Raw genomic sequence first — 143,603 nt, 5'->3', positions numbered from 1 at the left:
TGGCTTCCGTCACTCCAATTCTGTCAGATCAGTAAATTCACTAAAAGTAATTTTATGGACATACAACTTATGGGCTAAAATATAATGTAAACTAAGTATGTGCAATTACCTGTAGAAGAGAGTGGGGTGATTGAGCAGAGTGTAGGGGAAGGACTCCAGGGTATAGCCAGGCTAGCCCAGCCCCTCTGCCACCAGGTAATCCAGGTGAGAGCTAACAAACCCCTCCACACTTCTGTAGCCCAGAACTCTGGACTCACTGCCCAGGATCTACATGGGGTGAGGGACAAACCAGGTTAACATTCAGTCTGTCAATATCATAGCATACTGATAGTAGTCAGACAGCGATACTGTATGTAGTGACGGTGGAAAGGTCTGAGTTATCCACCTACACTATAAAGTGCTTTCAGTTTAAGAAACATTACAATACATAATTTCTGAGACTGTAAATACGTGTAGCCAAATGATTTGCCCGTAGCTCTTTGATGAGCGGCTCCTCTATGTTGTTCTCCTTGATGGACTGGAAGAGGGCGAAGAGGGACTGTTTCTCACAGACGGGGCTGCAGCACAGCACCACCGACACATTCTTCAGCAGCGTGGCCTTGCGGTTAAATGTCTCGTCATTCAGGTATTCAGGAGAGCTGCTCTTCTGTGACACACACCAGGGAGAGCAGAGGGATAGTGAGATGGACTGGCCATAAAAATGTCTGTCAGAGTAACATGTGAAAGACAGGTTTACCTGGAGCCTTATCCCTTCTTAGGCTTTCAGGTAGATGTTCTCAAAGGCTGTCTGCTGGCATTTCAGAGGAAGCATCTTTCTCTTCTCCAAGCTGTCCGGTGTCATCGCCAAGAACAGCCTATAGATGGAAGACAGCATGCATGGTAGACATGTTAAACATGTAAATATTAACTTATTAACTTCATAGACATTAGCCTCTGTGATGGCATTAAGGCTGGTGAGAGTGTTCCATTGGTGAAATGGCTGAAGACACCATCACTCCCTTCACTTTAATCTTGGAGTCAAAGGGCATCTCGTTGAAACTGAACTGCAGGTACATGCTCTCAATCTCATTCAGGACATATTTCGCTTTCACTTGAGTTTGGTCTTGAGTCACAGCACTTTAAGCAGAGGGAAACATTGGAGGCAGCATGAAATCTATGGAGTGGCGCAGTCGGCTAAGACACTGCAGTACCTGGTTCGAATCCTGGCTGCATCACATCCAGCCGTGATTGGGAGTCCCATAGGGCGGCGCAAAATTGGCCCTACGCCGTCCGGGTTTGGCCGGGGTAGGCCATCATTGTAAATAAGAATTTGTTCTTAACTGACTTGCCAAGTTAAATACTGACTTGCCAAATTTTTTTGGGACACTAACCAGGTTTTCATCAAAACTTTTTATGCGAGTAAAGTACATGACAGAAAGTGTAAAGACTGGCCTGATGGAAATAGCAAATTTGTCAGTAAAAACTTTCCAAATTTTGACAAAACTAAAAAATATTCTAAACAAGGTGGGATGTTTTTGTGTCAGTAAAATTAATTATGCGAGAAATGGCAGTGGAAACACCTTTATGCGTCAGTATTGATATAATAACCATCATATCGTAGTAAACTTGGAGTCATGTGAGTAAATGTTGTGTGGTCTTCCCACTACAACTCGGGAAAGCATGCATTATTAGGCCACAGACTAAATAAATGAATGGTCAAAGTACACTGATGAGTTTATTTCTCCTTTCCAATAAATATCAAGGGTCATATTCTGGTGACATGATGATCGACGCTTGGCTGCCGTTTGACAAATAAAAATAATCTTGCTCTTATCCATAATAATGTCATCATGTAAGTAGCCTAGCAACACTGTATCTGCGAGTAGTTCGCTGGGCACATTCGCTATATGGCACAACATTTGTTGTGCCAAAACCATCAGTAGAGTTGAAAATTGAACTTGTATTTTTTTTATTCAGTATGTGGGAATTTAACCGCAAAAGTTATTTTTATGTGCACTTCGTCATCACCCACAGCCTTTTATCCGCAACAAGTCAATTTGATGGAAACATCTCTGGTGGGAAAATGCAAATATTTTGTATTTATGCAGATTTGAGAATATTCACATTAAAATATGTCACCAAATTAATGGAAACCTAGCTACTGATAACAATATGGTTAAATTGATCTGTTTTAGGATCCCATTTCCCTCACCTCTCAAGTTCCTTTGCTCCGAAGAGAAACATAATGCCAGCTCGGGTGTCTTTGAGGGTCAAAGGCACAAGGATTCTGCGGATTAGGTTGTGAGGAAAATCCCTGGGCAAAGAGGAATAAGACACAAACTTGTATTAGGGATGTGTTAAAACAATTACAGACATAAAACATTGTATCAAGGCAAAATAATCCCAATTAGACAACACTAGCAGAGCGGTTAAGCGTGAATAAAAATGAGATATGAGCCCAGTGATAAACTGCCCACTGCAGATGATGGGGTGTGATCTTGATCTCTCCTCTGCCTCTTCACTCTGTTCGTTCATCAGCAGCCAGCTCATGATGTTCTCCTTGATGCTGGGGGGCCCGACCCCCTCCACGGCCCTGCATGGTCCCACCCAGTGCCCAAGCTTAGGAACAGGACACTTGAGAAGGGCCTGGGCCAAACACAGATCAGCAACACTGCACACAGACAGACGTTGAAATGGTCATTCAGAGTTAAAAGCACAATGCACTGTAGTTTGCAAAGAGTAAATTAGTCAATCAAATGTTGAGGAAGTGACTTTATATGACATGACAGCAGAGGAACCAGCTCCTGGCCAGGCACGATGGAGGGGTACTTAGAGGTCAACACTAATGTCATCTGTAGCTTATATAGGAGCATTGTATTGTTGAGTAGGGGAACACAGAGGATATGGAGATATGAAGAGTTTGACTGCACTAAATATAAGTATATTTGGCAAGTTAATGAGCACTGAACCTTGGTGTGATAGTCTTTTCTCACCATGGTATGATGGTGTGGCTGCAGGTGGTCTCGGAGAACCTCCCAGCCCAGCTCGATGTGTCTGCACTTGCTGGGCGTGCCCTGGGGACTTCCTCTCTGGGTGGCTCTGAGGTGGGCCTGAGTCACATCCAGAATCTGAAGGTTACAATCTTCGCTATAGAGCTAAGAAACAGTCAAACACCCAAAACATGAAGATGAGACCAACAATACCAAAACCATCTTAAAGACAGGTGAACTATGTCAGCACAGCTCAGGTTTTAGCCTGGAAATGGTAAATGAAGTCAAGATGTGAAAATTAAGGATCTTAGATTCATCATCTGATGTCTCCAGTTAGCTCAATAAGCTTCTCCTTCACAGCAATGTGGCGCAACCCTGTGGCATATTTCTCCCGGCTCCCAATCTGGCTGATCTCAGTCACCAGGGCATCATAGAGGTTATAGAGTAGACTCTGCCATTTGGCCCAGTCCTCAGCATAGGCTCCTGGAACAGTGAGGGGTGGCATGGGCAAAAAAATGTCAGATGGGCTGTATCAATCATGATCTAAAATGGCATACTACTTCATCAAGGGTTTCAGTGATGAAAACACTTCACACCTGTCTGTTGTTCTACACCGTTTTTATTGTTTAACATCTAAACAGATTCGTAAGACAATGGTGTTTTTTCAGTCTTCAGTCTATTCACAACATTCCAGCCATACCTGTGTCTTGTGTCTTTGACCCTTGAGATGATGTACACAGAGCTGCAGGTTGAATAACTCTACTATCTCCTCTTTGAGAGTGCTGCTGGGCCTCATCTGTCTCAATACATAGAACACAGAGGGCAGGAGCTCCTCACCCAGCCAACACACCCTCATACAGGGTTCATGGCAGCAGACCAAGTGCTCCACCACCGGCATGTGTCTCTCCTGCCTGGAGAGAGAACAGATCACACACAGTGTAATGGATTAAGTCTCTTGATGGTAGGTCTCACTGTTGACCAGAGGAGGCTGGTGGGAGGAGCTATAGGATGATGGGCTCATTGTAATGGCTGGAATGGAAGGCTATGAAACATATGGAAACCACATGTTTGACTCGGTTCCATATATTCCATTCCAGCCATTACAATGATCCCGTCCTCGAATAGCTCCTCCCACCAGCCTCGACTGCTGTCGACTCAATTGCTAAGAGTTCAGTTCAGTAGGTTTACACGTTAGACCACTTACACTTAGTCTCTGAGGCGCGTAACTACTGAAAAATGACTGTGGCAACTCCCTTGCATGATACAGGTCACGTTTTGCAGTAATGGAGTTGACTAGGGTGTGTGTTATTGTCATCATACCTTATCAGTGACCGCAACCATGTGATTGCCTTTCCCTTACTCAATAACATTCCAAGCCCCTGGCTCACACAACCTTAATTGACCCCACCATATACATTCCTCCTAGAGATAACCATTAACTTCTGGTGTAGCAAGTATTTCAAATTACAACCCAACACCTGAAAGCAGACTGTGGCCCTCCTCCTTTCCATAGGATACCTGATGTCTAACAATAACATGTTCTGCATTCCCCTCTCTCCCTCAGTACCATGAACAAGGATATTTCATAGTTCAAGTTCAGAATTAAGAACCCATCTGGGTAATAAACTGTGTAGGAAGACATACTACCTGAGGACTGCATCCCAGGTGAGCTGCTTGGAGCCTTTAGATGCTCTGGTTCCAGAATGTGATGCAGCTCCTCCACTGTGTCAGGAGACCGGAGGAGTTGTCTGAAGCTATAAGCCTCTTTCTGTATACAAGAACATAATGTTTTGTGCACAGATTCAAAAGCCACCACCAGTAATAACAATCATCAAAACAAACGTCAATGACAAAACGGATATCAGCTTCTATATGTAACGTCGTGGAAGAAAACTTGAAATGAGCTAAAAACTGAAAGTGGACATTCCCCATTGAAACACAATTTCCCATAATGCACATCTTCCAAATATGATGGAAATTCCGGGTTACGTGTACTCGAGTTCCCCGCCTTTTCACGAATCGTAGGATGTTGCACCCTGGATGTTTTGACCAAATGTAACGTTACTTGCTTTATTCGTGATTAATGTATTTTTACTTGATTTTACAGATAATGTAACTTGTAATTGTTGCAATAATTCGACATTGCAGCCATGTTGCTTCCGTCTGACATAGCGCGGCTCGTTTTAGGTAAGTCTGAACTGGGTCCTGTTTGTATTGCTTGCTAACCTAAAGCTACCTAGCTATGTGGAAGTGGCAGTAAGCTAGCTAACGTTAGAATACTATCTGCAATATCCTGCTGGTGATATTGCGTCCAGGGCTGCACTGTAGCAAGCCAACTCGCTGTCCTCTTACTGTGGAAAGCTAAGCCTTCAATTCTGCTACTCTTGTACACTGTTTTTTTTTTTTTACAGGATACATGCAACAAGAGGGACTGTGTTCTACGAGCCAGGCATTCATTCGTGAAAGCCCCAATTTGAAGGAGTACGCAGAACACAGCTCAGATGATGCAACTATTCCTGCTTGTGTGTTTGTAAGTTTCTTTCATACTGTATATAGCTGTGCTAAACTCTTCACTGTAATGACTATATAGTTAGTGAGTTCGTTAGTGGATTAACGTTACTCAGCTAGGTAGCTAATTCATGTGTACTCCCATTGCAGTCCCTCTTTGGGAAAAACCTGACAACTATTTTGAATGAGTATGTTGCTGTCAAAGCTAAAGGTAAGCATAACCTCTGACCACTACCACTTTCAGTAAATGAGTACAGGACTTTCACGTTTGTATTTTATTCTTGGTTGTCACACTTCCCTGCTATTTCTCCTTAGAGACGATTGAAGAGACTCAGATACCTGTCATGATGACATCATTGTGGAAAAAGCTTGATTTCACACTCAATCAAATCAAGTAAGGACCTATTTTTATCTATAAAATGGCAAAGAAAAACTTGCCAACATATTTCTGTTTGATGGTGTCACTTTCTGACATTTTCAATTCTACTTATTTCTTTCATTAGGTCTATGCAAAACTCCCCAGCTATTATCCAGAATCAAAGACGTAAGTGCTTTATTAAATATTCTTGCACATTAAATGGTTATGGTTTTAGTACTACCTCTGAACTTGGATTTCATTGCCTCTTTGTAATGTTGCCGCTTTGTAATGTTGTGGCTCAAGCTGTCAGGCAGAGTGTTGAACTCCATGGCAGTATGACAGGGGTCCCTAATTACATTCAGCCATGGGCAGTTTTTTTCCCCTTGGGCGAGGGGCCTACCTGGAATATAGTAATAAATCATTTAGAGTGGCTGTGGTTCTGAATTTTCTGCATTCAGACTTGCTGTTGCAAGAGACTTCTGTGCATGCAGGATCTACTAGCCTATCTCCTTTCAGTTGCTGCTCAGTCGCTTGTGACGCTGCCACTTGTTCACAAATCAGCAGTCAATAGTAATTTAATGTCATTTTTTCATCGTCATTGCAAACATTGTCTAAACAGTAGGCAGACAGCTGGCTATATGGCAGCATAACTATAAAGATTACATCACACAAAACGCAAATTGTTTTGAACACTGCAAATTGACTGCAAGAATCCCAAACAGAGTATTTGATAAGAACATAATCATTTTAAACCTTCATTACATTGGTATACGATCACATATTCCTCTCTGTTTATGCGTAGGAATACTAATTTCCAGGTGATTTTACAATATTTTATGTCAAAGCGATTTGACATAAAAATAAATTCACCCACGGGCTGTCTATTGGGAAAACCTGCTGTATGATGTGATTCATAAACCTATTTCCTCTGCAGTCCGCACACGTAATGGGATCGTGAACATGAGGGGGCGACAGAGAGCCTTGTCATCAACGCAGTCCCCCAGCTCTGGGTTTCTGTCATCGTCGGCCCAGGGCATCGCCACCCCAGTCTGCTACAGCTCCCAGCAGACCAGACCCTCCCCCATCTGCGGCACACAGCCCCAGATCCAAGATGGAGGACGTCTGCTCATTAATGTGAACCGTAAGTAAACTCATCCATGAGCAGCAGTGTTCTGGGGAAGGTTGTTACAGTGGGTGTCTATCACATCTCATTTTTACTGTCAATTGCTGTCATCATTATGAACGTTAATACCAACTTATAGGAAAGAATGTCAAAGCTTCATTGAATAATTGACACTTGCTTTTTATCACAGGGGAGTCACCTTTGCAAATAACGGTTCCAGACAACCGGTTAACCACAGGACCATTATCCCCAGGGCGTCGGAAATGGTAAGATAGTCATTCTCATCTACAATTTTTAAATGTTTAAAGATACACGTGCATCGGACGGTGAACCCCAAACTGACCCAAATGTAGCATGCATCGGTCAGAAAATCAATTCAATCGGCGCTTCACTAATATGTTTTGCTCATATTACGTTATTTTTTCTACCTCTCATCTTTGGTGATAACTGATGCGTCCTCTGCTTCAGTATCGAACTGCATGTGCCTTCAGAAAGTAAGTAGTCGTACCACTTGACTTATTCCACATTTTGTAGTTACAAATGGAATTCAAAATGGAAATTGATTTTTTTTCTCACCCATCTACACCATAATGACCAAGTGGAGAGAAAAAAATGGGATTTTTTTTTACATTTTGTGAAAATGAAATACAGAAATATATAATTTACCTAAGTATTCACACCCTTGAGTCTAACCCCATCTGGATTTGGGGATTTTCTCCCATTCTTCCTTGTAGATTTTCTCAAGCTCTGTTAAATTAGATGGGGAGCGGTGGTGAACAGCAATCTTCAAGTCTTTCCACAGGTTTTCAATGCAATTCATGTCTGGTCTTTGGCTGGGCCACTCAAGGACTTAAACATTCTTGTTCTGTAGCCATTCCAGTGATGCTTTGGCTGTATGCATGATGTCATTGTCCTGTTGGAATGTAAATCTTTGCCCCGTCTGTCGTTTGCACTTTGAAGCTGGTTCTCATCAAGGATTTTCATGTATTTGGCTCCATTCATTGTTCCCTCTATCCTTACCAGTCTCCCAGTCCCTGTTGCTGAAAAGCATCCCCATAGCATACGGGTAGAGATGGTGTTAGACGGGTGATGAGCTGTGCCTGGTTTTCTCCAGACATATCGCTTTGCGTTCAGGCCAAAGAGTTTAAGTTTTGTCTCATCAGACCACATAATCTTTTGCCTTATGCTCTGAGTCTTTCATGTGCCTTTTTGCAAACTCCGGGCGTGCTGTCATGTGCCTTTTTCTCAGGAGTGGCTTTGGTCTAGCCACTCCCATAAAGCACAGATTGGTGAAGTGCTGTAGAGAGTGTTTCTGGCAGGTTCTCCCTTCTCAGCCAAATAACCGTCCAGAGTTGGGTTCTTGTTCACCTCCCTGACCAAGGTCTTTCTTGCCCGCTTGCTTAATTGGTCGGACGGCCAGCTCTAAACATTCTGGGTAGTTCCATTTCCCAATGATGTGCTCTTGGAGACTTGCAACTCTCTAGAAATGGTTTCATACCCTTCCCATCAAAATAATATCTCAGATCTACAGACAGTTCCTTGGACTTCATAGTATAGTTGCTGCTCTGACATGCACTGTCAACTGTGGGACCTTATATATATATATACAGGTGTGTTTTTATAAATCATGTCCAAATAATTGAATTGGCCACAAGTTGACTTGGATGCACCTCTAAGCTCAATTTGGAGTGTCATAGCAAAGGGGTATGAATACCTATATTTCTGTATATCATTTTCAATAAATTTGCAAAGATTTCTAAAAACATGTTTTCACTTTGTCATTATGGGGTATTATGTGTAGATGGGTGAGAGAGACAATCTATTTAATCCATTCTGAATTCAGGTTGTAAAATGTGGAATAAGTCAAGGTTGTGAATACTTTCTGAAGGTACTGTAACTGTTGACAGTAAATGATCTACAATTAATTTTGCATGCCGAACAACACCAGGCAATATCAGTAGCCCAGTCGAACTGTGCGCCGACCAACGCAAGGTAGGCGGCCTGTTCTTGAACTTCCATATCTGTGTGGCACCTTCAGCATTAAAATACTACAATGGCTTGCGTGATATTAGGCTTTATTAGTTGTGGCAACCTATGTCATTTGCTAGGTTATTGTTATCTATGCGCTGTTGAAAATGCTGTTTTAGTAAGCTACTGGTACGCAACTCTTATCTGGCTGTATCTGCTGAATGGGGCTTACGATAGATTTTATTTTGAGATGGGAGTGAAATCTAAAGTTGTGCTATATAGTCGTTGGCTGTGTCATAGCTAATTTTGATATGTTCAAACCGAATCGCACCGACTCGTTTCAAACTAAAACGTATCGTTCTTGTAACATATTGGAGCCCATGTATCTAGATGCGTATCGAATTGTCTTGAAATGGAAAGATGCATATCCCTAGTAGATTGAGTTATGATAAAAGAGTAATCTTCCCAGTGACTCCCCCAGGAGGAGAGGTGGGGGTTCCAGTGGATCCGGTGGGACTGGAAGAGCCAACATGGCGGCCAGTAGCCTGACAGCAGAGCCCCAGAGTGAAGAGGCAGTCACAGAGAATTTCCCTGTGAGTACAAAACAAAGTTAATACTCTGCATTTGAAACACTGCTAAACCCAGTTGACTGATGTGAATTTATCATTAAATTGTGTTTTTGCAGCGAATGTTGATACAAAATGCAAGAGAGAGGATTCTAAATGACAAGTCCTTACAAGAGAAGCTTGCTGAAAACATCAACAAAATTCTAGCAAGGTAATAAAAGTAGATATTCTTGAGTAACATTTGAACAGTACCGACTTCATTACGTATTACATTTGGCTGTTGGGTAGAGTAGATATTATTTCTTACCTGTGCACGTGTTTCTTACTCTCTACTTGTAGTGATGTCAGTCCTCAGGCTTTAAAGGCATCATGCAGCACCATGGAGCCTGACCAGTCAATAGATGAAATTCTGGGCCTGCAGGTAATGTCATGTTCTGACAGACTTGCTATAACCCCATTTCTCCATTCGAACTCGCAGAACATTGTCCGTCTTTAGTGCATAGAGTGTGGATTTGTGCTTTCTACTGACGTTTTACTCGGTGCAGGGGGAGATTCATATGTCTAATGATGTTATACAAGACATCTTGGAGCAGACAGAGTCCGACCCAGCCTTCCAGGCTCTCTTTGACCTCTTTGATTACGGTAAACATTTTACTCTTTGCTGATGATTTAATCTAGATCATGTGCAGGATTTTGTTGCTCCTGACAATGCATGAAGTGGGTCTGGTGATTGTTTGACTAAGCTTTTATAAAATGTAATTATTCCACTAAATCTCTTGATTCTTTGCATTAAGGCAAAAGCAAAACCAGTGAGGATACTGAACAAGGAGCTGGGAACGTGAGCAATACCATCACAGAGAATGGTGAGACTGAGACTAGATGTATTGACGGCTCTCCTGAGACTGGAGACCCAGGTATGGACAAAATCCTCATGACCTTTTAAATAATGCCTGTTGAAACATCAATATTGTTTAGTATATGATTCCATCAGCAATCTCTTTCTGACAATGGGATTTCTCTTTAATTTCTTAGGCACTGGGCCTGAAAACTCGACATGTGAACAAGAAAATAGAGTAACAAAGTCCAGTCAAGAGCCCAAGAGTAAGAAAACAAGGAAATCTGCACCTCCTGTTTCAAGCACTTCAAAGGCAACTCCTGGACCCAGTAGCAGAGGGTTGAGAAGGGGAGCTATCTCAACAACTCCTGGACCCAGTAGCAGAGGGTTGAGAAGGGGAACTAGCTCAACAAATCCTGGACTCAGTAGCAGAGGGTTGAGAAGGGGAGCTAGCTCAACAACTCCTGAACCCAGTAGCAAAGGGGTGAGAAGGGGAGATATTGCAACTCGACCCTCAGCACGTATTGATCAACTTACCGCCGCTGTTTCTTCTGCCGCAAAGGACTCTGATAGAGTTGACTCAGGCTCCATCTTTTATCCGGATGTATCAGGCGTGGATATAGACAAATCTCTCAATACCCCCCTTGACAGTATAGCTCCGCCAGATGTCTTTGAGCCAGTCAGACAGGAGAGTGGAACAATTCGTCCGGCGTCAGCATGCAACACACCTTCATCTGAAACCAGGACGGTCTCTGCTGTGAAAAACATATTAGGCAATGAGAACACAGTGGGGGCTGATGGCAGACAAGTGATGGATAACCAAGCTTCACTTCTTAACTCTTCACCTTCCCTGTTCAATTCCATGCCAATGCTGGATCAGTCAAACAAGGCTCCCATACAGGCCTCTAACCTGCCTCATAGGAATATTAACCCTCCCAGCAGTGTAGGAATTTCACAACCTCTACCACAGACCATACACTCTATGGCTGTCCCCTCAACAGTTACAACAACTCCTGCTGCCCCAACCTTCATCCCAAACCCCAACCCTACAGGCAAGGAAGTAGACCCCAGTAAGATTGTGGCCCTGAAGATCATAATCAGCGATGAGCAGGAGGAGCCCTCCAGTGACTCTGCCCTGAACCAGGCTGTGTCCAGCATCACTGGGGACAGGATCCCCACCATCTTCCTCTCCTCTCCCACCAAGTCACCTGCTAAGGCCCCGGCCCTCAGTGGAGCCCCAATGGCTCAGGAGGAGACTGTGCAGGCGGTGAGCAGCTTACAGAGGACAGAAGTCCTCCTACCAGCAGAGACCAATCCTCTTAGTGAGAAAGCAGGGGATGTGACAGCATTGGCAGGGACGTCATCTTCGTTGACACAGCCTGGCTACTACATTCAGCTGCCCTTTGATTCAGCCACATCCACCAACAGCTACATCTTAGTGACAGACACAACAGCTACAGACCCCCAGTCCAACAAGGTGATATTACCCAGTGGCGCCCCTCAGGTACAGACTGTACCCCCTACCTCATATACTCTGGCTACTCCACCCTGCTATTCTCCTGGTAAGACTGCATATAAATACTTAAAGATGCACTATTCAAAAATCACTCACCATTTCCTGGTTGCTAAAATTCTAATAGTTCACCTAATTTTAGTTTGTGAAATATATTTTCCTTAACCAAAAATATTGTGTATTCAGCTTTTTGAAGCTGGTGTACAAAACCGAAAATAAAAGATGCTAAAATGAAACTTTGTCTCTTTTGAACGTCAGCCATTTGACCTTCGGTTGATCCGCATGGCAGAGTGGACTCTTTTTCCGGCTTACAGACTGGTCGTCAGTTGCCGAGTCATCTAAGAACGGGAAGCATAGAAATAGTGCACTTAAAACAGATATACTGCTTGTTAGACTTGCTTTCAATAAGTGACAGATATATAACACACGTTTTTATGTGAATTTGGTTGGGTTGCCTAAAAAGTTACACATTGTATGTCAAATTGGGTGACGAATGCGAAGAGTCACATTTTGTTTTACGACGCATACCTTTTCTGGACATTTACCATTCTAAAAATTAGGAATAAGCTAAGGCTTTGATTTCTGGTCAAACAGATAGAAAAGGAGTCTTAGAAAACAAACTAGAATAGGTATTATAAGGTATTAGAAATACATCAAAACAAGACTTATATCAACACTTTTGTATGTCGTTTTGGAGAAATTGTTCTGCCTTCTGTAAGTTTAAGAAACATTGCCATGTGCCTTGAAGTTCCGTTACCAAAAACTAGCATCTTTAATATATTTTCTCATTTCTCTAATGAATGTTCAGAAGTAACAGGAAAAGGCAGACCTATGAATTAGTTATGGTGCTTTTACTGTTAACACTAAGTGATTAAAATGTGAATTTCTGAAAAATCGTCAATGGAATTTCTGTTATTCAATTGGCTACAATGGGAAATCATAGTAGTCGCAAACCACACTTTGGTTCACAAGATTGAACAGCACAGTTCAGTAGAGAATAGTATATAGTTCAGTACAATTAGGAAAAGTAGAATACAGTACATAGTAAGGCACACTAGAGTTGAGTACACTAATATACTGTGCTGAGCAGTACTTTGATGTCCAAACTTGTGAAACATAGACGTTTATGATTGGTCCAAATTTGGTCCGGTCCTGACCAACCAAATTTGGTCTTGTTTGGGGGCAGAGCTCATTAAAATTATATCCAGTTTGTAGAATAATACCCAAGTATGCAATGTGTACCTATTTAGGATACACCACCAGGAATAGAATGATATTCATATCCATAATTATTGTGTAGTACAGATCAGGAATCCATTATGAAATTCCGTTACCTCAATTCCGTTACCGTGTGTAAATCCACTTCACTTACTGCAGTTCAATAACCAAAAGAGAGTCAATAACTGACACCTCATTCTTTCTGCAGACATCATTGAATTCTTCATTCAGAGAATATATTTAAACATTTTGGGGAAAAGTAGATTTAAAAAAACAAAGGGGTGTTTTACCGAAATTCTGTTACCAAACTTTGCATCTGCACAGTTCTTGCAGTACACTTAATTTATTAACATTTTCTGTGTAAATTGTTAAAAGTAGACTTTGTGCATGAAGTTGTATGGTTTGTTAAACTTTGAAATCAATGTTTTTTTTTGTTTGGCATACATTTACAGTTGAATGACCCCAATAGTCATCACTCACTTAATTTGCCATGCTGTTTTGCTGGTGGGAAATGTCTAACCAGTTATATCCTCATCATATCTTCATCAGTTCAGCCCATGCTGCAAAGCATGGTGGTTCCTGTATCTGTTGTTGGGCAGAACAATGCAACACAGTTCTCAGTAGTTCCTAATCAGGTAAGCATTCCTTCTCTTTTTTTTAATCTTTTTTTTATTACTGTTTTACATATTTGCATTTAATCCTTTTCTTGAACCAATAGGCTAATTTAGCTACAACATGTGCATCTAGTGATCATTTGTTTGTTTCAGTTGATAGCCATGCCTAGCCCTGCTTCAGCAAAGCAGCCAGCAGCAGTGAATACCGACCCTAAACTGGCTCCCAAGGACACCACAGTCTCAGGTAAGGAATGGTGTTCAGTCCTCCATGTCATTGTCTGTTTACTGTTATCCTGTAATTTATTCACAAATGTTGTTGCTTGCTTGTGCATTTCAGGAAAAACGGGAGCTTCTGGATCGAATATAGCTACAAAGCAGGTCCACCCGCAATCCTCTGAAAGCACAGGGCAGCAGAAGGTAGCAGTTGGCTTGAGCCCCAGCCATAGGAGGATGCTTTGCTTTGATGGGTCTGCTGGTGAAACTTCCACCTCCAAAGCTACAGTTACTGCTGTATCGCCTGTCCAACAGGTGGAGAAAGAGATACCTAAATCTGCCTCTGCTATCTTGGGGAGCAGCAGGCCAAAAAGGAGAATAGAGACTGTAAGATGTACAGACAGCACTCAGACATCATGGACCGGAACAGAGACAGAGAAATCCTCCACTGTCCAAAAGCAGAAAGAAGCTGTGAAAAAGACCCCTTCAAAGAGGGACGCAGATCAGAATGCTAGAGGTCAAAGTGCAAGTACCAGTAGATCTCAGAGTGCTGGTAGCAGTAGGACTGATGCCTCACAGTCAGAGTCCAGGAAGAGATCTCAATCAGCAGACAAGAAGGATGATGGTGGAGCAGGACCTAAGGATGCCCAGAGCCCAAGGTCCTCTTCCTCTGATCACAGACTGAGATCAGGGAGCAGGAAAGAGAAAGACGCATATAGACAAGAGCCTACTGAGAAATCTCCTGCCAAGGAGCCGGAGGGACAGACAGAGAAAAAGACATCTTCTCAGGATCCCCCTCATGTCACTGCCAATAAGGAGAATGAGCTGGAGGGGGGAAGGCGAGAGCAGCAGCCCACACCAGCACCAAGAGCATTCAGCCCGGCCCCACAAACCCCTGTCCCCCAGGCTTGCTCCAGCAAATTCCCCTCCAAGACCAGCCCACTGACCAAGCAGGCAGCTGAAATGCTCCACAACATCCAGGGTCTAAACCCTCCCTCCTCCCCTCCTAAGAAGCCTGGCATGGGCTGTCTGGAGCTGCCTCTTCCTCGGACCCCTGGCCGTCTCCAGGAGTCTCTATACTGCCCCAGGACCCCTGCACGTCAGAAGCTAGACAGAAATGGAGAGGGCACCCCCAGGCACCTGGTCCCTCCCACCACCCCGGACCTTCCCTCCTGCAGCCCAGCCAGCGAAGCAGGGAGTGAAAACAGCATCAACATGGCGGCTCACACACTGATGATCCTATCCCGAGCCGCCATTGCCAGGACAGGCACCCCACTGAAAGACAGTTTGCGCCAGGAGGGGGCTGGATTAGTGACCCCTGTAGCCTTCAAGAGCAAGAAGCGCAAGCAGCCTGAGCCCCTGGCCAGCCCGCCAGCAAAGAATGATATCTCAGGTTCATCTAGCAGTAAGAAGAAAGCAAAGGTGAATTTTCTATTAAATCTGTGTATCTTAATCTCTTCTGAGGTTCATAATTGAATGTGATTGCATCAACCCAGTCGTAATATTTGGCATAATCTCCTGCATTAAATGTGAACTCAGTTTCCTTCTTTGCTTGTATAATGAGAAAGCACATTAAAACCACTGTATCTCTTTATGATGTGTACCCCTCAGAAACAGCAGAAACTAATGGATTCCTTCCCCGATGACTTGGATGTGGATAAGTTCCTGTCTTCACTGCATTATGATGAGTGATGGGTTGAGTTATAGCAGTTGGACAATGAGATGAGAATCTCCCAAACACTACCTACCTACTCTCCAGGAATTGAACAAGCCATAATTTACTGTCACAGTGCCTATGGTTAAATCATAGGTGTTAGGCACCTGTGGTCTAGTGGAGCATGTCCTCAGCTATTATTTTTTTCTTCTATGGTATGCCTGCTTGTAGGGTTTGTCCTACATCCTTTGGCGTAACAACTAATTATACATGTGATGTATATACTGTATAGACATTATTGCAGAAATGCTAGATTGAGAGCACTTTGGTTCCATTCAAGGACTGTAATGTTAAGAATGGTTTCCCAATCTTGTATTAATCATTTCAAGAATTCAACCCTTTTTTCAATATTTCACTGTGTCTAGACTTTAAATGATCCACCCAACACACTATGGCTGTGGTTCGACAGGCAGCACAATTCTGATCTTTATTTCACTAATTGGTATTTTGACCAGATCAGCTGTGAAAAAGATTGGTCAAAAAGACCAATTAGTGGGAAAAAATATCAGAATTGGGCTGCGTGGTGTGTGTGTGTAAAATACATTTGTGCAGATGTTTTCTTTACTAGTGATTTTAAATTAAATCTTGTTTTAGAAAAATCTAGTTTCATTTAATATTGTTTCTGTGCAGGTAAAAACTGACCGGTTTTCAGTCCAAAGCAAAATATCACTATCAGAACACAGTCTGATAACCTAATCTGTGAAATTCACTATAACCAAGTTAATATTGCGCCATTTATTCACTTGAGTTAATTACTACTATATAATAGGCCTATATCATCACTGTGATAGACCGCTGTGCCAGTAGAGATTATTCTAAGGTACTGCATCTCAGTGCTAGTGGCATCACTACAGACCCTGGTTTGATTCCAGGCTGTATCACAACCGTCCCTGATTGGGGACAATCGAGCATGGTAAAGGACAACTCCACCAAAACAATATTTTGGCATTTGTTTCATTAGTTCATTGTTGATTTCGTCCCAAAATGTTTTGCATGTCAGCAATCAAGTTTAAGACGTATAACTTTCAAAATACAGAAGTCTTGCCCGTATGATGCATTTTGCATCATATGATGCTGTGTCTTGGTAAGCAATTTTGGCCTTGTGTTTTAGGTTATTGTCCTACTGAAAGGTGTGTCTGTCTGTTGGAAAGATTTTCCTCTAGGATTCTGCCTGTGCTTAGCTATGTTCCGTTTCTTTTTATCGTAAAAACTTGAGTCCTTACAGATAAGCATACCAATAACATGCTTGAAATTTGAAGTGGTACTCAGTGATGTTGGATTTGCCCCAAATACCGCTTTGTGTTAAGTTATTTGCCACATTTCTTTGCAGTTATACTGTGTAGTGCCTTATTGAAAACAGGATGCATGTTTTGGAATATTTTAATTCTGTACAGGCTTCCTTTTCACTCTGTCATTTAGGTTAGCATTGTGGAGTAACTAAAATGTTGATCCATCCTCAGTTTTCTCCTATCACAGCCATTCAACTCTGTAACTGTTTCAAAGTCACCATTGGCCTCATGGTGAAATCCCTGAGCGGTTTCCTTCCTCTCCGGCATCTGAGTTAGGAAGGACGCCTGTATCTTTGTAGTGACTTGGTGTATTGATACACCATCCAACGTGTAATTAATAACTTTACCATGCTAAAAGGTATATTCAATGTCTGCTTTTTTTTTTTACACATCTACCAATATGTGCCCTCTTTGGAAAACACATCTGGTCTTTGTGGTTGACTCTGTTTTTGAAATTCACTGCTTGACTGAGGGACCTTGCAGATAATTGTATGTGTGGGGTACAAAAATCATTTTAAACACTATTGCACACTGAGTCCATGCAACTTATGTGACTTGTTAGTTAAGCACATTTTTACTCCTGGACTTATTTAGGCTTGCCATAACGAAGGGGTTGAATGCTTATTGACTTAAGTCATTTCATTTTTAATTAATTTGAAACATTTTCTAAAAATGTAATTCCACTGACATTATGGTATTGTGTGTAGGCCAGTGACAAAATCTCAATTATAAATTCAGGTTGTAACACAGCAAAAATTTGAAAAAAGTCTAGAGGTGTGAATAATTTCTGAAGGCACTATGTATGGATAAAGTGACTAGACAACAGGCTAGATGATTAAACAGTAGCAGCAATGTATGCGAAGAGTCAAGAGTTAGTGCAAAAAGGGTCAATACAGATAGTTATCCAAATACAGTGGGGCAAAAAGTATTTAGTCAGCCACCAATTGTGCAAGTTCTCCCACTTAAAAATATGAGGCCTGTAATTTTCATCATAGGTACACTTCAACTATAACAGACAAAATGAGAGAATTTCCAGAAATTTGCAAATTATGGTGGAGAATAAGTATTTGGTCACCTACAAACAAGCAAGATTTCTGGCTCTCACAGACGTGTAACTTCTTTAAGAGGCTCCTCTGTCCTCCACTCATTACCTGTATTAATGGCACCTGTTTGAATTTGTTATCAGTATAACAAAGACACCCTCAAACAGTCACACTCCAAACTCCACTATGGTCAAGACCAAAGAGCTGTCAAAGGACACCAGAAACAAAATTGTAGACCTGCACCAGGCTGGGAAGACAATCTGCAATAGGGAAGCAGCTTGGTTTGAAGAAATCAACTGTGGGAGCAATTATTAGGAAATGGAAGACACAAGACCACTGATAATCTCCCTCGATCTGGGGCTCCACGCAAGATCTCACCCCGTGGGGTCAAAATGATCACAAGAACGGTGAGCAAATATCCCAGAACCACACGGGGGGACCTAGTGAATGACCTGCAGAGAGCTGGGACCAAAGTAACAAAGCCTACCATCAGTAACACACTACGCCGCCAGGGACTCAAATCCTGCAGTGCCAGACGTGTCCCCCTGCTTAAGCCAGTACATGTCTAGGCCCGTCTGAAGTTTGCTAGAGAGCATTTGGATGATCCAGAAGAAGATTGGGAGAATGTCATGTGGTCAGATGAAACCAAAATATAAAGGGACCAGGACGACTGTTCCGTGTAAAGGAAACAATGAATGGGGCCATGTATCGTGAGATTTTGAGTGAAAACCTCCTTCCATCAGCAAAGGCATTGAAAATGAAACGTGGCTGTGTCTTTCAGCATGACAATGATCCCAAACACACCACCGGGCGACGAAGGAGTGGCTTCGTAACAAGCATTTCAAGGTCCTGGAGTGGCCTAGCCAGTCTCCAGATCTCAACCCCATAGAAAATCTTTGGAGGGAGTTGAAAGTCCGTGTTGCCCAGCAACAGCCCCAAAACATCACTGTCTAGAGGAGGTCTGCATGGAGGAATGGGCCAAAATACCAGCAACAGTGTGTGTGAACCTTGTGAAGACTTACAGAAAACGTTTGACCTCTGTCATTGCCAACAAAGGGTATATAACAAAGTATTGAGAAAAACTTTTGTTATTGACCAAATACTTATTTTCCACCATAATTTGCAAATACATTTATTAAAAATCCTACAATGTGATTTTGTCTGTCATAGTTGAAGTGTACCTATGATGAAAATTACAGGCCTCTCTCATCTTTTTAAGTGGGAGAACTTGCACAATTGGTGGCTGACTAAATACTATTTTGCCCCACTGTACATACACACGAACAGTAGGTATCCTACGCACATATTTTATCACTACCCAGCCGACAAAGATTAGGAAGACCGTGGGAAGCACTCCCTGTCCTCCCTCAAATCTCTGAGCCCCTAGCAAGTTCGGCACTAAATTTGGCTCAGACAAAATTTGTGTTTAAGATACTATAAAGACATTTTGTACAGAGATATAATTTTACTGACTAAACCTACAGACCTCATTACTAGTAACTTTATGATTCTAATCAATTTCATACAATTATATGGTTTCAGGGTGGAATATTCTAATCATTACTTTAAACATAAGTTCCATTATCAAGAGCGAAAACAACAATGAAAGCAAGTCACTGAGCGAAACACCCATTGCAAAAAAAGTTTGATGCCCCACCCCCAATTAATTACAAAAACAACATGGTTTATCACTACCAAATTTGAATTGCAGAATGGCACCCGTGTTCCCCTGCTTTCTATATAGTCCACTAGGTTTGAGCAGGGCCCATAGAGAGAAATAAATTACCTTAATTTTTATTATTTTATTTAACCAGGTAGGCTAGTTGAGAACAAGTTCTCATTTACAACTGCGACCTGGCCAAGATAAAGCAAAGCAGTGCAATACAAACAACACAGAGTTACACATGGAATAAACAAACACAGTCAATAATACAATAAAAAAAAGTCTAAATACAGTGTGTGCAAATGAGGTAGGATAAGGGATGTAAGGCAATAAATTGGCCATGGTGGCAAAGTAATTACAATATAGCAATTAAACACTGGAGTGATAGATGTGCAGAAGATGAGTGTACAAGTAGAGACACTAGGGTGCAAAGGAGCCAAATAGATAACAGTATGGGGATGAGGTTGTTGGATGGGCTAATTACAGGTGGGCTATGTACAGGTGCAGTGATCTATGAGTTGCTCTGACAGATGGTGCTTAAAGCTAGTGAGGGAGATATGAGTCTCCAGCTTCAGTGATTTTTGCAGTTCGTTCCAGTCATTGGCAGCATAGAACTGGAAGGAAAGGTGGCCGAAGGAGGAATTGGCTTTGGGGGTGACTGGTGAAATATACCTGCTGGAGCGCGTGCTATGGGTGGGTGCTGCTATGGTGACCAGTGAGCTGAGATAAAACGGGGCTTTACCTAGCAAAGACTTATAGATCACCTGGAGCCAGTGGGTTTGGCGACGAATATGAAGCAAGGGCCAGCCAACGAGAGCATACAGGTTGCAGTGGTGGGTAGTATATGGGGCTTTGGTGTCAAAACAGATGGCACTGTGATAGACTGCATCCAATTTGCTCAGTAGAGTGTTGGAAGCTATTTTGTAAATGACATTGCCGAAGTCGAGGATCGGTAGGATAGTCAGTTTTACAAGGGTATGTTTGGCAGCATGAGTAAAGAATGCTTTGTTGTGAAATAGGAAGCTGATTCTAGATTGAATTTTGGATTGGAGATGCTTAATGTGAGTCTGGAAGGAGAGTTTACAGTCTAACCAGACACCTAGGTATTTGTAGTTGTCCACATATTCTAAGTCAGAACCCGTCCAGAGTAGTGATGCTGGGCGGGCGGGCAGGTGTGGGCAGCAATCAGTTGAAGAGCATGCATTTAGTTTTACATGCATTTAAGAGCAGTTGGAGGCCACGGAAAGAGAGTAGTATGGCATTGAAGCTCGTCTGGAGGTTAGTTAACACAGTGTCCAAAGAAGGGCCAGAAGTATACAGAATGGTGTCGTCTGCGTAGAGGTGGATCCAGAGTCATCTGCAGCAAGAGCGATGTCATTGATGTATACAGAGAAAAGAGTCGGCCCGAGAATTGAACCCTGTGGCACCCCCATAGAGACTGCCAGAGGTCCGGACAACAGGCCCTCCGATTTGACACACTGAACTCTGTCTGAGAAGTAGTTGGTGAACCAGGCGAGGCAGTCATTTGAAAAACCAAGGATGTTGAGTCTGCAGATAAGAATGTGGTGATTGACAGAATCGAAAGCCTTGGCCAGGTCAATGAATACAGCTGCACAGTGTTGTCTCTTATCGATGGCGGTTATATCATCGTTTAGGACCTTGAGCGTGGCTGAGGTGCACCCATGACCAGCTCGGAAACCAGATTGCATAGCAGAGAAGGTACGGTGGGATTCGAAATGGTCGGTGATCTGCTTGTTAACTTTGCTTTCGAAGACCTTAGAAAGGCAGGGTAGGATAGATATAGGTCTGTAGCAGTTTGGATCTAGAGTGTCTACCCCTTTGAAGAGAGGGATGACCGCGGCAGCTTTCCAATCTTTGGGAATCTCAGACAATACGAAAGAGAGGTTGAACAGGCTAGTAAAAGGGGTTGCATCAATTTCGGTGGTTAATTTTAGAAAGAGGGTCCAGATTGTTTAGCCCGCCTGATTTGTAGGGGTCCAGATTTTGCAGCTCTTTCAGAACATCAGCTATCTGGATTTGGGTGAAGAAGAAATGGGGGAGGCTTGGACAAGTTGCTGTGGGGGATGCAGGGCTGTTGACCGGAGTAGGGGTAGCCAGGTGGAAAGCATGGCCAGCCATAGAAAAATGCTTATTCTCAATTATCGCGTATTTATCAGTGGTGACAGTGTTTCCTAGCCTCAGTGCAGTGGGCAGCTGGGAGGATGTGCTCTTATTTTCCGTAGAAAAGAACTTTTTGGAGTTTGTGCTACAGGATGCAAATTTCTGTTTGAAAAAGCTAGCCTTTGCTTTCCTAACTGCCTGTGTATATTGGTTCCTAACTTCCCTGAAAAGTTGCATATCGCGGGGGCTATTCGATGCTAATGCAGTACGCCACAGGATGTTTCTGTGCTGGTCAAGGGCAGTCATTTTTGAATGGGTCATTTTTTGAATGGGTCATGCTTATTTAAGATAGCATCCTCTACTGACGGAATGAGGTCAATGTCCTTGCAGGATACCCGGGCCAGGTCGATTAGAAAGGCCTGCTCGCTGAAGTGTTTTAGGGAGCGTTTTTGACCACAGACCCGTTACGGATGATGATGTTAAATTATGTTATTGTCTGACCAACTGCTTTTTGCTGGTGTCCCTTTCACATTAGTGCTACCAATATGGAAAAATCATATTGATATTTGAACAACAACAATTTTCTGCATTCTGAATCTGAGACCCTCAATCTCCCCACCTTCCTCCTGGGAAGTCGTCTTGTCCATGGACTAAAGTCAGTCTGTTAACGCAATGCAGACGGCGTCTATCGCCTGTTCTAAAAAGGAGAAACCCAAGAAAAGCAAATCATTGTCATAAATAATACCCATTGCGTAACAGGTTTAACCCCCCCAATTAATTACAAAAACAACACCCATGGTTAGCTAACACATGTTCCCCTGCTTTGCACTGATGTGAGAGAAAGGGATGTCTGCAAAAAAGCAGTTTACCCAAGGACTGAGGATGGTCGGACAATTACATTTTTATTTATCTAGGCAAGTCAGTTAAGAACAAATTCTTACTTACAATGACAGGCTACCCCAACCAAACCCTAACCTGGACAGCGCTGGGAAAATTGCACGCCGCTCTTTGGGACTCCCAATCACGGCCGGTTGTGATACAGCCTGGAATCGAACCAGGCTCTGTAGTGATGCATTGCCTTAAACCGCTGCACCACTCGGGAGCCCAATTTACTCCATGGGTCCTGTTCAAAAGTAGTGCATCCAATCTGCCAGTCATTGGCCTAGGTAATATGTAGACTCGTACCGCAATTGAGAATCGATTCACGTGTGGATGAAGTATTTGCTGTTTTTGCTTCTAGAGACAATTCCCCCATTAAAAACAGATTTTGTAAGGTCCTTGAACTAAGGAGTAACGTTAATTTAGTACAATATTGGGCGGCTAGGGAATATGGTGTGAGGCACAGTCAAGTTGTATAGACGTTGGCCAAACATTAACGGATGGTCTACGACTTTTACCAACTCATTGTTGAATGAGACCTCGACAGAGGATGCCATTTATTTACATTAAACTCATCTCGGGCATTTGGACCAGGCTGGGTTTTCCAAACAGGACTCGTCGCCATTATTTCCCAGTCCATGGCAGCGTCACATATGTCCAGTTCTTGAGTTGTGAACAGTTTGTCTATTCCCGTCCTTTCTTTTCTCATACCAAATATTCAACCATTTCAGTTCGCTGACGATCTGTTTTTGAGTCCACTTCATGTCCCTGCTCTGGAATGTGAATTTCCATGTCTGACCAATGTGTCATTATGAAAATTAAGTTGAATAAAAAAAACCTGCATTAAAATTACCTCAACTGTAGGCTCTCCGATGAATCAACTGAAAATAAACACCTTTGTTTTTTGAGGCATGAAATGGGCGTGTCCTTCTAGTCCTCTGTCAAAATGTTTTGTTGGATGTGTTAATTTGCTAATGCTGCGTTCATAACCAAGTGGGACAGTGGTAATTACCAGTTGTGAAGTGGTAAATACTCGTTTGATATGTTCAAGTGCGTTAAACTCATTGAGAAACGCAGATAGGTTTTTGGCGATTAGCCTATGTCAACCATAAACTAATAGTACCGCTATCATGCGGGACTTTTAATAAACATTTTTATTTTTTTTAATGCTGTTTTGTTGTTGCACTTAACTGACGATAATCTCTCGTGGACAGATGAATCTGATAATCTGTCAAGAAGATGTCGAGGCTCATTTAGAATTATGCAATTTCGAGCAGCAGTAGTTCCTGGTTTGGGGTTTTTGCCATTTATTATTTGGACAAATCAGGATTGGGTAAAGGTGGTGCTGTGATTTTCAAATCTGTGTGCGGATGATAAACGGTTTCCACTAGATTACAGTCAAAATTGTCTATATAGTAAAAATGTATGAAAACAAAAGTTCACTTTTTGGCCATGATATTGGTGAAATTAGCGGAAGGGAGGGGTTTGGCCAAGAGTTTTGGTTTGCACAAAGGTAATCAAAATTGTTAATGGCATTCCCCATAAAACAGGAAATTACAAACTTGGTGGTCATTTTACTTTTGGATAACCAAGATTAAATTGCAGACAATTCTGTTATCGAGGTAATTTCCTTAGTAGGTGACGTCAGAGGTCATCATGTGGGAGCTCAGGATGATAGACAATGGAGTACAGCCAATTATATGTTTTCCTCTACTACATTGCTGACGCATGCCAAATCTTACTTAAAATACCTATCCAGGCGTTGTATCAGCTAACCACATCGTATAGTAATCTGTCAGTCAAAGACACAGTTGATGACATGGAACACAACCATTGGTTGAGGCAAAGTCTGAGCAGGGGAACATGACCATCATCTTCAACCTAAACAAGTCCTGCAGTAATTGGCTACCATCAGCAAGCAACTTCCGTTCCCTGCTGCATGAAAGGCTCCAAAATTGGGATGAAACACTTACGCCGCATTCAAAACAACTGGAAACTCTGAAATCTCTGACTTCAGTGCGTTCAAGACAACTAGAAACTCAGAAGAATATGAGCACTGACTGGAAAAATCATTTAATGGTCATTCAATTCGGAATTCCAAGTCGGAAACTTTCTAGAACTCCGACTTTCTGACCTAAAAATCCCTGAAGCTGTGATTTGACCTCATATTTTTTCCAGTGTTCCCAGTTGTCTTGAAAGCGCCAATACAGTCGTGGCCAAAAGTTTTGAGAATGACACAAATATTAATTTTCACAAAGTCTGCTGCCTCAGTTTGTATGATGGCAATTTGCATATACTTCAGAATGTTATGAAGAGTGATCAGATGAATTGCAATTAATTGCAAAGACCCTCTTTGCCATGCAAATGAACTGAGTTCCACAAAAAAAAATTTCCACTGCATTTCAGCCCTGCCACAAAAGGACCAGCTGACATCATGTCATTGATTCTCTCGTTAACACAGGTGTGAGTGCTGACGAGGACAAGGCTGGAGATCACTCTGTCATGCTGATTGAGTTCGAATAACAGACTGGAAGCTTCAAAAGGAGGGTGGTGCTTGGAATCATTGTTCCTCCTCTGTCAACCATGGTTACCTGCAAGGAAACACGTGCCGTCATCATTGCTTTGCACAAAAAGGGCTTCACAGGCAAGGATATTGCTGCCAGTGAGATTGCACCTAAATAAACCATTTATTGGATCATCAAGAACTTCAAGGAGAGCGGATCAATTGTTGTGAAGAAGGCTTCAGGATGCCAAAGAAAGTCCAGCAAGCGCCAGGACCGTCTCCTAAAGTTGATTCAGCTGCGGGATCGGGGCACCACCAGTACAGCGCTTGCTCAGGAATGGCAGCAGGCAGGTGTGAGTGCATCTGCACGCACAGTGAGGTGAAGACTTTTGGAGGATGGCCTGGTGTCAAGAAGGGCAGCAAAGAAGCCACTTCTCTCCAGGAAAAACATCAGGGACAGACTGATATTCTGCAAAAGGTACAGGGATTGGACTGCTGAGGACTGGGGTAAAGTCATTTTTTTTTAATGAAAGCCCCTTTCCGATTGTTTGGGCATCCGGAAAAAAGCTAGTCCGGAGAAGACAAGGTGAGCGCTACCATCAGTCCTGTGTCATGCCAACAGTAAAGCATCCTGAGACCATTCATGTGTGGAGTCGCTTCTCAGCCAAGGGAGTGGGCTCACTCACAATTTTGCCTAAGAACACAGGCATGAATAAAGAATGGTACCAACACATCCTCCGAGAGCATCTTCCCCCAACCATCCAGGAACAGTTTGGTGATGAACAATGCCTTTTCCAGCAGGATGGAGCACCTTGCCATAAGGCAAAAGTGATAACTAAGTGGCCCGGGGAACAAAACATTGATATTTTGGGTCCATGGCCAGGAAACTCCCCAGACCTTAATCTCATTGAGAACTTGTGGTCCATCCTCAAGAGGCGGGTGGACAAACAAAACCCCACAAATTCTGACAAACTCCAAACATTGATTATGTAAGAATGGGCTGACATCAGTCAGGATGTGGCTCAGAAGTTAATTGACAGCATGCCAGGGCGGATTGCAGAGGTCTTGAAAAAGAAGGGTAAACACAGTAAATATTGACTCTTTGCATCAACTTCTTGTAATTGTCAATAAAAGCCTTTGACACTTGTAAATGCTTGTAATTATACTTCAGTATTCCATAGTAACATCTGACAAAAATATCTAAAGACACTGAAGCAGCAAACTTTGTGGAAATTAATATTTGTGTCATTCTCAAAACTTTTGGCCACGACTGTAGGTCTCGTCCCCCTGCTCAGACGTTGAATGCATCAACCAATGGTTGCGTGCCACGTCATCGACTGTCATTGACTGACACATTGCTACTACATATGAGGTTAGCTGATACTTAAAATACCTATCCAGTAAGATCTGGCATGCTACGAGGTTTGGATGAATATAAAATGTTAATATCTTCGGCTCTGAGTGATGAAAAAAAAATTACTGCCTCAGCGACAATGATTTGAAAATGCAATGGATGTTTTGTGCACAAAGATGATGAATAAAGTGTCTTATTTTGAATTTTCTAATCTGACTTCTTTATGTATGGAAATCGTAAGTTAAACTGCAGTACCGAAGCAAAACTGTAGGAGCAGTAGAAACCATGCTTCTAGACCGGAACCCTGGCCCCTTGGTTGCCATTGAGGCCACCTCCATTTTGAAGTAGTAAACTCAGCAAAAAAATTAACGTCCTCTCACTGTCAACTGCATTTATTTTCAGCAAACTTAACATTATGTGAATATTTGTATGAACATAAGATTCAACAACTAGACATAAACTGAACAAGTTCCACAGACATGTGACTAACAGAAATGGAATAATGTGTCCCTGAACAAAGGGGGTGTCAAAATCCAAATGTAACAGTCAGTATCTGGTGTGGCCACCAGCTGCATTAAGTACTGCAGTACATCTCCTCATGGACTGCACCAGATTTGCCAGTACCTGCTGTAAGATGTTACCCCACTCTTCCACCAAGGCAACTAGCCCTCACCATCCGATCCAAAAGGTCCCAGACATGCTCAATGGGATTGAGATCCGGGCTCTTCACTGGTCATGGCAGAACACTGACATTCCTGTCTTGCAGGAAATAAGTCCGATGATGCTGTGACACACCGCCCCAGACCATGACGGATGTTCCACCTCCAAATTGATCCCGCTCCAGAGTACAGGCCTCGGTGTAACGCTCATTCATTTGACGATAAACGCGAATCTGACCAAAACCCCTGGTGAGACAAAACCGCGACTCGTCAGTGAAGAGCACTTTTTTCCAGTCCTGTCTGGTTCAGCGACAGTGGGTTTGTGCCCATAGGCAACGTTGTTGCCGGTTGTGTCTGGTGTGGACCTGCCTTACAACAGGCCAACAAGCCCTCAGTCCAGCCTCTCTCATACTATTGTGGACAGCCTGAGCACTGATGGAGGAATTGTGCGTTCCTGGTGTAACTCAGGCAGTTGTTGCCATCCTGTACCTGTCCCACAGGTGTGATGTTTGGATGTACCAATCCTGTGCAGGTCTTGTTACACGTGGTCTGCCACTGAGAGGACAATCAGCTGTCCGTCCTGTCTCCCTGTAGCGCAGTCTTAGGCGTCTCACAGTACAGACATTGCAATTTATTGTCCTGGCCACATCTGCAGTCCTCATGCCTCCTTGCAGCATGCCTAAGGCACATTCACGCAGATGAGGGACCCTGGGCATCTTTCTTTTGGTGTTTTTCAGAGTCAGTAGAAAGCCCTCTTTAGTGTCCTAAGTTTTTATAACGGTGACCTTAATTGCCTACCGTCTGTAAGCTGTTAGTGTCTTAACAACCGTTTCACAGGTGCATGTTCATTAATTGTTTATGGTTCATTTAACAAGCATGGGAAACATTGTTTTAACCCTTTACAATGAAGATCTGTGAAGTTATTTGGATTTTTACAAATTATCTTTGAAAGACATTTCTTTTTTTTGCTGATTTTACATTTTCTAATACTACAATTTCTATGAGTTGGCAAACAAGCTGAAAGGGTGCATACTGCCACCTAGAGTGTGTACTATGACTGAGATGTGGTTGAATGCAATAACTAAGTCCCAGAGCGTCTGCTAAATTAATCAAAAATGTCACATGAACTATAAAATTACATTCTGAGAACCCCTCCCATATTTTTCCCAGGTTTTATGGCACTTACAACAAAACGTACAGGGAATTGTTAATCACAATGCTTTTATTAATACTTTCAATAGGTCTAAAATAAAGAGGTGAAACAGGGCCAGCACAAGAACAAGTCGGTTGGTTGGGCCTTGGATTCCTTAGGCGGGCAAGTTTTTAAACAGGACCAATGTGTGCACTCGCTGGCGCATTAACAATTTTTTAAATGGGTGTTTTTTGGGGAACAGTTTCAATTCAATAATAACGTTTTGGTTTCTCAAAAACGTGGTGAATAATAAAAATCTTAAGTAAAAGGATACAAATCTAAAAGTTAGTTGAATTCTAAGGCAAGAGCACCAGCCTCTGCCATATGAACACATTGATAGACTGCAATCCATTGGCGGCTAAATAAATGAGCACATAGAACTCAAAAATAGCCTATAGGCCAATGCAGCAGTAAGCTAATAACTTCATCATCAACTAAGTAAAACACATAGGCCCAAAGTCGACCAATAAAAACAGGAGAAAATATCCTGATGAAAATTAATCTCTCAACTTCCTCGCAGTTCTCCTGAGCTAAGGAATGCCTTACCACAGATGCTACATAAATAGTTTTTCTCCCCTGCATGCATCGTCATGTGTCTTGCTAGATGTTGGACAGATGTTTTCCCACAAATAGTGCAAGAGTAGGGACGCTCCCCAGTGTGTGTGCGTACATGCATTTTGAGTGAATATGCACACATTAATCTCCGGTCACAGTGAGAGCATTTGAATGGTATTTCCCCTGTGTGAGCTCGCTGATGTCTTTTCAGACCTAATCTGGTAGAAAATCTTCTCTCACACTGGTTACAACAGAATGGAAATGTGTGAATTCTTCTGTGTTTTTTCAGAGAGTTGAGGTTTTGGTAAACATTCCCACAATGAGGGCAGCTTAGAGTCATGTTATTGGGTCTATAGGGGATAATTGTTGTGCTTGAGGGAAGGTTTTCAGTCCCAGATCCTTCAGAGTGTTGACACTTCTGTACATCTCCTTGGTGCCTAGTCCTGATGTGATGGTGAAGTAGTTTTGTTCTGCTTGAGGGAAGGTGCTTTTCAGTCCCAGATTCTTTAGGGCGTCTAAGCTTTCGGTCCTCTCCTCGATGCCTAATCCTGATGTGCTGGTGGAGTTTTGCCATATCACTGTGAGAGAATGAGCAGAGGGAGCAGGCGACGACCTGGGATTCCATGTCACTATTCAATCCTGCAATGACAAAATCAGGGGGACAGATTGCTTAAGAAGTGATATTCTGCCTAGATGAATTAATTACCATTTGAAAAAGCAATTTTGAGTAACACTACATTGAACAGCTTGCTGACTACCAGGTATTTACTTACAAAGTACATAAAATAAGGTAAGAATTGTGTTAGTCATTTCGCAAAGAACACAAGGATGTACCAATTGTTATCAAGAATTTACAGATTCTGTTAATCATTTCCAAGTTGCTAATTACCATGAAGTACCAATTGTTAAAGTCATTTCATTTTAAATACCAGATAAATGACAGTGACAATAGGACTGTAAAATAAAGTCAAATATTTTATTAATAACTTGAATTCTTGAATGTCCATACCGTTGCTGGGTACTGGGATACACGGACCAGAATTCTCTGCTGGTAAAACATTAATCTGCTCTTGTTGCTCTAAATAAAAATGATCTTCTTCCTCCTCTCTGCCCCAATTAAATTGTCCTTCTCCATCTCTCTCTATCCCATTCTTTAAGCATTCATCTCCATCGGAGCATGACCTTGTTTTGTCTGAGCTGGCCTGCTCAGAGCTCATGACAACTCTTATTGTTGGAGGGAGGGAAAGTGTGGACAAGATGGTATCTGAGGTGTAGTAAGAGAAATAACCTAGGAAAGACAACATAATTGATCCCATAAATTACACTCTTGCCATACATCGTCTTCCACTACTTACCAGACAAAGAATTTAACACACACAATAACAAATATATAATTCTGGTTGGACACTTACCTCTTTTCAGGTTTCCATGATGCTGATGGTGCTGCAGAAGAGTATTCAGCTCTTCAGTGTCAAATATGGTGCTTCCACATTCCTCCACAACAGAGGGGGCATCACCAAGCCATGCTGCTGTCTGAGGAGCAGGGGAAATAGCACATTTTCTATTTCATTCTGGGGGAGGGTTATGTAATTTGTAATTGATTATATTTCAATATTTTTCAGCGCTTTAGAATACATTGAATTCAACGCTGTGTATCATTGGTATGCACCCTTTGACCCTTCTCTGCATGCCAGATCCTGGAGCATTGGGTAGGTGTTTTCCTTTAGCTCACCATTCCATAGTTCTCAACCCCATTTTTTTATTTTAAACAGTGACCAGCAGTCAATACTTAAACAGGCAGAACTGCAAATTTTCTATCTGTACCTGTGTGAAGTCTGGTACAGGTAGCAGCTCCTCCAGTCTGGAGAGGAACTCCCACACCAGTACCTGCAGTGCGGTGTCATACCGAGGGCCATAGCGTGCTGGGAACACCTCCTGAAAAATTTAGAATTTAACACACAATAAGTCTGGTGGCAATGGCTTTCGGGCGTCATTTGTTGTGTGGTATAGTCTGCAATCATCTCCTGGTAATGCGGGCAATTAACAATGTCAATAATAGCAAAACTTGAAGGTGACTGCTGTGCCAAAAAAAATACATTTACAGATGCATTAAATACGAAGGTCACGAGTATTACCAATTGTGAGACGAAGATCTCTTACCTGGAAGAAGTGCTCCCGCTCAGACGGGTCTTCCAGCAGGGTTTGGACCAACTCCACAAAGTTAGACTCTGTAGCCTCCAACTCATCATTACTCTGTCAGTAAGCATAAACAAACCAAACAAATTTCATCAGACATTAACTCAACCTCAACATATGAGTTGAAAACATCTTAAACATACACTACAGCTCAAAAGTTTGGGGTCACTTCAAAATGTCCATGTGTTTGAAAGAAAAACACATTTTTTGTCCATTAAAATAACATCAAATTGATCAGAAATACAGTGTAGACATTGTTAATGTTGTAAATTAATATTGTAGCTGGAAACGACAGATTTTTTATGGAATATCTAAATCAAATCCAAGTTTATTTGACATGTGCGCCGAATACAACAGGTGTAGTAGACCTTACAGTGAAAAGTTTACTTACAGGCTCTAACCAACAGTGCAAAAGGTATTTGGTGAACAATAGGTAAGTAAAGAAATAAAAACAGTAAAAAAGACAGGTCTGTGAGTGCCAGAAATCTTGCTTGTTTGTAGGTGACCAAATACTTATTTTCCACCATAATTTGCAAATAAATTCATTAAAAATCCTATTTGTCTGTCATAGTTGAAGTGTACCTATGATGAAAATTACAGGCCTCTCTCATCTTTGTAAGTGGGAGAACTTGCACAATTGGTGGCTGACTAAATACTTTTTTGCCCCACTGTATGTACATGAATATATGGTTAAAGTGACTATGCATACATGATAAACAGTAGCAGCAGAAGATACGGATGCAGAAACATTATGTACAAAATAAGTTACAAATAACGCAAAAACCCCCACATAATAGCACAATTGGTTGGGCGCCTGAAACTGCTGCCATTTCTTCCGGCGCCATATTAAATAGGTGTACAGAGGCCCATTATCAGCAACCATCATTCCTGTGTTCCAATGGCATGTTGTGTTAGCTAATCCAAGTTTATCATTTTAAAAGGCTAATTGATCAATAGAAAGCCCTTTTGCCATTATGTTAGCACAGCTGAAAACTGTTGTGCTAATTAAAGAAGCAATAAAACTGGCCTTCTTTAGACTAGTTGAGTATCTGGAGTATCAGCATTTGTGGGTTCGATTACAGGCTCAAAATGGCCATAAACAAAGACCTTCCTTCTGGAACTTGTCAGTCTATTCTTGCTCTGAGAAATGAAGGCTATTCCATGCGAGAAATTGCCAAGAAACTGAAGATCTCGTACAACGCTGTGTCCTACTCCTCACATGGAATAGCCTTAATTTCTCAGAGCAAGAATAGACTGACGAGTTTCAGAAGAAAGATATTTGTTTCTGGACATTTTGAGCCTGTAATCAAACCCACAAATGCTGATGCTCCAGATACTCAACTAGTCTAAAGAATGCCAGTTTTATTCCTTCTTTAAATCAGCACAACGGTTTTCAGCTGTGCTAACCTAATTGCATAAGTACAATTTTGCTAACACAACGTGCCATTGGAACACAGGAGTGATGGTTGTTGATAATGGGCTTCTGTACGCCTATGTAGATATCACATACATTTTCACTTTCCAGCTACAATAGTCATTTACAACATTAACAATGTCTACACTGTATTTCTGATCAATTTGGTGTTATTTTAATGGACAAAATAAATTGCTTTTCTTTCAAAAACAAGGAAATGTCTAAGTGACCCCACACTTTTGAACAGTAGTATAAGTTAACTTACCTCTTTGTGTACAGCGTATTCTGTCAAATAATGGATTTTGTCCAGGTGAGGCTGGATGGTCACGAGGTCAGCTGTGCTCTCACTGAGACACAACTCCAGTACCAGCTGAAAAAGAGGTAGACATGTGAGAGCAAGCCCCAGGGGAAAACATACTATTTACAGCTGGCAGCTACCCATACTTCTATCAGAATCCTCTGCATGCATTTCCACCTCTCTCACCCTTGCTCTCAGACCCAGAAGAAGTTGGGTCCTCTGCCTGGAACTCAGCAGCTCTGGAACCATCTCTGTCACCAAAGTCACAAACTCCTCCAGCTTCCCATAATGCTTTACAATATGCTGCTGAGCCACTTGCCACATGAATGCTGACATCAAGCGTAATGGTGGAGCAAGGAGACGCAGTGAGGACAGAGTTAAACCGGGACCTACGTTGGGAAACACAAACAATAACATGTTATAGAGTAAAAACCAATGGCATATTTAAAATACTGTAGGCGAGTTATATATATATATATATATATATATATATATATATATATATTTTTTTTTTTATCTAGCAAGAGATTAGGAAACTAGCCAGCATCAGCAACTAGCTATTTAGCCAGCCAGTCACCACAGTGAAATCCCTCAAACAAACTACAAAAATGTATACAGTAAAAGTTAACTTACCAAAGTCTTCTGCACCTGGAAAAGAATAAGCCTGAGCTTTTGTTTGGTTAGTGAGGACACTATCGATGATGGCAAAACAGCTTTCTTCAAGATAGATGGAACCACTCATGTTGTCGTCATCCTTGAGTTTTCTGTATTCCTGTTTCAGCTTTTTTAACTTTTCTCTGCATTGCTTCGACGTCCTGTTAAATCCGAGGGCAGCGAACTCTGAACTAAATTTGGCATAGACGTGCTCATTTTTATAAGAGAGAAGCTGCTTCTGAACTCTCTCATCTGCCCAGTGTTAACAATGTGTGAACCTCCTGCAAAGTCCAGCGGTATCCAGATTCCTCTGTGAAAGAACCGCATCAGCTGAAAGCAGTCAGAAACTGGAAAACAATATTAGCTAGCAAGCTTAAGGTACTGTTTATGAAAAACGTGTAGCTACTAGTATTTCTTATCTTCACAGTCCCTGCCATGCCATAAGGTGTATTTTTTTTATGTGATTCTATTGCGTGCATAAGTTACCTTATGTGGAATAGAGTTCCATGTCGGCATGGCTCTATGTAGTACTATGCACTTTCCAGTCTGTTCTGGCCTTGGGATTGTGAAGAGACCTCTGGTGGCATGTCTTGTGGGGTATCTGAGCTTTGAGCAAGTGCGTTAGCTGGCTCACAGTCCAAGCTTGCATTCATTTCAAGACCATGGTGCTTGCCTACGGGGCAGCAAGGGGAACTGCCCCTCCCTACCTCAGGATATGCTCAAACCCTACACCCCAACTGAGCACTACCACCTCTGGTCTCTTGGCCCTCCCACCCCTGGCTAGCCCGTGGTACAAAAAAGGTTGAAAAACACTACTAGATAACTTACCAATATGTTCCTCGTCTACAGGGGAATCAGGAGTCAATTCAAACAGTAGATTTGTTGCATTTATCACCCCAAGCCCTGAGGTTTCTGATTGTTGACCATGGACCTCATCAGGTGTCCAAATGGATGGAGATTTGTCTGTGGATACAACAGCACAGTTGACAGTACTCACACAAAGAAAAACATTGTTAAGTACCAAGCTTATGGTAACAAAGTTACTGTGTTAAACATATGAACTAGGTGCTGTACTGGACAACTTAACTTACTAGAATCTCCCATTTCTTGTTGGGAATCAGGCGACCCCAAAAGCTTGGCATCTGAATTTATCACCCCAGACTCCAAAGTACTTGGTTGGTGACACAGGACACTATCAATGATGGCAAACCAACTCTCTTCACGATAGATGGAACCACTCATGTTATTGTTATCCTTGATTTTTTTGTGTTCCTTTTTCAGTATTTGTATCTTTTGTCTGCACTGCTTCGACGTCCTTTTAAAACCCAGGGCGGCAAGCTCGGAACTAAATTTGGCATAGACGTGCTCGTTTTTATAGGAGAGGAGGTGCTTCTGTACCATCTTATCTGCCCAGAGTGTTAACAATGCCTGAACCTCCTTAGACGACCAGTGGTATCCAGATTCCTCTGTGAAAGAACAACATAAGTTGAAAGCAGTCAGAAACTTGTAAACAATATTAGCTAGCAAGCTTACAGTACGGTTTATAAATAATGTGTACTAGATAAGCGTTTCTCAACTTCTGGCCATTACTGGCCGGTCCCTCAGATGGTTAAAGCTTACAAAGTAAGTTTTAATCCATTCCACAAAGGGGAGCACCAAATCTTGCCTGTCCCTGGTAAAATATATATATATTTTTAAAACTTTGTACTAGATGACATACCATATTCTTCAGAGGAATCAGTCAACTCCAACAGCCTAGAAGCTGAAGTTCTCACCCCAGACCCTGAAGTTTGTGGAAGTTCATCAGGTGTCCAACTGGATGGTAATTTGTCTGTGAAAGCACCAGATCAGATAAAAGCACTCACACAAACAAAAACATCCACCGGCTGTTTCTGACCAGTGTGCTGTTAAGGTGCATTGCAAACAACTGTGTCATATTAAAGTTCTCTAGGTCGTGTAGACAATCTTCTGTACTTCATGTTTACCATTTACAATTTGGCTTATTTATGTGTATTCATGGTTAACAGTTCCCTTTGTCGTTTAATGTGCCTGTATGCGTTTGGGAGGGGATTTTTTTTATAGCAACATCCAAATTGAAGAGGAGTGGGACAACATTCCACAGGCCACAATCAACAGCCTGATCAACTCTATGCAAAGGAGATGTGTTGCGCTGCATGAGGCAAATGGTGGTCACACCAGATACTGACTGTTTTTTGATCCACACCCCTTGTTTATTTTTTAAGGTATCTGTGACCAACAGATGCATATTTGCATTCCTAGTCATGTGAAATCCATAGATTAGGGCCTATTATTTTATTTCAATTGACTGATTTCCTTATATGAACTGTAACTCAGTAAAATCTATGAAATTGTTGAATGTTGCGTTTATATTTTTGTTTAGTGTAGATGAGACCTGTATTTAATTTAATACATTTACAAACACTTATAAAATAATGTTTTCGTTTTGTCATAATGCGTTATTGTGTGTAGATTGATTAAATTGAGAGAGAAAAAAACAATTTTAGAATAAGGCTATAACACAACAAAATGTGGAATTAGTAATGGGGTCTGAATACTTTCTGAAGGCACTATATACAGTGCATTTGGAAAGTATTCAGACCCTTTTTCCACATGTTACGTTACAGCCTTATTCTAAAATGTATTAAATTGTTCTTTCTGAATCTATACACAATACCACATAATGACAAAGTGAAAACAGGTTTAGACATTTTTGGTAATTTATAACAAATCAAAAACAGAAATGCCTTATTTACAGAAGTATTCAGACCCTTTGCTATGAGACACAAAATTGAGCTCCGGTGCATCCTGTTTCCATTGATCATCCTTGAGATGTTTCTACAACTTGATTGGAGTCCACCTGTGGTAAATTCAATTGATTGGACATGATTTGGAAAGGCACACACCTGTCTAAATAAGGTCCCACAGTTGACAGTGCACATCAGAGAAAAAAACAAACCATGAGGTCAAAGGAATTGTCCGTAGAGCTCTGAGACAGGATTTTGTCGAGGCACAGATCTGGGGAAGGGTACCAAAAAATGTCTGCAGCATTGAAGGTCCCCAAAAACATAGGAAACTCCATCATTCTTAAATGGAAGAAGTTTGGAACCACCAATACTCTTCTTAGAGCTTGCCGCCCAGCCAAACTGAGCAATTGGGGGAGAAGGGCCTTGGTCAGGGAGGTGACCAAAAACTTGAGCTCCAGAGCTCCAGAGTTCCTCTGTGGAGATGGGAGAACATTCCAGAAAGGCAGCCATCTTTGCAGTACTCCACCAATCAGGCCTTTATTGTAGAATGGCCAGACAGAAGCCACTCCTCAGTAAAAGGCACATGACAGCCCACTTGGAGTTTGCCAAAAGGCACCTAAAGGACTCTGACCATAAGAAACAAGATTATCTGGTCTGATGAAACCAAGATTGAACTATTTGGCCTAAATGCCAAGCGTCACATCTGGAAGAAACCTGGCACTGTCCCTATGGTGAAGCACGTTGGTGGCAGCATCATGCTGTGTGGATGTTTTTCAGGGACTGGGAGACTAGTCAGGGTCGAGTCAAAGATGACTGGAGAAAAGTAGAGAGAGATCCTTGACAAAAACTTGCTCTAGAGTGCTCAGGTCAGACTGGGGCGAAGGTTCACCTTCCAACAGGACAACGATCCTAAGCAAACATCCAAGACAATACAGGAGTGGCTTCAGGACAAGTCTCTGAATGTCCTCAAGTGGCCCAACCAGAGCCCGGACTTGAACCTAATCGAACATCTCTGGAGAGACCTGAAAATAGCTGTGCAGCGACACTCCCCATCCTACCTGAGAGCTTGAGGATCTGCAGAGAAGAATGGGAGAAACTCACCAAAAACCAAGAATGCAGTTCAAGAAATAGTTAAGAAAATATTTACTAGTACCCCAGCACATCGACTCAGTACTGTTCATAGCCAAGTTATCATTACTCATTGTGTATTTATTCATTGTGATATTATTTTATATTATTCTCTGCATTGTTGGGAGGGGCTCATAAGTAAGCATTTCACTGTTAGTCGACACCTATTGTTTACGAAGCATTTGAAAAAGAAAATGTGATTTGTACACGTTCCAAAAAATAACACTAGTTTGCATTAACGTAATGACTGGATAAACTCTTACTGCATTTACACCTAAGACTTACCCCACACCAGTTTGTCGCCAGTTGTGTATGTTAATGTAAGCTCTATTGTAATTGTGTTTCCATCAGGGGAGTGATACTAAAGACTTGGGGCTTGCAGAAAGAACAACTCTGTCAGCGTCATCAACACAGTTACTTTGTGAGGTGTAAAAAAAATGCAGTTTGCCATTGTTATGTAAATACCATCTGAAAAGTGTATGGGGAAAAAAGGGCCACTGGACCAATACAGAAGCCCGGCCAATTTCTTTTGACTGTGGACGCCTCAGCCATGGAAACTTTTCAAAAAGGAGCTTTGGGGAAGCATTAACATTGTAACAATAGCCTAAATTTCGGGCTGTTAAAGACCAGACTGAGGATTTATCTAGAAATGCAATTACAATTTAGCGTATCTATTTATCTCCACAAGCAACGGTTTGAATATTCAGACTTTGTTGTCGTCTCTGCACTTTTCAAGGCGAGTGTTCTCAAGTATAACCAGGGGTAACTAGCCATAACTAGCCACCTCGGCGCAGGACTAAAGCTTGTGTCCGAGGTTGTGTACCGGCTGCTAATGAGCCATAAGCAGCAGATTTTCGACCAACCTTCACTTGCCAACGCTTTCTTCGTTCTTGAAGTCACCGGTGTCTTCTTAACTCTTAACTGGCTAGTGCAGGGGGAGTTTGAATTTAGAAAATGCTGTTATTAAATTAAACCAGTCTTTGTTCCATGAATTAATCCTACAATGTATACATTGCCATCTAATTTATTTCTGATCCTCTATCATGAATAATGAATACACCCCAGGTGAGTGTCATTCAAAGTGATGCATGATTTCTGAGTCTCGCTCATGATGTGCAGCACTTTGGGCTGGATCAATGAGATAATATCAGAAATAGACAAGATGGCGGTGAATAGATTATTAGATTACTTAATGGAGTACAAATGTATTTAATTTAATAACGGAGCATTTTCTAAATTCAAACATCCCCCTGCAATTGGCTATGGGAGTTTAGAAGACACCGGTAATTTCTGATTTGCGAACAAAGTATCGCCAAGTTAAGGTTGGTTGAAAATCTGCTGCTGATGGCGAATGCCACGTTCACATTGTCGGAAACTCTGAAATACGACCTCCCTACTGGGAAAACCGTACGTGAACGCCCTTCCAATTCGGAATTACAACTAGGAACCTCGGGTATGAGCTCTGGACCCCGATCTTTCCCACATGTTGAAATCTGACGTCACGCACCTCTGCAAATTGGAAACAAACATGGCCACAATTTCAGCTGTCAATTGAGTACTTCGGTATGACTCGTAATACCCTTAAAACCGAGCTGTCAAACAGGGATTTGTAGTTTTGCATAATGTCTACTTTGATGCTAATTGTATTTTTGAATCTGAGAGTAAAAAGACTAATACATTGATAACCAAATCTCTCTCGGGCAATGTGACTTATCAAAACGTTACAAGCCTACATGAAACACAGACCTGATTTTAAGTGTTTCTAAATTCCCTTATGGGGAAAATGAATCGTGGAAAAATGGTTGGAACCATTTTCCTGTTTGATCGCTAGGTTTTATGACACCGTTAATGTTGGGGTTTATGGTGAGAATGGTTCTTCCTTCCAAGCTCGTGAAACGCTTAAATCGTTCATCCGAAGTAGGCAAGTATTTTTTATTTTATTTAACTAGGCAAGTCAGTTAATTAAGAACAAATTCTTATTTACAATGACGGCCCACAAAGGCCAAACCCGACGCTGGGCCAATTGTGCGCCGCCCTATGGCACTCCCAATCACGGCTGGTTGTGATACAGCCTGGATCCGAACCAGGATGTCTGTAGTGACAACTCTAGTACTGAGACGCAGTATTTAAGACTGCTGCGCCACACGGGATCCCGAGTCACTCTGACATGACTACCGAGAACCACTGAGTTAAAATGTACGTTATTTGCGCAAACTTCCTACTGGTTGATTCTGGTACTTTCAAGTGGGAAACTCAGAGCTCATGTTTTACAACTAGTTTCCAAGTCGAACATTTTCGAGTTTCCTAGTTCCGACTAGTACGTGAACGCAGCAGATAGCAATATCTACACGACCTGTTATCGGATTCTAAAGCAAATTAAGAAAAACAATGTACCGTTGTTTTGTGATACGGTGGCTTTGCCACTTCTCAGTACTGGCTTTCTGAGTCGCTGTCCCAGTACAGCGTCCATGGCATCGAACCATGATGGTGGAAAAGAACTCCGGCGGTCGGAACCGTTTGACTTAATTTCTTTGTACTGACCCTTAAGTTTTTTTAGTTTGTCACGACATTGCTGGACAGTTCCCTTATAACCTAATTTGCGAAGGCGCACAAAGATCTCATGGTACACCTTGGCGGCACCTCGATACTCAGAGTCAGACGAACGTAATGCACGCTGTATTGCCTCGTCTGACCATATTGAGACGATGGCATTCACCTCTTCCCCTGACCAGTGATATCGGGACTCCGGCATTTCTCTTTAGCTAGCTATCACTTCACCAACATGCTGAGTACGGCAGGCTCTGGAGAGACGGATAAGAGGATGGAAAGAAAGATGTGATGGTTTGTTAATTTCTGGTACCACCATCAACATCCGGCGTTATCCTACTAGCACGTTTTACCCCAACGCCGCCCATACACTGATCACAGGGACTGGGCGCGGCTCTGAGCGGGTTTTGAGAGGAAAATATGGCGGAAGTGGATTCTGAATCTAATTGCTGTAGAATCAAGGATAATTGGAACATTGACCGAAATAATGGGAAACGGAACAAAGTAGTGTACCATGATGAGAATGTCATTTCGTATCATGTAGGAGTATGGTTTATTAATGAGGAGCAGCTGATCGAATTACCAAATTAGAGGAATACATTTGAGATATCCAAACTGATGGAGAGAGTGCTGGGTAGAGTGAAGGCTGTGGGGATCACGAGAGGCGGGCTTGTTTAGATTTTGTTGTGCTTCTAAGGATCAGAAGAAACGTGTGTTGCGTCTCACCCGAATTGTTAAATTTGAAGTGTCCTGTGTGTGTCTCTTAGGAACAGAGCACCCCTCAATTGTGTTATATCTGGCTTCTCATGGGAAGCAGATTTTTTTTTTAACCAGGTGGGCTAGTTGAGAATAACCTGGCCAAGATAAAGCACAGCAGATTGACACATACAACAACACAGATGGAATAAACAAACATACAGTCAATAATACAGTAGGAAAAAAAGTTTATATATAGTGTGTGCAAATTAGGTAAGATAAGGGAGGTAAGGCAATAAATAGGCCATGGTGACAAAGTAATTACAATATAGCAATTAAACACTGGAATGGTAGATGTACAGAACATGACTGCAAGTAGAGATACTGGGGTGCAAAGGAGCAAGATAAATAAATACAGTATGGGGATGAGGTAGTTGGATGGGCTGTTTACAGATGGGCCATGTACAGGTGCAGTAATCTGTGAGCTGCTCTGTCAGCTGGTGCTTGAAGCTAGTGAGGGAGATATGAGTCTCCAGCTTCAGTGATTTTTGCATTGCAGTCATTGGCAGCAGAGAACTGGAAGGAAAGGCAGCCAAACAGGAATTGGCTTTGGGGGTGACCAGTGAGATATACCTGCTGGAGTGTGTGCTAGGGGTGGGTGCTGCTATGGTGACCAGTGAGCTGAGATAGGTTAGGGCTTTACCTAGCAGAGACTTGTAGATGACCTAGAGCCAGTGGGTTTGGTGACCGGTATGAAGCGAGGGCCAGCCAACAAGAGCGTACAGGTCGCAGTGGTGGGTAGTATATGGGGCTTGGGGGACAAAACGGATGGCACTGTGATAGATTGCATCCAATGTAATGTGTCTTATCGATGGCGGTTATGATATCGTTTAGGACCTTGAACGTGGCTGAGGTGCATGACCAGATTGCACCAGATTGCATAGCGGAGAAGGTACAGTGGGGACTCGAAATGGTCGGTAATCTGTTTGTTAACTTTGCTTTCGAAATTAGGCAGGGTAGGATAGATATAGGTCTGTAGCAGTTTGGGTCTAGAGTGTCTCCCCCTTTGAATAGCGGGATGACCGCGGCAGCTTTCCAATCTTTGGGGATCTCAGACGATATGAAAGAGAGGTTGAACAGGCTGGTAATAGGGTTTGCAACAATTTCGGCAGATCATTTTATAAAGAGAGGGTCCAGATTGTCTAGCCCAGCTATTTGTAGGGGTCCAGATTTTGCAGCTCTTTCAGAACATCAGCAATCTGGATTTGGGTGAAGGAGAAATGGGGGAGGCTTGGGCGAGTTGCTGTGGGGAGTGCAGGGCTGTTGACCGGGGTAGGGGTAGCCAGGTGGAAACCATGGCCAGGCGTAGAAAAATGCTTATTGAAATTCTCAATTATAGTGGATTTATCAGTGGTGACAGTGTTTCCTAGCATCAGTGCAGTGGGCAGCTGGGAGGAGGTGCTCTTATTCTCCATGGACTTTACAGTGTCCCAGAACTTTTCTGAATTTGTGCTACAGGATCCAAATTTCTGCTTGAAAAAGCTAGCCTTAGCTTTCCTAACTGCCTGTGTATATTTGTTCCTAACTTTCCCGAAAAGTTGCAAGTCACAGGGGCTATTCAATGCTAATGCAGTACGCCACTGGATGTTTTTGTGCTGGTCAAGGGCAGTCAGGTCTGGAGAGAACCAAGGGCTATATCTGTTCCTGGTTCTACATTTTTTGAAAGGGGCATGTTTATTTAAAATGGTGAGGAAGGCACTTTTAAAGAATGACCAGGCATCCTCTACTAACGGGATGAAGTCAATATCCTTCCAGGATACCCGTGCCAGGTCGATTAGAAAGGCCTGCTCGCTGAAGAGTTTTCGAGAGCGTTTGACAGTGATAGGGGTGGTCGTTTGACCGCAGACCCATTACGGATGCAGGCAATGAGGCAGTGATTGCTGAGCTCTTGGTTGAAAACAGCAGAGGTGTATTTGGAGGGTAAAGTTGGTTAGGATGATGTCTATGAGGGTGCCCGTGTTACGGATTTGGGGTTGTACCTGGTGGGTTCATTGATAATTTGTGTGAGATTGAGGGCATCAAGCTTAGATTGTAGGATGGCCGAGATGTTAAGCATGTCCCAGTTTAGGTCACCTAGCAGCACGAGCTTTGAAGATAGATGGGGGGGAAATCAGTTCACATATGGTGTCCAGGGCACAGCTGGGGCAGAGGGTGGTCTCTAGCAAGCGGCAACGGTGAAATACTTATTTCTGGAAAGGTGGATTTTTAAAAGTAGAAGCTCAAATTGTTTGGGTACAGACCTGGATAGTAAGCCAGAACTCTGCAGTAGATTGCAACACCGGCCTCTTTGGCAGTTCTATCTTGTCAAAAAATGTTATAGTTAGGGATTGGAAATTAACTGTTTTTTGGGATGTTGAAGAGATCAACAATATTCCTGGAGTGATTGATGCACGTCAGTTGAATCTGTGTGGTGAATTAAGAAAAAGTGAAGAGTATCTGTTCTATTGTTTTTTGATATAGAGTCTCTCCCTACTCAAGTGCAGTCAGATCATTTATCCCAAGACCAATGCAGTGTGATCATTTAAAGCTTTTGGTCATGTTTCAGGTGTTTGCATACTTATTTTCCATCATAATTTGCAAATAAATTCATTAAAAATCCTACAATGTGATTTTCTGGATTTTTTTTCTCATTTTGTCTGTCATAGTAGAAGTGTACCTATGATGAAAATTACAGGCCTCTCATCTTTTTAAGTGGGAGAACATGCACAATTGGTGGCTGACTAAATACTTTTTTGCCCCACTGTACATATATATGAGGTTGGAATAATACTGTGAAAATTATGATAATGCCCTTTTAGGTTAAGAGCTGTATGAAAAGGCTGCATGAAATTAAAGCCTTTTTGGTGGGATGGAGTTTTGGACTACCTAGTGACATCACAAGGCGCTAAATTAGTTAATAGACCAGTAAGAAAGAGTTCCAAACCTCTCTGCCAATAACAGTTTGTTTTCCCCTCCCCACTCAGACTGCTGTCAGACAGCTTATTTTTGACCGTTTTGATTAAAAACTATCATAGTAAGGTTCTTAATTGTTACCCATAAATTATTTTGCTGTTGAGATAAAAAATGTAAAAAAACATCTGCATTGGACCTTTACCTTTTTTGCTGTAACTAAGAGCCATTGGGAATACAAAATATATTGATAACTAATCGCTTTCATCTGTGTGAATATTCGTGTTTTGAAGGATTTTCGAGAAAAACAGTGTGACCCAGAAGTAATTTGTGATTTGTTGATGCTGACCTGGACTCTTCAATAGGTGGGTTATCTCGGCTCACTTTTACCGAACCGAGCCGTGCTAGGCAGAATATTGTGAAAAGGGTATTCTATCATCTTCTGCAAATAGCAAATAAATTACCCTCAAAAACAACAAATCTCTTGTTTTGCTCATGTCAATGGTATGTGACACTTGAGGAGGTAGAGGTGTTGTTCGGGATTGTTCAAGAGCAGCTTCTTTCCGCAGTGAGAAACGAGAGAGGCTTTACCAAACTTCAGAGCCAAACGAGTCCATGCCTGATTTCCCACCAGAGGCGAAAGATCCCTGTAACTTAGACAAATGTTCCTTTTCCAATGCAGGGTTTTACACAATGATGTTGACAAACACTAGATTAATGATGCGTATTGGTTATTGAGAGGCTTTGAAGCTACCGGTCAGCCATGTTGGCACTCCCCAATAGGAGCAGCCCTCCATGGGAATTAATGGAATTCTACAGTATTTTAATGAAATGTTTCAAGGACAAAATTAAATTTAAGTATGTAAGTATTTTTGTTGTTGTAGTGGACAGTAACATTAGTAATTAAAACAATATACTTTAAGGAAAATGTTGTTTTTATTTGAATGTTTAGCTCACAATATAATTAGAAAGTTTTCACTAAGATGTCTGTGAATAAAATAAATGTGGCAAAAATGAATGGAGACTTTAATAAATGCATTTCTATAGCTTCCCCAAAAATGTTTTACCACGGCGGAGGAGTGCTAAGATGAAGGCACACTGGCTTCAACACAGCGCCTCCTATTAGTGATCTAGTGTATGTATAAATCATTTGTTTACACCAGTGCTTGGCCTGTATTTCTACCACTGGAGGCCAGGCAAGAAGGTATTGTGCCATGGCCTATTTGCCTTTTTTTCATCATGGCTACACTGCTGTGACTTTCCTGGCACTGGGAAACCAGTGGAGGCTGGTGGGAGACGCTATAGGAAAAGTAAAAAATAAAATAAAAGTAGCACAAAAAAATAGAGGCTATATACAGTGGGTACCGGTACCTAGTCAGTGTGTGGGGATACAGGTTAGTTGAGGTAATTTGTACATGTAGGTAGGGGTGAAGTGAATATACATAGATAATAAACAGCAAGTAGCAACAGTGTACAAAACCAAATGGGGGGGGGGGGTGTCAATGTAAATAGTCCGGTGGCCATTTGATTAATTGTTCGGTAGTCTTATGGCTTGGGGGTAGAGTGGAGTACAACCTAATGGGGCAGAGTGGAGGGGGAAGAAGAGGAAATGGAAGAGAGACAGAGTGAAGAGGACTGGGAAGATGACAATTGCAATGAATACATTTATATAAGGAAGGATTTGGAGCAATAGGAACAGATGGGCATTTCAACTGCAGAGACTTATGCTCTGTGTATCCCAGGTCCCAGTAACGGTAATTCAGGAATTTAAACACTGATCTCATGTTAACAGATGATTAATAACATCACCTCTTATAAAATCTACACTCCTGATCTTGCCATTGCAGGATTGAATTGTAACATGTCATTCTACATTCTTGCCTGCTCCCTCTGTCCATTCTCTCACAGTAAAATTTAAAAACTCCACCAGCACATCAGGATTAGGCATCGAGGAGTTATGTTCTGAGGAATCTGAGGATGATAACCCCCTTCTTTCAAGCAGCACTAAAAGGATTCCCTATGCACCAATAATCAAAGACCCACAAGTGCACTCATTGTGGGAAGGTTTTTAAAAACCTTGAAAGTACATAAAGGAATTCACACATTGCCATTCCATTGTAACAAGTGTAACAAGTGTGAGAAAAGATTTTCTTCCAGGTGTGGTATGAAATATCAGCGTGCTCACACAGGGGAAAAACCATTCAAATGCTCTCACTGTGACCAAAGATTCATGTGTGCAGGTTCACTCAAATGACATGTGAGCACACACACACTGGGGAGCGTCCCTACTGTTGCACTATTTGTGGGAAAACATCTGTCCAACATCTAGCAAGACACATGACGATGCATGCAGGGGAGAAAAACTATTTATGTAGCATCTGTGGTAAGGCATTCCTTAGCTCAGGAGAACTGAGGCTGCATACACATCAAGAATGTCCCTACACCTGTGAACATTGTGGGAAGGACTTCAAAGCATCATGCGAACTCACACAGGAGAGCTTCCATACCCCTGCACCCTGTGCACAAAACGTTTTACTACGGCAAGAGGCCTTAAACGTCACACGTTTATTCACACTGGCGAAAAACCTCACCAGTGCCTCAAGTGTGGGAAGAGATTTTCTGTAAGGGGAAATCTGAAAACACATCTTAAAAGTCATAGATTTTAGGACGGGGTTCTGCAGGTGCAGTCTCGTAGAATTGACTTGAGAATGAAATAAAATAATGAATTAAATACTGAAAACAAGTATTGTGATTAATGATTCCCTGTGCATTTAGTTTAGAATAACCTCAAACCTGTGCACAATGTGAGGGGTTGATCAATACCCTGCTATACTGTTCATATGCTGAGTCCATGCCTCTAGATTCAACCTAGCCCAAGATGTACTCTTATGGAGCCTACCATTATTCCTTAGGGTCCAAATACTGTATGTTATTTTCAGAGATAGACTGGCTCTGGCAGCCAAAACAGCCAAATACTCCATCTAAACGTGAATCGATTCTGAATTGCAATTGTGATACAGTTCTAAAAATATAAAGCCCTTTACTTTCATATGACATCAAAATAATTTCACAAATGCTAAATACAACTTACTGTTTCAACCAGCTTCATCAGCTTTGTACACTTTTTTAACCAGCTTTATCACAATTGCAGCCAATGGTATATATATATTTTTTTGTAAGATTTATTTGATAAAAAATAGAAAACATAGACAACCTCATACAAACATCAACTACATCACACCTACCCAGACCCACTAGCACCCCCCCACCCCCCCCCCAGAACTTGCATTCCTTTCCTCCACGTGGCCTGAAACTCCATTTTGTTTCCCACTGTAGCCCACGCATTTTCAATATTTAATCAATAAAAAATATTTCAATTTTTTTCCCATTGTGTTAATGATGGCGGATTGATATATTTTTTGTATAAGTTTTTTCAAGATGAGTGATGAGAAGGGAATCGTCCAACCCATCGGGTATCTCACTACATATGCATGTCTTGAAATTTACATTGTAGTACTTCTGACAGACAACTTTCTAGCTCTACCCACAGCTTCCGGACTGTATAGCATTCCCAGAAAGCATGGATTATTGAGTCATTATTAGTTTTCCACTTAAAAACCTATTTTCAATGTGAATCTAGATTTCCGAGGCATCTGGTTGCAGTTCCCGTGGCTTCCACTAGATGTCAACAATCTTTAGAAATTGGTTGATGTTTTTCCTTTGAGAAATTAAGAAGTAGCCCTTTCCTTTCTGGGTGTATAGCCAAGTGGACTGTTTTGTTTGGGGGCGCTCCACTTTCATTTTATCCGCTATTGAACACAGTTTATCCCGTCTTAAATTGTATCGATTATTTACGTTTTAAAATACCTAAAGTTGGATTAGGAAAGTTGTTTGAAATGTTTGGACAAAGTTTACAGGTAACTTATTAGGTAATCTGTAGTCATGTTGGGCGAGTTGGAACCGGTGTTTTTCTGAATCAAACTCGCCAAATAAATGGACATTTTGGAGATATAACGACGGAATATATCGAACAAAAGGACCTTTTGTGATGTTTATGGGACATTTTGGAATGCCAACAGAAGATTTTCAAAGTTAACCTCTCTGATCTCCCAAACCCGGATCCGGTATCGTGACTACAGCCTCAAGCTCATTACCATAACGCAACGTTAACTATTCATGAAAATCGCAAATGAAATGAAATAAATATGCCATCTCGCAAGCTTAGCCTTTTGTAAACAACACTGTCATCTCAGATTTTCAAAATATGCTTTTCAACCATAGGAAAACAATAATTTGTGTAAAAGTAGCTAGCTAGCAAAGCATTTAGCGTTAGCATTAGCGTTAGCATCCAGCACGCAACATTTCAACAAAAACATAAAAGCCTTCAAATAAAATAATTTACCTTTGAAGAACTTCTGATGTTTTCAATGAGGATACTCTCAGTTAGATAGCAGATGCTCAGTTTTTCCAAAAAGATTCTTTGTGTATTAGAAATAGCTCCGTTTTATACATCACATTTGGCTACCAAAAAAACCCGAAAATTCAGTCCTCAAAACGCGAACTTTTTTCCAAATTAACTCCATAATATCGACTGAAAACATGGCAAACGTTGTTTAGAATCAATCATCAAGGTGTTTTTCACATATCTCTTCATTGATACATCGTTCTTGGACACATGGTTTCTCCCCTGAATCAAATGGTAAAGTACAAGCAGCTGGCAATTGCGCACCGAATTCCACGCAGGACACAAGGCGGACACTTGGAAAATGTAGTCTCTTATGGTCAATCTTCCAATGATATGCCTACAAATACGTCACAATGCTGCTAAGACCTTGGGCGAACGACAGAAAGTGTAGGCTCATTCCTTGCGCAATCACAGCCATATAAGGAGACAATGGAAAACAGAGCTTCAGAAATTCTGCTAATTCCTGGTTGATGCATCATTTTGGTTTCGCCTGTAGAATGAGTTCTGGGGCACTTACAGACAAAATCTTTGCAGATTCTGAAACTTCAGAGTGTTTTCTTTCCAAAACTGTCAAGAATATGCATAGTCGAGCATCTTTTCGTGACAAAATATTGCGCTTAAAACGGGAACGTTTTTTATCCAAAAATGAAATAGCGCCCCTAGAGATCTAACAGGTTAAGGCATGAATTATATTGTTATTTCTGAGTTTTGTGTCGCGCCTGGCGGGTTAAAATATGATTGTCATGTGTTTGTATGATGGGGTGCTGTCCTCAGATAATCGCATGGTTTGCTTTCGCCGTAAAGCCTTTTTGAAATCTGACATGGTGGCTGGATTAACAAGAAGTTAAGCTTTAATTTGGTGTATTGCACTTGTGATTGTATGAAAGTTAAATATTTCAAATAAAATAACATTTGCGCTCTGCAATTTAACCGGATGTTGTCGAAAGGTTCCGCTAGCGGAACCCCTAGCCTTAACAGGTTTTAAGACATGGATCTGCCATTGTGCGGTAGGATTTGTGAATTTTGTCTCTTGTATAATACATTCTATACATAGGTTTATAAAACTGGATTCAACATATATTTTAGTTGATATATTTTTTCTAAAATATTTTCAGTTGGATATGCTCTCATAAAGGTTTTATATACGTATCTTCCCTATCATATGATCATCCTTTTCTGACTCAAATACGATTCCCTCAAGATTGCTCTAATGTCCAAAAGATTTCAAATCAAAATTTTGTGATATTTAACTTTTAAGTTGCATGTATTTGAAACTACACGGAACAGAATATAAAGGCAACATGTAAAGGGTTAGTGTCATGTTTCATGAGTTAAAGTAGAAGATCCCAGATATGTTCAATATGCTCAAAAAGCTTATTTCTCTCAAATTTTGTGCACAAATAGTTTTACAGCTATGTGTATTTACACATCTCCCATTAGCCAAGATAATCTCTCCACCTGACAGGTGTGGCATATCAAGAAGCTGATTAAACAGCATGATCAGTACTCAGGTGTGCTGGGGACAATAAAATGTGTAGTTTTGTCACACAACCCAATGCCACAGATGTCTCAAGTTTTGAGGGAGTGATCAATTGGCATGCTGACTGCAGGAATGAGCTGTTGCCAGATCTGTTGCCTAAGCATGTAATTCTAATATGTCTACCATAAGCCGCCTCCAAAGTTGTTTTAGAGAATGTGGCAGTACTTCCAACTGGCCTCACAAACGCAGACCATGTGCAATCACGCAAGCCCAGGACCTCAACATCCGGCTTCTTCATCTGCGGAATTGTCTGACACTAGCCACCCAGACAGCTGAGGAAACTGAGGAGTGTTTCTCTCTGTAATAAAGCACTTTTGTAGGGAAAAACCTAATAGGTGGACCTAGCTCCCAAGTGGGTGGGCTTGGTTGGGTCGTGTTCGGAGGTCGCATGGCTCTCGACCTTCACCTCTCCCGAGTCCGTACGGGAGTTGCAGAGATGAGACAAGACTGTAACTACCAAATGGATACCATGAAATTTTAGAGAAAAAGAGGTAAAAGTAAAAAATTGATTAGGGCCTAATTCATTCATTTCAATTGACTGATTTCCTAATGAACTGTAACTCAGTAAAGTAATTGAAATTATTGCATGTTGTGTTTCTATTTTTGTTCAGTATATCTACATTAGTCAATCCAAAATAAATGTTTAATTCTGTCATGGAAATACATTTTCTATTCAGTTGTGATTTTAGCATGTAAATCTTGGTGGGCAAAAAAAATAAATAATGTGGGATCCATTCCAGCAAAGCCACAACACAACACTAAATAATACATTAATTGCACTATAATGGTGACAAACGGTGCCCACAAACTGTTAGGGCCTACATAAAGCTGTCCCAACAGCAGAGTCCCAACAGCAGTCCTAACATCTTACCACTGCTACATCTGGCTATCAGCGGAGCCTTGTCTGGCAGCAAAACTGTTCATTCAGTCTCATTTACTGCCTTTAAAAAAAATAGCTGACATGGCTGACTTGCTTAAACAAATGTAGTTTCTATTGACAATTGAGATGTATAAACTATGGCATAAGGGAATGACAAGCGGATAAGAGGCAATCAGTAATTTTGATTAAGACATTAATGAGTGAGCTAGGACAGACGTAGTCAATATAACTATTTTTTCAGCACTTTTGAAATGTACAGCTACAGAATTCAGAACATGAGCCGTTCTTACAGTGTTCTCCCTGTACACAAGTCAGAACTGTAGGATAAATAAATGGGGCATATAAGCAGACAATGAAAGCTTAGAATGTTTATAATTTTAAACTAGGAAAAGAGACCCTTAATCTTGGGACCACACAACCACTCCATTGAATAACAAGCTAATGATTGCTTTGCAATGCTTGCAGTTAGCCACTGATTCCTTCCAAAGCACTCATTGTTGAATTTGCAATTTCCATATTGTGTAAAGTCCAATAGCCGATGAGCATCAATACGTTTTATCTATCATTTCTCTTCGTTATTTATCTTCATATGACAAGGATTAAAAAGGATTTGCCAGTAGATTGTGAACTTGATTCTTGACTGCTAGCTAAGATTTTGAAAGTATGATGTTGACATGATCAATCCAATCAAAACTACTGTAGCTATAACGTGATTTGATGTAATTTTATCTGTGGCCAACGACCTTGAGCCTTCTTGGATGGGCACTTCTAATGTAACTCTATGGCAGCACCCAAGGGGCTTGAATTTTCGAGCTCTACCCTTAAACCTGGCTGTGACGTAGTGTCCCCATGAGTGACCAAACACTGAGCCAATCACAGTGCAATGCTCCGTATTTTCTGCTGGCTTACCCCACCACCACCACAGAAAGCACTGAGCTAGGTTGAAACACCTTCATTTTGGAGCTGCCTTACTCAAGAAAACAAACAAATGAGACCATGTTTGTATGCGGCTTTAACTAAATGAACAAAACTACATTTTACATTGTTTGAAAACTGATATGTTTTCTGCCGAAGTCGGTTCCTCTCCTTGTTCGGGCGGCATTCGGCGGTCTACGTCACCGGTCTACTAGCCATCGCCGATCCACTTTTCATTTTCCATTTGTTTTGTCTTGTTTTCCTGCACACCTGGTTTACATTCCCTCATTATTTGGCATGTGTTTAACCCTCTGTTCCCCCCATGTCTGTGTGTGGAATTGTTTGTTGTTACGTGTATGTGTACGTCAGACTGGTTTGCGCCAGGTCATGTCAACCCGTATTTGTTTATTTTTCTTAGTGCCGTGTGGCTGGTGACTGTAATAAAGGGCTCCGTTTGCTACCCAATTCTGCTCTCCTGCGCCTGACTTCTCTGCAGTCACTTACACAAGGGCATTAACACTTTTAGGTTACCAACATATGTAATGATTGACATGTTTTCATGAAAAACATTATGATTAATTTATTCTTACCATTTCAACCTTCCACAAGATATAGTCCCGACACAAATCTAAGGTTGCTACCCAAGCCGGCTGGTCGTTTGTTCTATCAGTTCCGTTGCCAGAGAAACAACCCAGTCATTCAGTCTTGTTCTGCATCTATGAAACGACCCAGTTGTTCGTGTTAGGCAGAGCGACACAGGGGAACCCAAGAGAAGACTCAGATGAGGAAACAGGGATGAATTAACCAAAATATTTATTGTTACACAGGGAGATATGGAGTGCAGATCTGGGGAAGCTTGGATGAGTTGCAGAAAAAACAGATGTGGAGACTGAGGTTGGAGTTAGTTGAGTGGAACAGGGTATACAGGTCCTGAGGGGAGTCCAAGGTAGTGGTGGTGAGTAATCCAGAGCTAGGTAGTTGGGTGATGTGGAATGGGAGACAGGAGGCAGAGAGCAGTAAACTGCAATGAGAGGATAAACGTGTCAGGCAGGGGAACAGGCACAGCAGAGTAACACAAACTTGAATAAATGGCTAGAATCATGAACTGACTGAGCAGAGATTACAATCTGGCAGAGTGGAAGTGGCAAAACTGAGTATTTGTAGAGGTCTTGATTATGGGACGAGTTGCAGCTGGTCTGACTCCAGCAAACCTGTCTCCAACCACACAATCACACAGAGAGGGAGAGAGTGGACAGGGGGGGGGACTAAGTGCAGGTCAAGAAGACACCGGATGAACACCAGAGGGCGTAGCAGGAGCAGATGTGACAGTTTGTTCTAAATGTTCCATTGCCATATTGGCTGGAAACGTTCTTGGAAAGACAGTACCGTGCAGTATCAAAGAGCCCTCGCCGTTGCTCGATCATCCTATTTTTCCAACTTAATAGAGGAGAATAAGAACAATCCTACATTTGTTTTTGATACTGTTGCAAAGCGAACTAAAAAGCAGCATTCTGCAAGAGAGGATGGCTTTCACTTCAGCAGTGATAAATTCATGAACCTCTTTGACGAGAAGATCATGATCATTAGAAAGGAAATTACGGACTCCTCTTTAAATCTGTGTATTTCTCCAAAGCTTAGTTGTCCTGAGTCTGCACAACACTGCCAGGATCAAGGGATCAAGGGAGACACAAGTTTTTTAATACTATATCTCTTGACACATTGATGAAAATAATCATGGCTTCTAAACCTTCAAGCTTCATACTGGACCCTATTCCAACTAACCTACTGAAAGAGCTGCTTCCTGTGCTTGACCCTCCTATGTTGAACATAATAAACGGCTCTCTATCCACCGGATGTGTACCAAACTCACTAAAAGTTGCAGTAATAAAGCCTCTTTTGAAAAAGTCAAACCTTGACCCAGAAAATATAAAAAACTATTGGCCTATGTCGAATCTCCCACAACATTTTTGAAAAAGCTGTTGTGCAGCAACTCACTGCCTTCATGAAGACAAACAATGTATACGAAATGCTTCAGTCTGGTTTTAGACCCCATCATTGCACTGAGACTGCACTCGTGGACGTGGTAAATTACCTTTTAATGGCCTCAGACCAAGGCTCTGCATCTGTCCTCATGCTCCTCGACCTTAATGCTGCTTTTGATACCATCAGACCAAGGCTCTGCATCTGTCCTCGTGCTCCTCAACCTTAGTGCTGCTTTTGATACCATCGATCACCATATTCTTTTGGAGAGATTGGAAACTCAAATTGTTCAACACGGACAAGTTCTGGCCTGGTTTAGATCTTATCTGTCTGAAAGACATCAGTTTGTCTCTGTCCATGGTTTGTCCTCTGACAAATTAACTGTAAATTTTGGTGTTCCTCGAGGTTCCGTTATAGGACCACTATTGTTTTCACTATATATTTTACCTCTAGGACACTAGGACAAAACAAAAAGTTATAGTTCTAGGTCCCAAGAAACAAAGAGATCTTCTCTTGGATCTGACAATTAATATTGATGGTTGTACAGTTGTTTAAAATAAAACTGTAAAGGACCTCAGCGTTACTCTGGACCCTGATCTCTCTTTTGACGAACATATCAAGACTGTTTCAACGACAGCTTTTTTCCATCTATGTAACATTGCAGAAATCGGAAACTTTCTGTCAAAAAATGATGCCGAAAAATGTATCCTTGCTTTTGTCACTTCTAGATTAGACTACTGCAATGCTCTACTTTCCTGATACCCAGATAAAGCACTAAATAAACTTCAGTTAGTGCTAAACATGGCTGCTAGAATCTGGACTAGAACCCAAAAGGTGGATCATATTACTCTAGTGCTAGCCTCTCTACACTGGCTTCATGTTAAGACTAAGGCTGATTTAAAAGTTATACTGATAACCTACAAAGCATTACATGGGTTTGTTCCTACCTATCTTTCCGATTTGGTCCTGCCGTACATACCTACACGTACGCTCTGGTCACAAGACGAAGGCCTCGTTATTGTCCCTAGAATTTCTAAGCAAACAGTTGGAGGCAGGGCTTTCTCCTATAGAGCTCCATTTTTCTGGAATGGTCTGCCCATCCATGTGAGAGACGCAGACTCTGTCTCGACCTTTAAGTCTTTACTGAAGACTCATATCTTCAGTAAGTCCTATGATTGAGTGTAGTCTGGCCCAGGGGTGTGAAGGTGAACGGAAAGGCACTGGAGTGAGGAACCGCCCTTGCTGGTCTCCACTGGGATTCTCTGCCTCTAACCCTATTACAGGGGCTGAGTCACTGGCTTACTGGTGCTCTTCCATGCCGTCCCTAGGAGGGGTGCGTCACTTGAGTGGGTTGAGTCACTGACGTCTCAACGTCAACAGCGAAGAGGCGACTCCGGGATGCTGGCCTTCTAGGCAGAGTTCCTCTGTCCAATGTCTGTGTTCTTTTGCCCATCTTAATATTTTATTTTTATTGGCCAGTCTGAGATATGGCTTTGTCTTTGCAACTCTGCCTAGAAGGCCATCATCCAGGAGTCGCCTCTTCACTGTTCACGTTGAGACTGGTGTTTTGCGGGTACTATTTCATGAAGCTGCCAGTTGAGAACTTGTGAGGTGTCTGTTTCTCAAACTAAACACTCTAATATACTTGTCCTCTTGCTCAGTTGTGCACCGGGGCCTCCCACTCCTCTTTCTATTCTGGTTAGAGCCAGTTTGTGCTGTTCTGTGAAGGGAGTATTACACAAGGTTGTACGAGATCTTCAGTTTCTTGGTAATTTCTCGCATGGAATAGCCTTCATTTCTCAGAACAAGAAAAGACTGACGAGTTTCAGAAGAAAGGTCTTTGTTTCTGGCCATTTTGAGCCTGTAATCGAACCCACAAATGCTGATCCTCCAGATACTCGACTAGTCTAAAGAAGGCCAACTGTATTGCTTCTTTATTTAGCACAACAGTTTTCAGCTGTGATAACATAATTGCAAAAGGGTTTTCTAATGATCAATTCGCCTTTTAAAATTATAAACTTGGATTAGCTAACACAACATGCCATTGGAACACAGGAGTGATGATTGCTGATAATGGGCCTCTGTACACCTATGTAGATGTTCCTAAAAATTCTGCCATTTCCAGCTACAATAGTCATTTACAACATTAACAATGTCTACACTGTATATCTGATCAATTTGATGTTATTTCAATTTTGAACAAACTTTTTAATGGTAGTGTACATTTTAATTGAAGCTTCTAAAATGGTCATTAATCTCGTTGTTTCTAATTACAGTGTTTGTGTCTTTACCTTTGAAAATTATAACTGGTTTATCATGCATTCGTTTAGTGAGAGCTGCGAGATACTGTATTTATCCAGGTTTATTTGTCATTAAGTAGTATGCTTTATTTGAGATTAACCTGTAGTTGTTGGCTTTCTTCAAAAGTGAAAGATCATATTCCTGCTTACGTTCTGAAATTGTATTTTCTTCTTTACCCGTAAGGATTTTTTATGGTCTTTTTCTGAGATAGTGATTCCTTATTCTTTCGTTTTAATTTCTAAATCAGATGTAACTTTAGCAGAGTATAACAATTAGTAAATGAAGAGTAAATTATCATCTCCTAATGTTCGCCTTATAGGCATCCCAAATTATATTGGGGATCGGCTTTTCTCTGTCCTCTGTGTCTACATTTGTAATTGTAAAGGTTTTCATTTTTTTGTTTAAGTATTTAATGCATTTAGGGCCCAGAAGATGCACCCTGTTCATTCTCCAAATTCTGTCGCCAATTGTATTTTCTATTGGTGTAATAAACATGATACCGGAGAATGATCCGTTATCACTATATCATGAATGTTTTTATCCACTAAATTGTTGAGTGCATTTTTAAAAATACAAATTTGGTCAATTCTTTAATAGTTTTTCTTACTTTGAGAAAAAAAATGAATAGTATTTTGTAGTTAATAATAATCTCTAGGTGTCCTGTAAATAATTTGTAGAGATGAAAATGTTCAGCCTCTTTGGAAGCTCCCTAAATTAGCAATTTATATTACTACGTTTATCAGTCTTGTCGAATGTATAATTCATGTCACCTGCTAAAATAATACTTCCTATCTGTATTTGATCTAATATAGCTTGAATTCTATCTAAAAACATCACATTTGCCTCTGGTGGGGTATACATTAAAATCAATATATATTTTCTTACCATGTAAGGCACAATTCAACATTAGAAAATGGCCTTCTTTGTTCATGTGCTGGGATAGAAGATAAAATGTTGTCTTCTTATTTATCTCCAATCCAGCTCCTCTTTAAATGTTACATTTCTCTTTTTTTTTTAAATGTAACACTTGCAAGATAATCACATCTGACAATTCCTTAAAGTGTTCATACCGTATGCTTCTTTTTTCAATCATGGAGCCCATGCACATTCCATGTGATAAGTTGGATTTTGTTGGTCTTTACTTGTATAGAATCAAAGTTAACCTTACCTGTTCTATTTATCATTGAAGAACCAGGTAAAACATTTTAGCAGACACAACATATGAAGGAGGGGGGCATTCCATTAAATGGGAGGATCATAGTATAAATACATAGCTATTGTATACATTACATATATAGAGCTATTGTTCTTAAAACTTAAAACTAAAAGTTTAAGAGATTATCGTGTTGCCGTGCTCTGATATCTGCTTTCCATTATGAAAGAACTATTTCAACAAAAAGTTGAAAACGCAAACTCAACAATGAGTGGTTTGGAAGGAATCAGTGGCTAACTGCAAGCATTGCAATGCAATTACTAGCCTGCTTTTCAGTGGAGTGGGTGTGTGGTCCAAGTCTGGGTTTTAGGGTATCTTTTCCAAGCTTAAAAGTATAAACATTCAACATTGACCATGCTGTCAATCTAGCATGATTTATGCCAAGTTCAAAACAACTGGAAACTCTAAACTGGGAAATCTCAGACTTCAGTGAGTTCAAGACAACTGGGAACTCGGAAAAAAACTAGTTTCCGACTGGGAAAATACGTTTTGAACAGGCATCCAACTCGGAATTCCAAGTCATGAACTTGGGCCTCTTTCTAGAGCTCCGACCTGAAGATCACTGACGTCATGACTCAACCTCGTTTTTGTCAGAGTTCCTTATCAGAGCCTTGTCAGAGTTCCCAGTTATCTTGAAGCACCATAAATCCAGATAATGCCAGACTTTGATGACTATGTTTGACAACAAAATTTGCCCACGAAGGACAGTGAGCATAGCACAACAAGGTGAGTCCAAAAATGTCTTGTATGGTGCTGCACGTCATATGCCATGGAGATATGTATGCTGTAGCTAAGTGTATGTTGTGTAGTAAGCTGTTAGTAGACCATGTGCTTCACCCTAATAATTTGGTCCCTGTTCCCCTCACAACTTCGCCTACTGTTCTGACTTGGTGGTACACATTTAGCCTATAGCCTGTTTTAGAGAAATGTCATCATTGAATATTGTAAGAGCTTTCATTGTCAGCTTATATGCCCCCTTTATTTATCCTGTGGTTCTGACTTGGTTTACAGGGAGAATAATGTAAAAACGGCCCATGTTCTGAATTCTGTCACTGTACATTTCAAAAGTGCTGAACAAATAGTTACATTGACTATATCTGTCCTTGTCTTAATCGAAATTACAGATTGCCTCTTATCCGCACATCGTCCCCTTATGCCATAGTTTGTACACCTCAATTGTCATGCCCTGATCTGTTTCACCTGTCCTTGTGCTTGTCTCCGCCACACTGGGAAAAGTGGAGTCTGTCAGAGTGACCACGAATGGTCTTTTTTTGATCAATTGTATTTCTGAAGAACAGAGGAAGATTGCAGTGAACATCAAAAGAATCTGAACAACAGAAGTTTTGTGTTTTTAACTTTGGAGTAGAGCACCCGTCAAAGGAGTCATCTCAGGGTTGACGATGGATGTTCAGGTTGAATACCTGGAGAAAATTCCTGGTGTGGTTGGCACGGTTGGGTAGGTTACTTTCTAAATGTAATCGGTCACAATTACTAGTTACCTGTCCAAAATTGTAATCGGTAACTTAACTTTTGGATTACCCAAACCCAGTAATGTAATCTGATTACATTCAGTTACTTTTAGATGACTTTTCACTTAAGAGGCATTCGAAGATGACAAAATGTATGTTACCAACTGAACGATATCTATTGCAGGATAAATCAATGTTAAAGTTTACATAGCTGGCCAGACTGTATATGGATGTTAAATTTTAATTTATGGATTGGTTATGTGGGCTTTTTCTAACCCATCACTTTCTACAACATAATTATACGATTAAATAATATCTTTACATTACACCAAAGTCTATCAGAATTCCAGTCATTCCAATAAATATTATACCCCTTGAGCTTCAAGAATAGGACTTGGAAATATGGAAGTATAGATTAGCCAAATTGTTTTACCTGAGCATAAACCCAAAACAAAGGACTTATTAGCCAGCCCTACTGTGTTGTTTATGATGTTGTTGTCATGGAGGACTGATTGGGCTCATTGATTCGAGTTGAAAAATAAATGCTGTGCCATGGAATGTGAAAATTGAATGCCATTTGCTGCATTTGCTATAGACATATAGTATATGTAATCTGATTACAATATTTTTGCTGGTAACGTAACGGATTACAATTACAGTAATTTTTTGTACTCCCCAACATTGGTGGTTGGTGCTGAGCATCTGACCCGCTCGATGAATGGAGAAAAAGAAGAAAGTCTGTCGGTCTTGTTGTTTTAGGAGTTCCTGGAGTGCCCTGTAAGGGTGAAGGAGACAAAGGTGGCAAAAGTATTTTGTTAGTATTTTGTTACATTTTTGGGAATCCTGTTTCCACCCCGCACAGTAGGTGGCGGGATACACATGAAGTTGTGCGATCGCCAAATATACCATAGAAGAAGAACATTCCTCCAGGAAGAAGATTCGGAGGTATGACAGCTCATTTAATTCAATTTGTGTGACTAACACATTTATATTTGTCTAGAATATGTATCATTTTCGAATGTGAACAGAGTTGTGGCATTACAGTCAACACAACAACTGAAGTAACTAGATCCTAACATGTTTCCATGGTTGTTGTAGCCTAAACTATTCCCACAGTGTCGTTAGCTCTGTCTAGCTAAGTGGCTAGCTATCTGGCCAACTAGCGACGTCAACATGCAATGGGTTACTGTAGTTAATAATCCGTTATTCATAGTTATAAGCATTGAACAATTAATTGTAGCTAACTATGTTTTTATAAACTCACTCCAGCCAGCCAGCTTGCTAAGAGAGTGTGATATTACACACTTTAACGTCACTTGCTAGCTAGTTCTTGAAAACCCATGGTGGTTTATACAGCCGGTCAATGTATTCCAATGGAGTTTGAGTCGTGAATAAGGGTTACTTGTTATCAGCTGTTTGTTAGCTTGTATGCCGGTTGGCAAGCTAACTTTAGCGTGTGGCAACATCTTCCACTAGCTGTCATTTAGTGACAAGCAATAACTAGCTAATGTGCTTTCTACCGTTGACAGAGGCCAAAACCCTAAAAAAATTCAACAGTGAATGAGATGGCAAAGAATGGGGCAAGCTGTGAACAACCACAGAAGCGAGGAACCAAAGACAAACAGAATGGACATTTTGCAGGTTGGTTTTGAAACTTTTCCAAGTGAACCAGCATTAGGCTGTGTTTTTATGGAGAAAAGATAAACAGTTTTACCAAGGAAGGAGAATGGTGTGTGTTGCTATTGGTAAGCAGCAACTGCAAAAAAATATTATCTTGGCAGTTCTTCTTGCAACATTCCAGTATTGCCAGAATGGTCCCAAGCTGTTGGGTACTAACTTATTCCATAGTTAATTAACTACTAAATGATTAAAATGTCTAGACTATAGAACACCACCAATTGCTAGTTTTATGTTCCTACTTAGGCCTAGACAGTCACATGACTTTGTCAAAGTCACAAGAGTCTTATGTCAAATTAAATTGTATTTGTCACATTCGCCGAATACCACAGGTGTACCTTACAGTGAAATGCTTACTTACAAGCCCTTAATCAACAATGCAGTTTTAAGAAAATACAACAAAAAAGTAACAAATAAAAGTAACAAATAATTAAAGAGCAGCAGTAGATAACAATAGCGATGCTACAAATGAGGTAGTATGTACATGTAGGTAAAATTAAAGTGACTGCATAGATAATAACATAGAGCAGCAGCAGTGTAAAGGGGGGGGGGGGGAATGCAAATAGTCTGGGTAGCCATTTGATTCGATGTTCAGGAGTATTATGGCTTGGGTGTAAAAGCTGTTTTAGAAGCCTCTTAGACTTGGCACTCCGGTACTGCTTGCCATGCGGTAGCAGAGAGAACAGTCTTTGACTAGGGTGACTGGAGTCTTTGACAATTTTTAGGGCTTTCCTGTGTCACTGCCTGGTGTCCAGCAAAATAATTGGATATTGCAGTAGCTTTTTTTAAACTATCCCACTTTATAAGTTAGTCTGACCTCAAGAGTGTGCTCCGGTATCTACAGACTCTGCGGTGAGTGAGAGGAGGCAGAAAGATCGGGAGGAGCGTCTCGCTCTGGTGCTGTGGAGGAGGCCTATCGTCACACTAAACTACTTCCTCTTGGAAACCTTCATCACACTAAAGGAATGGACATTAAAGTAAACCACCACTACTTAACAGTAAAACTAGAAATCAACTGTTCAATTGAAAGCTTTTTTTCAGTTTGCCAGTCTAGTCATTAAATAGTTGTACCTAATAAACGGTTTACTTCTCCCCTCTATAGGTTATGGCAAAGAAGGGGTACAGTGTTCTTGATCCTGGTATTGTGTTCACTCTTCTCCCTTGCCTACTCCACTGAGGGAGCACACCAGAAGGTAAGGAAGGAGAGAAAAAGAAACCTCTATCACCTCCTCTGTAATTGATTTATTTGAGATGTTTAATGGTTAAAGATAAGTAACTGTTCATTCAGATACACAGCATTTCTAGAGGAAAGGTCATCTGAGGAGACAACATTTTTTGCTTGAGGCTCAGGCCAATACATTGGATGTAACGTAGTTTATATGTTGATATTATGGTGTACAATTTTTACAATTCCTCTTTTTCCACCACTATCCTTAGCATAACATAGGTTACCAATGTTCTCTCCAAAGGATAAATGTATTTTGCAGTATGTTATGGCTATCTATGTCCATGCAAAAGCCTTAAACTCTCTCTACTTCTCTTTCCCCCTCCTGTCTGTTCTCCTTTGCAGTATGTGCAGTACCTGGAGAAGAGGTTCCTGTGGTGTGCCTACTGGGTAGGTTTGGGCATCCTGTCCTCAGTAGGCCTTGGGACTGGCCTACATACCTTCCTACTATACCTGGTAAGTAAGATAACCACCCTTCCCTTGCCTGTCACATAAGCTAACTTGTCACGCTCAGACAGTGGAAAAGCCTGCTGTATCTCTGTAGTAATTACTTATTTGAGAATGCTGGCACAGTATGTGACATTGGATATTTTTGTGAGGCTGTTAGCTCTGCTTGTTGTTCCATAACTGGCACAATGGATACAAAAATATATAGTTACGGTGAATTAGTTGACAGGCTTGTCTTTGTCCTCTTTGAGCAAGAGGGACATATTTTGTGCACAGGTTATTTTCATCATCTGAGTGATGTTTAACGCTGACCACTACCAGAAATGTAATACATATCCACAGTTTGTCCAGTGGGTGGCCTCACTTCCTATCTCATTATTTGTGTGTTCAGTTCTCCATAGGATCTGCCTTTCACCTCTAGGCACAGTTTTTCAAAGGTTATCTATCTGGACTAAGTCCAAATAGATAACTTTTGAAAAACTGGGCCCTGATTAGGGCTGTTACAGTGACCGTATTACCGCTACACCCGGATTCAAATTCCATGTGACAGTTGAGTCACGGTAACTAGGCTTCTCCAAAACTTGCTCTCTGATGCCACCGATGGTCATTAGTAGCCTACCAAACTTGCTAACGGCCGGTTGCTAATGACCTGGTACTCAGCGATCTGTTCCTATAATCACTCTCACATCAATGCAAATGCAATCGAAAATCTAATCAAACACTGAAAGAGAGCCCTGACATTGAGTTTGAGCAGAATAGGATCACCTGTTGCGCAGCGAGAGCCAGCTCCTCATAGCTGGTTGATGCATAGAATGGAATAAGTGTTCCTATAAGCCCATGATGTGCAACATTTCTATAGGCTATGCAAAAAATAATTTTGATGGCCTCTATTGAAGGGGATCCTATCAGCTTTCTATAGGCTAGCCTACTATATTTATTTCTCAACTTCCCTAATATTAAACACATTGCTTATTTTACAACCGGAGTAGATTATCTGGCATGAAAATTAACCACGGGAAAAGTGTCCTCCATTCACTATGACATCTTTTTTTCCCCCCTGTTCCTACAGGTGCTTGATAATGGCCCATTCTAAATCAAAACTAATTTCACACACATTATTTGGCATATGTAAAGACAAAATTAAATTGAGAATAGTGTGAAATAATAATAATCACTTGTGAATGATGGCCAGCGTGTGCAGTCTAAGGGAAGACAGTTTTTGCAACTTTTTCAAATCATAGTCGCATTCATCATGTATCCTAGCCGATATGTTTTGACAAGGTTCGTATCACAACTAAAATGGAAAATAACTCTAAGCATAACCTATAGGCCTAGGATTCCTGGAACAGAGTTGGAGAGCCTACCAACTACAGAGTCTAGTGACACTGTTATAAACCCAGTCATTGCACAATCATGTATGTAAAGAGTTTTGACTGACCACTATTTTAAAAGAGGATCCAAGCTTTCTTGTGCTGCTATTTATTGCTCAATTCTTATTGCTAATTCAAATTGTGAATGAGAGACTGAGGGAAGAGCTTCCTCCATTTGCTATTCAAGCGCAGGCTATATTATTTTTTTTAAATTGGGGGGGCCTTTAAAAAAAAATATATATATATATATATATTTTTTTAACGAGACAGGTTAATTAAAGAAGGATTTTTAAGCCTTGAGACAATTGAGACATGGATTGTGTATGTGTTCCATTGAGGGTGAATGGGTAAGACAAAATATTTAAGTGCCTTTGAACGAGATATGGCAGTAGGTGCCAGGCGCGCTGGTTTATATGAAGAACTGCAACGCTGCTGGGTTTTTCACAAAAATGGTCCAGCAACTTGACACAACTGTGGAAAGCATTGGAGTCAACATGAGCCAGCATCCCTGTGGAACGCTTTCAACACCTTGTAGAGTCTACACCCTGACAAATGGAGGCTGTTTTATACACTTGTGTTAAAATTAGTAGGCTACATTTAAAGACCATATTTAAATTCTAATCAAATCAAACTTTTTGTCACATGCGCCGAATATAACAAGTGTAGACCTTACCGTGAAATGCTTACTTACAAGCCCCTAACCAACAGTGCAGTTCAAGAAGAGTTCAAATATTTACCAAATAAACTAAAGATAAAAAGTAACACAATAAAATAACAATAACAATGCTATATACAGGGGGTACCGGTACCGAGTCAATGTGCGGGGGTACAGGTTAGTTGAGGTAATTTGTAGGTAGGGGTGAAGTGACTGCATGGGGGGGTGTCAATGTAAATAGCCATTTGATTAGTGGCCATTTGATTAGTTGTTCAGCAGTCTTATGGCTTGGGGGTAGATGCTGTTAAGGAGCATTTTGGTCCTAGACTTGGTGCTCCGGTATCGCTTGCCATGTGGTAGCAGAGATCACAGTCTATAACTTGGGTGACTGGAGTCTCTGACGATTATGGGCTTTCCTCTGACACCACCTATTATGTAGGTCCTGGATGGCAGGAAGCTTGGCGCCAGTGATGTACTGGGCCGTACACACTACACCCTGTAGCGCCTTACTGTCAGATGCCGAGCAGTTGCCATACCAGGCGGTGATGCAACCGGTCAGGATGCTCTCGATGGTGCAGCTGTATAACTTTTTGAGGATCTGGGGACCCATGCAAAATTATTTTAAGTCTCCTGAGGGGGAAAAGGTTTTGCCGTGCCCTCTTCACGAGTGTCTTAGTGTGTTTGGACCATGATAGTTCATTGGTGATGTGGACACCAAGGTACTTGAAACTCTCGACCCGCTCCAATACAGCCCCTTCGATGTCACTGGGGGCCTGTTTGCCCTCCTTGTCCTGTAGTCCACGATCAGCTCCTTTGTCTTGCTCACATTGAGGGAGAGGTTGTTGTCCTGGCACCACACTGCCAGTTCTCTGACCTCCACCCTATAGGCTGTCTCATCGTTGTCGGTGATCAGGCCTACCACTGTTGTCGTCAGCAAACTTAATGGTGTTTGAGTCATGTTTGATCAAGCAGTCGTGGGTGAACAAGGAGTACAGGAGGGGACTAAATACACACCCCTGAGGGGCCCAGTGTTGAGGATCGGTTTGGCAGATGTGTTGTTGCCTACCCTTACCACCTGGGGGAGACCTGTCTGGAAGGCCAGGATCAAGTTGCAGAGGGAGGTGTTTAGTCCCAGGGTCCTTAGCTTATAATGAGCTTTGTGGGCACTATGGTGTTGAATGCTGAGCTGTAGTCAATGAACAGCATTCTCACATAGGTGTTCCTTTTGTCCAGGTGAGAAATGGCAGTGTGGATTGAGATTGTGTCATTTGTTGGGGTGGTATGCAAATTGGAGTGGGTCTAGGGTGTCCGGGAGGACGCTGTTGATGTGAGTCATGACCAGCTTTTCAACGCACTTCATGGCTACCGACGTGAGTGCTATAGGGCGGTAATCATTTAGGCAGGTTACCTATGCTTCCTTGGGCACAGGGACTATTGGTGGTCTGCTTGAAACATGTAGGGATTAGACTCAAACAGGGAGAGGTTGAAAATGTCAGTGAAAACACTTGCCAGTTGGTCCGCGCATGCTTTGAGTACACGTCCTGGTAATCCGTCTGGCCCTGCGGCTTTGTGAATGTTGACCTGTTTAAAGGTCTTGCTCACGTTGGCTACCGATTGCGTTATCACACAGTCATCCAGAACAGCTGGTGCTCTCGTGCATGCTTCAGTATTGCTTGCCTCGAAGCGAGCATAAAATATTTTAGCTCGTCTGGTAGGCTTGCGTCACTGGGCAGCTTGCGTCTGGGTTTCCCTTTAGTCCGTAATAATAGTTTTCAAGCCCTGCCACAAACAACGAGAGCTGGTGTAGTAGTATTAAGAATTAGAGGTTGACCGATTATGATTTTTCAGCGCCGATACCGATTATTGGAGGACCCCAAAAAAAAAGCCGATACCGATTAATCGGCTGTTAAAAAAAATAAAAAATAATTAAGAATGATGTAATAATGATAATTACGACAATACTGAATGAACACTTATTTTAACTTAATATAATACATCAATAAAATGAAACGTGTTCAATTTGGTTTAAATAATGCAAAAACAAAGTCTTGGAGAAGAAAGTAAAAGTGCAATATGTGCCATGTAAAAAAGCTAACGTTTAAGTTCCTTGCTCAGAACATGAGAACATATGAAAGCTGGTGGTTCATTTTAACAGGAGTCTTCAATATTCCCAGATAAGAAGTTTTAGGTTGTAGTTATTATAGGAATTATAGGACAATCTCTATACGATTTGTATTTCATATACCTTTGACTGTTGGATGTTCTTATAGGCACTTTAGTATTGCCAGTGTAACAGTGTAGCTTCCGTCCCTCTCCTTGCCCCTACCTGGGCTCGAACCAGGAACACATCGACAACAGCCACCCTCGAAGCTGCGTTACCCATCGCTCCACAAAAGCCGCGGCCCTTGCAGAGCAAGGGGAACAACCACTCCATGTCTCAGAGCAAGTGACGTTTGAAACGCTATTAGCGCGCACCCCGCTAACAAGCTAGCCATTTCACATCGGTTACACCAGTCTAATCTCGGGAGTTGATGGGCTTGAAGTCATAAACAGCTCAATGCTTGAAGCACAGCGACGAGCTGCTGGCAAAACGCAGGAAAGTGCTGTTTGAATGAATACTTACGAACCTGCTGGTGCCTACCATCGCTCAGTCAGACTGCTCTATCAAATCATAGACTTAATTATAACATAATAACACACAGAAATACGAGCCTTAGGTCATTAATATGGTCGAATCCGGAAACTAGCATCTCGAAAAACAAGACGTTTAATCTTTCAGTGAAATACGGAACCATTCCGTATTTTATCTAACGGGTGGCATCCATAAGTCTAAATATTCCTGTTATATTGCACAACCTTCAATGTTATGTCATAATTACGTAAAATTCTGGCAAATTTGGTGGCCCAAACTGTTGCATATACACTGACTCTGCGTGCAACTACCGCAATAATATTGCCTGCTAACCTGGATTTCTTTTAGCTAAATATGCAGGTTTAAAAATATATTCTTCTGTGTATTGATTTTAAGAAAGGCATTGATGTTTATGGTTAGGTACAGTCGTGCAACGATTGTGCTTTTTTGGCAAATGCGCTTTTGTTAAATCATCCCCCGTTTGGCGAAGTTGGCTGTCTTTGTTCGGAATAAATAGTCTTCACAGAGTTCGCAACGAGCCAGGTTAGCAGGCAATATTAACTAAATATGCAGGTTTAAAAATATATACTTGTGTATTGATTTTAAGAAAGTCATTGATGTTTATGGTTAGTTACACATTGGAGCAAGACAGTCCTTTTTCGCGAATACGCACCGCATCGATTATATGCAACGCAGGACACGCTAGATAAACTAGTAATATCATCAACCATGTGTAGTTAACTAGTGATTATGATTGATTGATTGTTTTTTTAAAGACAAGTTTAATGCTAGCTAGCAACTTACCGTGGCTTCTTACTGCATTCGCGTAACAGGCAGTCTCCTCGTGGAGTGCAATGAGAGGCAGGTGGTTAGAGCGTTGGACTAGTTAACTGTAAGGTTGCAAGATTGAATCCCCGAGCTGACAAGGTAAAAATCATTGAAGTCATTGAAAATAAGAATGTTTTTAACTGACTTGCCTAGTTAAATAAAGGATAAATAAAGGTGTAAAAAAATATATATATATATATATATATATTTAAATCGGCCAAATTGGTGTCCAAAAATACCAATTTCCGATTGTTATGAAAACTTGAAATCGACCCTAATTAATCGGTCAACCTCTATTAAGAATAGTCTGATAGGTGAGAATATTATCAAGTGCTTGTCAAATTGTGAATTAGAGACTGAAGTGTGTGTAGCCTGCGCCAGAAACAGAGCAGAGTTCATGACTTTCATGGAACTTTTTAAAATCATTTGAGTTGCAGACTTAAGCCTCGTTCACATTACCAATAAGTACACTGTTACGCCGGATGTCATGCATTTCATTGGGGACGTCCACAACTAGGAGGAATCGCAATGCCCCCTTTTGAAGGCTCCATTGTCAGACAGACAAGCATACTTTGACATTTTTCAAACATTGAGTTTTCAGTCCAGCTATTTTATTTGTATTTTACCTTTATTAAGAACATATTCTTATTTTCAATGATGGCCTAGGAACAGTGGGTTAACTGCCTTGATTTTTACCCTGTCAGCTCGGGCATTCGATCTTGCAGCCTTTCAGTTCCTAGTCCAACGCTCTAACCACTAGGCTACCTGCCGCAAGAGTCCATTTATGACTTGAATAATACACATTGGCTGTTAAGCCAATTATATTATGACAGTTGCCTCCCGTTTTAAGTTTATTGTGATGGTAATGACGTTTGTTTTTTATGATGATTATTAGGTGGAGGTCGCTAGCTACACTGGTATCTTCAGCCTAGCATTTAGTTGGCTAGTTAACTAGCTGCTCGACTTGCTATGAAGTTAAGAGAAACAAGTTGAGGAAAAAGTAACTAAACGAAACATGTTTTGTCACCTGAAACAATATACTCCCAGTTTATTAGGTACACCACCCCGTTAACGAAAATGGATAGCTCCTACAGACAGTGAGTCACGTGGCCATGGCTTGCTATGTAAAGCAGGCAGACTGGCATCTAGGGATTCAGTTAATGTTCGATTGTAAGTTAAGATTTGGCAAAATGAGTAACATAAGTGACTTTGAGCATGGTACGATCGTAGGTGGTAGGTACGCCAGATCGAGTGTCTCAGAAACATCCGCTCTCCAGGGCTTTTCACAAAACTTTTGTCGAGGGTTTACCGAGAATGATGAGACAACCACTCATCATTGAGTGCTCCAGTGGGCACGCGATCAACAACACTAGACAATTGAGGAGTAGAAAAACATTGCATGGAACATGACAGCAAGTTCTGTTTACTTGAGTGGCCAGCGCAGTCCCCAGACCTCAACCCAATAAGCCATCTTTGGGATAGTATGGAACGGAAGTTATTTGCATGACAATTACCGTCCGACAATTTCATGACCGCCACAGCCCTAGTTCCTGATGAGTGATCATAGTGTGACTGTGGTTGAGTCACGCTCCTTCCTCACTGTGTGATGTGTTTGTGACATCCATCTTGGCTGTGGTGAAATGAAGCATTCAACTGTGACGAAGACAAGGAAGTGATTCTGCCGAGGTCCCCATTTTCTTCAGTGAGGTGGCCATTGTTCACTAGATCTTATGATGTAGATACCCTTGAGTCAACAGCTCCACATTTACAAATGGGAAATTGCACGGTTTCTACTAAACTTTTGAAATAACTGCTTTGGAAATACAATTTACTTTGATAGTCCTTCCAATTCTATGCCTAACGACCAATTTTCTTCACTAAATACTACCTAAACCCACTAGTAGAGACAGGCCTGTAAACCACAGCCTCTGGTAGTGTTGGTGGTGTTGACCTCATGACGTGTCATCTCCCCTAGACGTGTGTATGACCTTATTCCCTTTCCTACATCTCCCCACTCAGTGTGAGCGTGGTTATTTCCATCAGCTTTCAGTCATCTTTTCCAAAATGAGAAACTGTAGCTCTTTAATGCAACTTACAAACACTCAAATTATTCAATATGAATTCATAAAGACAGTGTCAGTATCATGATTTGTATAGTGGTAGGCCCCATTTTGTCTAATGCAACTTATAAACACTTAAATGATGCTATATTCATTCAAAGATGCAATGTCATGATTTCTATAGCGGTTGGCCTACTTTGTATTGTACAAATGTTCATTTGGCTATTACCAGTATGTTTGCTTTATATTTCAATCAAGGCATCACTAAAATATCAACCACTTGTGTAAATATGTGCTGATATGAGAGAGTGCTTGCTTAACTGTTTTTTTGTACTCTCCACTTAAAAACAATATATCCTCCTACTATCTGGAGAATGATGAGGTTGTGCTCCCTGATAAAATAGTTAGGCTATGTGCACACTTTACCATACTGAGGTAAGGTCAACATGTTGGAAAGTCCCAAGTTGAATGGTGCCAGAAACATCTGCCCTCTAAAGAGCTGCTATGGATTTACCTCAGACCTAAAGAATTAGATGCCCCATAGTAAGGAGCAGAGACCATGCTCCCATTCAGCTGGGGGTTACAAGCATAATTGTATGATTCATGAGTCTGGTAATGCTGGATTCAGATGGAAATGTAGGGACTGTTCTTCTTATTTTGCTAAACATTCAAGGCAATGGCCACCGTGCATTTCATTTGCTGTTTTTTGTGGATTATTTCTTTCCAAATAATGAAAAGGTATTGTTTTGTTATCATTGACTCATCATGGCGAAACGAGTATGGATTTGTAATGGAAGGAAAGGAAAGGCAGGGATTGAGACCTTGTGAACCCGTATTGTGAAAAGAAGACTCCCCAGCATGTCCGCTCGCTTTCTCTAGGAGAGCTATGGGGATCAGCACTGACTAATTGTCTTCTGTCTATCTCTTGTCACTTTGGTATCTCAATAGGATATGGCATACTAGGCTTCCTGTGTTGTGGTTTCAGGTTCCCTGACTGCCCTTACTTGTTACTGAAGCCAGGTGGCTAAAGCTGGGCGACATGGACAAAAATCCATATCGCAATAAATTGACCCATTTTTTTTAAAACCAATAACAATAAATCAGCAATAAATAACAACACTATTTTTTGGGGGGTAAGTGCTAGAGCTGTGTACAAAAAGTAATATTGCTATTAAATGTAACTATTTTGCTCGATTACAACCAATTGTTTTGTTTTTTTGACAGTTACTTTACATTAGCGATACGGCTCAAAACGTATTTTTCCAGTGCCAAGTAAGACAACTGAGGTGGTAGCCTATGATTTCATCTAACATATCCAGCAAATGCATGATTGATATTTTGATGTACAACCTGTCAAAATAGGATCTGAAATTATCAGATTTATTTTTGCCTCTGTAGAGAATCTGCTGACATCTTTGTAGATGCTATTATTCACCAGCTGAGGAAGTGGGAACTCAAAACTCTAAATATGCTATTGTAGCTAGATAGATTCATCGATTAGTCTACATGACTATCAGTAAATGTAGTCTAATGTCCTACAAACACTTTCCAGCACTAGGCCTATGCTACTTGATGTAGGCAAATGGCGCACTGGGCTCTGCGGGCGCATCAAAACCATACTAACTAAAGCCTACACCGGTTGTAAAGTGGACTCAATATTATGAACTCAATATTAGGAGGTGAGAAACGCATTGGCATACTCACAGAAAGCTGGGACTCTCCTCTGTAACTAGAACAGTAGTTGCTTTGAAAATGGTCTTTGTCCCGCAATAGCATTTTGAGCAAAGGTCATGTGCTTCTCAGATTGCATTGTTGTGTAGCAAAATCAACAAATTAAGCTAAATGCTTCGGTAAGAAGGTGGTGTCGGTAATTTTCTGTTTATCATCCCATATCTAGTGTGTGTCAACTGTACATGTTCAGTTGAATTAAAGAATATCCATCCTCTGGCTCTCAGGGTCCACACATAGCATCAGTCACCCTGGCTGCGTACGAGTGTGGTTCTACAGACTTCCCCGAGCCCCCCTACCCAGACCAGATCATCTGTCCAGAGGGAGGAGTGGAGGGCAGCATCTCACTCTGGTCCATTGTCTCAAAGGTCCGCCTGGAAGCCTGTATGTGGGTGAGTAAACACGTCTGTCTTCAATGGCAAAAATAAGTATAATTAACCTAAAGTCTAGGCTCAACGTTCTAGTGAACTCTATTGGGTGGTTTCCCGGACACAGATTAAGCCTAGTCCTGGACAAAAAAAAGCAAGCTCAATGAGGAATGTCCATTTTTAAAACGTTTTTATTTTTTGGTCCAGGACTTAATCTGTGCCTGGGGAAACCGCTCCTTTGGGTTTAGAACAGTCAGGGCATCTTGAGGGATCAACAATGGTAGTCTTCAGTTGACCTCACGTAACCTCACCGAAGAGATTATCTAGTAGTGAGAGACCATAGAGCTATGCTTGACTCTGGTATGAACCAGTGCTAAACTAAACCAGTGTGTGACTGTCTCTCCAGGGTGCAGGTACAGCTATTGGGGAGTTGCCCCCCTACTTCATGGCCCGAGCAGCCAGGCTATCTGGAGCAGACCCAGACGACGAAGACTATGAGGAGTTTGAGGAGATGCTGGAGCAGGCACAGACTGCTCAGGTGAGTGGGGACTCTGTCCTCCCCTCTCACAGTGTAGTAGCCTGCCTCTTGAATGCCCCATTCCACCCAAGTCTCTGTAGTCTTATAAACTCTCATTCAGTATTTTATTTGGGGATGGAACTCTACCTAACTGTCCATCACTATCTACTGACTTCTCTATCTGGCCTGTGATTGGTCTCCAGTTGTCACATGACTTTTCTGAAAGCCCCTCCCACCATTTCCAGTAACAGTTGCTAGTGGAGTGAGTCACGGTGAAACAAGCTCCCCTTTAATCATCCTTAAGGTCTTTCTTTCATGATCCTTTCAATTGAAGGACAGGCAATGTGAACAGGCTACTGACATGACAACCAGTGCCTACCCCTTAGATTAGATTGCTAACTAAGCTAGTTCACTAAAATGACAAATACACTATATCCTATGCAGAACTAGCAACATTGCTAAAGCTTAGCTCTGGATGAGTAAACTGATACATTTTTCTGGTCTCTGACACCCAAACTCAGGAAACTACTTGCTAGTTATCAATTAAATGTGGTATGTTTGTAGTTTTAGTGAAATACTCCTTCCATTAAGGGGTGGCAGGTCGTCTAGTGATTAGAGCGTTGAGCCAGTAACCGAAAGGTTGCTGGATTGAATCCCCGAGCTGACAAGCTAAAAATGTAATTCTGCCCCTGAACAAGGCAGTTAACCCACTGTTCCTAGGCCATCGTAAATAAGAAGTTGTTCTTAACTGACTTACCTAGTTCAGATAAAGGTTAATTATTATTTATTTATTTTTAGAAGGTTTTCATATTGATATCTAACAAGACAAAAACAATGCCTCTCAAATGGTTCTTAAACATGCCTTAAGGCACATGTATTTATGTTTGCCATGAAGGGCTTAAGTGATGGCCATTTTTCTGAAAAAGTGGTGAAAAAAAGTACTTGCAAAAGAGGACCATAACCTGTGATATGAACAAAGGACTTGGTACTGAAAGGTTCTATCTGCAAATTGTATGGTATTGAGATGAGTATTTTTCAAGTCCCAGACTGTTTTGTGATGTCTTCTTCCTCTTTCATGATTCAAAAAGTACATCGACATACATTCTTTTTTATTGACAACCCAGCTCTGTGTGATTGGATTGCAGATATAACCTTTATAGCACCAAGTTCAAAGGTGTTTGCACAGGTTCAGATCTTTTCATTGTAAATTGACTTTTTCACATCTCACATATGTCACATGTGAAGGACTTCCTAAAGAACAACTCTATATGAATAACTCCTTCTTGACAAATGTCAGGTGGAACCTTGTAAGTCCTAAGGTCTCGATATACAGATTCATGTCAGATGCTTTTGACCTGACGGTTACAACGGAATAGTTTTAGGGCAAGGGTTGACACATTATCACTGAAGACGTCATTGATTTTGATGTAGTGTATATCAATCAGATCATAAGAGTTCAACAGTTCTTTGCCAACAACTCTTGGCTTGGACTTTTAGCAGAGCTGCTTAAAGAGATCAAAGGAAAAGATAATATCCCATCTGATAGCGTTTGTTATACTACATGCATTCTTTATCAAGTAACACCCTTTTCAGAATTACATTAGACTTGTTTTTCGGTTTGGTTATATATCATGGTATTGATATTATTGAAGAAATGGTTTGTTAATGTGTTAAGCATAAATGTAATATTTGATAATAAACTGTTGAATTATGTTTCCAGGATTTTGTCACAAGAGCAAAACTGGGCGTTCAGAACATGGTGCAGAAAGTGGGATTCTTTGGGATTCTAGCCTGCGCCTCGGTAAGTCCAAGCCTACATTTGATGACTTGACGTGCACTCTGTTATCTTATACTGTTTTTTAAAGTTGAGGCCTTTATTATTAAAGCGCATCACTGAATGTTGATGTTGGTTGCAATGAAGTTATGGCAATGAAGGTAGAATTCAAATGCATTCCTCTATTACAGGATATATTTTCACATGTTATGACCTGTCTTTCAGATACCTAATCCTCTGTTTGACCTGGCTGGTATAACATGTGGCCACTTCCTGGTACCATTTTGGACCTTCTTTGGAGCGACGCTTATTGGGAAAGCCATCGTCAAGATGCACATACAAGTAAATATTTTAGTTGTACTAACCAATTAGACATTCAGACAATGTCAGAATATGTTCAGTTGGCTGTAATTCCATGGTGTCTGTGTGTTGAAGTACTTCTAGTGCTGCTGTAGAAGACCATTCCAGATGAAAGGAGTATGGAGAGCACTTTAATGAGAGCCATTGCTTTTTGCAAACTAGATAAAACTCTTAATTGTAGGCTTTATTGTTGAGTCTTCCACAGTGACTAATCTACTCCCAGACGGTGAGAGACTGACTGTGTCTCTCTGTGAGTCGTGGTGGTGAGAGCTGAGCCGTCTAACCAGACCAATTCATCTCCGTGGTAGCAGCCAGTGATCTCACCAGTTCTGACAAAGCACTCCAGGGTTGAGGAGGACCAGGGTCCGGGGGAGGCTTTGTGCTTCTCCCTCAGACCTCATGGGTCTTTTACTGTCCAGATTTGGCTGGGATGGCATGTGTCACTGTGTTCATAGGATATGTCCCCCAACTCAGTGCAGATGGCGACTCAGGGTCTCACTGTCTCTGACCGAGACTGATCACTAATCACCCAGTTGATTCATTTGTCTTCCCACAGAAACTGTTTGTTATTATAACGTTCAGCAAGCACATAGTGGAACAGATGGTGTCTCTGATCGGGTGAGTATGTGTCTGTTAATGTATACGTATAGATGAAGAGAGAGGTGCTTTACTGGGGGGCAGGGGCTCAACATGGATGCTTGTCCTCTTGTTAAGTAAAAAATAAAAATGTGTTTAAATGAATTGTTTAAAACTGTTTTTCAAAGTAGCCTAACCAAAATAAGACCATGGGAATTATTTTATAAACACTTGGGTCTAATAGCCTATGCCATTGAAACCAGCATTTTTCTCATGTTCTATGTAGTCAGCTGTGTTTTCCCACTAATTGCATTTTGGAACATTTGCGCACAGCCTACAGCCATCTGCACATTGTTGACATTATAATATGAAGAAATAAAACTACTGTATCAACATTCTAAGCTAAACTGTCTGATCTGTTGCATCAGCATCATTGCTTTTTAAAATTTTGTGCAGTAGTTGTATGAATCTTCCCAGAACTGTCCATGAGTCTGTTCTGTACCGTAGACATAAAGTATTTGTCGACGGGACACCCTTAATTTCAAGCCCTGGAGGGAATTATTTTATAAAGACCAAGTATTTTGTTGTAATTGTAACGTTGCAGTATTTTATTTGCTACCAGGGTGGTCAACCATCCTCCAAGAGAGCCTTAAAGGGGCAGTGTTGTATTTTGAGACAGGCTTGAATATGTAGAGTGTAGCCTACATTTGTCTGTTTCAATGGTGAAAAAGATAGTAATGCATTTTGTAAAGTGGTTCCTTGCTTCATACAATGATGTAAAAATGCTCTTACAGACAAGTGACTTGAGGGAGGGGGGGGGGGGGGGGGGGGGTGGATCAAATACTATCATAAAAGCTTAACATCAAAGTCAGATGTGTGTGTTTACCTTTAAGGGTATTTCCCTTACACGCAAACCAATTCCCCACATAGGACCCCACATGGCTGGCTGACCACCTATCAGATGGAATCTGTTCTGACTCACAGCAGTTTAGCTTTGACTGAACCAGAATCTCCCTGACAGCAGCAGGGAAACAATAACTGCAGGATGTACAGTGCCTTGCAAAAGTATTTGTCCCACATGGTGTTTTTCCTTTTGTTGCATTACAATTTAAATGGATTTCGTGTAATGGACATACACAAAATAGTCCAAATTGATGAAGTGAACGGGAAACAATTGCTTAAATAAAAAATGTAAAAGTGGTGCGTGCATATGTATTCACCCCCTTTGCTATAAAGCCCCTAAATAAGATATGGTGCAACCAATTACCTTCAGAAATCACATAATTAGTTAAATAAAGTTCCCCTGTGTACAATCTAAGTGTGACATGATCTCAGTATATATACACCTGTTCTGGAAGCCCCAGCATCTGCAATACCACTAAGCAAGGGGAACCACCAAGCAAGCGGCACTATGAAGACCAAGGATCTCTCCAAACAGGTCAGGGACAAAGTTGTGGAGAAGTACAGATCAGGGTTGGGTTATAAAAAAACATCTGAAACTTTGAACATCCCACGGAGCACCACTTTAAATCATTATTAAAAAATGGAAAGAATATAGCACCACATCAAACCTGCCAAGAGAAGGCCGCCCACCCAAACTCACAGACCAGGCAAGGAGGGCATTAATCAGAGAGGCAACAAAGCGAACCTGAAGGAGATGCAAAGCTCCACAGCGAAGATTGGAGTGTCTGTCCATAGGACCACTTTAAGCCGTACACTCCACAGAGCTGGGCTTTACGGAAGAATGGTCAGAAAAAAGCCATTGCTTAAAGAAAACAATAAGCATACATGTTTGGTGTTCACCAAAAGGCATGTGGGAGACTCCCCTAACATATGGAAGGTACTCCGGTCAGATTAGACAAAAATATAGCTTTCAGGGCATCAAGAAAAACGCTATGTCTGGCGCAAACTCAACACCTCATCACCCCGAGACACCATCCCCACAGTGAAGCATGGTGGTAGCAGCATCATGCTGTGGAGATGTTTTTCATCTGCAGGGACTGGGAAACTGGTCAGAATTGAAGGAATGATGGACGGCGCTAAATACAGGGTAATTCTTGAGGGAAACCTGTTTCAGTCCAAAGAGACTGGGACAGGTTCAACTTCCAGCAGGACAATGACCCTAAGCATACTGCTAAAGCAACACTTGAGTGGTTTAAGGGGAAACATTTAAACGTCTTGGAATGGCCTAGTCAAAGCCCAGACCTCAATCCAATTAAGAATCTGTGGTATGACTTAAATATTGCGGTACACCAGCGGAACCCATCCAACTTGAAGGAGCTGGAGCAGGTTTGCCTCGACGAATGGGAATACAATTCCCAGTGGCTAGATGTGCCAAGCTTATAGAGATATACCCCAATTGCAGCTGCAATTGCTGCAAAAGGTGATTCTACAAAGTATTGACTTTGGGGGGGCGAATAGTTATGCACGCTCAAGTTCAGTTTTTTAGTCTTTGTTTGTTTCACAATAAAACATTTAACATCTTCAAAGTGGTAGGCATGTTGTGTAAATTAAATAATACAAACCCACAAAAAATACATTTTAATTCCAGGTTGTAGGGCAACAAAAAGGGAAAAATTACAAGGGGGGTACATTTTTTCACAAGCCACTGTATGAAAGAAAAATAAATCATCACTTCCATTTAACACATCCAACATAATAAGCTAACATCTTCAGCTCTTCCTTGACTATTTCTTCTCACCATGAACAAATAAAATAAAGCTTACAACTAATGATCAGTTTATAGTGCCATCTTATTCACAGTTAAAATGAGTCGCGTGAGAAAGAACAATTGCTTGCTACCATTGCAATTGTTTGACTGGTCTGACTCGCTATTATGTGTTACACTGGTGCTTGAACGCTGAAACCGAACTGTTGGTGATTGCAGCAGTTTGTGTGTGGCTGAATGAGTCACTCAAAGTTAGTCTGGGAATGGGCATGCCATATCCCTTTGTTTAAGATCAGCAATTACAATTATCCAATTAACTTTTTACCCCGATAGTAAATTATCTGTCTGGTCAAGCTTTAGATGAAGTTTATATTAACACCTGCAACAAAAAAAATAATGTAACCATGTCTAAGAAATGTTTGTATATTTTATTTAATGATGGTTGTGATACATTGATTAAATTATACCAATTATTTTGGTATAGTACTGTCAACTACGAATTATTGTGGTGTTACTCCGGTACATCAAGTTGTGGTGTCTGAGGGTTCTCTTACACTCAATTTGTCTGCATTCCCTGTAACTATAATGTAAAGAGCCCTGATGAACTGAGGGGCCCACACAGTGATCTAATCCTTTGCTCTTCCTCCCATATGGACAGTCATATTGATGAACACGCCTAGTTTGATCTGTTTCCACCCATAAGGCTGTGATGACAGCATATTGAGTCACTTCCTGGTTATTGGGCTCAGACTGGTTTCTTATAGGGATCTCAGGAATAAATAAGAGATGAGGACTGCCTCACTTCAGTCTGCTGTGTGCTCTCAGCCACTACACTGGCAGTGGGAACTCCCAGCTAGACTTGATGCCTAACTAGAAACATAGAAATTGGAACTCTTGACATCATGAGCAATAGACTGTTCTCTTTAAACCAAGGGTTCCCTCGACAAAGCCTCATTATTTTACCATGTGAAGGGATACTGCTGATATGGTAAGTACTCTGGGATATAATGTTGTCTGTCTTTCCCTCCCTCTTTTCCCCCGCCTCGCCTCTCCCTTGCCTGTGGATGTCCTTGCCCTGCCACTGTGTCAGGTCTCTGCCGAGGGTAGGTCCCTCCATACAGAAGCCTTTCAGTGAGTACCTGGAGGCCCAGAGGAGTAAACTCCACCACCACACTGGCGCTGGCACCCCGGCGGTAAGAGCACTATTACCATCATCCATCCTTCCTATGTCGAGACAAAGCATGTGATTTTATTGATTGCCAAGATAATACAAATTGTAATGCATTCGTGTTAGTCGAGTAATATTCCTCTGTATGCATGTCTCTCTGTGCAGACTGAGAACTGGCTGTCATGGGTCTTTGAGAAGGTGGTTCTGGTCATGGTCTGTTACTTTATCTTCTCCATCATCAACTCCATGGCTCAGAGCTACGCCAAGCGACGACAACAGAGTCGGCAGCAGAGGTACACTGAGGAGAAAACCAAATGATAAGAGACTCACCAACTGACTGCTGAGTCCCTCGGCTCTGTCTCAAACTAACCTTGCCCTTTTCCATTCTTAAGAGGCTGAACTGGCACTATTGTGTGTGCTTACAGATGTATACTGTTTGTTTGTCCTTAAGGTTTTGTAGTTTCCCCTCATCTGTGTTTAGTGTGTGATATGTGATAGGATATTATGAGCAGTTAAGCAGAAACTGGAGGTCAACTGTTTTGCTGGCAGCTATACCAGCTGCAATGCCTTATGCAAGGTGGAGGGTCCTACTTCCATTGAACACAGTTCTTAAATCACTAGACTTGATTTGTACCAAATTTTTCACTGTATGGATGGACTCAGACATTGTGTATGCTGATATGATGCTAAGGACATTTTCAGGGTTACATTTTCTTGTGTTTTGTCCTGTTGATCAGAAATAGACCATCTGTCATTTTGTGTTTCTTGGAAATAGCAATATCAAGTCGGATCAATGTGTTATTGGTTTGCACATCCTGGAAATATTTTTGGGACGGTATGTATGCACATATATTTTGAATGATCTGGACGAACTAACTTGGACCAAAACGGAACAAAAAGGATTTGTAACTTAACATTACACTCAGCTAACTTAGTGTCATTTTTATTCTGTACATTTAGACGGTCTTTGAGCAGAATATATAAAATGCCTAAATCATTCTTGTTTCCATGTCTGAGTTTCTCTTACTATTTAAACAATTGCTTCCATTCTTGTAAGCTTGCCCCATGTTATTGTATATAGAGCATCTTCTACTGTTGAGGTAAGTGCTTAGGCACTCCGACCACAAAGAATTAACATCAAAAGGTAAGTGCCAAGATTCTCAAAAAGCATATGGATCGCTATATTGTAAATTGGAGAATGTATTTAAATATGGAATTGATATGTTGTAATTTGAAACTAGATATGAGCGAGTTGTATATCATCACGGCTTATTGTCCTGTAAAAAAAAAAAGTTTTCTGAAGCTGGTTTGTATAGACCTGGTCCTGGTTGCTGCAGGTATTGTACTCTCTCTCCCATCCTGTCAGATAGCTTATCAGACTGGTGTTGACTGTTTGAATCACATGGCAACAACAGCCTGTAAGCTGTCTGAAGTTCTGGGTATTAACCATCTGAAGAGTGCTGTCTTGACTATGGTACAACCTTTAAAGCATGTGCTAATTTCAGTACCTTTTATGGCTAATGATTCAAATCAAACTTGTCTTTCCAACAAAGACATCTTTGTAAGGCATCATGGCTGTTTTGTGTGCATTTAGTGGTCTTTTCTGAAAAATCTTCAATAAAAGCCTTGTTCATATAAAACGTGTTACTTGTATTTATACCCCTCAATGTACTTGAATAATGGGATTTTATTTGTATAAAATCATTTTACAAAAGTGTACATGTAATTCTTTCAACATTAATGCTCTTTGACTCCTTTGGTACAAGAGAACAGTACGTGGGTAATGTTCAATCTCCTGTCCAATAACATGCCAATATAGCATAAGCTCCCTGCAAGTTTTTATTGGCTTAGGCCGGAATACAATCCGATCGCACAATTTCTCCGCAATGCATGTTTAAAGGCAATGTTCAGAGACCACATTCACGCTAAACACTGCATATGTTAGCTCAATCAGAAAGTGCATTGTCCAAATTTGCAGTTGGAGTGAATCCTGGTTTGTGTCATATCCAAACAGTATCGTACTGGTCCAAAGCAGACCGTAGCATCAAAGTTGACTGTAGCTAGAGATGACCTGTTCAAGAGACGTGAAGCTATCCAAGAAATCCTCCTCTGAGATCCCGAACTTAGTGTATTGATGAATGTAGGCCCTATGGAAGCAAAGACACCACATCAATATGTGGAAACCCAATAACCTGGGAATGAGGTAGTTTAAATCATTAGTCTACCATTGGAAAACTTCAATATAAGTGAACATGCATGCCATTTTTACATGATGTGTCTAACTGTACCTGGAGGCAAACATGTTCCAGGCTTTCCCCACCATGTTGTCCAGAGGCCTCAACAGAGTCTGACTGTTGCTGACCAGTATAGCAGACTTCTCATACTTGTTAAACGGGACTGGGGTTTTCCACATGCTGAAAGCCTCATCTGCTGGAAGCCAGGGGGTATATAGACTCGGATGCTGAAATCCACCTATAGATTTAAAAACATTCAAAAGTTATTTTGGATTCTATAATGAATCAACTACTATCTATATTAAAGTCTAATGTCCCATAGTAGTTAGACACCTATGTACTGGTCTCTTACTTATCTCTGCATTGTTCACATCCTTCCCCCGCAGTATGAGCAGGTTGGCCAGGGAGGTGTTGAAGCCTGGTCGTCTGTGACTCCCGGTCCTTTTTATCCCTTCAGGCTGGAGAGAGGGGGCTCGCACCTGCCAGTCGATGCCTGATAAATAACAGTCCTCAGAGCATTAACATTTGGACATGAAACAGTAAACACATGATGGAGAAGCTAGCTTATACAAACTAGCATGGCTACACAAAAAAAAAACAATACAATTCATGACTAAACAGCATCAATATAAATAGACCCATGTTGAGTTGCATGGGGACATAGATTGATTTGGAATTTCAGTTAGCCAATACAGACTCCTAGTGTTCAAGACTAGTACAGCACTCATTTCTGACCAATGCACTATGAGAACACAACACGTGCCTTCCTCCATTTTGGAGTTGGCAATGAGCATCTGACGTAGATGTTTGAGCAGGCCCGGCCAGGTGAACAGCTGGACACCTGGGGAATGTTGCACACGCTGAGAAGCTTGTACTCTGGGTGACACACCAGGCTGCTCATCAGTTCACCTGGAAACACAAGTGTGTGATATGCAACGTCAATACTTTCTGACACACTGGTTTATTTCATCCACCTACTACACTTGAAGGGGGCATATGTTTATGTGTGTATATGTACAGAATGTGTGTTGTTACAGTACAGTGTTGATGCTGCTCAGTACTCACCTATGGGGTTTCTATTGTAGATACCATGGGAGTCACCAGTGAGTGCAGGCTGCAGAACACTCCCTAGCTGGTGGGCGATGACTTTGTTGACGTCCCTGAATGATATGTGTTTGATATTCATGAGCTGAGCACAGATCTTGTGAACCGTGTCATTTTCATGAACCAGGATGGCATCTGAGAGCTGGTAGAGGTGTGACAGTGTGAGCACAGAGTTGTAGTTCTGGACTATCACCTTCAAAAGGAAAGCACAATACAGCAATTAGTGAAAACTAGTCATCTGGATATGTGGTTGTCTCACCTAGCTATTTTAAGATAATTGTAAGTCGCTCTGGGCAAGATCGTCTTTTAAATGACAAATGTAAATGTAAAAAGTAAATGCTTTGCAATATTACTTTCTTATTCCAAAGGAAATATGTCTATTTTAAAACATAAATGTTAGGCCTTTACAGTGCATTTGGACCCCTGGACTTTTTCCACATTTTGTTACGTTAGTCTTATTCTAAAATCGATTAAATTGTTTTTTGTCCACATCAATCTACACACAATAACCCATAATGACAAAGCAAAAATAGGTTTAGAAATGTTTGCTAATTTAAAAATATAAAAACGGAAATATTAGTATTCAAACCATTTACTCAGTACTTTGTTGAAGCACCTTCGGCAGCGATTACAACAGAATCTTCTTGGGTATGGCGCTACATGCTTGGCACACGTGTATTTGGGGAGTTTCTCCCTTCTGTTTTGCTTTGTCATTACGGTGTATTGTGTATAGATTGCTGAGGAAAATGATTTATTTTATCCATTTTAGAATAAGGCAGTAATGTCACAAAATGTGGGAAAAAGTCAAGGGGTCTGAATACTTCCCGAAGGCACTGTATATACACATTTGTTGACAGTTCTGTGATGTTTTGCAGGCGCTGAAGCAAGCCTCTTACCTCTCCAGTGCCATAGGGCCATGTCAGGTGGTTGAGGATGAAGGAGTTTGGGTAGGCGTCCCGGAGACACTGAGTAACGTATGTGCCCACCCCTGACCCTGTGCCCCCTGCCACACTCATCATGGCCACGATTCCTGCCAGACAGTCACAGTGCTCCACCTCCCTCCTCACAATGTCCATCACTACCTCCTCATGACGTGGTCCATGGACACAGTATCTACACGCAAAGAAAAGAAAACACAGTGTTGTCATATTATAGTGCTATGGACACTGCTGTCAGGTGCAGGGCATAGCGTTTTTCCTAACTACAGTGCATTCGGAAAGTACTCAAAAGAAAGAACTCTGTCAGAGTGTACATCGGGTTCTTGGTCACCTCCCTGACTAAGGCCTTCTCACCCGATTGCTCAGTTTGGCTGGGCGGCCAGCTCTAGGAAGAGTCTTGGTGGTTCCAACATTCTTCCATTTAAGAATGATGGCGGCCACAATTTCCAGTCTCATTACAAAGGGTCTGAATACTTATGTAAATAAGGTATTTCTGTTTGTTATTTCTAATAACCTGTTTTCACTTTGTCATTATGGGACATTGTGTGTAGTTCGATTAGGAAAAATGTTTACTTTATCAATTTTAGAATAATGCTGTAACGTAACGTTTCCAAAAATTTGGAAAAAGTCAAAGGGTGTGAATACATTCTGAATGCACTGTACATGATGTCACCTGACCAGTTTTTCATGTTAATTACAAGGTGGCCAGCCCCTTCAAACAAATTCTGCACATTGAAAACATCCTTACCCATTTGCCCAGTTGTTTCCAGAACCCTGTTTCTGACTGAAGTGTGAACGGTCCCCATATCTCCACTTCCCAGATTTGGCAGTCTTTGCAATACTCTGTGAGATGACTTTGGGTTCCATGTCAATCAGCACTGACCTTGCCACGAGTTCTGTGCAAAGACAACATTAAAGGTTAAATACACATCTGTTAAGTTTAAATGTTAGAAGAGGTGCACCAGCTTATTATCATTAGGAATAGCTAACTTACCTCTATTTGCAGTCTCATTGAAGAAACGCTCACTGCTGCATTCACTGTAAACCTTTCTTTGCGTATCATTTGCATCATTGCTGATCACCTCGAACAACTCTTGGCCTACCTGGTTGCCACATTGTCCAAGTTGCACTGTCACGATGGACATTATTATTCCTGCTTGCAAAAGTTGTTGTTTTCAAGTATGTTCGCCTAAATGTTCAATGAATATGTATGGAAAATAAACTTGCTAGCTATGTTTCCTCCAACTATCAATGACAGTTTTATGTTTGTATTCCAGTCTGGTTTGAAGCTCGCGGCGTTTCCTGCAACAAATCGATCATGTCCGCGCTTCACTTAGTTGGTTGCGTGGTGCGCATGCTCAGTGTAGTAGCCGGTTATGGCCGCTGCGATGTGTGTTTGTCCATGAGGCGGGGAGCGCGAGCTATTTTCACGGACTGAACGAGAGCAGCGATGGCGGGTATATTCGATATCGATTTGGATCAGCCGGAGGAAAATGTCTCCGACGATGAGCTCGAGGAGGTAATTTTCTCGATTTTGTCGCACGAGTATTCGATGTAACTTCTAATAGCCATGTTAGCTAGCTTACTAGGTATAGATAGGCCTGTCGTCTTGGTTTGTTACCAATGCATTAGGCCCAATTTTGACAATGCTACCAGCTAGCCGCATAGATCAACCAGCTAAATTAACACTCATGAGCTGTCACTTGTTCTCAGCTTTCGCGAGATAGTTGTTATACATTGCATTACGACATTTGCATACGTAACGCGTTATACTAATATTGAATATACTATTTTTAAACTTGCTAGACGGTCTGTGTGCAAAAAAAGCAAGCGTGCTTTGGTTGCTGGCGTGCAACAGTTTATTTTGGCACTTCTGCAGTTTGGAACAATATGGACTGGAGTGGAGGTCCTTATGTGGACACAGGCAGATCCCAATTGGGACAAGCTTTTAATCATGGTTATAGTGGACATCCACAGTTCTGATAGACCTATCTATGAACAATTTGCGACAAGTAGCTAGTGAATTGGTTGTATAGGGCCATGTTTAAATGGTATGAAATAACTATTCATGCACTGACAGTTAGCTACCAAGAATGACAACTTTAGCGTAAACATTTCGTATGTAATCGCATCTCGTTTAGTGCCCTTTGTCAAGGATTTTGGGCAACACTAAATATCACGTCACATGTTTTTTAGGGTGTAAAATAATTACCTCCATAAAGACTTCTTAACATTTATAACATAATAAACGTAAATTAGGGGTCAATTCCTAGGCTGTCAAGAAAAGCAGTCTACAGCTCAAGATCCGCTATCCAGGATTCTGAATTAATGATGGTATGCTCTCAAATCTTGGCTTGTGCTGACTTAATGTTTTAACTAATATTGCATTGATTTCAGTTGTCCTTGCGTCTAAGATTGAACACTTTTAAAATATAATCAACATTCCTGTTGAATCTAATGAGATGCTACTGCGGTTCTATGGCTCTGCAGTGATTTCAGTTATAAAGCAGATTTGTATTTTAATTCGCATTTTCTGTCAGACTCAGATCAACGATTTCATGGACCAGTGCAGCGGCTTTGAATTGTAAGTGTTAACACTTAGCATTATGAAGGACTGGTCGATTAAATCATTATGTTGAGTAGTTAGTAATTGTACCGTGCTACAGTCAGTTTATTGAAAGTGAGCATATAATTGCATGACTTCTTTCCTCAGCAATCTGGACGACTGTGAGAAGATTGAGATATCTGAGGACAACGTCAATCAAGGAACAGAGAACATCAGGCCGGAGTGTTTTGAACTGCTGCGGGTGCTGGGAAAGGGAGGCTATGGAAAGGTATCCTCCTCTTATTCAAATGTATTTTCATAAGATTACTTTTATGACATTTTTTAATTCCATGTCATTATTTGGCCTGGCCCATTGTGTTGAACTGGTTATTGCCTTTTTCTTTTTGTAGGTTTTTCAAGTTCGAAAAGTTGCTGGAGCAGCATCGGGGAAGATATTTGCAATGAAGGTTTTAAAGAAGGTACCTAAAAACAACATTCAAACACATTTATTTACATTTAGTACATCATTGGCAGCATGCATAGCCCTTAAGTGTCTCTCAATTTTGTCTCAAACGTAGTAAATATGACAAATAAACATTGTTTTATGTTGCTTCTGTGTACAAATATTTCCTTGAAGCCTGTTGGTGGGTAATGGTCTTGTTAGCCATCTTCGCTGCTGCAGACTTGGCTGTTAAGAAGCTGTCTCAGTCCATTAGATTTTGCACAATAGATAGTGTTTTTGCTTGATCAGTGAAAGTGAAATGGCCTTTAATGACAGATGCAGTCACTTACCACTTCATCAAGATTTTTCCAACAAGCTATGCTTAAAAAATGCACTGAAAAGCCAATTGCTTAATTTCAAACAGAACTATTCTAAGCAACATTGAGTTCAGTGTTAGCACATTCTTGACAGTGGCTGCTTGTCGTGAACTGATAATGAAATGTATTTTATCATGTGGCTTTTGAAATGGCAGACTAGCGGTAATAACGTGACTAATGGTCATGAATGTTTTGGGGCCTCGCAGGCTATGATTGTACGCAATGCTAAGGACACTGCCCATACCAAGGCGGAGAGGAACATCCTGGAGGAAGTGAAGCATCCTTTCATCGTGGATCTCATCTACGCCTTCCAGACGGGGGGAAAGCTGTACCTCATCCTGGAGTACCTCAGCGGTCAGTAAATCAGGGGTCACAAAGGCAGTTACACCAAATGACCTATTCACCAGAAGATAAACAACCATCCATTCTTTCCACATTCTTCCTGTTGCCCAAGAGTTGCTGGGGAGCCAGACTGAATCTCCTTCCATATTAGAAGTCCCAGTCATGCAGATGGTTTCTTTTCTTAGACCAAAGGATGGTTTCACCAAAATCATGATTCAAATCATCTGAATTGGTTGTCACACACAGGATGTTGGCCTTTGCATACTTTACATCAACACTTAATGGGCCTCTGCACATTACATCTAACCATAATCAAATCAAAATGTATTTGTCACATGCGCCGAATACAACAGGTGTAGACCTTACAGTGAAATGCTTACTTACAGGCTCTAACTAATGGTGCGGGGAAAAAAGGTGTGTGTGTAGGTAAGTAAAGAAATAAAACAACAGTAAAAAGACATTTGAAAAAAGAGTAGCAAGGCTATATACAGACACCTGTTAGTCAGGCTTATTGAGGTAGTATGTACATGTAGGTATCGTTAAAGTGACTATGTATATATGATAAACAGAGAGTAGCAGAAGCGTAAAAAGAGGGGGTGGTGGGACACAATGCAGATAGCCCGGTTAGCCAATGTGCGTGAGCACTGGCTGGTCGGGCCAATTTCGGTAGTATGTACATGAATGTATAGTTAAAGTGACTATGTATATAAGATAAACAGAGAGTAGCAGCAGTGTAAAAGAGGGGTTGGGGGGGGACACAATGCAAAAAATTTGGGTTGGGGATAAAAACTGTTGAGAAGCCTTTTTGTCCTAGACTTGGCATTCCGGTACCGCTTGCCATGCGGTAGTAGAGAGAACAGTCTTTGGCTGGGGTCTTTGACAATTTTTAGGGCCTTCCTCTGACACCGCCTGGTGTAGAGGTCCTGGATGGCAGGCAGCTTTGCCCCAGTGATGTCCTGGGCCATAAGCACTACCCTCTGAAGTGCCTTGCGGTCGGAGGCTGAGCAATTGCCGTACCAGGCAGTGATGCAACCGGCCAGGATGCTCTTGATGTTGCAGCTGTTGAACCTTTTGAGGATCTCAGGACCCATGCCAAATCTTTTTAGTTTCCTGGGGGGGAATAGGCTTTGTCGTGCCCTCTTCCCGGCTGTCTTGGTGTGTTTGGACCAATCTAGTTTGTTGTTGATGTGGACACCAAGGAATTTGAAGCTCTCAACCTGCTCCACTACAGCCCTGTTGGTGAGAATGGGGATGTGCTCGGTGCTTCTTTTCCTGTAGTCCACAATCATCTCCTTAGTCTTGGTTACGTTGAGGGATAGGTTGTTATTCTGGCACCACCCGGCCAGGTCTCTGACCTCCTCCCTATAGACTGTCTCATCGTTGTCAGTGATCAGACCAGCAAACTTAATGATGGTGTTAGAGTCGTACCTGGCCATGCAGTCGTGGGTGAACAGGGAGTACAGGAGGGGACTGAGCACGCACCCCTGGGGAGCTCCAGTGTTGAGGATCAGCGTGGCAGATGTGTTGCTACCTACCCTCGCCACCTGGGGGAGGCCTGTCAGGAAGTCCAGGATCCAGTTGCAGGGGAGGTGTTCAGTCCCAGGATCCTTAGCTTGGTGATTAGTTTTGAGGGTACTATGGTGTTGAACGCTGAGCTGTAGTCAATGAACAGCATTCTCACATAGGTGTTCCTTTTTTCCAGGTGGGAAAGGAGATTGCATCATCAATAGAGATTGCATCATCTGTGGATCTGTTTGGGCGGTATGCAAATTGGAGTGGGTCTAGAGTTTCAGGGATAATGGTGTTGATGTGAGCCATTACCAGCCTTTCAAAGCACTTCATGGCTACGGACGTGAGTGCTACGGTTCTATAGTCATTTAGGCAGGTTGCCTTTGTGTTCTTGGGCACAGGGATGTATGTAATAGTGTCTATATCCTGTCTACCATCCCTTCCTGTCTGTGCACATCTAGAGTTACAGACAAATTCACACTATGGTATGTGAAATTCAGTCAATGTCAGGATTCAAAATGTAAATGGGTTAATTTGGTGTAGTCCCCCCACAATTATTTTGTGCATTTGTACATCACTACAATTGCATAGTTTTTTTTTATGTCTATTTCAGTTTTAATTAATTTTGTTATTTTCAGGTGGAGAGCTGTTTATGCAACTGGAAAGAGAGGGGATATTTATGGAAGACACAGCCTGGTGAGTAGAGATGACGAAAGGCAATATTGTCATACCAGTGGCAGGTTTCTTACATCCACTGCACTAAGACACTTCTTTGGAATATCCTCCACCAGTATGTTAGTTGGTGAAAGGGAAAATGCAATTTACAAAAGCAGTAAACTGAAGATTGGGGAACCAGGTGTTGGCTGTGCCTGGCACAGAAAATAATACAATGTAAATGTGGTCTCTTTCTTATCTTCAGTTTTTACCTGGCAGAAATCTCCATGGCTCTGGGCCATCTGCACCAGAAAGGCATCATCTATAGAGACCTGAAGCCTGAAAACATCATGCTTAACAACCAAGGTAATGCTGGAGCTGGGCAAGGATGTCAGAACAAACGTCCTGAGTTGCAATCATGTTCACTGCAAGTCGGACCATATTTGATGCTACATTGGCTGTAAATACATCCATATTTGTGCTTGTATATGCACTTCATGTTAGACATTAGGGCTGAGAATTGCCAGGGACCTCATGAGACGCGCTTAGGTGCTGATTCGATATGGGTTGTGATTTTCACGATTCAATGTGTATTGCGATTCGATACTGCGATTTTATTGTAATTTGGTATTCCAAAAATATTGCTCACTATAACACGGATCCCAAACCGGCTGCGAGCGTGCGCCATTGTGCATACATTTATTTTGTCCCCCTACACCAAACGCGATCACGACACGCAAGTTAAAATATCAAAACAAACTCTTAACCAATGACATTAATTTGGGGACGGTCGAAAAGCATTAAATATGTATGGCAATTTAGCTAGTTAGCTTGCACTTGCTAGCTAATTTATCCTATTTAGCTAGCTTGCTGTTGCTAGCTAATTTGTCCTGGGATATAAACATTGAGTTGTTATTTTACCTGAACTGCACAAGGTCCTCCACTCCGACAAATTAATCCACACATAAAACGACCAACTGAATCGTTTCTAGTCATCTCTCCTCCTTTCAGGCTTTTTCATCGTTGAACTTATATGGTGATCGCATCTAAACTTTCATAGTATTACCACGACTACCGGCAAAACAGTTCGTCTTTCAATCACCCACGTGGGTATAACCAATGAGGAGATGGCACGTGGGTACCTGCATCTATAAACCAATGAGGAGATGGGAGAGGCAGGACTTTCAGCGCGATCTGCGTCAGAAATAGGAATGAGTTCTATTTTAGCCCTTGGTAACGAAGACGCTCGTTGGCGCATGCGCGCAAGCAGTGTGGGTGCCATAATTGAATAACATGGATTTCTACATTTATTTTGCGACGCTCGCACAGGCGACGTGTCCGGTCAGCATGTGAGTCTGCTGCTGAGAGACAAGAGAGCATGTGAAAACAAGTTTTTATCAGTCATGGAAATAAGTGGTGAAAACATTTTGCAACACTATTTAAAAAGATGGGGAACAAGATATAGGATGACAAACACCAGAGTTTTGGCTAACAGCTGACTAGCGCTACCTAATGCTACCTACAGTAGCAAAAATATAAAATAATATTGAGATATATAACTTGATTTCCTCCCCATCAATATATTCTGCAGGAAATGTAATTTACTAAATGTTCTGCATATCCACCTCAAAGTGAAATTGGTGACTTGTTTTCTGTGTTGTGTTTTTCCAGGCCATGTGAAATTGACTGACTTTGGGCTGTGTAAAGAGTCCATCCACGGCGGCACAGTCACCCATACTTTCTGTGGCACCATAGAGTACATGTAAGTCACACTTTGTAAAATACACACCACCTGTTCTTCATGTAAATCTGTTGAAAGCTCTGCAATTTTTATATATTGACTGCCTCAGTCTACCATGAAAATATGTATTTAAAAAAAAAAAAATGGATGTTGTATCAGGGCCCCAGAGATCCTGATGAGAAGTGGACATAACAGAGCAGTGGACTGGTGGAGTCTTGGAGCGCTTATGTACGATATGCTGACTGGAGCGGTGAGTACAAAACTTCTCTCATAGCCTCTTGCTTATAATGATGTGGTAATACAACAACTTATATTACAATCAAGTGGTGTTGACCCAATGTTATTATTTTGTTCTTTCTTCAAATGTAGCCACCCTTTACTGGTGAAAACAGGAAGAAGACCATTGACAAAATCTTAAAATGCAAGCTGAACCTCCCACCCTACCTCACACAAGAAGCCAGAGATCTCCTGAAAAGGGTGACTATTTGTTTAAACATTTTACCTTTTATTTTTATTTTTGTAATCACTTATGTATTTATACTAGTTCTTGTTTTTCAGCTGCTGAAGAGAAATGCCTCGTCAAGACTTGGAGCAGGGGCCGGAGATGCTACAGAGGTGCAGGTGAGAACAAGAGAAGGAATGGAAAAATGTTGGATGGAGTGACTTGATGCTGTCAAGAATAAACTGTAACCTCATCCTTGAGGGCAGGAGAGTTTGAGATTTTACCCCATTCTGGCAAGCACCACTTTCTGTCTCAAGCCTTTGATCATAAAACAACAGAAGATGACCCTAAATAGAAGTGTTCAAAAGTGCGAGGGGAAAGGGAAGTATTGAAATTTAAAAGCTATCGTTATTATTTTCTGATGATCTTTCCTTAGGCTCATCCCTTCTTCCGACACATTAACTGGGAAGAGCTCCTGGCCAGGAAAGTGGAGCCTCCATTCAAGCCATTCCTGGTAAGCAACAGAAGAGCTTCCATTTTGTTTTAGACAACCTTTCAAGCTCTCACAGGCGTTAGACTCTGTAACACACCTGATCTCTTGTATCTATAGCAATCCGCTGAAGATGTGAGCCAGTTTGACTCTAAGTTCACCAGCCAGACACCAGTAGACAGCCCAGACGACTCCACGCTGAGTGAAAGCGCTAACCAAGCCTTTCTGGTAATACGGCTACATATCTTGTTAGGGATTACATTATTTTATTATTATTTGTTTTTGGCCTATCCACCACCCTTTTGTTTTTACAGCTTTTTCTTTCTTTGTTACATGCACATTCTAAAGACATTTTATACTGAACAAAAATATAAACACAACAATTTCAACGATTATACTGAGTTACAATTCATATAAGGAAATCAGTCAATTGAAATGAATTTATTAGGCCCTAATCTACGGATTTCACATGACTGGGCAAGGGTGCAGCCATGGGTGTGCCTGGGAAGGCATAGGCCAGCCCACTTGGGAAACAGGCCCACCCACTGGGGAGCCCGGCCCAGCCAATCGGAATGAGTTTTCCACCACAAAAGGGCTTTATTACAGACTGAAATACTTCTCAGTTTCATCAGCTGTCTGGGTGGCTGGTCTCAAACGATCCCGCATGTCGAGGTCCTGGGCTGGTGTGGTTACACGTGGTCTGCGGTTGTGAGGCCGGTTGGACGTGCTGCCAAATTCTCTAACCAACTTGGGGCGGCTTATAGTAGAGAAATTAACATTTAATTATCTGGCAACAGCTCTGGTGGACAATCGCATGCTCCCTCAAAACTTGAGACATCTGTAGCATTGTCTGTGTGACAACTGCACATTTCAGTGGCATTTTATTGTGCACCTGTGTAATGATCATGCTGTTTAATCAGCTTCTTGATATGCCACACCTTTCAGGTGGATGGATTATCTTGGCAAAGGAGAAATGCTCACTAACAGGGATGTAAACACATTTGTGCACAGACTGAGAAAAATAAGCTTTTTGTGTGTATGGAACATTTCTGGTATCTTTTATTTCGGCTACATATTGTTTTTATTATACATAGTGGCAAGAAATAGTATGTGAACCCTTTGGAATTACCTGGATTTCTGCATAAATTGGTTATAACATGTTATCTGATCTTCATCTAAGTCATAACAATAGACAAACCCAGTGTGCTTAAACTAATAAAACACAAACAATTATAAGTTTATATGTCTTTACTGAACACACCATGTAAACATTCACAGTGCAGGGTAGGAAAGGTTTGTGAACCCTTGGATTTAATAACTGGTTGACCCTCCTTTGGCAGCATTAACCTCAACCAAACGTTTTCTGTAGTTGCGGATCCAATCTGCTCAGAGGTCAGGAGGAATTTTGACCATTCCTCTTTACAAAACTGTTTCAGTTAAGCAATATTCTTGGGATGTCTGGTGTGAACTGCTCTCTTGAGGTCATGCCACAGTATCTCCATCGGGTTGAGGTCAGGACTCTGACTGGGCGTATTTCCTTCTGTTAAAGCCATTCTGCTGTTTATTTACTTCTGTGTTTTGGGTTGTTGACCTGTTGCATACACAACTGAGCTTCAATTGGCAGACAGATAGCCTTACATTCTTCTGCAAAATGTCTTGATAAACTTGAATTCATTTTTCTGTTGATGACTCGTCAACAGGCGCTGAACAAAATATTCATACAAATATGATTAGGCCTCTCATAGACTAGGCCTTGTAATAGAAAGAGGGTCAATCAAGTTAGGTCTGCCAAATTAATGTAGCATAGGAAAAAATATAAATCCAGCCATAGAGTATAGCCTATCATTAAAAAAAAGGTTTTTAACATGCACAATCTATATAGAACAAGGTTGACTAAATTCGAGCCTAGTAACTTTGCTCACCTTAATTTCTCCTTAAAACATTTGTAGGCAGTACTGGTGACCATAACCCCTCTGTCATTGCTTCTGCAGGGCTTTACGTATGTTGCTCCATCAGTACTTGAAAACGTCAAGGAAAAATTCTCATTTGAGCCAAAAATCCGCTCACCCCGGCGTTTTTTGGGGAGCCCAAGAACACCAGTCAGGTATTCCATTGTTTCAGCCTCTACGGCTGTTCCTACATAGCTTGTGCAGTAACATTGAATATGCCACATCATCACAGTCATAGTATGTCCCCTATTCATTTTCAGCCCTTTCAAGTTCTCTGCTGGTGACATGTGGCCCCGGGGCCCCTTGATGCCCGGCGGATCCTCTCTATGTCTCCAGTCGCCCCAGGAGCAGGTCATGGAGGTGTCCGCCTCAGAACAGATGGAAGTGCAGGCCAGCTCTGAGGCCTCTGCGCCCCTTCCCATCCGCCAGCCTTCGGGAGCCAACCTGTCCCAGTTCAAACAACAGGCCTACCCTGTCATGGCCAAGCGGCCCGAGCATCTACGCATTAACCTATGACCAGCAGCTCATCTTAGAGGATTTTATTTTTTCTTTGTTGATATTTCTTCTCTTATTTTTTATTTTTTTAATATAAAGACACTAGAGACTATGAAACATTACATTTCAGTTCTACACACCATCACTACCTGAAGTCTCCCTCAGGCTTTCACCTCCAGTGTGCTGCAGCTGAGCTCGGCGGACTGGGCCACTCCCTCAGGTCCCCTTGACCTCTTCACCCTGACCCCTAGCAGGACTGGACCAGCGGGCCGGGGCATCACTTTGAATCTTTAACTTGTTTTTATTACTCCATTCTACCACAAAAAAAGGAATGAGAACATGTATAAAATGTGCAGTATATAAAATATCAATCTAAGTGCTTCTTGTTTGATGATTGAATGCTTATGATGAATTAATTGCTTCCACTGAACACTTGGGAGATTTGACAGTATTTCTTGAAGATTGCTTCCTGGCTCGGAATGAAATCATGAATTATTGTTAATTGAAAATATCATTGGGAGGGTTATCAATAAGCTGAGGTTCTGAACATAGCTTTGTCTTAATACAAAATAAATGCATCTACTGTGCTATATCAATGATGGATCAATTCATGAGGGCCTCAATAAAAACAAATGTTTACTTTTTACATTCTTTCACTTTTAGTGTCAATTACTTACTGAATGGGGGCATTTGGTTATGTTTGTTTTGCTGATAGAGAAGAGAATGTTGCGTCATGTGAAAGCTAAATGAGTACATGCATATCTTCTATAATGGTAAACATGAATAATAACTCTGTATTTTTAATTGTTGGAAAGGTACCATTGCTTAGTTGGACTAGAATTGCTGTGACAGACCCAGGACTATGACTAGACTTTAAAACATGTTGAATATCCTGGTTTGTATCCTGCCTAGGTTAAATTATGCTGCCTAGCAAACCTTGGTATAAAGTAAATATATTCAAGTCAGTAACTCAGCTTTCCAGCCTGTCGTACCAGCTCGCCTTGAATAATATTTGCCAGCATCAACAACCTCATGTATAAATTATTTTCACGTCCTCTTCGCTGTGTAAAAACCTCTGCTTCTGTCCTATAAACCAGCAGTACCCAAACTGAGAGCCAGACTGGGTGGCTGCTGCCAACTTCGGTGAAAATACATTTCTCATACTGGGGCTGCTGCCATGTGGTGGTAAGTGGTACTGCATGACTAGATGCACTTGTTTGGATTTTGCCTCCCAAAAATTAACGAGGCAAGTCAGTTAACAAGAAATTATTTTTTGCAGAACGACAGATTTTTAACTTGTTAGCTCTGGGATTAGATCTAGCAACCTTTCGGTTACTGGCCCAATGCTCTAACCACTAGCCTACCTGCTGCCCCTAAAAACAATGATACTGATAGAGTTTAGACTCATAATGAACCAAATATTTGGATTGCTGTCATACCTTGTCCATAGACAGCTTACAGGGTAAGGAAACAAATGTGATTTTGTAATTTGGGTGTATCCCTTTAAATATGAGGTATAATACTCCCCAGAAATCTGGATCAAAAGAATGGGGAACAGTTTGGTCAAAATGCACTGCGTGCATGACTGGTCTTCGCACCAATGTTCATGTATATATATAGTACCAGTCAAATATTTTGTACACACCAACTCATTCAAGAGTTTTTCTTTATTTTTACTATTTTCTATATTGTAGAATAATAGTGAAGAGAACACATACAGTTGAAGTCGTAAGTTTACATACACCTTAGACAAAAACATTTAAACTCAGTTTTTCACAATTCCTGACATTTAATCCTCATAAAAATTCCCTGTCTTAGGTCAGTTAGGATCCCCACTTTATTTTAAGAATGTGAAATGTCAGAATAATAGTAGAGAGAATGATTTATTTCAGCTTTTATTTCTTTCATCACATTCCCAGTGGGACAGAAGTTTACATACACTCAATTAGTGCTTGGTAGCATTGCCTTTAAATTGTTAAACTTGGGTCAAATGTTTCGGGTAGCCTTCCACAAGCTTCCCACAATAAGTTGGGTGAATTTTGGCCCATTCCTCCTTACAGAGCTGGTGTAACTGAGTCAGGTTTGTAGGCCTCCTTGCTCGCACATGCCTTTTCAGTTCTGCCCACAAATGTTCTATAGGATTGAGGTCAGGGTTTTGTGATGGCCACTCCAATACCTTGACTTTGTTGTCCTTAAGACATTTTGCCACAACTTTGTAAATATGCTTGTGGTCATTGTCCATTTGGAAGACCCATTTGTGACCAAGCTTTAACTTCCTGACTGATGTCTTGAGATGTTGCTTCAATATATCCACATCATTTTCCTCCTCATGACGCCATCTATTTTGTGAAGTGCACCAGTCCCTCCTGCAGATAAGCACCCCCACAACATGATGCTGCCACCCCCGTGCTTTACGTTTGGGATGGTGTTCTTCGGCTCCACAAGCATCCCCCTTTTTCCTCCAAACATAACGATGGTCATTATGACCAAACAGTTCTATTTTTATTTAATCAGACCAGAGAACATTTCTCCAAAAAGAACGATCTTTGTCCCCATGTGCAGTTGCAAACCATAGTCTGGCTTTTTTTATGGTGGTTTTGGAGCAGTGGCTTCTCCCTTGCTGAGCGGCCTTTCAGGTTATGTCGATATAGGGCTCCATTTTCTGTGGATAAAGATACTTTGTACCTATTTCCTCCAGCATCTTCACAAGGTCCTTTGCTGTTGTTCTGGGATTGATTTGCACTTTTCGCACCAAAGAACGCGTCTCCTTCCTGAGCGGTATGACAGCTGCGTGGTCCCATGGTGTATATACTCGCTTACTACTGTTTGTACAGATGAATGTAGTACCGTCAGGTATTTAGAAATTGCTCCCAAAGATGAACCAGACTTGTGAAAGTCTACATTTTTTTCTGAGGTCTTGGCAGATTTTCATTTATTTTCCCATGATGTCAAGCAAAGAGGCACTGAGTTTCAAGGTAGGCCTTGAAATACATCCACAGGTACACCTCCAATTGACTCAAATCATGTCAATTAGCGTATCTGAAGCTTCTAAAGTCATGACATAATTTTCTGGAATTTTCCAAGCTGTTTAAAGGCACAGTCAACTTAGTGCATGTAAACTTCTGACCCACTGGAATTGTGATACAGTGAAATAATCTGTCTGTAAACAATTGTTGGAAAAATTACTTGTGTCATGCACAAAGTAGATGTCCTAACCGACTTGCCAAAACTATAGTTCGTTAACAAGAAATTTGTGGAGTGGTTGAAAAATGAGTTTTAATGACTCCAACCTAAGTGTATTTAAACTTCTGACTTCAACGGTATATATATATATATACAGTGGGGCAAAAAAGTATTTAGTCAGCCACCAATTGTGCAAGTTCTCCCACTTAAAAAGATGAGAGAGGACTGTAATTTTCCTCATAGGTACACTTCAACTATGACAGACAAAATGAGAAGAAAAAAAATCCAGAAAATCACATTGTAGGATTTTTAATGAATTTATTTGCAAATTATGGTGGAAAATAAGTATTTGGTCATATATAAAAAAGGTGTAGGTCAAATAGCCCTTGCAGAGCTTGGAGGTGAGTTTTGTATCATCGTCCTATTGAAAAACAAATGATAGTCCCACTAAGTGCAAACCAGATGGTTTTGCTGCAGAATGCTGTGGTAGCCATGCTGGTTAAGTGTGCCTTGAATTCTAAATACATCACTGTCAGTGTCACCAGCAATGCACCATCACACCTCCTCCATGCTTCAGGGTGGGAACCACACATGCGAAGATCATCCGTTCACCTACTCTGCGTCTCACAAAGACACGGTGGTTGGATCCAAAAATCTCCCATTTGGACTCATCAAACCAAAGGACAGATTTCCACCATTCTAATCAAATCAAATCAAATCACATTTATTTATATAGCCCTTCGTACATCAGCTGATATCTCAAAGTGCTGTACAGAAACCCAGCCTAAAACCCCAAACAGCAAGCAATGCAGGTGTAGAAGCACGGTGGCTAGGAAAAACTCCCTAGAAAGGCCAAAACCTAGGAAGAAATCTAGAGAGGAACCAGGCTATGTGGGGTGGCCAGTCCTCTTCTGGCTGTGCCGGGTGGAGATTATAACAGAACATGGCCAAGATGTTCAAATGTTCATAAATGACCAGCATGGTCGAATAATAATAAGGCAGAACAGTTTAAACTGGAGCAGCAGCACGGTCAGGTGGACTGGGGACAGCAAGGAGTCATCATGTCAGGTATTCCTGGGGCATAGTCCTAGGGCTCAGGTCCTCCGAGAGAGAGAAAGAAAGAGAGAATTAGAGAGAGCATATGTGGGATGGCCAGTCCTCTTCTGGCTGTGCCGGGTGGAGATTATAACAGAACATGGCCAAGATGTTCAAATGTTCATAAATGACCAGCATGGTCGAATAATAATAAGGCAGAACAGTTGAAACTGGAGCAGCAGCACGGCCAGGTGGACTGGGGACAGCAAGGAGTCATTATGTCAGGTAGTCCTGGGGCATGGTCCTAGGGCTCAGGTCCTCCGAGAGAGAGAAAGAAAGAGAGAAGGAGAGAATTAGAGAACGCACACTTAGATTCACACAGGACACCGAATAGGACAGGAGAAGTACTCCAGATATAACAAACTGACCCTAGCCCCCGACACATAAACTACTGCAGCATAAATACTGGAGGCTGAGACAGGAGGGGTCAGGAGACACTGTGGCTCCACCCGAGGGGGCCCATTGCTCATGTTTCTTGTCCCAAGCAAGTCTCTTCTTATTATTGGTGTCCTTTAGTAGTGGTTTCTTTGCAGAAATTTGACCATGAAGGCCTGATTCATGCAGTCTCCTTTGAACAGTTGATGTTGAGATGTGTCTGTTACTTGAACTCTGTGAAGCATTTATTTGGGCTGCAATTTCTGAGGCTGTAACTCTAATGAACGTATGCTCTGCAGCAGAGGTAACTCTGGGTCTTCCTTTCCTGTGGCGTTCCCCATGAGAGCCAGTTTCATCATAACACTTGATGGTTCTTGCGACTACATTTGAAGAAACTTTCAAAGTTATTGAAATGTTCCGTATTGACTGACCTTCATGTCTTAAAGTAATGATGGACTGTCGTTTCATTTTGCCTATTTGAGCTGTTCTTGCCATATGGACTTGGTCTTTTACCAAATAGGGCACCCCTACCTTGTCACAACACAATTGATTGTCTCAAACCCATTATGAAGGAAATGAATTCAACAAATTAGGTTTTAACAAGTCACACCTGTTAATTGAAATGCATTCCAGGTGGCTACCTCATGAAGCTGGTTGAGAGAATACCAAGAGTGTGCAAAGCTGTCATCAAGGCGAAGGGTGGCTACTAGAATCTCAAATATAAGATATATTTTGATTTGTTTAACACTTTTTTGGTGACTACATGATTCCATGTGTTATTTCATAGTTTTGATGTTTTCACTATTATTCTACAATGTAGAAAATAGTTTTTAAAAAATAAAGAAAAACCATTGAATGACTAGGTGTGTCCAAACTTTTGACTGGTACTGTACATTGGATGCAAGAGTTTCACTCGTGACAAACATAAAATAATCAACAAGGGTGCTTTCTGTCACTCTACACCTGAAATTGTATGGGGAGTATTTCAGAAATGTATTCTGATAGCTGTAACAGAAATCTCCAAAATAATGTGAATTAATAAATCTATTTGTAGACACTAGAGTGCCCTGGAAATTAAACATTATACCCTCATGTCATCAGCTGGAGTTGAAAGTATGCCACACTTCTGTCAGAGCTCCCCCAAACAGCTGTGTATGTTTGAGATATGATTCCCCCTCCTTTACCTCTATTTACCTTTTTCTCTAATAAAGAACAGGGGAAAACTTGCAAAAATTTAGTAAAACTGTCCTATTGTGCCCTGTTTTGTTGACATATTGTGCAGTAGTTCTGTCTTTTTATTTAACTAGGCAAGTCCGTTCAGAACAGATTCTTATTTACAATGACATCCTAGGAACAGTGGGTTAATTTAACTGCCTTGTTTAGTGGTGTCTTTTTATTTAACTAGGCAAGTCCGTTCAGAACAGATTCTTATTTACAATGACAGCCTAGGAACAGTGAGTTAATTTAACTGCCTTGTTTAGGGGCAGAACGACTGATTTGTACCTTGTCAGCTCAGGAATTCGATCAAGCAACCTTTCGGTTACTGGCCCAACGCTCTAACCACTTGGCTACCTGAGGAGGATTACCTGTGATTGACTGACTGGGACCAGAATGAGAGGTTCCGTTTTTTTTACTATTTCCATTAGATTATGGCTGGCTGGAGCCTGAAAGCATAATGATCATTATAGGATGAGTTGGCTTGATACAAAGATGTCATTGGTTTGATCAGTAAACTCAGTTACGAGCTATCAGTTATAGTGTGACCCCCCCCCCCCCCCCCCCCCCCCCACCGCCACAAATTGGCCAATGGGAGTTGGGAGGCAGAGTTGTCCTCTTGGCCGCCATTAAAGAATTCAAGCCTTGAATTCAAATGGCAACCTGCAGGACCCGAGAATCAGTAAACGCAAATGCTTACCCTTACTGGACATTTACATCATGATGTCAGTATTTTAGTGAAAGTTTTGATAGTTTTATCGGATTCCGGCGACTATGGGGAATATAAGGGTGGTGTTAGCTAACTGTTTTATTTAGTCTGACTTGGCTATGTTAGCTAGATAGCTTAACTCGGGGAGGGGAGCGTTTCTTTGCTCTGAACTTGTTTTAGATTACATCACTTCATGGTGAGGCTGTGGTATGGTTCGTGTAGATATTTTAGTTAACGTATTATGAAGTAAAGTAAGAAAACGGACTCGCTGTTAGCGTAGAAAGCTAACTAGCTAGTTGTGCTAGCTGGCTATTAAGACAGCGAGACTGTTTAGCAAGCAAGAAGCTAGCATAGTGGCTAGGCATCAACCGGTTGTATAAATAACTAGCAAGTTAGCATCTTAGTTTTCTGGGTTAGTTGGCTAAATACTCAATATCCAGATCAAATAACTTAGCTGAATATTGCTCTTCTCGGTAACTGAGACGATGGATTGTTCAACCACGCTGTGAGGATGAGTTCATGTTTTGTACCAAACGGGGCCAGTTTAGAGGACTGCCACTCCAACCTATTTTGCCTGGTGAGTGATTAAACTATGTTGGCATGCTAACGTTAGCTAGCTCAAACTGAGGCCATAAAGCCATTTTGGCTAGGCAGACAGCAAGCTAAACCGCTTGACTGCAGCTGACTGGAGGCGTCAAGGCCTGTTCTAGATTACTGTCTAATGCAATTTTGCAAGTGACTTAACTGTAGTTAGCTAACATTAATACTTTGTTGATACGATGTTAGTTTATAGCAGTTGAAGTACACCAGATTCAACTACAAACATTCTTACTTAGCTAGCAATCATTTCGCTAGCTAGCTAATGTTGGCTAACTGGCATGCAATGTTCAGGTTATTTTGTGAGGTTGTCTGTCATTGTGAGATGTTAATGATTCTTCTTCACCTCATTACCATTAGCTATATATTTGATTTCAATTTCTTCTATCCAACTAACTATTTCTTAGCAACAAGTCAGTGTACATTTGCGTTTGTTTACAACTTGATGCTTGGTTAGTTAGTTATGGCTAACTTTTTAGGCCAACAATATGAGTCAGCCTATGACTAGGTCTACAGTATTGTTTTCTTCAGTGAGCATTCCTATCACCAGTGCTGTCAACTACAACTCATGAAGCTAGTGAGTTGCACACTTCCTCATTGTAGTGTTATGTGGTACTCCCTTATGGATAGAACTTTCAACGGGGTACTAAGACAAGTGTACCTTATATCAACTATAGGCCAATAGTTTTAGGGATTCTGAAACTGTATATTTTATTAAAACTAGGATATAATAAAAGTCTTGTCATATTTTGAATTGATTCTATATTCTTGTTCTAGAAAATGTTGCATAGCATTCGAAGCTATTCTATATTGAATATTCTAGGTAATAACCATTGGCACTAAATACTTTGATATAAATGGGTTTCCCACCCTTTGAACCCTAAAGACTAATGATTTGGAAGGTTAGGTTGCACACAAAGGAACAACTGCATCCTTTACATTTTGTATTTGGAGGTACTTCACACTGGTTAGATAAAGCAGCTGTTAAAGTTGTCCCAGGAGTTAGGCTACTACTGCACTGCTTTACATTCAGCCGGCTTGCCTCTTGTCTCTGGGCCAATCCCAAATGGACCCTACGTACTTTCGGAGATCTTGCAAGGAATATGGTGAAACTTCCATCGAGCCTATCAGAGGGCAAGGTAGAGCGATTACCATATTAGTTGCACCTGTGAAATCCTCTCAGATCTCTACAAGTGCATAGGTTCTAGTGTCCATTTGGGATTGGACCTCTGTCTCAGCTCTCTTTTTTTCTCACCCCATCCCCCAGGCTGACCTGACTGGGATAAAATGGCGACGTTTTGTGTGGCAGGGGCCCACCTCCTCGCCCATCCTCTTTCCCGTGACAGAGGAAGACCCCATCCTGTGCAGCTTCAGCCGGTGCCTGGCGGCCGATGTGCTAAGCGTGTGGCGGAGGCACCACACCCCGGGCCGCCGTGAGCTCTGGCTCTTCTGGTGGGGGGATGACCCCAGCTTCGCCGAACTCATCCACCACGATCTGTCAAGTAAGGGCAAGCCTCTGCTACGGGAAGGTTATGTTTGTGGCTCACTTGGAGTTAGGATAAACTCTGACTTTTGGAGAGAGGCTGCCAGAGTCATGCAAGGCACTGCTCAGATGAGTTGTCCAGTAGTCCACAGCCTGATGCACTTCAATGACTACCTGCATCTTTCACTACCAAAAGATGCAAGTAGTTTACATGTCGGGCCTACAGTTTTAAGGTCTACTTGTTGTTGGGGGGGGGGGGGGGGGGGGTTGCACACCATGATACTGGTCAGCTGAAAGCCTAAATCATAATATCTCCCATCTGCTTTTTCATTGGAGTCGCAGCTCCTGTTACAGTAGTTAGCTGCCTACAGGGTGAAGCTAAGTGGCTGCTTATATAATGTTACTTACCCTACATTATTCATCTCATATGCATACGTATATACTGTACTCTATATCATCGACTGTATCCTTATGTAATACATGTATCACTAGCCACTTTAACTATGCCACTTTGTTTACATACTCATCTCATATGTATATACTGTACTCGATACCATCTACTGTATCTTGACTATGCTGCTCTGTACCATCACTCATTCATATATCCTTATGTACATATTCTTTATCCCCTCACACTGTGTACAAGACAGTAGTTTTGGAATTGTTAGTTAGATTACTTGTTGGTTATTACTGCATTGTCGGAACTAGAAGCACAAGCATTTCGCTACACTCGCATTAACATCTGCTAACCATGTGTATGTGACAAATAAAATTTGATTTGATTTTGGTGGCTAGATCTTATAGTCCTTGCCACTGATAAAACAAAGTGAACATTTTTGTTTATCTATCCTACACTAGTCAGGTGAAATTACCTTTTGTATCCCCACCACCCGTCAAACTGTTGCAACAGTTCATTGTGAAAGCTTAAAGGGAAACTCCACTCAAATTATCTTTTGGATATAATGCATCATGATTGTGTGGGTGGTGACACTTTGCTTCTTGAATGTCCATGAAAGCTACACAGTTTGACTGCTGTTTTTTAGTGGATTTTTCCTAACATATTATTTCCATAGTTGCATAATGTGTTGAGTTTCATTGTAAACATTGTTTGAATCTTGTTTGAATCTTGTTTGAACCCATAACAAACGGCAACACCACCAATCCTTCAGTTCTTGTTTACAGTTTAAAGTTGTGATGTTGATGGAGCATTCAGCAGCTATTTGACTGTCTTTGCTCTCTCCCTGGCTCAGGTGAAGAGGAAGGCGAGTGGGAGAGCGGGTTGTCCTACGAGTGCCGCACACTCCTGTTCAAAGCTGTACACAACCTGCTGGAGCGTTGCCTCATGAACCGCAGCTTTGTCCGTATTGGCAAGTGGTTTGTCAAGCCCTACGAGAAGGATGAGAAGCCCATCAGTAAGAGGTAAGAGTCCCCATATTAACCCTCTTCTGTAACCAGTGTATTGATATCTTCATCAGTTTTGCGGAGTGCTCTCATGACTTTCTAATACATTTCTACAGCAGTTCAACCAGGCATCCTGATCCAGTGTAATTCCTTATTGGTTTTAGTAATGTATTGCACTGGATTAAAAACATCTGCCAAGAATAGTAAATTGGTTGGCCACAAATGTAGGCCTATAGTAAATTGAGTGAATGCCAATGGAAGGTGTTAATGACGTGAATTAATGTCTTGTGTGAAATTCAGCCATTTCTGACATGCTGAACACACTGCTCGTGTTACAAAATAAATGTACACGTTATTCGACTATTTCATCCAAACTGCTCGCGTCATTGAGTGTCTCCATAGCCAGGCTCTAAAATATAACTTTGTTCTATTTTGACGTGCTGCAAGCCCCACCTCTCCATTCTCCTCATTGTTTTTTTTTTGATCATATACCCATGTGGGTGATTGAAAGATGAATAATTGTCGGAGTAGAGGACCTTATGCGTTTCATGTAAAATAACCCAAGGTTTTTATCCCAGGACAAATTAGCAAGCAACACCAAGCTATCTGGCTGAATTGCAATGAATGTTTCATGTGTTTCGACCTGTCCCCAAATGAGTATAGTTGGTTCAGGGTTCGTTTTGATATTTCAACCTGCGTGTCCTGATCGCATCTGGTGTGGATGGACAAAATCAACATTTGTGCGATGGCGGACCCACGCGCATGCCTGATCTTGTCAGCATGTGAATGTGATAGTTTTCCTTTTACTTGATGTTCGGGCATGTGCTTTGTAACACACAGGCCATAGAAATGTACACACTTTGTCAGTGACTCCCTATCTGACGCTTTTGTCTCTTATGATTTATTCTTGAAATAAACCCTGAGGTTCGTTGGATTGATGGATTCATTGAAATCCCCCTAGGACACTTGGCTCTTCAAAGGCAGCATATGTTTAGTATCCGTTCACACATCAGTATCCTTTTCTGTTAATAGCTCTGCTGGATTACTTCTTGGATGTCTGGAGAGTTTCCTGTTGTCCGTAGATAGTATTTTAGTGGGGGCAGGTGAATGTATGCTTGTTCACGTGAGTCAGCCCTGCACAGATTCTGATCTATAAATTACCTCAGATTCCAGACAACTACTACACTGCCATTAGATAATTTGGGAACATTAGGGAATCTATGTGGTGCCTTTTCTCAGGTTGAACAAGCAGCAGATAATTATTTTCTGCTGCTGTGAGTAGACATGCATACTGTATTAATTTTTGCCCTGTTATGCGTCAGCATGCTTTAGTTTTCCTGGCGGCTAGGCTGACCAAACGAGTGTGCTCGCCTTTAAAAGAACTTAGCTTGAAAAACAAGAAAAAAGCACCAATAGTACTGTTTGTAAATTTGAGGCGCTGTAGCAAGTATACACTTCCTCAAAATAGTCAGAATTATTCAAATAAATCTGTCATTCATTCTGAGGTTTTTGCAGAGAAGATTTTAGTCGAGCAATTTTACATCTAAGATGTTTGGTGCAGTATTTCTCAATGAATAAAATGTGCGGGAAAACAAACAAATACTTAATTGAACAATCCCTACTGTTGACCAAACCTAGATGAAGAGGCATAGACATTGGCTTGCGCCCTACATTTTTTTTGCCTTAACAGCTTATGTAGTCATAATATATGCAAGAACTCTTCGGCTGGGAAGCATGCAGGTGCCTTTAAGTGGAATGACACCACAGTTTTGGCTTCCCCCTGCACTCAAATGGGGCCTGGGGGAATCCTGGAGAGCCCTAATGGGCTAATTTGAGCCCTGCCTGTTTCGCCTGCCCTGCTAATTCAAGCAGTGCATGATCACTGGGGTGTTAAGCTGTCATGGTGTGTTTACGGGTGTGAAGTGTGTGAGAATTGGCCACAATGTTCAGGATGAAGACCTCTACAAGTGGGTGTTGAAGAAGAGCAGTGCCTCCTTGGACTTGGTGAAAATGAGTTGGTGTGTGAGTGAGATTCAGCTGTCTCACTGTCACCTGAGTCTGCATTGTGGTTTTACACAAACCTTGTCAACGGGAACTATTTTGGTGTGTTTAGCCCCCTTGGCTGTGCAGCACTAGTGAGGAAATAAAGCCTTGTTTCAACATTTCAATTTTAAAATAATCTGTTATTTTTTAACTAGGTGATCACATTTTGGTCTATAGGTGTCATGGAGGATCACTTTTAACTGAAACTAAAATAATCTGTCTGTTGTCCATGCTGGTTGAAGGCCAGGCCTCAATGACCATTTTCCTCACAGTAAGCAGCCATTGTGATCTGGAAGTAGGTTTTAATGGCATATAAGACAGTATGTGAGTAGAGCGGAGCGTGCCTAGGAGCGCTCTTTTCACCAGCTCAGGGCATGCCCGCCCCAGCATGCATTTGTAGTCTACTTGTGTGCTGCTATATCCCCTTGCTTTAGCTACTGTCTTGGAGTTAGCTAAATATTTTCATAAAGAAACCAATAAAGCACACAAGTGCTAAATCAGGGTGACTTACAAAGATGAGTACCAAGGGAGGGAGTGTGGTGATTGTAGTGTCCACAACTAAATAATCATTGTGGAATCTGAAGACACATATCCCAAAAGCAAGATACTTATTCTGTGCACATGCTAAAAGAAAGGAATGTGGTGGGTAGATAACTGAGTCATAACTAAGTGTATCATTGTAGGAAAAAAAATCAGATCTCTTAAAAGTTCCCTTCATTTCCGTTGTATTATTTATACAATAGGCCATAATTGATTTTGGCCCAATAGGCCTGGCATATTCCCCCATTCAAGGAGCTTTCTGTTTTGATTGCGTTATTTTGCCTAAAAACCTTTTTGGGCCTACCTTTTTTTTTTTTTTTTACTCTGCATCTCTGCACAGCCCAAGTCCGTACGAGAGTTGCAGCGATGGGACAAGACTGTAAATACCAATTGGATATCATGAAAAAGGGGTTGTGTAAATTGTTTTTAATTCTAAGTAAGTCACAGCTTATAATTTATAGACTAATGATTTAATATAACAAAATGTTTAGATGCCAAGGGTTTATTTCCCTACCAGCTTATTGTGTTTCACTCGCAATGCTTCACAATGTATTTCTTTGTAGGCTATAGCCTTGGAATAATGTACCCTCCCAACATATTTTATTTAAATTCCTTCTTCCTGCTGCTGACCTGTTTAGTGTTTATATGCTGTTTAATATGGCATGTAGCCTATTTGAAATTGTTTGCTGCTTATATTTATTGTTTCATGTTTATTCAAGTACTTTTCATTCAAATCCATATGGTTTGGTTTCAATACTTAAACCAATTGATAGGTCCAGGTAGTTAAATTGTGGTTTTAAAGAACAGAGAGCATTTGGGGAAGCAGTTTTCTTTTCTTGTGGGCATGTTTTAGTGGAGCGCCCTCATCGGGATTTCCAGCTGCTTTCTCTCTGGTGAAGACATGGGCCTGTCGCTCTAGGAACAGACCAATAGCCTGTCATCAATTGTATTTCTGGGATGTTGAGACTATTATCCTACCAGCAAAGTACTGGCGCTGCTATCTATGTAACACAGACTGTAAAAGTTTTGATTGTAAAGATTAGTTTGACATTGATAACCCTGTCTTGTGCCTTCCCGTGCCAACATTCCCACCTTTGATTCAACCTAATAGAAAATCAAAGTTTTTGTTACGATTTAACTGGAAAACTGGGATTTTTCGGCCATTGTAATCCTTGGGCGGGCTGCCAAAGCGTCCAAACGGTGTAATTTTTAAAAATATTTCACTTTTGGGATGGACAAATGCTTTCGGTGTGAACTTAAAACCACATATTAAGTATGTTGAAAAGATAGACCTACTTTTTTGTAATAATGTATTTGTTCGTTTTCAATCACCAACATAAAATCTAGACAGGGAAAATCCCCCAAATAATTAATTTAGCAGTTTTGATTTTGTTTGAGCATTAGCCATGGCAAAATGCATACAATGGCAGGAAATTACCTTTAAAACTATAACATTCTCTACTCCATGGCAGAATATGTAGAAAATATTTTTTTTGTAGCAAATTTCATGATCTCCACTCCATGGTGAAAATTGCAGGAGATTGGCTTAAAAATGCCTACACAGCCTAGATGGTGGTGTAGAGATTCGGCAGTGCCGACCGCACCCATTGCCACGCCACACCCACCACCTACGCTCCTTTTTGATCCAGAAGAAAACCCTGGATGTCTTTTTTTTTTTTTAATCTGTACATTTACTGTTGTTAACTGTTCAGTGCACGTATAACATGAGTGAGCCTGAGGCAGAAAGAAAGATGGCACCGATTGTAATAAACCAGTGTATCCTGACTTGCTCCGTTTGTCAAGAAGTCATGCAAGAAGATCTTTACTCTGCATACAGCAGCAAATCTTTGTTTGCCTTTCAGTTTCATTTCTAGCCCAAACCCTGCTTACAGCCTCATGACTGTAGATTGTTTTGGTATAATTTTTTTTCTTTCATGTCTGAAGTATCCTGTCAGGTCAAGGACAACTGTTCAACCCTTTTAATTGTTTTCTTTTGCATTTAGGAAACCTGTAACAGTGAATCCAAATGAGAATAAATCATTTTGCTTTCTGTATCTGATAAGACATTGAATCTTATGTTTCACTCGGATTGCTTCTCTAAGGAATGTCTTACCAATATTTCCAGGTGGATCTGAGACTGACTGTGTTTTTCCATCCCTTCTGCAGTGAACACCTGTCGTGTGCGTTCACCTTCTTCCTGCACGGGGACAGTAATGTGTGCACGAGCGTAGAGATTGCCCAGCACCAGTCTGTCCAGCGACTGAGTGAAGAGCACCTGAGCTTGGCGCAGCAGAATGCCAGCCCCCTGCAAGGTGGGTCTAACCAGCCATGGCCTATTGAGACAACAGTTAAACTACCTGTCATTGGTTAGATACTGTGATTTCCATAGATTTTAATTATATATTTTTTGTCAAAGGCAATGCTGCTGCAGTAGTATTTATGATTCAAGCATAGTCTTGCCTGCTGTCATAATTAATTTATCTCTAGTCGCGACTCTATTCTGACCTGTGCTGACCTCACACTTCATATCCCCTCTCTCCTTTCCACAGTCATCTTGAGTCCATATGGTCTGAACGGGACGGTCACGGGCCAGTCCTTCAAGATGTCTGACCACCCCACCCAGAAACTCATTGAGGAGTGGAGGCAGTTCTATCCCATCAGCCCCAGCGCCAAGGACCGCCCTGAGGACAAGATGGAGGATGCAGACTGGGAGGATGACTCACTAGCAGCCGTGGAGGTCCTTGTTGGTAAGATGGGGGATGTTGCTACAGTTGCGTGTTGTCCAGTGTGTGGATGTGTTATTTTCATGGTTAGTATGTGGTATTGCAATTGTGTGTGTTTTCTGAATGAGGCTGTCACTGACAAAATGTGTTGTGCTGATCTGTTCCAGCTGGAGTGAGGATGGTGTACCCTGCCTGTCTAGTACTGGTTCCCCAGTCAGACCTCCCTGCCCTAGCCCCCCAGGGCTCAGCCAACCCCTCAGCCATCCTGTGTGAGGGCCAGGGGACCCACAGAGACCATGCCATGTCCTCTGTCACCCTTACTCCTCCCACATCACCAGAGGAGGCCCAAACGGGTATCCTTACCATTTACTAATTAGTCTATTAGGACCAAAAACACTGCAGGTGTAATAGGATATGATTAGCTGTCTGGCTTCAGTGTCCATCTTTTGAATGATTAAACATTGATGCGTTCAGGTTAAATTCTTTTATAAAACCCTTTTTACGAATTGCTTATACAGATACACATCCAAAAACCCCAAAGAGCAAGCAATGCTGAAGCACAGTGGCTAGGAAAAACTCCCTAGATAGGTACATGAAACTCATAACTGATTATTTTGGTAAGTTGAAGGATTTACTAATACTGAGTATTATTAATTTATACAACGGGTGGGTCTAATCCTGGATGCTGATTGGATAAATACCCCCTTCCAGGCGATGTCTATTCCACAAGTTACCACTGGCTAAATCTGACGTTGTAATACCTATTTACTGTTTCATCTGACTGCTCAATCCACTGTCTCATCAGCCCAGCCAGGCAATTTATGTAATAGATCTACACTAAAAGATTTGTATTAAGGAGATTTGTATTAACCTTGCCGGTCTCTGACATTTGCAACATTGTTTCAATATTACATTCGATTTCCAGCTGTCCCATAGTAATGAACGTGTCTGATGTCAGGACGAGCCAGTCGATTATCATGAATCAGCATAAAAAACTGTCTTTGACCCTGTCTTTCAAAAATGATTGGATTTTTACAAATTAACGTCACATATCTTCATTGTAAAGGGTTTAAACACTGTTTCCCATGCTTGTTCAATGAACTATAAACAATTAATGAACACACACCTGTGGAATGGTCATTAAGACACTAACATCTTACAGACTGTAGGCAATTAAGGTCTTGTGGGCCTAACCAGTAAGGCAGTTCCTCACCAAACATCACCGGCAACAATGTCACCTATGGGCACAAACCCACCGTCGCTGGACCAGACAGGACTGGCAAAAAGTCCTCTTCACTGATGAGTTGCGGTTTTTTCTCACCGGGGTGATGGTCGGATTCGCGTTTATTGTCGAAGGAATGAGCGTTACACCAAGGCCTGTGCTCTGGAGCGGAATCGATTTGGAGGTGGAGTGTCTGTCATGGTCTTGGGCGGTGTGTCACATCATCGGACTGTGCCTGCAATGATAACAAGCTATCTCAACGCTGTGCGTTACAGGGAAGACATCCTCCTCCACCATGTGGTACCCTTCCTGCAGGCTCATCCTGACATGACCCTCCAGCATGACAATACCACCGGCCATTCTGTGTGTGATTTCCTGCAAGACAGGAATGTCAGTGTTCTTCCATGGCAAGTGAAGAGCCCGGATCTCAATCCTATTGAGCATGTCTGGGACCTGTTGGATCGGAGGGTGAGGGCTAGGTCCCCCCCCCCCCCAGAAATGTCCGGGAACTTGCAGGTGCCTTGGTGGAAGAGTGAGGGTAACATGTCACAGCAGGAACTGACAAATCTGGTGCAGTCCATGAGGAGGAGATGCACTGCAGTACTTAGTATCTGGTGTGGCCACCAGCTGCATTGACTTTTACTTTTTATTTTGACCCCCACCCCTTTGTTCAGGGACACGTTCCATTTATGTTCGTAACATCTGTGGTACTTGTTCAATTTGTCTCAGTTGTTGAATCTTCTGTTCATACAAGTATTTACACATGTTAAGTTTGCTGAAAATTAATGCAGTTGACAGTGAGAGGACGTTTCTTTTTTTATTGGGGTTACATAAATGTCAATAGAAAATCACAAAATGCCGCTAGTTTTCTGTCATTCCAGCTTCAGTTCGAAGTTAATGTTTTAGCTGTGCAGTTAGAAATCTATGCTGAACAGTGGCCTGGCGAGAGAGCAAATGTTATATGCCAGGTGAAATTGTGCATCATTAGCGCATTCATTGTTATGGATGTATCCCAAATTATTTTACTAGAAAAACCGCTTAAACAATATTCAGCTACTTTGCTGCTGTTCTGGCTGTGCTGTTTGACGTGACTGTTAGCCAAAGTTGGCTGGCTAGCAAGCAAGGCATAAGAACGTTACCAGCCATTGTGGCAATGGAACTTTTAGAACAAACGAATGGGTCGATCCTTAGATTTAAAACAAATACTTTAACGACGGGTTCTAACCTAACCTATAGAACAAACAACCAACCTGCATAGGTAGCAGTCCTGACACAAATCTAGGGCTATGTCTCGCGGAAGGATGAAATAGTATGAATAAATTGATCAGAGTAACTTTTCTTTAATGAAAATATGTCAATTATTTTGAGTTTGTTGGTGACCAGTCTTATAAAAGTGATAATGCCCTCGAAGCCAGTGTTTTGTCTCTGGGCTAACACCTACAGCCAAAACTGTATATCCTCCAAACACCGGCTTCTTGGGCATTATCACTTAAGTGTTTCTCTATCTTTTCTGCTATAGATCATCAGGCAGCCCAGAGGTGGTTAAAGCTGTGCTTGACAGTGGATGGTTTCAGCTCCAACAGCAGCGGTATCCATGGCAGCAAGATCCCCCGTAGGCTGGCTGCCCAGGTGGTGGAGAGCGTGTGGCAGGAGTGCACTACCAACCGGGCCCAGAGCAAGTATGTACACTACCTGTCACCTCACCCTACTGATTCATATCATACTACTGGTCTATTGAAGGAGAGGCTGTCTGCTGAGCTCTGTTTGTCTGGTTCTTTGTCAGGAGGAAGTTTGCTACATTGACCAATGGCACCTGTGAGGAGGAGGAGGGGGACAAAACGGGAGTATGGGATTTTGTGGAGTCATCGCATAGGGCACACTGCAACTGTTCAAGGTACTGTGGATCACGTTTTATAAAACGGTGGGGGTTTTAGGCCAGGGGTGTCAAACTTAATCACCGCACGGGCCATATTGAAAAAACACAATGAATTTACAGTCCAGACATGGCCTATGTTTGTTTTTAGAATAAAACGTGAATAGAACTGCGACCTAAACTGACCATATATATATATATATATATATATATATATATATATATATATATATATATTTTTTTTTTTTTAAATATGCCCCTTTATGATGTCCACTTATACATTTACGTGGGATGCTGAATATAGCATTTTAAAATAAATAATATTTTAAGCATTTTGTTCCAGGTTTTTTTTGTTTTAAGTTTTATAAACCGAAGCCAGAATTAAACATTTTAGTAGCTTAGGAGGACTGCCTGTGCCTTTTCCCTCTGCTGCTCTGTAAATGGGACAGCACATCAAGCTGTAATTTCATTAAGTCGATGACTCAACCTTTAACTCAAACTCACTTGTGTGCTTTAGTATTAATTTATACTCGTGTGAATCCTTTATCTAATAACTTTTTGACATCAAAGATGGCATTGTCTGTAGGCTACAGCAATGGAACTGAATCTTGGCATCAACATTTAGCCTACAACTTAAACTTTTGGTCTGGTAGGTTCGGTCAGTACCATTAAGGAAAACCGCTTGGCTGCTGCAAATGAGGTGATACAGCGCACTAGCTGGCTCCTGGTTGGGTGGGTGTACGTGTGGGTCTGGGAGGAGGGGGGTGTGTGTGGCAATGCACTGTCTTTGGAGCTCATCAAGTTAGTAGTGCTTGCTAGGACTTGTAGTGCAGAACGTCGTGGGCGGTATGGAAGCAGGCCAAAATGAATTGACATCATGGGCCAGATCCGGCCCGCGGGCCTTGCTTGACATGTGTTTTAGGCTGATGTGAATTGTTCTCTGTAACTCACCAGAGTCCTTTAGGGGGTCTGATTTGTATGACAGACATCTTGGAAATGAACATTCAGTAAATTGCTATTCCAATATTTTGACTCTTCACCCCAGGCATAAAAACCAGAAGCAACGATCAGGCAGCACCTCAGGAAACCCCCCATCAGTGGGCAAGCCCCCACAGCCGCCACCCAAACACAAGCTGGGCGAGAAGTTGGAGAAGGGGGAGAAGCAGCAGAAGAGGCCCCAGACACCCTTTCACCACCGCAGCTATGTGTTTGAGGAGCAGGCCATGGAACCCCGGAGGCTGTGTATTAGAACCCAGGATGAGGGACCCTACCCGAGCCTGCACCACATAGACACAGCCCCTTCCAAAGCCCCCATGTTGCACACCCACGGGACCCCCCAAGACCTGGCTGGCTCCCCCCAGCCCCCACCTCTCAGCCCCCACCCCTGCGAGCACGGGGAGGAAGACCCTGGGGCCATGAAGAGCTCCTCCACGCCCATCCACCAACACTTCTACCCCCCCTCCTCTGAGCCCTGCCTGCTGCCTCAGAAGACGTTGTCTGATCTGCCCCTGCCTTTCCCCCATACCTACGCTGAATCCCTGGAACCCACTGCCTACGTGGGCTCAGCCATCAACCCCAACGAAGACTCGGCCCACAACCCATGGAAGTACTTCAACCTGCCACGGAAGAAGGCCTCAGACTTCTTGACACCACTGCTGCCTGTGGACAAACTACAGGATGACTCTGGGGGAGGAGGAGGGCAGGAGAACATTGTCTCTGTCACAGAGTGAGTACACTACCCCCTCTTTCAAGATGTAATGATAAACCTTACTACAAGCACCAAGGTGATGAGTGGCTATGATAGATATTTGGTTTCTCCCTCTCTGTACATCCACTTTGAGCATTATATATGCAGTTTCCCCTGCTTTCACATGATTACTGAACATCTACGTAACATTGTCTCCTCCCAGGTTGATGTCTGGCTCTGGCAGGCCTCTGAAGGTGTCTGACGACCTGGTGAGAACCTACACCCAGAGGAGGAACAGCCACCTGGCGGCTGCCATGGCTGACGAGGAGCCAGACCCCTACGCCTTCGTGGAGGGAGACGAGGAGTTCACCTTCACTGACAAGAAGGACAAACCAGGATCGGAGAGAGAAACCAGCAAGAGACACAAGGTGAGTTTCAAACATGAGTTTCTAAGAATTAATTCCATAGTTATCCCTACACCCTTTTCCTAATCCTACCTAATGTGGTCGGATTTGTTAGTTCAGTTGACGTGTATGCCACTTTTGCTTATGGGATGATGTAGCACTGTGGTTACCAACATTTTTTGCTTACTGTACCACCAACTGAATTTTGCTCTGCCTGGAGTACCCCTGAAGTACCCATGTACATTTTACCAGTAAGCTTCTGGTCTTCTCAAGTACCCACTGTGGATAGACCAAGTAACCCCTGGTTGGGAGCCAGTGATGTAGCAGATGCCAAGAGAATAACGCATTTCTTTACGCTGGTGTTTGTTTAGGGTGACGATGGCAGTGGGACTTCAGCAGATGGTGAGCATTTCCTCCTTTATTGTTAATTTTTTTATTTTAATCACTCCTATAAAACTACGAGTGGAATTTCAATAAAATGGTCATCCAGAGTGGTTACTGATGGCACTTCCTTTGTGTGTGCAGATGGTCAGGGTGCGGCCGGTGGGAAGCCTATACCCTCCACCAGCCTCATCCATGAGACAGACCTGGCTGTGTCCATCAACGATCTGGACAACCTCTTCAACTCAGACGAAGATGAGCTTGCGGTCAGTAGAGTATACAGTGCCTCTAGAAAGTATTCATACCCTTTGACATAATACACATTTTGTTGCGTTACAGACTGAATTCAACATTTATTAAATAAAAATGATCGCCCATCTACACACGCTACCCCATACTGATGAAGTGAAAACATGTTTTTATAGATTTTTGCAAATTTCTTAAATTAAATACAGTCCTTTGTTACATATCCTTTTGTCCATTTCCGTATCTTAAGTTGATACTTTGCTAACAGAACATTGTGTAAAGTCTTAGAAAAGCTCTCTTTTCAAAGCCTTTCTAAAATGATCTGTCTCCAACAGCCTGGATCCAGGAGAGCAGGAGTACATGGAGACAAGTTTGGCAGTAAGGAACACAAAACATCAAATCTGGACCCTCTGTCCTGCATAAGTATGTTCACTTTCTCCAATTCCTTCCCTAAAGTTTCTCTTTAGGTCATCACTGTATCCTACATTAATTTACCAAACAATAGGGTGATTCCTCTGTTCACCTTCCTGTCGCCAGGCTCTGCTGACCTGCACAAGATGTTCCCCACCCCCCCCTCTCTGGAACAGCACATCATGGGCTACTCCCCCATGAACACTGGGGGGAAGGACTACGGTGGCCAGGAGGGTGGGTTGGGCCTCACTCTGCTGGATGGGAGCCAGTTTAGCAGCCACTACAAGATGGAGGTGGAGGAAGGCTTTTGCAGTCCCAAGCCTTCTGAGATCAAGGTATCTTAAAGGCCCAATACAGCTGTTTTTTTTTTTTATCTTGATTGAAAATCATTTCTGGGTAATAATTAAGAACTTACTCTTGTTTTCTATGAAAATGGTCAAAAATGACAAATGGCGTCTTAGCAAATTGCCAGAGCAATTTCTCAAGCAAGAATTTTGCTCGGACTTTTGTGGTGGTTGGAGTGTGGAGCCTAATGAGGGATATGTAACCTGAAAAAGAACCGTTATTGGCAGAGAGGTTTGAAACTCTTTGTTATTGGTCTAGTGACCTATACCGCCTGGTGACATCCCCAAGCAATGCCAAAACTCCATCCCACCAAAATGGACAGAAATTTCATGTGGTCTTTTCTAACAGCTCTTACACTAAAAGGGCATTATAATTTTCACAATATTATTCCAACCTTATGGTGTGGAAATATTCCTAAAACACAGGAAAATAAATGTTTAAATTGTAATGGGCTTTTAACTTCAGTCTAGTGTGGAGGTTCTCGATTTGACATGAACCCTTTAGTCATTTAGCAGTTGCTCTTATCCAGAATGACTTTCAGTTAGTGCATTCATCTAAGGATAGCTCAGTGAGACAACCACATGTCATAGTAAGTACAGGGTATCAGCAAAGTGCTCGTAGTGTAAGTTTTTTTTTTTTTTTTTTTTTTTCTTTCTGGGAGGGGGGGGGGGGGGTGGAATAACACTGACGTCTTATTTAACATACTCTGTCTAGTCATGCTGTTGTCAGCTTCAATACTTTCTCTAAGCTTAGACTTGCTGAAGTATTATAGTGGCTTATTTTCCTTCTCTCCCCCAACTACCTCCAGGACTTCTCGTTTGTTTACAAGTCGGAGGCGTGCAAGGCATTCACGGGCTGCTCCATGTTTGCTCCACTGAAGATGCTGCCCAGTCAGTGTATGATGCCCATCAAGCTTCCAGAGGACTGTGTTTACACACCCAGCTGGACCATGGGCAAACTGGAGCTCATACCCCCAGTGCCATCCATGGGCCTCCTCACCAAAGACAGGTAACCAATCAGACTGGTCCCCTTGAATTATACAAGTCATGTACCCACTTGTGTGTCAGGAGTTTTAATGTTTGTGCTGTTGTCTCACTATTTCAGTAACATCCCCAGTGTTGAGCCAGACTACCAGAGCTACACACCTCAGACCCACACGCCCTTCATGTCCAACAGTGCCCCACCCAGCAACAGCGGCACAGGCATCCTGCCCTCCCCAGCCACACCCCGCTTCTCCGCCCCCACCCCACGCACTCCCCGTACCCCACGCACCCCAAGAGGGCCAGCCAGTGTCCAGGGATCGCTCAAATATGACAACTCGGACCTCTACTCGCCCGCCTCCACCCCTTCCACCTGTCGACCTCTCAGCTCAGTGGAGCCAGCCACCGTGCACTCCATCCCTGAGGCCCATAGCCTCTACGTCACCCTCATCCTCTCTGAGTCCGTCATGAACCTTTTCAAGGACTGTAACTTTGACAGCTGCTGCGTGTGCGTGTGCAACATGAACATCCGTGGTGCAGATGTGGGTGTGTATCTTAACGACAATGGCGAGGCCCAGTACCCCTGTACCTGCGGTTTCAGCGCCGTGGTCAACCGCCGCTACGGCAGCTCGGCTGGGCTCTTCCTGGAGGACGAGCTGGACCTGGTGGGGCGCGACTCAGACGCTGGCCAGGACTCTGAGAGGCGTTTCCAGGAGCTGCACGCTGCCTCCCTTCACAGGACTGGCAACCCCAAAGAGAGGCCCCCAGACGAGCTCATCCTGCTGCTGCAGGACCAGTGTACCAACCCATTCTCCCCCATGGCTGGGGTGAAGTACCCCAGGGCTCTGTCCTCAGGCCCCTCTCGCTTTTCTCTACGGGTAGAGGAGAGGGACTGCTATAACGACTGCTACATGGCTCTGGAGCATGGCCGGCAGTTCATGGACAACATGTCAGGAGGCAAGGTGGACGAGGCACTGGTTAAGAGTACGTGTCTACACAACTGGCCTAAACGCAAAGGTGAGTCCACTCCTTCACTCATTGACAATGCACAAACTTGTTTCCCCTCCTGCTCTCTTCCTCCATTTCCTTTCTTCCTACTCTTATGTGAAACACAGTCTTCTTGGTTGGATGTGTGTTTGTATGATGTTGATCCCTCCCACCCACTGTCTCCCCCTCCAGCTGCAGAAGTGAGCAGGCTGTTCTCTCAGGATGTGCTGCGGGTGTTGCTCTCCCTCCAGCCTGTACTCCAGGATGCCATCCAGAAGAAGAGGAGCATACGGTCCTGGGGAGTTCAGGGACCTCTCACCTGGCAGCAGTTTCACAAGATGGCCGGCAGGGGATCCTACGGTAAACACAAGGAGGATGATGATAATAATACTACTTAAAGATGAATGCATCCAGGGCTTTTTCTGTATCAAAAAGGGGCTTAGGTGGTGGCCTTTCGGCGCAGCTGAATTGAAGAGAATTCTTTCAATTCTATAAATGTCTGCATGGAGCTGAGAATCTTTTTCCCTTTTAAATCTAATTTCCTGCAATTACATGCATTTTGCCATGATTAATGCTGTGTTATTTTGCTCCAACATAATGACAAAATCCATACTACAAAATGTATTGTTTTCTAAATGTCATTCACCCTGATTGTCTAGCTTTTATTTTGTTAGTTCTCAAATATTATATTATAAAAAATATATATATATAGGTCCGTTGTCTTTTCTAAGTACTTTATATCTTGTTTACGTTTACACAAAGCATTTTTTTTTCAGTTACTGGCCCAATCTTGTCTGCTAGGCTACCTGCCGCCCTTAACTAAACTTTGCAATGAGTCTGACTATGCCTCCTCTCTGAACCATTAGGCACTGACGAGTCTCCAGAGCCCCTCCCCATCCCTACCTTCCTGGTGGGGTATGAGTATGACTTTGTGGTGCTGTCGCCCTTCGGCTTGCCTTACTGGGAGAAGCTGCTGCTGGACCCCTTCGGCTCCCACAGGGACGTTGGATATGTAGTCGTCTGTCCTGAGAACGAGGCTCTGCTCCGCGGCGCTAAGAGCTTCTTCAAGGACCTTACGGCCGTGTACGAGGTAAGCAGATAGACACCCCCCCAAAGTCTAATAAAATATAAATTTTTAAGAAAATTGGTACGTTTACCCATGATTTTCTCTTTGCAGGCCTGTCGATTGGGTCAGCACAGACCAATCTGTAAGACTCATGCAGATGGCATATTGCGGGTTGGTACGGCAGAAGGCAGGAACCTGGCAGAGCAGCCCCTCAGTGATTGGTTCCTCAAAATGGCCAGCAGCAACGGGAACAGCGAGGCCTTCAGCAAACTCAAACTCTACGCCCAAGTATGCCGGCATGACCTGGGTACGTCGTTCATTAGATTGCCATCTTCTTTTTCAGGAGATTGTACTGAATAAGAGCTGGGATCTCTTGTGTTTATAATTTTTTATTTGGCTTCTACAAAGGCAAGTTGGGTGTCTCTTAATATCTGACAATATCTGTCTTCTTTTTCGCAACTTTTTTGTTACTCTCCTCAGCTCCGTACCTGGCTGGGCAGTCTCTGGACAGCTCTCTGTTGAACCAGCGCAGCCCCACTGTGGCCTCTCCCCAGTCGTCCTCCTCCCAGTCCCCCTGCTCCACCACCACCCCCTCCTCAGGCCCCCAGAGCTCCACCAGCAGCAGCACTGCCCAGCCTACCAACAGCACACCACCCTCCTCCACCATAGGCCCCCAGGCAGTGGGAGGGATAGGGGGGGTAGGAATGCCCTCAGCCAAGCCCAGCTCCTACACACCATACGGGACATCAGGCCTGCAGGGCAGCGTCTCCCAGAACGGGCCCCAGTCGGGTGCTCAGACCACAGGAGAGACTGGCCCCACTGCCAACCAGCCCCAGGCCACCACTGAGCCCGTGGAGACGTATGTACCCTCACCATCTGACGTCCTCTGGTTTAGTCAAACTGATTTTCTGTAGCACCACTTGTAGCCCTGAGTTTGTAATTTACACGCACTTGGAATAGGCTGAGTTACGACCTTACCCATCTCCCATTTTATCCACTGCTTGTCTGGAAGAGAACATATGGATTGCTAAATATCTTTAATCTAATACATAAAGCTAGTTGATTATTGGTTGTTTGACCCGAGTGCTTCTCTCTCTATAGCACGTTGGAGAGAGATAAGGTTGGTGTCCCTACAGACGGAGAGTCCCATGCAGTGACGTTCCCCCCGGCCATTGTGGTCTACATCGTGGACCCCTTCAGCTACGAGGACGGGGAGAGGGACACCCACTCCAGTGTGTGGACGCTGGGTCTGCTGCGCTGCTATGTGGAGATGCTCCAGTTCCTGCCGCCTCACATCAGAAACTCTGTGTCTGTGCAGGTAATGGAGGACTTGACACATGTAGCCAGACTGCAGACCATTCATATTTATGTTCAGCACATTGGCTCTTTTGACAACAGTTCTCAAACACCTGTGGGGTTGGTGTGGTTAAAACATTGGTTGTAACTATGTGTTGTGTTGGTCAGATCATTCCCTGCCAGTACTTGTTGCAGCCAGTGCGCATTGAGGAGCGCCATCTCTATGGTCAGCACCTCAAGTCCCTGGCCTTTTCGGTGTTCACCCAGTGCAGACGGCCCCTCCCCAGCAACACCAACATCAAGGCTCTGACGGGCTTCGGCCCTGGCCTGGCCATCGACATGGCACTGAGGAGCTCCGAGGTAAACAACACATAGGAAACGGCACTAAAACCTCACAAATATTATTAATGGATTGATTTAGATTGCTTATCAGTTCTAGAAATTTGTCACAATGTGAATGGTTTGTTTAACATAACATCCTGCTCTTTGGCAACTCCTTGCATATACCTTGATGATCCAAGAGACCACTGCTCTGTTGAATAAATCACAATGGCTTACTAAATGCAGCTTGCTAAGTGACACACAAGGAACCATTGGTCTGACCCTTTGACTTTCACACCTATGCAGAGGCCGGAGTGTCTGCGTTTGTACACACCACCTTTCATCCTGGCGCCCATCAAGGACAAGCAGACAGAGCTGGGGGAGACGTTCGGAGAGGCCTCTCAGAAGTACAATGTGCTGTTTGTGGGCTACTGCCTGTCGCATGACCAGCGCTGGCTCCTGGCCTCCTGTACTGACCAATCAGGAGAGCTGCTGGAGACATGCATCATCAGCATTGACGTGCCAAACAGGTCAGTGACACACATGTACATTGGTAGACACTCAAATTCCATTCAGAATCTGTCTCTTTTGTGACTTTGTTGTGTCCTCTGTAAAGGGCTCGGAGGAAAAAGGGTTCAGCCAGACGGCTGGGCCTGCAGAAGCTGTGGGAGTGGTGTCTAGGCTTGGTACAGGTGACATCACTTCCCTGGAGGGTGGTGATTGGCCGCCTGGGCAGGATTGGCCACGGAGAGTTACGAGGTATGCCGCACAGAGATGTATGTATGCCACACAGAGAGGTGTGTGTGTGTGTGTGTGTTATTTATATATCATACACCCCCCCCCCCCCCCCCCCCCCCAGTTGAAGTTGACACACTTAGGTTGGAGTCATAAAAACCAGTTTTTATACCACTCCACAAATTTCTTGTTAACAAACTATAGTTTTGGCAAGTCGGTTAGGACATCTACTTTGTGCATGACACAAGTAATTTTTCAACAATTGTTTACAGACAGATTATTTCACTTATAATTCACTGTATCACAATTCCAGTGGGTCAGAAGTTTACATACGCTAAGTTGACTGTGCCTTTAATAACAGCTTGGAAAATTCCAGAAAATGATGTCATGGCTTTAGAAGCTTCTGATAATTAACATAATTTGAGTCACTTGGAGGTGTAGCTGTGGATGTATTTCAAGGCCTACCTTCAAACTCAGTGCCTTTTTGCTTGACATCATGGGAAAATCAAAAGAAATCAGCCAAGACCTCAGGAAAAACATTTGTAGACCTCCACAAGTCTGGTTCATCCTTGGGAGCAATTACCAAACGCCTGAAGGTAGCACGTTCATCTGTACAAACAATAGTACGCAAATATAAATACCATGGGACCACGCAGCCGTCATACCTCTCAGGAAAGAGACGCGTTCTGTCTTCCTGAGATGAACGTACTTTGGTATGAGAAGTGCAAATTAATCCCAGAACAGCAGCAAATGACCTTGTGAAGATGCTGGAGGAAACGGGTACAAAAGTATCTATATCCACAGTAAAATGAGTCCTATATCAACAACCTGAAAGGCCGCTCAGCAAGGAAGAAGCCACTGCCCCAAAACCGCCATAAAAAAGTGAGACTACAGTTTGCAACTGAACATGGGGACAAAGATCATACTTTTTGGAGAAATGTCCTCTGGTCTGATGAAACAGAAATAGAACCGTTTGGCCATAATTACCATCGTTATGTTTGGAGGAAAAAGGGGAAGGCTTGCAAGCCGGATAACACTATCCCAACCGTGAAGCACGGGGGTGGCAGCATTATGTTGTGGGGTGCTTTGATGTAGGAGGGACTGGTGCACTTCACAAAATAGATTGCACCATGAGGAAAATTATGTGGATATATTGAAGCTTGGTCGCAAATGGGTCTTCCAAATGGACAATGACCCCAAGCATGCTTCCAAAGTTGTGGCAAAATGGCTTAAGGACAACAAAGTCGAGGTATTGGAGTGGGGATCACAAAACCCTGACCTCAATCCCATAGAAAATTTGTGGGCAGAACTGAAAAAGCGTATGCAAGCAAGGAGGCCTACAAACCTGACTCAGTTACACCAGCTCTGTCAGGAGGAATGGGCCAACATTCACCAACTTATTGTGGGAAGCTTGTGCAAGGCTACCCAAAATGTTTGACCCAAGTTAAACAATTTAAAGGCAATGCTACCAAACACTAATTGAGTGTATGTAAACTTCTGTCCCACTGGGGATGTGATGAAACAAAAGCTGAAATAAATAATTCCCTCTACTATTATTCTGACATTTCACATTCTTAAAATAAAATGGTGATCCTAACTGACCTAACACAGGGAATTTGTACTATGATTAATTGTCAGGAATTGTGAAAAACTGAGTTTAAATGTATTTGGCTAAGGTGTATGTAAACTTCTGACTTCAACTGTGTGTGTGTGTGTACACACACACACACACACACACACACACACACACACACAGTACCAGCCAAAAGTTTGAACACACTTACTCAATTAAGGGTTTTTCTTTATAACTATTTTCTACATTGTAGAATAATAGGGAAGACATCAAAACTATGAGTCATTTAGTAACCATAAAAGTGGTATGCAAATCAACATTTATTTTACATTCTTCCAAGTAGCTACCCTTTGCCTTGACAGCTTTGCACACTCTTGGCATTCTCTCAACCTGCTTCATGAGGAATGCTTTTCCAACAGTCTTGAAGGAGTTCCCACATATGCTGAGCACTTGTTGGCTGCTTTTCCTTCACTCTGCGGTCAGACTCATCCCAAACCATCTCAATTGGGTTGAGGTCAGGTGATTGTGGAGGCCAGGTCATCTGATTCAGCACTTCATCACTCTCCTTGGTCAAATAGCCCTTACACAGCCTGGAGGTGTGTTTTGGGTCATTGTCCTATTGATAAAACAAATGATAGTCCCACTAAGCGCAAACCAGATGGGATGACGTATCGCTGCAGAATGCTGTTGTAGCCATGCTGGTTAAGTGCCTTGAATTCTAAATAAATCACCTACACTGTCACCAGAAAAGCACCCCCCACACCACCACCTCCATGCTTCAGGGTGGGAACCACACATGCAGGGATCATCCGTTCACCACCTCTACGTCTCAAAGACACAGCGGTTGAACCAATAATATCACATTTGGACTCATCAGACCAAATTACAGATTTCCACTGGTCTAATTTCCATTCCTTGTGTTTCTTGGCCCAAGCAAGTCTCTTTCTTCTTATTGGTGGCCTTTAGTACTGGTTTCTTTGCAGCGATTTGAACAGTTGATGTCTGTTACTTGAACTCTGAAGCATTTATTTGGGCTGCAATTTCTGAGGCTGGTAACTAATGAACTTATCCTTTAAAGCAGAGGTAACTCTGGGTCTTCCTTTCCTATGGCGGTCCTCATGAGTACCAGTTTCTTCATAGTGCTTGATGGTTTTTGCAACTGCAACGTCAAGTTCTTGATATTTTCCAGATTACTTTAAGACATGAAGGTCAGTCAATGATGGACTTGTTTCTTGTTTTGCTGATTTGAGCTGTTCTTGCCATTTTTAATATGGACTTGGTCTTTTACCATATTTACCATCTTCTGTATACCACCCCTACCTTGTCACAACGTAACCGATTGGCTCAAACGCATTAAGGAAATAAATTCCACAAATTTACAAGGCACACCTGTTAATTGAAATGCATTACCTCATGAAGCTGGTTAGGAGAATGCCAAGAGTGTGCAAAGCTGTCTTGAAGGGTGGCTATTTGAAGAATCTCAAATATAAAATATATTTTGATTTAACACTTTGTTGGTGACTACATAATTCCATATGTGTTAATTAATAGTTTTGTCTTAACTTCTGCAATGTAGAAAATCATAAAAATAAAGAAACCCTTGAATGAGTAGGTGTGTCCAAACGTTTGACTGTGTGTGAACACACACACACGGACACCCCTTCAAATTAGTGGATTCCGCTATTTCAGCCACATCTGTTGCTGACAGGTGTATAAAATCAAGCACAGAGCCATGCAATCTCCATAGACAAACACTGGCAGTAGAATGGCCTTATTGAAGAGCTCGGTGACTTTCAACGTGGCACCGTCATAGGATGCTGCCTTTCCAACAAGTAAGTTTGTCAAATGTATGCCCTGCTAGAGCTGACCCGGTCAACTGTAAGTGTGTGGAAAGTGCAAGGGCCACGCAAACTCACAGAACGGGACCGCCGAGTGCTGAAGTGTGTAGCGCGTTAAAAGTCATCTGTCCTCTGTTGCATCACTCACTACCAAGTTCCAAACTGTGCCTGGATGCAACGTTAGCACAAGAACCAATCGTCGGGATCTTCATAAAATGGGTTTCCGTGGCTGAGCAGCCGCACACAAGCCTAAGATCACCATGCAGTGCCAAGTGTTGGCTAGAGCAGTGTAAAACTCACCTCCATTGGACTCTGGAGCAGTGTAAACATGTTCTCTGGAGTATGGAATCATGCTTCACCATCTGGCAGTCCGGAGAACAAATTTGGTTTTGGCGGATGCCAGGAGAAGTGTACTTGCCCCAATGCAAAGTGCCAACTGTAAAGTTTGGTGGATGAGGAATAATGTTCTGGGGCTGTTTTTCATGGTTCAGGCTAGGCCCCTTAGTTCCAGTGAGGGAAAATCTTAACACCACAGCATACAATGACATTCTAGATAATTCTGTGCTTCCACTTTGAGGCAACATTTTGGCGAAGACCCTTTAATGTATCAGAATGACAATGTCCCTATGCACAAAGCGAGGTCCATACAGAAATGGTTTGTTGATTTGGTGTGGAAGAACTTGACTGGCAAAGGCCTGACCTCAACTCCATCTAAACACCTTTTGGGATGAATTGGAACGCTGACTGCGAGCCAGGCCTAATTGCCCAACATCAGTGCCTGACCTCACTAATGCTCTTGTGGCTAAATGGAAGTAAGCCCCTGCTGCAATGCTCCAACATCTAGTGGAAAGCCTTCCCAGAAGAGTGTAGGCTGTTATATTAGCAAAGGGGGGGCCCAACACCATATTAATGCCCATGATTTTGTAATGAGATGTTCGAGCAGGTGTCCATATACTTTTGTTCATGTAGTGCATTTATTTTATTTAACCTTTATTTAACCAGGTAGGCTAGTTGAGAACATGTTCTCATTTACAACTGCGACCTGGCCAAGATAAGGCATAGCAGTGTGAACAGACAACACAGTTACACATGGAGTAAACAAACAAGTCAATAACACAGTTGGAAAAAAATAGTCTCTATACATTGTGTGCAAAAGGCATGAGGGGGGTAAGCAATAAATAGGCCATAGGAGCGAATAATACAATTTAGCAGATTAACACTGGAGTGATGGATGATCATGTGCAAGTAGAGATACTGGTGTGCAAAAGAGCAGAAAAGTAAATAAATAAAAACAGTATGGAGATGAGGTAGGTAAATTGGGTGGGCTATTTACAGATGGACTATGTACAGCTGCAGCAATCGTTTAGCTGCAGTAAGTGATACAATGAGTTGTACATGATTTGATGTGCCCTGATGACATTCTCCCTCTGTTCCAGACTGGAGTATTTTGCTGAGCAGGAGGAACCTGCAGTCTCTCAGCAAGCGCCTCAAGGAGACCTGCAGGATGTGTGGCATCTCTGCCGCAGACACTCCCAGCATCCTCAGCGCCTGCCTGGTTGCCATGGAGCCCCAAGGCTCCTTTGTCATCATGCCAGGTAAAAATGAACAGAAGTTGAACCTTGAGCAATGGCCTTGCTTCCCCTGTTTGTGAGTCCACTGAATTTCCTGAAATGTTTTGGATGTCTGTATCATGTTAACCCTTCTCTCTGCTGTGTGTAGACTCTGTGTCGACAGGCTCAGTGTTCGGCCGCAGCACCACTCTGAACATGCAGACGTCCCAGCTGAGCACTCCTCAGGACACGTCCTGCACCCACATCCTGGTGTTCCCCACCTCGGCTATGGTGCAGGTCAACAACGCCACCACCGAACAGAACTTAGACATCGCCTTCAACCCCATCAACCCTGGTCAGTCACACACACACACACACACACACACACACTGTAAATGTTGATGCCTTTCTATGTTCTGGCTGTAGTCTGGCTCCACACGGCGATGTTACTGAAACGGAGACAGAGCAGCTCTCTGTCTGAGCTAATGGGACATAGTCTTGAATGACCCTTTGTTTATCCCTCTTCATAGATGGTTCAGATGGGATGGGCATCTTTGACCTGTTTGATAATGATATGGTGGACCCTGATCTCATCAACATCCTGCCCAACTCCCCCACCACCTCCCCCGTTCACTCCCCCGGTGGACACTATCACCAGGGGGGAGACGGCAGCAAGGTAAGCCTCTCTGCCCCTCCACAACACTACCAGCAGGAGGATGCTTACCTGACTGCTGGTAAATGAAGGTTGAATAAGTATTGGTGTCAACCTATGTCCCGGTGTGTTCCAGGGCCAGAGCACAGATCGTATGGAGTCCCACGAGGAGGCCCTGAACATCTTGCAGCAGCCTATGGCCCTGGGCTACTTAATCTCCACAGCCAAGGCTGGCCCCCTGCCTGACTGGTTCTGGTCCGCCTGCCCCCAGGCACAGAACCAGTGCCCACTGTTCCTCAAGGTACTTACAGTACCAGTCAAATGTTTGAACACACCTACTCATTCCAGGGTTTTCCTTCATTTAAAAAAAAAACTATTTTCTACATTGTAGAATATATCAACTATTAAATAACACAAATCTAAATATATTTGAGATTCTTCAAAGTTGCCACCTTTTGCCTTGATGACTGCTTTGCACACTCTTGGCATTCTCTCAACCACCTTCACCTGGAATGCTTTTCCAACAGTCTTGAAGGAGTTCCCACATATACTGAGCACTTGTTGGCTGCTTTTCCTTCTATGGTCCAACTCCTCCCAAACCATCTCAATTTGGTTTAGGTGATTTTGGAGGTCAGGTCATCTGATGTAGCAGTCCATCACTCTCCTTGGTCAAATAGCCCTTACACAGCCTGGAGGTGTGTTGGGTCATTGTCCTGTTGAAAAACAAATGATAGTCCTACTAAGCTCAAACCAGATGGGATGTTGTATCACTCACTACAGAATGCTGTTGTAGCCATGCTGGTTAAGTGTGCCTTGAATTCTAAATGAATCACCAACAGTGTCACCAGCAAAGCATCATCACACCACCTCCATGCTTCACGGTGGGAACTACAGTGCCTTACTTGCGAAAGTATTCGGCCCCCTTGAACTTTTCGACTTTTGCCACATTTCAGGCTTCAAACATAAAGATATAAAACTATTTTTTTGTGAAGAATCAACAACAAGTGGGACACAATCATGAAGTGGAACGACATTTATTGGATATTTCAAACTTTTTTAACAAATCAAAAACTGAAAAATTGGGCGTGCAAAATTATTCAGCCCCCTTAAGTTAATACTTTGTAGCGCCACCTTTTGCTGCGATTACAGCTGTAAGTCGCTTGGGGTATGTCTCTATCAGTTTTGCACATCGAGAGACTGACATTTTTTCCCATTCCTCCTTGCAAAACAGCTCGAGCTCAGTGAGGTTGGATGGAGAGCATTTGAACAGCAGTTTTCAGTTCTTTCCACAGATTCTCGATTGGATTCAGGTCTGGACTTTGACTTGGCCATTCTAACACCTGGATATGTTTATTTTTGAACCATTCCATTGTAGATTTTGCTTTATGTTTTGGATCATTGTCTTGTTGGAAGACAAATCTCCGTCCCAGTCTCAGGTCTTTTGCAGACTCCATCAGGTTTTCTTCCAGAATGGTCCTGTATTTGGCTCCATCCATCTTCCCATCAATTTTAACCATCTTCCCTGTCCCTGCTGAAGAAAAGCAGGCTCAAACCATGATGCTGCCACCACCATGTTTGACAGTGGGGATGGTGTGTTCAGCTGTGTTGCTTTTACGCCAAACATAACGTTTTGCATTGTTGCCAAAAAGTTCAATTTTGGTTTCATCTGACCAGAGCACCTTCTTCCACATGTTTGGTGTGTCTCCCAGGTGGCTTGTGGCAAACTTTAAACGACACTTTTTATGGATATCTTTAAGAAATGGCTTTCTTCTTGCCACTCTTCCATAAAGGCCAGATTTGTGCAATATATGACTGATTGTTGTCCTATGGACAGAGTCTCCCACCTCAGCTGTAGATCTCTGCAGTTCATCCAGAGTGATCATGGGCCTCTTGGCTGCATCTCTGATCAGTCTTCTCCTTGTATGAGCTGAAAGTTTACAGGGACGGCCAGGTCTTGGTAGATTTGCAGTGGTCTGATACTCCTTCCATTTCAATATTATCGCTTGCACAGTGCTCCTTGGGATGTTTAAAGCTTGGGAAATCTTTTTGTATCCAAATCCGGCTTTAAATTTCTTCACAACAGTATCTCGGACCTGCCTGGTGTGTTCCTTGTTCTTCATGATGCGCTTTTAACGGACCTCTGAGACTATCACAGTGCAGGTGCATTTATACGGAGACTTGATTACACACAGGTGGATTGTATTTATCATCATTAGTCATTTAGGTCAACATTGGATCATTCAGAGATCCTCACTGAACTTCTGGAGAGAGTTTGCTGCACTGAAAGTAAAGGGGCTGAATAATTTTGCACGCCCAATTTGTCAGTTTTTGATTTGTTAAAAAAGTTTGAAATATCCAATAAATGTCGTTCCACTTCATGATCGTGTCCCACTTGTTGTTGATTCTTCACAAAAAAATACAGTTTTATATCTTTGTTTGAAGCCTGAAATGTGGCAAAAGGTTGCAAAGTTCAAGGGGGCCGAATACTTTCGCAAGGCACTGTACATATGCGGGGATCATCCGTTCACCTACTCTGCCCAAGCAATTCTCCTTCTTATTGGTGGCTTTTAGTATTGGTTTCTTTGCAGTGATTTGACCATGAAGGCCTGATTCACGCAGTCTCCTCTGAACAGTTGATGTCTGTTACTTGAACTCTGAAGCATTTGAGCTGCTTTTTGAGATGCAGTTGACGCTAATGAAATGATCCTCTACAGCAAAGGTAACTGGGTCTTCTTCCTGTGGCGGTCCTCATGAGAGCCAGTTTCGTCATAGCTCTTGATGGTTTTTGCGACTGCACTTGAAGAAACTTTCAAAGTGTTTATTTTCCCGGATTGACTGACCTTCATGTCTTAATGTAATGATGGACTGTTTTTGTTTCTCTTTGCTTATTTGAGCTGTTCTTGCCATAATATGGACTTGGCCCTATTTGGTAAAATATTATCTTCTGTATAGCACCCCTACAACACAACTGATTGTCTCAAACACATTAAGATGGAAAGAAATTCCACAAATTACGTTAACATGGCACACCCGTTAATTGAAATGCATTCCAGGTGACTACCTCATGAAGCTAGTTGAGGGAATGCCAAGAGTGTGCAAACCTTTCAAGGCAAAGGTGGCTACTTTGTAAAACAATATAGTTTTATTTGAGATTCTTAATTCTTTTTTGTTGGTTACTGCATTATTCTATGTGTGTTATTTCATAGTTTTGATGTCTTCACTATTATTCTACAATGTAGAAAATAGTCAAAATAAAGAGAAGTCCTTGAATGAGTAGATATGTCCTTACTTTTGACTGGTACTGTACCTACCTACTGCTCCTCTGACAGTTAACCTAACGCTCACTCTGCTCTCAAAGGCGTTTGTTCTTCTCTGGTCATAAAACTCAGCAGCACTTTTATGCTTTACTTGATCAGGAGTCCTGTCATTTGAATGTTTCCCTTTTCTAATCTAACTGGTGTGACGTTTGTTAATCTAGCTGACCTCTTGTTTGTCGTCACTCCCCAGGCCTCCCTGCACCTGCACGTGTCCTCGGTCCAATCAGATGAGCTTCTCCACAGCAAACACTCCCACCCTCTGGACTCCAACCACACCTCAGATGTGCTCAGGTACACTGCTCAATATGGAATGAAAGCAATGGGAAATACACTGATTTGATAGGTAGAGCATAGGTTTATTAGTTAAGAGGGGAATTTAATGTATAGTTAGTTATACATAGTTATGTGTTCTCTGCCCCTGACAGGTTTGTGCTGGAGCAGTACAATGCCCTCTCCTGGCTGACGTGTGACCCTGCCACTCAAGACCGGCGATCCTGTCTCCCTGTTCACTTTGTGGTGCTCAATCAGATGTACAACTTTATCATGAACATGCTCTGAACAAGGATATCAAGTGGAATCTATGGAGCTCATGAAACTAATGGGAGGGTGTTTCCTGGAGTGGATGGACCCTCAACACTTCAGGGTGGGGGCTTGGCCATAAGGAATCTCCCCCAGCCATCGTCTCCATGGCAGCACTGGAGGTGTCCTATCAATCAAATGCCAAGTGTCCATTTTATCATTTTGGATAAGGGACTTTTCATAAAGGAGAATAAGTTGTCTTTTTAATTATCTTCTGATAAAATGTTAGCTTAATGAAATGCCTGCATATATATTATTTATTGTAAGTTTAAATTTGTCATTTTTATTTCTTTTATATATATAAAAAATCTGATGGTGTGTATTGCCATCTCACTTTAAAAGGAATTGGTTTAAAATGTAATCACATTTTTTTTGAATTACAAAACTGTAAGCTGCATTTGCTGTAGGCTGCTTTTAGAGTCATTTTTTTAAAGGGTATTTACATTTTAATTCCCCTGATGTACAGATAGGTAGGTTGGGCATTTATATCCCTTCCTTTTGAGTGGACAGGACTTACAGCTCAGCTACAGTGGTAGAGTCTGTTGCACAGTAATTCAATGCATTCAGTTAAATGGGATATGAGGTACAGATTGTCAGATTTATATATATATATATATATACATATATATGTATTTTATATGACGGATTTAGAGAATTGTGTGTGTGTGTGTGTGTGTATATATGTGTGTGTGTGTGTGTGTGTGTGTGTACATATACATGTGTGCCGCAGCTTCTGTTTTAGGAATAAAGTGCGTCTACCTATCATTTTTCTTGGTCTCTGTTATGAAAACATTGTTTGCAGTGTTGGGAAATGGAGCGCTTTGTACATAATTCTAACCCTAGCTTTTAAATATATCATAGTTAATGCAAATGTTACCTCTTTCCTTGTTAGCCACTCCCTCACTGCTGGTTGAGTGTTGGATTGCCACTTTAATGAGCTGTTTTAGGGGTTGCCTGGGCCATGGGTGGGTTTCAGATGGATCCTTAATGCACCACAGGTTTAGGGTTACCCTCATTTAGCCCCTACCCCAACTAAAGGGATTTGGCAGGTCAGTAAAAGTGGAATTGGCTAACTAAGAACATCTCATCCCAAAGCCTCATCCAATCACTGCCTTATTTTCAGTCTAATGGGATCCCATTGGAAGGGTAGCTAAACTCAGGGGAAAAATGGACCGTCCCTTTTTCAAGACCCTGTCTTTCAAAGATAATTCGGAAAAATCCAAATAACTTCACAGATCTTCATTGTAAAGGGTTTAAACACTTTCTAATGCTTGTTCAATAAACAATTAATGAACATGCACCTGTGGAACGGTTGTTAAGACACTAACAGCTTACAGACTGTAGGCAGTCACGGTTAGGAACTTAGGACACTAGAGGCTCTTCCACTGACTCTGGAAAAACAAACGCAAGATGCCCAGGGTCCCTGCTCATCTGTGTTGAACGTGCCTTAGGCATGCTGCAAGGAGGCAGGGCAATAAATGGCAATGTCTGTACTGTGAGACACCTAAGACAGCGCTATAGGACGGACAGCTGATTGTCCTCTCAGTGGCAGACCACATATAACGACGCGTGCATAGGATCGGTACATCCGAACATCACACCTGCGGGACAGGTACAGGATGGCAACAACTGCCAGAGTTACACCAGGAACGCACATATAGCCCTTCTTACATCAGCTGATATCTCAAAGTGCTGTACAGAAACCCAGCCTAGAACCCCAAACAGCAAGCAATGCAGGTGTAGAAGCATCGTGGCTAGGAAAAACTCCCTAGAAAGGCCAGAACCTAGGAAGAAACCTAGAGGAACCATGCTATGAGGGGTGGCTTGTCCTCTTCTGGCTGTGCCGGGTGGAGATTATAACAGAACATGGCCAAGATGTTCAAATGTTCATAAATGACCAACATGGTCAAATAATAATCATAGTAGTTGTCGAGGGTGCAACAGGTCAGCACCTCAGGAGTAAATGTCAGTTGGCTTTTCATAGCCGATCATTGAGAGTATCTCTACCGCTCCTGCTGTCTCTAGAGAGTTGAAAACAGCAGGTCTGGGACAGTTGAAACTGGAGCAGCAGCACGGCCAGGTGGACTGGGGACAGCAAGGAGTCATCAGGCCAGATAGTCCTAGGGCTCAGGTCCTCAGAGAGAGAGAGAAAGGAAGAGAGAGAGTTAGAGAGAGCATACTTAAATTCACACAGGACACCCGGATAAGACAGGAGAAATACTCCAGATATAACAGACTGACCCTAGCCCCCTGACAAAACTGCTGCAGCATAAATACTGGAGGCTGAGACAGGATGGGTCAGGAGACACTGGCCCCATCCGATGATACCCCCAGACAGGGCCAAACAGGCAGGATATAACCCCACCCGCTCAAGTGACGCACCCCTCCTAGGGACAGCATGAAGGAGCACCAGTAAGCCAGTGACTCAGCCCCTGTAATAGGGTTTGAGGCAGAGAATCCCAGTGGAGAGAGGGGAACCTGCCAGGCAGAGACAGCAAGGGCGGTTCGTTGCTCCAGTGCCTTTCCGTTCACCTTCACACTCCTGGGCCAGACTACACTCAATCATAGGACCTACTGCAGAGATGAGTCTTCAATAGAGACTTAAAGGTTAAGACCGAGTCTGTGTCTGTGTCTCTCACAAGGGTAGGCAGACTATTCCATAAAAATGGAGCTCTATAGGAGAAAGCCCTGCCTCCAGCTGTTTGCTTAGAAATTCTAAGGACAATTAGGAGGCCTGTGCTCAGACTGTCCGTAATAGGCTGAGAGAGGCTGGACTGAGGGCTTGTAGGCCTGTTGTAAGGCAGGTCCTCACCAGACATCACCGGCAACAACGTCGCCTATGGGCACAAACCCACCATTGCTGCCATCAAACCATCAAACCAGAAACCGTGGATTGATGGCAGCATTCGCGTGAAACTGAAAGCGCAAACCACTGCTTTTAGCCAGGGCAAAGTGACCGGAAACATGACCAAATACAAACAGTGTAGCTATTCCCTCCGCAAGGCAATCAAACAAGCTAAGCGTCAGTATAGAGACAAAGTAGAGTTGCAATTCAACGGCTCAGACACAAGAGGTATGTGGCAGGGTCTACAGTCAATCACGGATTACAAAAAGAAAACCAGCCCTGTCGTGGACCAGGATGTCTTGCTCCCAGACAGACTAAATAACTTCTTTGCTCGCTTTGAGGACAATACAGTACCACTGACACGGCCCGCTACAAAACCTGGGGACTCTCCTTCACTGCAGCCGACGTGAGTAAAACATTTAAACGTGTTAACCATCGCAAGGCTGCAGGCCCAGACGGCATCCCCAGCCGCGTCCTCAGAGCATGCGCAGACCAGCTGGCTGGTGTTTTTACAGACAAATTCAATCAATCCGTATCCCAGTCTGCTGTTCCCACATGCTTCAAGAGGGCCACCATTGTTCCTGTTCCCAAGAAAGCTAAGGTAACTGAGCTAAACGACTACCGCCCCACCCCGTAGCACTATCTTCCATCATCATGAAGTGCTTTGAGAGACTAGTCAAGGACCATATCACCTCCACCCTACCTGGCACCCTAGACCTACTCCAATTTGCTTACCGCCCCAATAGGTCCACAGACGACGCAATCGCAACCACACTGCACACTGCCCTAACCCATCTGGACAAGAGGAATACCTATGTGAGAATGCTGTTCATCGACTACAGCTCAACATTTAACACCATAGTACCCTCCAAACTCATCATCAAGCTCGAGACCCTGGGTCTCGACCCCGCCACTGTGCAACTGGGTACTGGACTTCCTGACGGGCCGCCCCCAGGTGGTGAGGGTAGGTAACTACATCTCCACCCCGCTGATCCTCAACACTGGGGCTCCACAAGGGTGCATTCTGAGCCCTCTCCTGTACTCCCTGTTCAGCCATGACTGCATGGCCATGCACGCCTCCAACTCAATCATCAAGTTTGCGGACGACACTACAATGGCAGGCTTGATAACCAACAGCGACGAGACGGCCTACAGGGAGGAGGTGAGGGCCCTCGGAGTGTGGTGTCAGGAAAGTAACCTCACACTCAACGTCAACAAAACAAAGGAGATGATTGTGGACTTCAGGACACAGCAAAGGGAGCACTCCCCTATCCACATCGATGGGACAGTAGTGGAGAGGGTAGTAAGTTTTAAGTTCCTCGGCGTACACATCACGGACAAACTGAATTGGTCCACCCACACAGACAGCGTTGTGAAGAAGGCGCAGCAGCGCCTTAGGAGGCTGAAGAAATTTGGCTCGTCACCAAAAGCACTCACAAACTTTTACAGAGGCACAATCAAGAGCATCCTGTCGGGCTGTATCACCGCCTGGTACGGCAACTGCTCCGCCCACAACCGTAAGGCTCTCCAGAGGGTAGTGAGGTCTGCACAACGTATCACTGGGGGCAAACTACCTGCCCTCCAGGACACCTACACCACTCGATGTCACAGGAGGACATAAAGATCATCAAGGACAACAACCACCCGAGCCACTGCCTGTTCACCCCGCTATCATCCAGAAGGCGAGGTCAGTACAGGTGCATCAAAGCAGGGACCATCAGACTGTTAAACAGCCACCACTAACATTGAGTGGCTGCTGCCAACATACTGACTCAACTCCAGCTCACTTTAATAATGGAAATTGATGGAAATTGATGTAAAAAATGTATCACTAGCCACTATAAACAATGCCCCTTAATATAATGTTTACATACCCTACATCTCATATGTATATGTATATACTGTACTCTATCATCTACTGCATCTTGCCATCTTTATGTAATACATGTATCACTAGCCACTTTAAACTATTCCACTTTTATGTTTACATACCCTACATTACTCATCTCATATGTATATACTGTACTCGATACCATCTACTGCATCTTGCCTATGCCGTTCTGTACCATCACTCATTCATATATCTTTATGTACATATTATTTTTCCCAATACACTTGTGTGTATAAGGTAGTAGTTGTGGAATTGTTAGGTTAGATTACTCGTTGGTTATTTCTGCATTGTCAGAACTAGAAGCACAAGCATTTCGCTACACTCGCATTAAGATCTGCTAACCACGTGTATGTGACAAATAAAATTTGATTTGGTCCAGACAGGACTGGCAAAAAGTGCTCTTCACTGACGAGTTGCGGTTTTGTCTCACCAGGAGTGATGGTCGGATTCGCGTTTAACGTCGAAGGAATGAGTGTTACACCAAGGCCTGTACTCTGGAGCGGGATCGATTTGGAGGTGGAGGGTCCAGGGCAATGTGTCACAGCATCATCGGACTGAGCTTGTTGTCATTGCAGGCAATCTCAACACTGTGCGTTACAGGGAAGACGTCGTCCTCCGTCATGTGGTACCCTTCCTGCAGGCTCATCCTGACATGACCCTCCAGCAGGACAATGCCACCAGCCATACTGCTTGTTCCGTGTGTGATTTCCTGCAAGACAGGAATGTCAGTGTTCTGCCATGGCCAGCAAAGAGCCCGGATTTCAATCCCATTGAGCATGTCTGGGACCTGTTGGATCGGAATGTGAGGGCTAGGGCCATTCCCCCCAGAAATGTCCGGGAACTTGCAGGTGCCTTGGTGGAAGAGTGGGGAAACATCTCACAGCAAGAACTGGCAAATCATGAGGAGGAGATGCACTGCAGTACTTAGTATCTGGTGTGGCCACCAGCTGCATTGACTGTTACTTTTGATTTTGACCCTCCTTTGTTCAGGGACACATTTTTCCATTTCTGTTAGTCACATGTCTGTGGAACTTGTTCAGTTTATGTCTCAGTTGTTGAATCGTATGTTCATATAAATATTTACACGTTAAGTTTACTGAAAATAAACACAGTTGACAGTGAGAGGACGTTACTTTTTTTGCTGAGTTTAGTTGCCTTATTGGTTAGTGGGCATTAGGGACAGTGTGCCAGAGCTGTGTAATTGAGGGCAATTTTTGTACAACAATACTATTCTAGTCACACTGAAATCACCTGGAGACCAAACAGTGTACAGTAAGGACAAATTAACGTGTGCATTTATTGGCATGTGGTTCTAGTATGGGTTCATACAAGGCTGAGGGGATGTGAGATCAGAGGGCTGATGTGTGAGCTGGTTCTCCAGGAATCCAGGAATAGCAAATAATTTATTACATTTCTATAGTGCTTTTCATAAAATCTCAAAGCACTTCAAGAGCAAATAAAAGCAAGCAATATATCATGACAGTTCAATCAATAGAGGCCAAGTCTTTGAAAGCTGCATCCTCTGAAGAGAGGGGTGGTCAGTTCATGGCTTGAGTAGAGAGAGCTGGTCAAAGGATGGTAGTTGATGGAGTCTGCTGCTGATCCTGTAGAGGGAAAGTCTGGGAACCAGCCTGACTTATAGCCACTGGACTTCTCTTCCACTGTGTAGCACCGACTTGGGTGATGCCTCAGCTGCTCTGGGCGCCAGAAAGCTCACCACACGAAGTTCAGAATAGTAGCCAGTCGTCCTCACTACGAGCCCTCTGCCTCAGCAGTATTCCTCTATCTCCCATTCCTCTCATGCTTCCGGAGACTCCTCAAATTATGCTCTTACACTGGGAAAAATCCACTTGAATGCCCCTCCAGCTGGTAATTTCCAGTGGGAAACTCATCTACCATTTCTGAGCTCCGACTTCTCCCATGCAAATGCAACAAAACATAAAAAGCAATCAATTAACATGTTTTTTAACACTAATTTGTGTACATGCATGATAGCTTTGCTTTCAGTTTACGGTTAACGCAGCTGGTTTGCCATCAGCCAATCGGCATTCTCAACGATTTCAAAGCATGTGAATGTACACAACTCATTGCTCCCAGTTACTAGGTGGACACCTGCTCGTCTAACATCTCATTCTAAAATCATTGGCATTAATATGGAGTTGGTCCCCCATTTGCTGCTATAACAGCCTTCACTCTTCTGGCCTCCACTAGATTTTGTAACATTGCTGCGGGGACTTGCTTCCATTCAGCCAAGAGCATTAGTGCGGTAGGGCACTGATGTAGGGCTCACTGTCACGGTCTTCCTCCTCTTCATCTGAAGAGGAGAGGCGAGAAGGATCAGAGGACCAAAATGCAGCGTGGTATGTGTTCATAGTGAATTTTAATAAAGAGAACACTGAACACTGCAACACTATACAAAAGAGTAACAAAAAACAATAAACCAATGACGACCGTGAAGCTACAAATGAGACCTGTGCTGACACAAGCCACTAACATAGACAATCACCCACAAACAAACAAAGCAACCCAGGCTATCTAAGTATGATTCTCAATCAGAGACAACTAATGACACCTGCCTCTGATTGAGAACCATACTAGGCCGAAACATAGAAATCCCAAATCATAGAAAATCAAACATAGACTGCCTACCCAACTCACGCCCTGACCATACTAAATAAATACAAAACAAAGGAAATAAAAGGTCAGAACGTGACAGTACACCCCCCCCCCCCCCCACCCCCACCAAAGGTGCGGACTCCGGCCGCAAAACCTTAACCTATAGGGGAGGGTCTGGGTGGGCGTCTGTCCGCTGTGGCGGCTCTGGCGCGGGACGCGGACCCCACTTCACCATTGTCTTAGTCCGCCTCATTGTCCACCTCCGTGGCTTCCTAACCATGGCAACTCTTCTCAATGGACAGAGGGGCGGCGGCTCGGGACAGAGGGGCGGCGGCTCGGGACAGGCGGGAGACTCCGGCGGCAGCGCCGGACAGGCGGGAGACTCCGGCGGCAGCGCCGGACAGGCGGGAGACTCCGGCGGCAGCGCCGGACAGGCGGGAGACTCCGGCGGCAGCGCCGGACAGGCGGGAGACTCCGGCGGCAGCGCCGGACAGGCGGGAGACTCCGGCGGCAGCGCCGGACAGGCGGGACCACCTGCAGGGAGGAGACAGAGAGACAGCCTGGTGCGTGGGGCTGCCACAGGAACCACCAGGCTGGGGAGACCTTCAGGAGGCTTGGTGTTAGGAGGAGGCACCTGAAGGACCGGGCTGTGGGGGAGCACTGGAGCTCTGGTGCGCAACCTTGGCACCACTTCCCCAGGCTGGACAACTACTCTAGCCCGGACCCTCCAGAGTGCAGGCACAGGTTGATCCGGGCTGTGGGTAAGCACGGGAGATCTAACACGCACTTCTCCCTTAGGCTCCATTCCCACATTTACCCGGCACGAGCGGAGCGCAGGCAGAGGACGCACTGCACCCTCCCAGCGCCCGGAGACACAGCACGCAGAGCCGGCGCAGGATACCCTGGACCAAAACTGCGTACCGGCGACCAGACCCGCTGAGCAGGCACCATACGCCCTGGCTCGATGCCCGCACTCGCATGCCACTCTCGGGGGGCTGTCCTATAGCGCACCGGGCTATGGACACGTACTGGCGACTGTTAGTGTTCAAATACTGGAGAGTTGAGACCAAATCACGGACGCTGGACAGAGTGGATTTCAGTTGTAACAAAAGACAGTTTTAATGAGTCAGAGATATCTTGTCCCGCAGTTTTACGTGCACGGACCTAGTTCACATAACTCGGCAAGGAGCCAGGTGAAAAAAGAGGCCTATACAATGGTTACATACATTTTTATACATAGAATAAAGTAGGTGGAGTCTTGTCGTTTCGGTCTTCTTGACTGGTCGGAGGGTTGGAGGCGGGCCTTGCTCTAGCCAGAGCGGGCCCCATTGGTGCACAGCAAAAGTTCTTTGCTCTTGGGACCGGCCAGTTAGAGGGAGATGAGATGTGTGTTTATATAAGGAAGAGGGGGTCAGTCTTATGGCTGGGTGTATGTGTTCTTACGACGGAATGTCTTTGTTTATATGAGCTATGTGTATGAATATTTATATAACAAATCCCCCTCTTCACGTCTATTAGACGTGAAAACTATAGCAGAAAGGTGGCGGTTGCAATCGAGGGTATACATAAGGTGGTGCTCCTAACCTTGTCTGGTTTGCATGGTGGGTCTGTAGGTGTAGTGCTACGTTTGGGACGGGAGTGATTGGAGGGAGTGATATCAGGAAAAGAGTTAGGGACATGTGTAGGGGTTGGTGTATGTGATGTGGCAGGGTGAAATAGTTGTTCAATTAACCATGTGAAAGTCCTAGGGTTACTCCAAATATCAGTAGGAATATCACAAATAAGGGACCAGATATCCCCAGCCTCACCCAGAGAGGGAGAAATTTCCCTCTAACTGGGCGAGGTTCCCTTCTCAGGGGAGGCGGAGTTTGATGCCGCATCACCTGAGGAAGGAGTGTCTTCATTTGGAATCGAATTTAGGCCGCTCAAATCAGCTCTGACTTCAGTCAGTGTTCTAGAAGGAATTGGGGCTGGGGTGCAATGTGTAAGGCGGTGCCAAGGTGTGCCTGATTTACCTTTGACCTGGACTGAGTGTGAAGTAACCTCCTTCACTTCGTACGGTCCAGTCCACCTGGGTTCCAGCCACTTTCTCTTGTGGACTGTAACCCTCACCCCGTCACCAACCTTTACCTTCAGTAGTGGCGTGTCCCCCGGCAGCTCCCCCTCCTGGACCTTGTGAACCTGGGTAGAGAGTGCTGCAGAGAGAACCGTCAGTTTTTTCACATAATTAGACATTACAATTTGTTGTACATCAAGGGCGGGCATATGACCTCCCTCCCTTGGTGGACCATGCATGACTCTACCAGTCATTATCCCATGAGGCACATACTTTAGCTATCTTAGCTTTTGCTTTTGGTTTGACGTTCCACCAGATTTTGGGATTGGGGCCTGTACTTAGATCCAAATCTGTGGGTTATGCCAAATCTTTCTTCCACCTGTCTCAGGTGTTTGTTAAATGTGAGCCATTTGTCAAATATGATTTGTCTTGGGATGCCATACCTGGGTATTAGTTTGGTTTGTAGCCACTTAAAGACTGACCTAGCATCCTCCCCTTTTGTTATTATTGCCTCTACCCATTTGGAGAACCTATCTACTATGACTAGGAGATAGAGTTTGCCTTTAGATAAATTTTCGGGGCCCATGTCGGTGTAGTCTATACTAATATCCTGAAAACATGCATTAGGTATTACGTATGAGCCCATTGGTGTTTGATATGGTGTCTTTGGGTTGTGTCTGTCACAACCATTGCATTCGTCACAAAATAAATCATTGTCATAAAATAAGTCAGTCATATTTTTTATGTGAGGGTGCCACCAGATGTGCGAGGCCTTTTTGGAGGGTCTTTAGTTTGCCTTCGTGTGTGGGGCCATGTGTTTCTCATAAAAGTTCTGGGTCCATCAGTGTGGCCTGCTTCATGGGCATGGGCTGAGTCTGTATAGATATTTAGTCTTTCCTTTTCCTCTGATGAGGACCTGCGTCAATCCGATGATTTCAGCTAATTTGGCCGATGCTGGTTGAGGGATGATGGCTGATTGAAGGGTGACATCACGAGGTGAGCTGTTTTTTCAATAGCTTTTGCTACTGCAGCAACGTATCTGGAGCATGTTGACTGTCCTACCTCAATGTGGTCAAGTTTGAAGAGTAGTACATCAAGACCCTTCTCTCCCCCTCTTGTTTCTGGAATAGGACGGATGAGGTGAATCCTTCCCTTTCAGAAACATCCAAATGGAACTTGTTCTTGTAGTCAGGTGCAGTCAGAGCTGCTGCCGCTGATAGATCTGTTTTCAGGAGTGCTATGGCTGTTGATGCTTCAGCCGTCCAGGCCAGGGGTGCATGGAGGTTCCTTGATCGTAGGATGACCGGTGCTGCCACCCCCTCTGGGCCACACCCAATGGTACAACACCTGATAGGTGGGGTCAGGTGCATCATGTCTTCGTCCCAGTCTGCAGTGTAGAGGCAGTCATCAGTTTCTGTTGCATTGAGTGTGCAATGGATCTCAGCTTGGGGAGTCTTATATGGGTGCAGAGTGTAGATTTGAGCTTTCAGTTGGTTGAACTTAAACTGGATGTGAGGGGTGGCAGGCCCTGTGGGTAGGCATTTTAGCCAGTACACTTCTTGGGCTTCAGACAGTGTGGTCATCGGCAGGAGTGGCATCCTCATCATTCTTACTGGGTGATCAGGTGTTGAAGTGGGAGGGTTGGTTGTAATCTTGCTGCTCCTGCTGCATGTGTCTAGGAGAGGGTCCTCTTCCTCTTCCTGGTGCCCCTCCACGTCCTCTTCCTCTTTCTCTCCATTGCTGTTGCTGCGGGGAGAGTGGTTTCGTGCAATATCTGGCATAGTGACCGGGAATTCCGCAGTTATACCACTGGTAGTTTCCCCCTCTGTATGGTCCAGTGTAGGGGCCTCGTTGAGCCCGTTGCCGTTGCAGGATATACCGCTGTGGGGGAGGGTAATGGGGTGGTGGGGCTGCCTGCTGTTGGATCATCTGAGAGACAGTCTGTGCCACGATCTGAGTGTTATCTGGCTGCTCCCCTTGGTCTTGAGTTTCTACTGCAATCATTTGTTTGGGCGTGATGGCTGCAGACATTTTATCTAAGTCGTCTGATAATGTGTATAATGCGTTATTTAGGTATATCCAATCCTTACTATGTGGTGTTTATTTCTATCGTTGTATGCTTAGCCTGTCCCTGGTCGAGACAAAGGGGGTTATCAGTATGTGACGCCCGCCACGTGTGTATTTCACCGGTATTTTATTTGAATTTGTTCAGCGATTCGTTTAGGTATTTTCTATAAATGATTCTGCGATTTCCTTTTGGAACAATATATCAGTGAATATATGCGGTTCTATAACAATTTTCAGAGTAATTCTAGCTCTTTAGGAAATATAGAAAGAATTTCTAGACAACTAAGAGTTGTTCAGTGAATTATTTAAATACTTTCTGTAAACAATTCAGTAAATTCCTTTATGAACTTATATCAGTAAATTCGAGCGATTCTATAGCAATTGTCAGAATAATTATATATCTTTAGGAAATATGGATAGAATAGAAAAACCCAAAAATCAGTGTGTAGCTTTTAGCGTCTGTCAAACAAAGTCTGTACTAAGCTCGGCGGCTTATTTAAATACTTTCTAGAAACAATTCAGTAAGTTCCTTTATGAACTTATATCAGTAAATTCCAGCGATTCTATAGCAATTGTCAGAATAATTTTAAACTTTAGGCAATATCAACAGGAATGAAAAAAACGAAAATCAGTATTCCAGCCCGGCTGCTGTTAATCAAAATTGCACGGCCATTCGATACTAAGGTGGCTTTGTCTACCAGCACGTGTGCCTAATAGCCCAGTTACGTATCCCAACCTACTCCGCGACAAACGTTTCTTTCAATTTAATTTCCCCCATCTCCAAATCATGGAATGTCAACTCTGGTTCATATTATGTTTATTGTTTGATGTGCAATAGCCACCTCATTCCCGATCTCTGTCTTGTGGAACGCCAAACTTACATATCCTGTATCTACTCGACTACACCTCTTACAAAACCTATTAAATAATACACAGCTTTTTTAATAGGGCATTTTTCATGCAGATTCATTCAATCCAACCACACCTCCACAAGACCTATTCGATGTTATATGTATCAACAGGAGATTTTACTTGCAGATCCGGTTCATCCTTAATTCAACTATAACCACACCTCCACAAGACCTTATTCGATAGTATAGAACGTATCAAAAATAGGACATTTTTACTTGCAGATTCGGTTCATCTATAACCAACTATAACCACACCTCCACAAGACCTTATTCGATAGTATAGAACGTATCAAAAATAGGACATTTTTACTTGCAGATTCGGTTCATCTATAACCACACCTCCACAAGACCTTATTCGATAGTACAGAACATTTTTACTTGCAGATTCGGTTCATCTATCATTCATTCATTCGTATGAAATTCTCATTGAATTTCCAACATCCATAATTGTGTCCTTTACGTGTTAAAACACAGCCACTATTTAACGTCACCTCTATACACAACCCAATATATATATAATTAGGACAGTTTTCTATGCAGATTTCAGAACAAATAGGGTCCCTGGAGGAATTTAACACATTGGTCAATCACAATTCACACATTCCTATTAAAATAACTGAGTATAGGCCCATTAATAAGAATATATATATATATTTTTTTACAAAACAAGATATCTTTAATCAATGTCTTAGGTTCTTATGTAAAAAATGTGGGCACCGATTCATACTCACGCCCAGTACTTTCTGATCAAAATTTGGTTTAGGCTATAATACAATATGCAGATTTCGATATAACGGGCTCTGCTCAC

The 143,603-nt window shown here is 42.5% G+C and overlaps 7 protein-coding genes across 18 annotated transcripts in view; 4 read left to right on the top strand and 3 right to left on the bottom strand.

Annotated features, from left to right (window-relative positions):
• Nucleotides 1-4,987, bottom strand: part of LOC110507828 (serine-protein kinase ATM-like) — an 8,760-nt gene extending 3,773 nt beyond the window's left edge. Inside the window, exons 1-8 of one of the 3 annotated variants that reach the window (XM_090223699.1) lie at nt 4,617-4,987; nt 3,670-3,880; nt 2,973-3,452; nt 2,457-2,650; nt 2,192-2,293; nt 737-854; nt 451-646; nt 110-267 (exon numbers count right to left, since the gene is read on the bottom strand). The gene's annotated coding sequence lies outside the window, so the exon portion shown is untranslated. Of the gene's footprint in view, nt 1-109; nt 268-450; nt 647-736; nt 855-2,191; nt 2,651-2,972; nt 3,453-3,669; nt 3,881-4,616 lie in introns of all 3 variants that reach the window. The other 2 variants (XM_090223700.1, XM_090223698.1) reach the window with 2 other exon arrangements.
• Nucleotides 4,949-16,198, top strand: LOC110507825 (protein NPAT). Of its 4 annotated transcripts, none has more exons than XM_090223697.1 (18): nt 4,949-5,024; nt 5,118-5,156; nt 5,381-5,499; nt 5,628-5,688; nt 5,793-5,871; nt 5,981-6,021; nt 6,770-6,976; nt 7,149-7,224; nt 9,408-9,519; nt 9,612-9,703; nt 9,832-9,913; nt 10,038-10,134; nt 10,287-10,406; nt 10,525-11,889; nt 13,608-13,693; nt 13,826-13,916; nt 14,010-15,307; nt 15,497-16,198. In XM_090223697.1, the coding sequence occupies exons 2-18, from the start codon at nt 5,120-5,122 to the stop codon at nt 15,575-15,577; spliced, it is 4,044 nt and encodes a 1,347-aa protein (XP_090079823.1). In that variant the 5' UTR covers nt 4,949-5,024; nt 5,118-5,119; the 3' UTR covers nt 15,578-16,198. The 4 variants fall into 4 exon arrangements, 3 of the variants coding, with proteins under 3 accessions (XP_090079823.1, XP_021443792.3, XP_021443793.3); XM_021588117.3 differs by having other exon boundaries at nt 9,396-9,519; XR_016492471.1 differs by having other exon boundaries at nt 5,018-5,156; nt 9,396-9,519; nt 12,099-13,693.
• Nucleotides 16,199-28,314: 12,116 nt separating this feature from the next.
• Nucleotides 28,315-38,352, bottom strand: LOC110507824 (uncharacterized). 2 transcript variants are annotated; one of them, XM_090223695.1, is made up of 11 exons: nt 38,176-38,352; nt 35,140-35,250; nt 34,511-34,885; nt 34,248-34,382; nt 32,952-33,154; nt 32,733-32,837; nt 31,018-31,110; nt 30,682-30,792; nt 30,270-30,390; nt 29,867-30,145; nt 28,315-29,496 (listed from the first exon to the last, which is right to left on the bottom strand). In XM_090223695.1, exons 3-11 carry the CDS (start codon nt 34,818-34,820, stop codon nt 28,808-28,810), a joined length of 2,046 nt encoding a protein of 681 aa, XP_090079821.1. In that variant the 5' UTR covers nt 34,821-34,885; nt 35,140-35,250; nt 38,176-38,352; the 3' UTR covers nt 28,315-28,807. The 2 variants fall into 2 exon arrangements, with proteins under 2 accessions (XP_090079821.1, XP_090079822.1); XM_090223696.1 differs by lacking the exon at nt 38,176-38,352 and having other exon boundaries at nt 33,399-34,382; nt 35,140-35,251.
• Nucleotides 38,353-58,828: 20,476 nt separating this feature from the next.
• On the top strand, nt 58,829-79,318 carry vmp1 (vacuole membrane protein 1). The gene is made up of 12 exons (XM_021588112.3): nt 58,829-59,212; nt 59,797-59,908; nt 60,789-60,921; nt 61,047-61,137; nt 61,515-61,625; nt 71,117-71,281; nt 71,664-71,795; nt 73,495-73,575; nt 73,774-73,890; nt 74,465-74,526; nt 78,243-78,345; nt 78,486-79,318. Exons 2-12 carry the CDS (start codon nt 59,833-59,835, stop codon nt 78,636-78,638), a joined length of 1,224 nt encoding a protein of 407 aa, XP_021443787.3. The 5' UTR covers nt 58,829-59,212; nt 59,797-59,832; the 3' UTR covers nt 78,639-79,318.
• A 671-nt stretch (nt 79,319-79,989) lies between these two features.
• On the bottom strand, nt 79,990-83,973 carry LOC110507822 (tubulin, delta 1). The gene is given in 9 exon segments (XM_021588111.2): nt 79,990-80,467; nt 80,609-80,792; nt 80,907-81,047; nt 81,318-81,386; nt 81,389-81,463; nt 81,620-81,851; nt 82,555-82,771; nt 83,345-83,492; nt 83,591-83,973. Coding segments are annotated over 9 exon segments (1,320 nt in total). The 5' UTR covers nt 83,742-83,973; the 3' UTR covers nt 79,990-80,364.
• LOC110507821 (ribosomal protein S6 kinase beta-1) lies at nt 83,950-94,233 on the top strand. 6 transcript variants are annotated; one of them, XM_021588107.3, is made up of 15 exons: nt 83,950-84,115; nt 85,137-85,180; nt 85,310-85,430; nt 85,552-85,620; nt 86,167-86,314; nt 88,450-88,507; nt 88,731-88,831; nt 90,137-90,227; nt 90,366-90,456; nt 90,576-90,683; nt 90,765-90,827; nt 91,085-91,162; nt 91,259-91,366; nt 93,130-93,242; nt 93,348-94,233. In XM_021588107.3, exons 1-15 carry the CDS (start codon nt 84,047-84,049, stop codon nt 93,601-93,603), a joined length of 1,518 nt encoding a protein of 505 aa, XP_021443782.3. In that variant the 5' UTR covers nt 83,950-84,046; the 3' UTR covers nt 93,604-94,233. The 6 variants fall into 6 exon arrangements, with proteins under 6 accessions (XP_021443782.3, XP_021443785.3, XP_090079819.1 ...); XM_021588110.3 differs by lacking the exon at nt 91,259-91,366; XM_090223693.1 differs by lacking the exon at nt 93,130-93,242.
• A 3,246-nt stretch (nt 94,234-97,479) lies between these two features.
• On the top strand, nt 97,480-131,174 carry LOC110507820 (mediator of RNA polymerase II transcription subunit 13-like). The gene is made up of 30 exons (XM_036964820.2): nt 97,480-100,736; nt 102,024-102,258; nt 103,490-103,658; nt 108,390-108,535; nt 108,773-108,970; nt 109,114-109,299; nt 111,688-111,847; nt 111,952-112,062; nt 113,087-113,767; nt 113,952-114,156; nt 114,504-114,534; nt 114,658-114,779; nt 115,095-115,182; nt 115,297-115,505; nt 116,324-116,523; nt 116,620-117,512; nt 117,675-117,842; nt 118,349-118,572; nt 118,660-118,855; nt 119,029-119,407; nt 119,650-119,866; nt 120,013-120,204; nt 120,472-120,695; nt 120,782-120,924; nt 125,748-125,906; nt 126,031-126,216; nt 126,392-126,537; nt 126,650-126,814; nt 130,021-130,121; nt 130,256-131,174. The coding sequence occupies exons 1-30, from the start codon at nt 100,671-100,673 to the stop codon at nt 130,386-130,388; spliced, it is 6,333 nt and encodes a 2,110-aa protein (XP_036820715.2). The 5' UTR covers nt 97,480-100,670; the 3' UTR covers nt 130,389-131,174.
• Nucleotides 131,175-143,603: the final 12,429 nt, after the last annotated feature.

This window comes from Oncorhynchus mykiss, chromosome 27 (genome assembly GCF_057628025.1).
Source record: "Oncorhynchus mykiss isolate SJ-2025 chromosome 27, ASM5762802v1, whole genome shotgun sequence".
In the NCBI taxonomy this organism is placed as follows: domain Eukaryota; kingdom Metazoa; phylum Chordata; class Actinopteri; order Salmoniformes; family Salmonidae; genus Oncorhynchus; species Oncorhynchus mykiss.
The sequence above is the reverse complement of the archived record's forward strand: the minus strand, read 5'-3'. Positions and strand labels throughout refer to the sequence as shown.

Bases quoted from the DNA above. Each gene is read 5' to 3' on its own strand.
- LOC110507825 (XM_021588117.3), top strand. From the start codon at position 5,120: ATGTTGCTTCCGTCTGACATAGCGCGGCTCGTTTTAG. The intron at 9,520-9,611 runs GTGAGTACAAAA...GTGTTTTTGCAG, and splicing joins CAGTCACAGAGAATTTCCCT to CGAATGTTGATACAAAATGC. The intron at 11,890-13,607 runs GTAAGACTGCAT...TATCTTCATCAG, and splicing joins TCCACCCTGCTATTCTCCTG to TTCAGCCCATGCTGCAAAGC.
- LOC110507824 (XM_090223695.1), bottom strand. From the start codon at position 34,820: ATGGTACAGAAGCACCTCCTCTCCTATAAAAACGAGCACGTCTATGCC. The intron at 32,838-32,951 runs GTGAGAGAGGTG...CCTCTTTTTCAG, and splicing joins TTCTGGGTCTGAGAGCAAGG to CTGGTACTGGAGTTGTGTCT. The intron at 29,497-29,866 runs GTATGGACATTC...TTGTCATTGCAG, and splicing joins TATCCCAGTACCCAGCAACG to GATTGAATAGTGACATGGAA.
- vmp1 (XM_021588112.3), top strand. From the start codon at position 59,833: ATGGCAAAGAATGGGGCAAGCTGTGAACAACCACAGAAGCGAGGAACC. The intron at 60,922-61,046 runs GTAAACCACCAC...TCCCCTCTATAG, and splicing joins CTAAAGGAATGGACATTAAA to GTTATGGCAAAGAAGGGGTA. The intron at 73,891-74,464 runs GTAAATATTTTA...GTCTTCCCACAG, and splicing joins TCGTCAAGATGCACATACAA to AAACTGTTTGTTATTATAAC.
- LOC110507821 (XM_021588107.3), top strand. From the start codon at position 84,047: ATGGCGGGTATATTCGATATCGATTTGGATCAGCCGGAGGAAAATGTC. The intron at 88,508-88,730 runs GTGAGTAGAGAT...TCTTATCTTCAG, and splicing joins TTTATGGAAGACACAGCCTG to TTTTTACCTGGCAGAAATCT. The intron at 93,243-93,347 runs GTATTCCATTGT...ATTCATTTTCAG, and splicing joins AGCCCAAGAACACCAGTCAG to CCCTTTCAAGTTCTCTGCTG.
- LOC110507820 (XM_036964820.2), top strand. From the start codon at position 100,671: ATGAGTTCATGTTTTGTACCAAACGGGGCCAGTTTAGAGGACTGCCAC. The intron at 112,063-113,086 runs GTACTGTGGATC...TCTTCACCCCAG, and splicing joins GCACACTGCAACTGTTCAAG to GCATAAAAACCAGAAGCAAC. The intron at 115,183-115,296 runs GTATGTTCACTT...TCCTGTCGCCAG, and splicing joins GGACCCTCTGTCCTGCATAA to GCTCTGCTGACCTGCACAAG.